At 47.2% G+C, this 144,179-nt stretch overlaps 3 protein-coding genes across 12 annotated transcripts in view; 2 read left to right on the top strand and 1 right to left on the bottom strand.

The window, feature by feature from the left end:
• Positions 1-30,859, top strand: part of LOC140403481 (protein transport protein Sec24C-like) — a 73,169-nt gene extending 42,310 nt beyond the window's left edge. For both annotated transcript variants that reach the window (XM_072491388.1, XM_072491386.1), the window contains 12 exons: positions 4,816-5,007; positions 6,218-6,311; positions 8,514-8,630; positions 9,257-9,427; positions 12,271-12,367; positions 14,047-14,192; positions 15,670-15,808; positions 17,067-17,185; positions 24,967-25,146; positions 26,666-26,857; positions 28,580-28,669; positions 30,354-30,859. In XM_072491388.1, coding sequence (XP_072347489.1) covers positions 4,816-5,007; positions 6,218-6,311; positions 8,514-8,630; positions 9,257-9,427; positions 12,271-12,367; positions 14,047-14,192; positions 15,670-15,808; positions 17,067-17,185; positions 24,967-25,146; positions 26,666-26,857; positions 28,580-28,669; positions 30,354-30,494 — 1,678 coding nt within the window. In that variant the 3' untranslated portion in view covers positions 30,495-30,859. The remainder of the gene's footprint in view (positions 1-4,815; positions 5,008-6,217; positions 6,312-8,513; positions 8,631-9,256; positions 9,428-12,270; positions 12,368-14,046; positions 14,193-15,669; positions 15,809-17,066; positions 17,186-24,966; positions 25,147-26,665; positions 26,858-28,579; positions 28,670-30,353) is intronic.
• A 14,060-nt stretch (positions 30,860-44,919) lies between these two features.
• On the bottom strand, positions 44,920-88,494 carry LOC140403479 (protein NDNF-like). 4 transcript variants are annotated; one of them, XM_072491383.1, is made up of 6 exons: positions 88,361-88,494; positions 62,547-62,769; positions 53,484-53,686; positions 53,184-53,389; positions 48,203-48,309; positions 44,920-47,763 (listed from the first exon to the last, which is right to left on the bottom strand). In XM_072491383.1, exons 4-6 carry the CDS (start codon positions 53,375-53,377, stop codon positions 46,409-46,411), a joined length of 1,656 nt encoding a protein of 551 aa, XP_072347484.1. In that variant the 5' UTR covers positions 53,378-53,389; positions 53,484-53,686; positions 62,547-62,769; positions 88,361-88,494; the 3' UTR covers positions 44,920-46,408. The 4 variants fall into 4 exon arrangements, with proteins under 4 accessions (XP_072347484.1, XP_072347485.1, XP_072347486.1 ...); XM_072491384.1 differs by lacking the exon at positions 53,484-53,686; XM_072491385.1 differs by lacking the exons at positions 62,547-62,769; positions 88,361-88,494 and adding an exon at positions 56,522-56,730.
• A 41,949-nt stretch (positions 88,495-130,443) lies between these two features.
• ccser2a (coiled-coil serine-rich protein 2a) overlaps positions 130,444-144,179 on the top strand; it is an 883,756-nt gene continuing 870,020 nt past the window's right edge. For all 6 annotated transcript variants that reach the window (XM_072491377.1, XM_072491378.1, XM_072491379.1 and 3 more), the window contains exon 1: positions 130,444-130,567. The gene's annotated coding sequence lies outside the window, so the exon portion shown is untranslated. The remainder of the gene's footprint in view (positions 130,568-144,179) is intronic.

The raw sequence follows: 144,179 nt of genomic DNA, 5'->3' as shown, positions 1-144,179 counted from the left end.
CCATCTGCGAGGGACAAGTTAGGAGTGTGAAGGAATAGTCTCCACTTGCCTGGTGCAGCTCCAACAATACTGAAGAAACGCAACACCATCCACGACAAAGCAACTCGATTTGCACACTGTCTAAGACCTTCAACATTCATTCCCTCCACACACTGACTAACAGTGGCAGTCCTGTGCACCATCTACAAGATGCACTGCAGCAACTCAACAAGATTCCATTTACAGCACCTTCCAAATCCGTTGGCTTCCACCTAGAATGACAAGGGAGCAGATACATAGGAACACCACCCCCTAGACGTTCCCCTCCAAGATACACACCATCCTGACTTGGAACTGTATCGCCATTCCTTCACACTCACTGTGTCAAAATCCTGGAACTCCCTCCCTTCCAGCACTGTGGCTGTACCTACACCACATGGACTGCAAAGGTTCAAGGAGGCAGCTCACCACGTCGAGGGCAATTGGGGACGGGCAGTTAAAATGCTGGCTTAGCAGGTGATGCCTACATCCAGTAAAGAATTTTAAAAAGCTGAAGATCTGTAATGTTCAAAGAAATATAGGACATTCTTCACAGCCAATGAAAATGTTCTTAACTGGAAACTCCAGTGTTGCCATGTTTGGCCCTGATTGTTTATGGTTTGTAAGTAAAGAACAAAGAAAATTACAGCACAGGAACAGGCCCTTCCGCCCTCCCAGCCTGCGCCGATCCAGATCCTTTATCTAAACCTGTCACCTATTTTCCAAGGATCGACTTCTCTCTGTTCCCCGCCCATTCATATACCTGTCTAGATGCATCTTAAATGATGCTATCGTGCCCGCCTCTACCACCTCCGCTGGCAAAGCATTCCAGGCACCCACCACTCTCTGCGTAAAAAACTTTCCACGCACATCTCCCTTAAACTTTCCCCCTCTCACCTTGAGATCGTGACCCCTTGTAATTGACACCCCTACTCTTGGAAAAAGCTTGTTGCTATCCACCCTATCCATACCTCTCATAATTTTGTAGACCTCAATCAGGTCCCCCCTCAACCTCCGTCTTTCCAACGAAAACAATCCTAATCTACTCAACCTTTCTTCATAGGTAGCACCCTCCATACCAGGCAACATCCTGGTGAACATCCACATCCTTCTGGTAATGTGGCGACCAGAGCTGCACGCAGTATTTCACATGTGGCCTAACCAAAGTCCTATACAACTGTGACTCTTGTACTCAATACCCCGTCCGATGAAGGCAAGCATGCTGTATGCCTTCTTGACCACTCCATCGACCTGCGTTGCCACCTTCAGGGTACAATGGACCTGAACTCCCAGATCTCTCTGTACATAAATTTTCCCCAGGACTCTTCCATTGACCGTATAGTCCGCTCTTGAATTAGATCTTCCAAAATGCATCACCTCGCATTTGCCTGGATTTAACTCCATCTGCCATTTCTCTGCCCAACTCTCCAATCTGTTTATATTTTGCTGTCTTCTCTAACCGTCCTCCTCGCTATCTGCAACTCCACCATTCTTAGTATCATCTGCAAACTTGCTAATCAGACCACCTATACCTCCGTCCAGATCATTTATGTATATCACAAACAACAGTGGTCCGAGTATGGATCCCTGTGGAGCACCACTCGTCACCTTTCTCCATTTTGAGACACTCCCTTCCACCACTACTCTCTGTCTCCTGTTGCCCAGCCAGTTCTTTATCCATCTAGCTAGTACACCCTGAACCCCATACGACTTCACTTTTTCCATCAACCTGCCATGGGAAACTTTGTCAAACGCCTTACTGAAGTCCATGTATATGACACCTACAGCCCTTCCCTCATCAATTAACGTTGTCACTTCCTCAAAGATTTCTATTAGGTTTGTAAGACATGACCTTCCCTGCACAGTACCATGCTGCCTATCACTGATAAGTCTGTTTTCTTTCCAAATGTGAATAGGTCCTATCCCTCAGTATCTGCTCCAGCAGTTTGCCTACCACTGACGTCAAGCTCACAGGTCTATAATTCCCTGGATTATCGCTGCTACCCTTCTTAAACAAAGGGACAACATTAGCAATTCTCCAGTCCTCCGGGACCTCACCCATGCTCAAGGATGCTGCAAAAATATCTGTTAAGGCCCCAGCTATTTCTTCCCTCGCTTCCCTCAGTAACCTGGGATAGATCCCATCCGGACCTGGGGACTTGTCCACCTTAATGCCTTTGAGAATACCCAAAACTTCCCCCTTCCTTATGCCGACTTGACCTAGAGTATTTAAACATTCATCCTTAGCCTCAACATCCGTCATGTCCCTCTCCTTGGAGAATACCGATGCAAAGTACTCATTAAGAATCGCACACATTCCCTCTGACTCCACGCATAAATTCCCTCTTTTGTCTTTGAGTGGGCCAATCCTTTCTCTCGTTAACCTCTTGCTCTTTATATACGAATAAAAGGCTTTGGAATTTTCCTTAACCCTGTTAGCCAAAGATATTTCATGACCCATTTTAGCCCTCTTTATTGCGCGTTTGAGATTTGTCCTACTTTCCCGATATTCCTCCAAAGCTTCATCAGATTTAAGTCGCCTAGATCTTGTGTATGCTTCCTTTTTCATCTTAGCTAGTCTCACAATTCCACCTGTCATCCATGGTTCCCTAATCTTGCCATTTCTATCCCTCATTTTCACAGGACATGTCTGTCCTGCACTCTAATCAACCTTTCCTTAAAAGACTCTCACATTTCAAATGTGGATTTACCCTTAAAGAGCTGCTCCCAATCCACATTCCCTAGCTCCTGCCGAATTTTGTTATACTTGGCCTTTCCCCAATTTAGCACTCTTTCTTTAGGACCACTCTCGTCTTTGTCGATGAATATTCTAAAACTTACGGAATTGTGATCGCTATTCCCAAAGTAATCACCAACTGAAACTTCAACCACCTGGCCGGGATCATTCCCCAATACCAGATCCAGTATGGCCCCTTCCCGAGTTGGACTATTTACATACTGCTCTAAAAAAACTCTCCTGGATGCTCCTTACAAATTCTGCTCCATCTACGCCTCCAACACTACATGAGTCCCATTCAATGTTGGGGAAGTTAAAATCTCCCATCACGACCACCCTATTGCTCCTACATTTTTCTATAATCTGTCTACATATTTGTACCTCTACTTCACGCTCGCTTTTGGGAGGCCTGTAGTAAAGTCCCAACAATGTTAGTGCACCCTTCCTATTTCTTAGCTCCACCCATATTGCCTCAGTGCTCGAATCCTCCATCGTGCCTGCCTTAATCATAGCTGTGATGGCATCTCTGACCAGTAATGCAACTCCTCCACCCCTTTTACCTCCCTCTCTATCCCTCCTGAAGCATCTATACCCTGGGATATTTAGTTGCCAGTCTTGCCCTTCCCTCAATCAAGTCTCAGTAATACCAATAACATCATATTCCCAGGTACTACTCTAAGCCCTAAGTTCATCTGCCTTACCTGCTACACTTCTCGCATTGAAACAAATGCACCTCAGACCACCTGTCCCTTTGCGTTCATCATCTCATCCCTGTCTACTCTTCCCCTTAGTCACATTGAGTTTATTATCTAGTACCTTACTGGCTTTAGTTGCTGCCTCTTTACTGACCTCTGACTTCCTAATCTGGTTACCATCCTCCTGCCACATTAGTTTAAAACCTCCCCAACAGTGTTAGCAAAAGCTCCCTCTAGGACACTAGTTCCAGTCCTGCCCAGGTGAAGCCCATCCGATTTGTAATGGTCCCACCGCCCCCAGAACCGGTTTCAATGTCTCAAAAATCTGAACCCCCTCCCTCCTGCACCCTCTCTCAAGCCACGTATTCATTCTGACTATTCTTGAATTTCTACTCTGGCTGTCTCGTGGCACTGGTAGCAATCCTGAGATTACTATCTTTGAGGTCCTACTTTTTAACTTATCTCCTAACTCCCTAAATTCTGATTGTAGGACCTCATCCTGTTTTTTTACTGATATCGTTGGTGCCTATATGCACCACGACAACTGGCTGTTCACCCTCTCCCTCCAGTATGTCCTGCAGCCGATCTGAGACCTAGCAACCTCCCAACTTAAAACTAGGTAAAAATCAAACACTTGAGCAGCCACCAGATTCCCAAGCTGCACTTCGGCTCCCTCTCTCTCTCCCGGTCCCAGAAATGAAGGCCGCTGGAACCTGGGGACAAGTTTAAACACCTACCTGAATCCCCAAACTGCACTCGTTGCACTCCGGCTCCCTCCCTCTCTCCTGGAAATGAAGGCAGCTGGAATCTGGGGGCAAGTTTAAACACACCTGAATCCGAAGCTGCACTCGCTGCGCTCCGGCCCCCACTCTCTCTCCCGAAAATTGAAGGCTGCTGGAACCTGGGGGCAAGTTTAAACACCTACCTGAATCCCAAGCTGCACTCGCTGCGCTCCGGCTCCAACTCTCTCTCCTGCTTGCGTAAATGAAGGCCGCTGGAACCTGGGGGCAAGTTTAGACACCGCTCCCTCTCTCTGTCCCGGAAATGAAGGCCGCTGGAACCTGGAGGCAAGTTTAAACACCTACCTGAATCCCAAGCTGCACTAGCTGCGTTCCAGCTCCCTCCCTCCCTCCCGAAAATGAAGGCCGCTGGAACCTGGGGGCAAATTTAAACACCTGCCTGAATCCTAAGCTGCACTCGCTGCGCTCCAGCTCGCACTCTCTCTCCCGCTCCCGAAAATCTAGTGTTGTTTCAGGATGGGGCAGAGTGTTTGGGATGCTTCACTTGATACCTAACGCGGCTTAAAGCATTGTGGTACTGTGCAAGAATTTTGGCGAATTTTTGAACTTGCTTCTCCTCTTCCAGAGAGGGCAATGCAGAAGAATCGTCAATAAGAGTTGGATTTGTAACCTACAACAAAGTTCTGCATTTTTACAACGTAAAGAGCTCATTGGCGCAGCCACAGATGATGGTGGTGTCTGATATTGCTGACATGTTTGTCCCCTTGCTTGACGGATTCCTGGTCAACGTAAATGAGTCACGGGCTGTCATAAACAGGTAAGGACAGCAAGCCAGAGGTGATCCTAGCACCTTTCAAAATGAACATCAGAGACTAGGTATTCTGGAATGCAATGTTCATATTCTGAGGCTTAGTAGTTGTTCAGTGATGTCTCTGCTGCATCATAGCCTTCAAACCCCAAACTCATTCCTTCTGGTACGAGAGTAATAGTTAGAAACCCGAACTGCAATTTTTCAAAAAGAATCTGACAAGATATTAAAATGTGACTACTTGTGGAAGGAACCACTGGGAAATGGTTTCTGCGACTTGAACATTTTGTTGGTACTCTGGGATTTGGGAAGGTAGTCAGTGCTCAAATTGGGCTAATTTCATGCATTTCTTTCCTGGTCTATTTCATACATTGCCAAATTTATCAACTTTGTTTTTATGGTGTTGGTTTGAACTTGTAACATGTCCGTTACTTCCCTGCACCATAACCATGTTCCTTCTTACTGAAACTGATCGTGTGTGGTGTGGCCGACTGAAAGGATAACAATTGAGCTCATATTGTGCAGTTTGAGCTGAACATGGGCAGCACGGTAGCATTGTGGATAGCACAATTGCTCCACAGCTCCAGGGTCCCAGGTTCGATTCCGGCTTGGGTCACTGTCTGTGCGGAGTCTGCACATCCTCCCCATGTGTGCGTGGGTTTCCTCCCACAGTCCGAAGATGTGCAGGTTAGGTGGATTGGTCATGCTACATTGCCCTTATTGTCCAAAGTTGCCCTTAGTGTTGGGTCGGGTTACTGGGTTATGGGGATAGGGTGGAGGTGTGGACCTTGGGTAGGGTGCTCTTTCCAAGAGCCGGTGCAGACTCGATGGGCCGAATGGCCTCCTTTTGCACTGTAAATTCTATGATGTTTTGTGAATCTTTTTCTAAAATTTAAAGTACCCAATTCATTCTTTTCTAATTAAGGGGCAATTTAACGTGGCCAATCCACCTACTCTGCACACCTTTGGGTTGTGGGGGTAAGACCCACACAGACACGAGGAAAATGTGCAAACTCCACACAGACAGTGACCCGGTGCCAGGATTGAACCTGGGTCCTCAACGCTGTGAGGCAGCAGGGCTAACCACTGTGCCACCATGCCGCCCCATGTTTTGTTAATCTTGACATAGTCGAATGTACACATTGAGGTTCATAAAACTGGATTAGTCATTTGAAGGATTCCACAATGATGACAATATAATGAACCTGCTCTTCTCCAGTTTGTTAGAACAGATTCCGGAGATGTTCGGAGATACCAGAGAGACTGAAACAGTCTTTGGGCCCGTCATTCAGGCTGGCCTAGAGGCTCTTAAGGTAAGCCTCCCTTTTATATGAAAACCGACATGGGATTTGCTTTTCGCTTGAATAATGACCTTTGAATAACCAGATTAATCTGCTGTTTGTGATTTTAATCAATGACTTGGAGGAGGGGGCTGAAGGGTGGGTCAGTAAATTTGCTGATGACATCAAGATTGGTGGAGTAGTGGATGAGGTGGAGGGCTGTTGTAGGCTGTAAAGAGACATTGATAGGATGCAGAGCTGGGCCGAAAAATGGCAGATGGAGTTTAACCCTGATAAGTGCGAGGTGATTCATTTTGGTAGGAAAAATTTGAATGTGGATTACAGGGTCAATGGCAGGGTTCTGAGGAATGTGGAGGAACAGAGAGATCTTGGGGTTCATGTCCACAGATCTCTGAAGGTTGCCACTCAAATGGATAGAGCCGTGAAGAAGGCCTATAGTGTGTTAGCGTTTATTAACGGGGGGCTTGAGTTTAAGAGCCGCGGGGTTATGCTGCAACTATACATGACCCTGGTGAGACCACATTTGGAGTATTATGTGAAGTTCTGGTCACCTCACTATAGGAAGGATGTGGAAGCATTGGAAAGGGTGCAAAGGAGATTTACCAGGATGCTGCCTGGTTTGCAGGATAGGTCTTATGAGGAAAGGTTGAGGGAGCTAGGGCTTTTCTCTTTGGAGTGGATGAGGATGAGAGGCGACTTAATAGAGGTTTATAAGATGATGAGGGGGATAGATAGAGTGGACGTTCAGAGACTATTTCCTCTGGGATGTAGCTGTTACAAGGGGGCATAACTATAAGGTTCAGGGTGGGAGATAGCGGAGGGATATCCAAGGTAGGCTCTTTACTCAGAGAGTGGTTAGGGTGTGGAATGGACTGCCTGCTGTGATAGTGGAGTCGGACACTTTAGGAACTTTCAAGCGGTTATTGGATAGGCACATGGAGCACACCAGAATGACAGGGAGTGGGATAGCTTGATCTTGGTTTCGGACAATGCTCGGCGCAACATCGAGGGCCGAAGGGCCTGTTCTGTGCTGTACTGTTCTATGTTCTATTAATGGGATTGGAAAACTTCAGCCTAGTAACCTTTGATATGTTCAAGGTCTTGATTTAAAAAAAATATTTTCAGGAAAACTTTTTGATTCTCAACAGAATAAAATAAAACATTTGTTGCAAGTTACAATGCAAAAATAACACAATCAAGAAAACAACTACCCCCCCCCCCCCCCCCCCCCCCAAATTAAACAAATGTCCCTTAACAATTGACGGTGACTAACTCTTTGAAAAAGGAAATGAACGGCTGCCACCTTAGGTAGAGCTCCAACCCCCTAATGGTGTACATGACCATCTCCAAATGTAGGAACGACATGAGGCCACCCAACTCTGCTGCCAAGGTGCCGGTAAGCATCTTGGCCGCTAGTGGAGCAGCCGGAGTCACAAAACTGCCTCTGCCATTTACTCCACCGACGAGCCCAAAGAAGCCTGTGATTCAGTCGATGCATTTCTACTTTCAAGCTTCTCTTCCTTGGTCCTTCTGGACATTTCCCCTCTGTGGACACCTAATTCCACTAATCAAGTGGATTTTTAAATTCAAATACCCCCAGGAACTGGACAAAAAGGGCTAAAAGTACAGAGCCCTAGCAGGAGCCACCTCCAGTACGTCCCCGCCTTACTTACTGCCACCTGAAGTCATTTGTAGGATTTGGTTTTCTCTGTTTTCTTTTCACTGAGCCCTTGCTGGTTTATTGAAATATACCCCATGTGTCACTTCTCTTTCAGAGAGGGCTGAGTTATTTCCTGCCTTCCTTGTTTGGGTGGTAGAGATTATAGCTCCTTGACACGTTTAGTGTTGGTGGAAAGCAATTTTTTCTCTCTCTCTCCTCACCTGCATTTGGTAATATTGCTCTTCCCAGCCAGAATGGAAATGACCGAGTGACCCTGCCCGTCAATCCCACCCAGAAATCCCACCGCCCTTGGTGACTGGGCTTGATTTCACCCGAGCAGTTTGTATGTAACTTTCCTCCACTCACTGCAGGGTGCTGGATAATTAACCCTGCCTTTATTGGGAGACCTGAGTGTAGATGAGTTATTTTTGCTGCTGTTCCCATAGACATGTTTGCTGTGAGTTTTGCCTCGCCTTCAACTCATTGTTTGACTGTCATGTCAGTAGATACTTTGACTATTGGCTTCCTTCTCATATTGTTTTTTCTACTTGCAGGCTGCAGAATGTGCTGGAAAACTGTTCATATTTCACTCCACTCTGCCTCTTGCTGAAGCACCAGGAAAGCTGAAGAATAGAGACGACAAGAAGCTTATTAACACAGATAAGGAAAAAGTAGGATGGTCCAGATGGCGTTTTCCTAACTTATAGTTTGCTATTTGCAAGCATGTGGAATTCAAAAAATATTGAGAAATGCCTTTTGGTTAATTTTAATTATTTGTCCTTGGGAGGTGGATGAAGCCAGCAATGTCAGGTTAATTACGTGGGATTGCAGGCCAGGTGCGCTTAGCTGGTTCCCAACCCGGGCGGGTATTTGGGACCCTGTTGGGATTTTTCCAATGACAATGTCATAGTTTCCACGCTTATAGTTTATCTAATGCTAGCCCACGAACATTTAAGGAATTTAATTTCTCACTTTGTGCACTCCATAAGGAGTGGGAGGGAGTGAATGTGAACCCAGGACTTGGAAAAACTCATTGCAGGAATAATTTCTTGTGGGAATTGTTTTACTTAAATAGAATGGTAAGAGAATTATATCAGCATAACCACACTGAATGCTTCAGCAGTCAAGTAAAGTGAGGGGCGACTGAGCTCCAGTAACCCGTGAACCATGGAAAAAAAAACCATGGCAATCCACTGCAAATAAAACTTGTGCAATGAAACAGAATCTGATCCAAGTGTGTGCACTGATTACTTATATATGGCTCAATTTTTTTAAACCTATGCATTTGTCATTACAGGTTCTGTTTCAACCGCAGACCAGCTTTTACAATAACTTGGCCAAGGAATGTGTGGCGCAAGGTTGCTGTGTGGATCTCTTCCTCTTCCCCAATCAGTATGTGGATGTGGCTACTTTAGGGTTGGTGACTTACCAATCCGGAGGTTCCATTTACAAGTACACTTATTTCCAGGTAACATTCGCCCTGTTGATGTAGATATCCAGCAATTTCACAACTGTTTCTCAAAGGTTTCATTTAGACCTACCTCCACCTGCAGAAATATCAGACTTCTCGACAATTCTTTCGCAGCCACATTATCTAGGAATTGTACATCTTCATGTTTACATTTAAAAGATGTCACTGGCAAGAGCAGCATTTATTGCCCATCGCTAGTTGCCCTTAAGAAGGAGCTGGAGTCTGTGCGGTACACCTGCAGTGATGATTTGATGCAGGGGCATTGTAAAAAGCAATTCCATTTTTATCCAGCTGGCTTAAAGGATAGTGTTTTTTAAGTTGTATTACTTGGAATGAATTGTTGAACAAACTAAATTTTTTAATTGATTTTTCTTCTGAATTAAATTTGAGTCATTCTTGGGGAAAATAAAATTCCTTTTGTTTGGAGACTTAACCCCTGAGCTTCAATATTATGTCAGAAGTCCATATTCCTTAATAATTGAGTGAAGCTTGCATCTCTCAAAACCCTGGTCACTGTGGATAGGATTAAGCAGCAGTGGGCACATTTGATTTCCAGTAAGTGATGCTGCAAAATGCTCTTGTATCTTCTTTCTTGTGTGAGTTGGACCTGGGTGCCCTTGGTTCCTCATAGAGCAGGTCCTGATGATCAGATGTAATAAATACAAAAGTAACTTGTGTTGGCATCTGCCCATCTCGGGAGACGATGAACTGCACCCAGGGTGTGTCCAAGATAAAGAGAATAATTACTTCCTGGGGAAAAGATTGGGTCTGGTGACTGTGTTGCCTGAACCGTTCTTGCTACAAATAGAGAAAATTATCTGCACTTGTGTGTGGGGAAGAGAAAAATTGTGCCTACAATCTTGGCCAAGATTGGAAAACTGTGCAGAAAAATGAGTAATGGAGTAGGAATCTGTCCAGCCACCCATACCAACTGAATGACATTGATAACAAACTTCAAGAAGTCTAGCCTTGGACCACCCAAGAAGCAAGAGTTGCCGTTGGTACACGAGGTAGAAGATGGTGATTTCCAAGTGGAGAATTGGGGCATTTTGCTTCAACTGTTTGGGGTTCTCGTTGTCCCTTTTGAAAGGTGGGGTACTCATTTGTTCTACTTTCAACTTGTACTCAAACATTACATGGACACAATGGGCCCAACAGCCTTCCCCTGACTGGAAATTGTTCTCTTTGTTTACGGAGATGTGATGCATTTAAATTGGGAAGTAGTTTATAAACAATAGATTTACATTATCATCACCATCTTAGCCTTATTCAGCAACTGCATTTCACCAAGTATATAGAATTTTCCTTCTGGACAAATGTGTAAACATTAAGTTCATTGAGAACTTCAGCTGGTTCGTATCGAGGAATAGTTCATGAAAAATGTTTCAAGTAACCTTGTGTTTAAAAACTGGTGTAATACAGTGAAGCATCAATTTGAGTAGATGGAACCCGTGATAGCGCTTCCTCTCGTTCTGATTGCCAACTCTGGACATATTCCCGGAAGTGTCACCACATGACCGCCAACCCCCCCCCCCCCCCCCCCCCCCAAACCCCCCACCACACACACCATTGGTCACTAAACCTGTCCATCGTCATGGCGCCCTGTCTTTTATGGCCACTCAGAACGTGGCCACTCACTTATTCACTCAATTTGTTAATTGTTGACAGTCAGTGAAATAGTCTTCGTTCCCATGTTTGATTATTTTTACATCCAAAAGTTTTAATTTAAAAACACGTTTTGTAGGGAGGCACGGTGGTGCAGTGGTTAGCACTGCTGCCTACTGCACTGAGGAACCCGGTCCGATCCTGGCTCTGGGTCACAGTCTGTGTGGAGTTTGCACATTCTCCCCGTGTTTGTGTGGGTTCCACCCCCACAACCCGAAGATATGCAGGTTAGGTGGATTGGCCACGCTAAATTGCCCCTTAATTTTTTTTTTTTTAATGTTTTGTTTACCCCGACGATTTTCTCCTGTGTTGCTGACAGAGAAGTGTTCTGGAATATAAAATTTTTCATGTGTGGAGATTCCAGTGGTATCCAAGAGGGCTGGCTTTTTATTCCATTGATATAACTTCCTAATTTTGCAAAATAAATCCAGTGGCTGAAGCAAGCCCACAGTGCTCTGACCAAAGTTACATCGAACTACTGGCAAATATAATGCTAAAATTGCTTGTCACCATGATTACGGTTTGCAACAATATGATATCAAATTATTTTTGCAGGTTTACTTTTGTCATTTAAGCCTAGTATACAACTGAATGTATGATTTAGCATTCATTAAATAAGCACGGTGAATAACTCCCAATAATATTGCTCTGTACATATTCCTGGAATTGAACAAGTAGTATTACAAGAAATTATCTGTTTGGGTTGTACTTTGGCGGGTTGTGGTTTTGTCCCCATGGCTTGATAAGCTTGCTGTAATTGGAAATGATGTTGCTGGAGAATCTAGCTGTTTGATTCATAGCACATAGTGATCTGCAAGAGATGACAAAGAGTTGTCTGAAAATATTTAACTCGGTTTCTTTCTTATAACCTGTTCTTTCATGGAACACGGGTGTCATTGGCAAGACCAGCATTTGTTGCCCCTCCCTAATTAACATTGAACGCAGTGGCTTGGCCATTTTAGAGGGTAGTTGAGAGTCAATCCCATTGCTGTGGATCTGGAGTCACATGTTGGCCACACCAGATAAGGATGTCCCCCCCAAAGGACATTGGTGAGCCAGATGAGCTTTTACAGGAATTATCCAACAGTGCCATATAAACTTAACTTTCTCCTTCTAAAGGACAAAGCATTTAGGTTACGGTACAGGTCGATTTAAAAATGTTTATTTCCTTTCAGGCACAAGCAGATGGGGAGCGCTTCCTAAATGACCTGCACAGGGATGTGCGAAAAGTGATTGGGTTTGATTCAGTGATGCGGGTGCGCACAAGCACAGGTATGTTGTGAATGGATGGTGTCAGGAACAATCTCATAGATTTTTCTTTTGAAAATATTATGACTTATTCGTACAGTTTCAACTTGTCTACAGTCCTGTGTACAAACTTTGTGCCTCTATAGTTGTTTCTTAAGGGAGGCACATCTTCCACTGACTTTCTTTTCTGACCTGGACATGTACGATATGCTAAGCTTGATCTGGGCACTACTTTTAAAGGCAATATGCACTTCCACCATTTCTGAGGTGCAAACTAGTTGCGTTGAATACCAACAACTAGTTAATAAGTGGCTAAGTGGAGATTGCAATGGTTTTTTAAAAAAAAATATTTATTAAAGTTTTTTAACACAATTTTTCTCCCTTACAAACAATAACACCCCCCCCCCCACCCCCCGGTAACAAAAAAAAACGGAAATTGCGCAGAGCAAGATATATACATGGCAAAATGATATATTTACACGGCTTTGTACACTGGCCCTCACCCGTACGTGCCAGTTTCCCCAACCCTTCATGTTATCTCTTGCTCATCCACCCTCCCAGGCAGTCCCCCCTTTCCCCCCCCCCCTTCCCAGGACGTTTCCCCCCCCCCCCCAAGGTTGCTGCTGCTGCTGACCGACCTTCCTCTAACACTCCGCGAGGTAGTCTAGGAACGGTTGCCACCGCCTGTAGAACCCCTGCGCAGACCCTCTCAAGGCGAACTTAATCCTCTCCAACTTTATGAACCCAGCCATATCATTTATCAAGGCCTCCAGGCTGGGGGGCTTCGCCTCCTTCCACATTAGCAAGATCCTTCGCCGGGCTACTAGGGACGCAAAGGCCAGAATGCCGGCCTCTTTCGCCTCCTGCATCAGCCCACAGACCTTCCTCGATCTCCTCCCCCAGCTCCTCCTCCCATTTACCCTTCAACTCTTCTACCAGCGATCCCCCTCTTCTTTCAACTCCTGGTGTATTTCCGACACCTTGCCCTCCCCGACCCATACACCCGAGATCACCCTATCTTGAACTTCTTGTGCCGGGAGCAACGGGAATTCCCTCACCTGTCGCCTCACAAAAGCCCTCACCTGCATATATCTAAAGGCATTTCCCAGGGGTGGAGATTGCAATGTTGAAGGTGATTAAAAGCAAATCTTCAGCCAGCAAGGAATTCTAATCTATAATGTTCTGATCATGCAAACTTTGTGTTGCCCAACATGGATGTAGCTTTAATCTGAAAACATTGTTGTATTATTCAAAAATATTAACCCTTTGATTTGGTAATAATGAGATGCAAGTAATAAATAATCTATTGGAGATAATAGCACTTAATAACCAGCTTTAAAAAAAAAAAAAAAATGCCCTCATCATTCAATGTGCATTGCTTCTTGCAATGTTTGGCCACACTTATGTCAACATGTTGATATTGTCAGTGCGTGTGCAATCACTGAAAACGGGAACCCCCTGTGTAAACACGACTGATTACAGTCGATGCCACTAGATGTATTTTAGCTTGTTGTGAGTGGTGTCATATTACATGTATTAGTTTGAAATGTGTTGTGTGAAAAGTTAGTTTGTCTGCAAGAAAATGTATTTATTGTGCTCGCAAAACTTCAGCAAAGACTACTTGGTTCCAAGTATGAAATCATGTCTGGAAATCTGGCTTTGGCTCGAATTGTGGTTATATTTTAAAATTGCTTTTATTCCAGGGATTAGAGCAACTGATTTCTTTGGCTCTTTCTATATGAGTAACACAACTGATGTTGAGCTGGCTGCATTAGACTGTGACAAAGCTATCACTGTGGAGTTTAAACATGACGACAAGTTGAATGAAGATAATGGAGCTCAAATTCAGGTGAAAAAATACCATTAGAACATCGAGCAGCAAGCCTGCTTTTAGTTAATAGCAATTTTTCTAACCAGTCAATAAATATTTTTGAAGAATAAGGATATATTTGATTTTAGTGTGTGCCGATTTGTGTTCTCCATTTTGCTCATGCCACTCACCATTTCTTTGTCCCGGGGGATGCATGCAATTCTCTGGTGCAGCCACTTCCATTGTCACTGCCCCTGCCTGGGGAATTATGAATCCTAACCCATCCTCTGACTACACAGCTGAGATTGGCTGCCTACTCTGTGGAAATGAACACTAGCTTTAACCTTCCGTAGCATATTACTTGAGTGCACCATTGCTCTTGCTTCAGTTGGCTCTCTTAACTTGTCTTTGCCCTGGTGTGATAATCATCCACAAATGTATTTTGGCATCAGTCTGTCACAGCTTTTCATTTTAGGTGTACCTTTATACTTTTGCTCCCAAATTTGTATCTACTTCACAAGGAAGAGATCACGTATAGACACAGATGGGGAATGTGAGTCCATCCATCCATCAAAGTCCATGCATCTCGTCTGTTATTTTGCTGGATATTCATGTATTTGCTCTTTGTTATGAATCTGTGCTCTTTGTCCTACTCGTGTTCATTCATGGTCCAACTCAGGCCTTTCTGCACTGTTCATGATGTTATCTGTGCTTCTCAATCATTTTCTTTCAAAGCTGAAAAGCCAACATTTCCCCAATCTTGCTTCACATCTCAATTCTCAGGCTTATGGCTTTTCTTTGAGCTGCTTCCAGGACTTGACTGCCTGTCTTTGTGAGCAGGCAATATTCAACCTTTACTCTGACCAGAACATTGGACAGATTGTGCACGATGTCCTTGGACCTGTACCCTATTGTTTTATCTCCTCCAGTGAAACATTCTGCACGCTTTTTTGATTGAGTGGAACAGTGATTGGATATGTTGAAACTTGAATCCTTATGCGCCATTAAGCTATTACTCTTTCAAACAATTTGTGGAGTGTGGCTGTCGGCTTTAGCAAGTGGCCTCACAGAATCAATAATAAAGTCAAATACTCTGCTGGATTTCAAGTCTGTTGGATCAGTGGATCTTTCTGACAGGTTAACAGTCATGCTCATAACATTAATCTACTGAATCACAGAGAATGTAAGGAGACCACGCGACTACCTGTGCCAGCCATTTGAAAGGGCTTATTTCCCCCCTACTCTTATTAGTCCAGTTCTCATTTTGAAAGTTAAAGTTAACTTTGAATCTTCCTCAGACAGTGTCATCATCTGTATTCAATACCTGTGTGTCTGATGGTGTTTCTACAATTGGAAATATAGAAGCATTTTTCCCTCTGTTATTAAAACTAGCTTTGTGCACAGTTCATTAATTTTTTTCAGGATTTGCTGAAGTAAATTTCTATGTTGTGTTTTTGGGTTGTGCCAATGCATTCAATAAATGAGCGTTTTCCCTTTCTTTCCTCCATCTCCACAGTGCGCTTTGCTCTACACCAGTTGCAGTGGACAGAGGAGGTTGCGTATACACAACCTATCACTTAATTGCTGTACTCAGCTTGCTGATCTGTACAGAAACTGTGAGACTGACACACTTATCAACTACTTTGTGAAACTGGGTAAGCTTTTGCCAGAATTTGACGTTGTTTTCATGTCGGAAAATGCCTCGATACAGAGGGCATTGAACCTGGCCCCGTCTCGTTGCCATGAGCCTGTCTTGGAAAAATAATGCTGCAAAAGTTAGCTGATCTCTCGACTGGCATTCGGGGTGTGACAGCTAATCTCGCTGTCCCTGGGTGGGGAGGGGAAAGTCAGTCGGGATTCCTGCTCCGATAGTTATATTTATCTCAAGGATATCTCTTGGGCAGTGTGAGTGCATAGATCTCTCCTGCGAATGGGATTGGGTATCTTGTGATTCCCTGCAGATTAAATAACTTGCGATGCAGGCTCACAAACCAATTATAGTTAACCCTGAGGTACTTGAAGTGAGGCCATTGTGCCACTGAATTAGACTTAACCTGACAGTTTCCAAAGGGGAGAAAGGTGGTAGAAAATGATACTGCAGAAACTAATCAACTTCATCCAAGGCTGGAATCCAGTGTCTGGTTTCAAATAATTGTCAGCCACTTGGCCTGTAACAACATTCACAGCTCCTTCCCAAATTCAGTCCCGTTTATAAAGTACCTTAAACAAGTTTTATTCTATATGCTGTGTGAGTATACGAAAGATCCAGGAATATTCTGTAACTTGGGATGGAAATAAAGTGATATTGTTTTTTGATTCTGATCTCCACCCATTATTTAGATGTTTACCATTTAGAGTTTGGTTTCAAATAACCGCCTTTAATTTAAGCTCATATTTCCTTGAACAAAAACGAGTGTCAAATGCAGTCGTTGTCTGTGAAGGTGTCTGAGCCGCTCGTACTTTACTGGGAGCCAATAAACAATGAACCTACTGTCAAACCCAGCAGTCTGTTTAGAAACTGGTTTATATCAATACTCTTTATCAGACACCTTGAATTCATTGAAACGCCAGATTCTAAATTTAAAGCTGCAGATTTCAATAGGAAGTACTTCTGTTTAAGATAGTTTACAACTGCTAAAAAACACACTTGTCGAATAATTATTTTAATTGCCGTTTAACATATTGCTTGAGGCAGTATTTTTATCCCATTATTAATATTGGAAATACACTGTCCTTGTATCCTCGTGGGTGTTCTTTAGGTTTTTAAGTCTGTTCCAGTGGTGGATTAAAGACTTGGTTTAAGTGTTTGAGAGATTTGTCAGTAGAATGAGTTTGAAGTTTTCAACCATTTTGCTGTCACTTTGCACACACTTGTTGGTGTAACACTAGAAACTCATTTTCTCATTTTTGCAGCATATCGTAGCGTCCTGAGCAACCCCACAAAGACCGTGCGAGATACCTTAATTAACCAGTCCGCTCAGATTCTTGCCTGCTACCGTAAGAATTGTGCGAGTCCATCATCAGCTGGTCAGGTAAGTTGGTGGTATTACCTGCAAGCCACTGTTCCTTTTGGCTGCTACACCAAATGGCATGTTGGTTTAAACACACAGTGGCTACTTTGAAAGCTATCTGCACTTGTAGGGCTGGAGGGGTAACCGAATTAGACATTTGAGAATATTTTTGTTATTTGCTCCTCAACCAAGAATCACGAACAAAATTGATCCCTCTCTTTCTGCTCGCGGTACCTGTACTCTTTCACCGTGAGTTAAAACCAAACGCTGACACACCACAGGCTGTGGGGCACCGCAACTTGTTTCGACTGGTATGAGATTGAAGAATAATTTAATCGCACAAGATCCTTTTTAAAAATGGTAATGCGAATAGGATTTTGGAGGAGGAGTGCTGAGAATTTATCTAAATCTTTAAATGCAGCCGTTCCCGGGAATTGAACTTGTCTCAGAGGCTGGCAGTGTGAGGTAGTTGGATTAAAACATGACTAATATTCACGAAACCATGGGTTAATTGATTTTGACCATCATTGCCGGTATCTGTAACTTGTTCAAGCTGTGTCATTGGGTGAATGAAATGTGGTTTAGCCATTACTTGGATTTTCTGAGGTTTCTGAGATTGCACCTGACATCTTTGATGCACATAATCAATCATTGATACCGGGAAGAAGAAAACTGGCTGCTATCAGTAGCTACGTTTGATGTCCTCAGACTGAAACATGAAAGATAATCATGTTCCTGCAGCTAAATATTCACATTGCTTTGTCCTGTACATCACCATGCAGTTAAACGAGCAGAGCTGTTCAGAAACAAGAGAAAAGAGAGACTGGAAATTCCCTTGTAAATCAGGAATCCAAAGAGAAGGATTGAGGGAATTTCCAGTTAGTGTGGAAGTTTGAAATTATTTATTTTAACCCAGAATGCCATTGTGGAAGAGACTTTCTCTGTCCACACTAACTTTTTTTATCCTTTAAAAAAAAAAATAATAATAATTTCAGATTGAGGGGCAATTTAGCTTGGCCAATCCACCTACCCTGCACATCTTTTGGGTTGTGGGGGTGAGACCCGGGGAGAATGTCAGACCTGCTACAATGGTCCAGTATTTTCTGTTTTTAATGTCCTAATGATACTGGATGAAACATTAAAAATATGTTTTTAAATTAGAGTACCCAATTCATTTTTTCCAATTAAGGGGCAATTTAGTGCGGCCAATCCACCTACCCTGCACATCTTTGGGTTGTGGGGGTGAGACCCACGCAGGCATGGGGAGAATGTGAAACTCCACACGGAGAGTGACCCAGAGCCGGGATCGAACCTGGGATCTCGATGCCGTGAGGCAGCAGTGCTAACCTCTGCGCCACTGTGCTGCCCACTCTGTCTGCACTTGATCATGTTTAAGGTGGATCAATTTAATCCTGGATACAGGGTTGGGTGGTGGTATTGTCAGAGGCCCAGGCTAATGCACTGCAGAAATGGGTTTGAATCCAATGAGTAAGTCTGGAATTTAAAGCTAGCCTTAGTAGTAACCATGAAACCATTGTTAACATTGGATTTTCATTATAAAAATCCATCGCTAATGCACTTTAGTAAAGCCAATCTGCCACCCTTACCTGGTCTGGCCTACATGTGACTCCAGACCCACAGAAAGGTGATTGACTCTTAAATGAAATTGCCTAGCAAGCCACTAGTTGTGTCAAATAGCTTAGTACGATCTATGTGTGGGGCTACAGGAATAGGGCAGGAGAAGTGGGCTTTGGCAGAGTGCTCTTGGGAGGGTCGATGCAGACTTGATGGGCTGAATGGCCTTCTACAGGGTAGGGACTCTCTGGATTCTAAGCTGTGAGTTGCATCGAGTTACACAGTATGAAAGCCTGTTACCCGTATGCCGTATATATTAGGATTCTTAAATTCCCTGGGTATCCACGTCGCTCCTGAACTGCTGACCCTGTCAGATCAAGGCTATTTCTTAATTAAAATCTGACCTGGGAGTGCTGAATGCTGATAGCGGCTACCAGTTATGCAATGAGCAGAAGAGACAGTGCTGCAATCAATTCCCAGCACTGCAGATTGTCCGACGAATATCAAACAAATTTCTTCGAAGTAAAATGAAATGGGCCGTTTCATTCTAGTTGCAGTTATCCAGACTTTTCTTTGTCTGCACAGGAAATTTAATCTGTTGAATTTCTCTGTTTTTCTGACGGTTTAGGAAAAAAAAACAACCAAAAATTAAATATTTTGGTTAATTATTCTGCTTTGGCTTGCTGCACTTTTGCCTGGGAGTCAGCAGGTTGTGGTTCAAACCCTCACTCCAGGAACTCGAGCACGTAATCTCGGCTGAAATCTCATTACATCAAAGTGATGCTGCACTGACAGAAATGCCATCTTTTGAATAAGACGTTAAACCATCATGTGTGGCAAAAGAGATACTAGGGCATAGGAACGCAGGGGAGCTGTCTCTGGTACCCTGATAAATATGTGCCCGTTAAACATCGGGAATTATCTGCTGATCTACCTGGGTGTTGTTTATGGGTCCTTGTGTGCAAATTGCTGCATTTTCTTCATTACAAAGATCATTGTAACTCAATAAGTACTTTTACACTGAAGCAATTCAGGATATTTTACAGCCAGAAAATAAAACCACAATGTATTTACGGGTTCTTGGGTGACTGCTCAAGTCACCATGGATCTTAACCAGTTACCATTGAAGCAAAGCTATCCTAGCAGCTGAAAATTGTTTTGAAATTTGGAAGCTGCCAGGTTAAAAGGGTTATTGTCCTGTGTTTTGAAGTTGATGGAAACAATGTTTATTATTTCAATTTTTGTTGCTTTAATGTCTGCGTTTGAAAGTTGACGTTAACTAGTGCTGGTGGTGCTGGATGTTTGTCGTTGAAAGTCATTATGTACTTGCTTAGTGCTCCTTGTAAAATAACAACTTTGCATATGATTTAGTGATTGAGACTAGAGGTAATATGAGCAGTGACTGCCTTTCATATTTTGCATATCTATTCTTGGGAACATGGATGTAGTTGGAGAGAGGCTGGATTAGATTTCGAAAGTTTGAAATGCGAATCACACTGACACCTACTTAGGAGCAGGATTTGAGATGTTGCTCATTTATTCTCAAACAATCCTCTCCTTTAGGTGCCAGGCCCTGAGAGGGCATTGGTGACCATGGACTTCCATTGGATTGGTCCATGATGATGCAGAGTAAAGTACCGCAGTGGTTTTCCATTGCCTTCTGCACTGTGGCTGATCAGGAAAGTCTCCCCCTCTTACCGCCTGTCATCAGATATACCGGAAGAATTTACAAGCTGACTATCAACCTGTTTGGTCACTAAATCCTGGATTGGGACTTGGAGCCTCTGACCCAGAGGGTAGGATTGCTACCCACTGCGCCACAAGATCCCTATACTCAAACTATCACTCAGCAATATCCAGTCATTTGTATTTTATCGGATGACTGTGCGCTCGAAGAAGCTTGTGATGGGCTATAAATGTTGATCCCTCCAGCTTTCTCCATAGGTTAGTGGATAAAGGCACGATTTGGGATGTCAGGGTAGCTGTTAAATTTGTGCTGTGTGCTGAGTTAGTCTGGGTGCTACAATGAAAGGAAAAGCATCTGGTGTTCCTGCAGAGATCAGGCAAAGAGAGCATTGGACTGTGCTGCCCTTCAGGAGTGTGCCCAGTGACACTTCACTGGGAGTCAGAAGGAAAGGAGGAGAGAGCTGAAAGAGCAGGGTTGAAGGGGGCTGGTGAATTACACTGAGGCGGTTCAAGAGGAATGTCAGGTACCACTGCCTGAGATCAACTACCATGGGTAGTATAATGGGTAATTTTCCAACCTCATCAACAATGCCCACATCCCAAGAATGAATGAATAATAAAAAGTCACAAATGATCCCGGCCTGCACCATTTCTTCGTTGTCATTTGGTCAATATCCTGGAGTTCCATGTGGGAATTATATCAGCACACAGACTGGCAGTCGGAGGATAACCCGGAGGAAGACTTGAGGGCTCGTCATTCATTTCAGTGTGCACTGTAGAAATGGCTCAGGCTTTCTAATTTCTAAACCATCTGACATCCTGCTTAAAATCACTAAATACAATGTGGTAGTGATGGTTAAAAGAAATTGGCTCTGGACTTCCGGTGACGACGGGAGGCGGCTGCACAATGGAGGGCTCCCGTTCGGGAATGGCATTTTTGGGGCTTTAAGCCCAGTCCCAGGGTCCACGGAGGCGGCAGAAGCAGGGAGACGCAGGAGGAAAAAAAACAGAAAAATGTCGAGGGTGAGCAAGAAAACGGCCGAAAGAAAACAGCTGAAGGTCCGTCGGGGAGTGGAAAGGTCACCGCGGGGTCACCAAGGAAAATTGAAGGCTGGAGCACCAGGGAAGGTCGCACTGCTTACGGCTGAAGAAATAACCAAGGTGATGGCTGCGGAATTTGAAAAGCAGTTGGCGCAGATTGCGAAATGCATGGAGACGGTGAGGAAGGAGATGAGGGAGGTTTTGAGTGCGCTGGTGGAGGAGGCGGTTTCCCCGGTGAGGACGGAGGTGACGAGCGCAGTGGCGGAGGTGCGAGAGCAAGGGGAGGCGCTGAAGGACGTGAAGGAGATGTTATTGCAGCACGGTGATCAACTTGCCTCGATGGGGAAAGAGATGCGGAAGGTGATGGACACTAACAAGGATCTGCGAGGAAAAATGGAAGACCTGGAAAATAGATCCAGGCGACAGAACTTTAGGATTGCGGGGCTGCCCGAAGGAGTTGAAGGACCGAAGCCGACTGAGTATTTTGCCGCGATGCTGGCAAAACTATTGGGGGAGGGGGAGGATCCCTCCCGATATGAACTGGATCGGGCTCATCGGTCGTGGAGGCCTGTACCAAAGGCGAGTGAGCCGCCAAGGGCAGTGACTCTGTGCTTCCGTGTGAAGGAGAAGGAGAAGGTCCTGAGCTGGGCCAAGCAGAAGCGGGTGGTGCAGTGGGCTGGAGCTGGTATACGTCTATACCAGGACTTTACGGTGGAGCTGGCAAGGAGGTGAGCTGCCTTCAACCGGGTGAAGAGGGCACTGTACATTGGCAAGGTGCGGTGCGGCATTGTATATCCAGCGAAGCTGAGGGTGACTTACAAGCTCAGGGACTTTTATTTTGGAACGGCGGAAGCAGCGGAGGAGTTTGCGAAAGCAGAAGGACTGTGGCAGAACTGACATTGAGGAATGGACATGTGCCGATGTAACCTCATGACTGTATTTTCTTCTTTTTGTATCACTGCGCGCGGGTGCAGAGGCTAAAGGAGCCAATGTGGTATATATTTGGACAAGGGAAGGGACCCTCGAAATGAGGGTTCTTTGGGGTGTAGGTGGATATGCGGGGTTTGTGTGCTAAAAGGGGATCTTTGGGCTTTCCTAGGGCCGGGCAAGTGGGAAAGGGACCCGGGCGGGGGCCTCCATGCTGGCCGGTTTAAGCCGGCCAGTGAACGGGAGTGAGGTGGGGGGAGGGGCTGTGGCCATCGGAGCCTGACAGAACAGGGTCCGAGTGGTCTAGCCGGGGTGGAAAGTTGGGGGGAAGGAACCGAGGTTGGGAGGAGGAGATTTACAAGAGGCAGTGGACAAGAGGAGCTGGAGACCTTGTTGGGGGGGGGGGGGGGGGGGGGCTGTGTAAGATTAAGGGTGACTACGGGTAATCCCTGATTCCTTTTTGTCATTTGTATATGTAAACACGCAGGTTTGGGGGTTGGTGGGTAGATGGGATCGTTGTTATTATGGGGACTGACATATCTTGCTGATTATTGTTTATTGTTGATGGGTGTAAATGTGGGAGAAAATGTGAAAAAGGAGCATTTTATTTAAAAAAAAAAAAAAGAAAAAAGAAATTATCTCTGTTCTGCAATCTTAACCAGATCTGAGGAATTTGGTGACATTCCCTGTTTTGAAACTAGTTATATTTGAAAATGGTAAAGTTATGAATTTCAATGCTTTTGATAGGATATTATGCGGTATTTTTAATAATCCTAGAATCATCGGCCTAACAATTTTGCGCAAACATTACGCTTGCTCTGAAGACTCATTCAATTCTCCTCGTTTCTCAGTCTTGCTGCCTTCGACAATGGTGCTTCTGATATTTCTTCCTTTTCCTCAAATGCTATGATTGAGGCCCACTACTGTGTCCAACCTGTTTACCGCACTTCTACCCTTGCCCCCACCAGAACCACAAGAGGGGTTCCCTTGTCCTCAAGTTCCACCCCACCAGCTGCATTCAAAGGATCATCCTCTTATTTTGACCACTTCAAGTATGATGCCCCCACCAAACACAATCTGGAGGGACCATTCCCTCCACGGCAACTTGGTCCTTTCCTCTATCACCCCCAACACCTCATCGGCTTTGCCTGGTACCTTTCCGTGCCATCTGAGGTGGTGTAACACCCACACTTTTACCTCTCTCCTCACTGTTCAAAGCCTCGCACACACATTCCAGGTGAAGCAGCAATTTGCTATATTGGCAATTTAATCTCTTGTATTCGCTGCTCAAAATATGGTTGTCTCGACATTGCAGACTGGGTGACCACTTTGCCGAAAACTTCCGCTCGTTCCACAAGCATGACCCAGACCTTCAGGTCACTTGCATTTCAAATCACCATCTTGCTCTCATCTCATGTTTTTACACAGGGCCTACTGCAATATTTTAGTAAAGCCCCCAACACAAGCTGGAGGAACAGCACCCCATCTTCCAATTAGGCACTTTACAGCCGTCTGAGCTTTTGAACATTGAGTTCAACAACTTCTGACAACTATGCTCAGTGCCAATCTAAATTCTTTTCTGTTTTCATTCTGTGTATTCATCCTTCTATTGACACCTACTCTGACCAAAGCTTTGTTTCTTTACTATAACCGTTACCACTCCCTTTGCCTTTTCTTCCATGATTTCTTTGGCGTTTAACCTCCCCTCCCTTTAACCCATCTCTTCTGTTCCATCCCCCCATTTTTTCAGCAGCATAAGCCCATCACATACCTACATCTCTCCAGTTCTGGAGAAGAGTCATACTGGCTCGACACTTTAACTCTCTTTCCACAGATGCTGCCAGACCTGCTGAGTTTTCCCAGCACTTTCGGGTTGCATTGCTTATCTTCATGCAAACGACTTGGTTTAATCTCACTTTTTCTCCCATTTACCATTTTTCAAGCAGCTGGCTGATTCTCTCTTATGGATCTTGCTTCGGTGGTGATTGGTAGACCCCCCCCATTCCCTCTGTGCAGTTATGTTGCTGACAATGTGCTGAGAGAAAATTGGCTGCTGCAATTCACTACACAATGTCAGCGCCTACATTTCAAAAGTATAACCGTAGCAAGGTCCTTTGGGGGTGTCCCGGGTTGAAAATGCCGTGTAAATGCAGGTCTGTCTTGAGAGAAAACTAAATCGCTTTAAATATTTGTATCTATATAGTATCTCAGGATGTCCTAAATCACTACACTTTCAGTTGTGATTTTTGAAGTGTCATTATTTTATTGTATTATTGAGTTAAGATTCACTAACTTGCCACTCATCTTTTGTACACATAGTCAATTTGCGCGCACTCATGATCACCTCACTGATCAATAGAAATGACTTCATTATTCACTCTGAAATAATCATTCTGAGCTTTGAAAGCTTTGATCCGATCCCGTCTGCCTTCTCAGCTGTACTGGAATTTTAAAAAAACAAACAAATTCTTGACTTTATTGATAATTGTGGGTTGCTTATCCCTGGACGCGCCCTGGTGAATTTAGGCTGATCCCGTCCCATTGTTTGTTCATTTCCTGCATCTCCTCCCCAGCTGATCCTGCCTGAGTGCATGAAGCTACTGCCTGTCTACCTGAATTGTGTGCTGAAGAGTGACGTCATCCAGCCTGGAGCAGAGGTCTCCACTGACGACCGTTCCTACATCCGCCAGCTCGTCACATCCATGGATGTAGCAGAAACCAGCGTGTTCTTCTACCCGAGGCTTTTACCTGTGGTAAGTCAACAATTAATACCTTACACAGTGACCACCCCAAAAGCACTTCGTTGACAGTGAAGTGCTTCCTGGTGATTGTGAAAGGTGCTCTAAAAATGCAAGTCTTTTTTTTGTTAAATTAGAAACTACAGTGATAGAGCGGCACGGCGGCGCAGTGGTTAGCACTGCTGTCTACGGAGATGAGGACCCGGGTTCGATACCGGCTCTGGGTCACTGTCCGTGTGGGGTTCGCACATTTTCCCGGTGTTTGTGTGGGTCTCACCCCCACAACCCAAAGATGTGCAGGGAAGGTCAATTGGCCGCCCTTAATTGGACAAAAAAATAATTGGGTACTCTAAATTTAAAAACGAAAACTGCAGTGAAGGACACGTTTAAATCTCCAAGGTAATCTCTCAACATGTGCCATCCAAAATTGAGTGCCAATTTTTGTTTGGTGTCCTGTGACTGAGTTGTTGCAGTCGGCTTCAGTTACTGGTTTGATTTCAAGAACAGGTGTGAAAATGGCCAGCCATGTTGGGCTGGCCCAGTTAAATTGGCAAATGTTGACGGGAGCTTGCTCTGAATTGCAGTATTCCGTTATTAAGAGTTCCAATTTGGCGGTGTTGCCAAGGCATAACCTGCTCTAAATTGCTCTTTCTCAATCCTCAGCTGACCTAAAAACAGAATCTGCTAGTCAAAATCTTCGGGTCCTTTCTGATGAAGCGACACCCAGAATTTCTATTTTTCTGGGTTGCAGATTGCCTACTTTTATAACTGCAGCATTTTCTGTTTCTTCTTTGTTATTTTACTGGGAGCAAGCTGACGTGTATACTCATAGAGAGCAGTTCAAATTGGGCAACATGAGCATTTTCCATGCAGATACACGGCAATTTGTAATCTCAGCCTTGCGCGTTTAGCATGTAACTAGGCTAACACTGAGGAAGTGCCGCACTGTCAGATGTTAACCAAGGCCGTCTGTCCCCAGGTGGAAGTTAACGGTTGCATGGCATTATTCAAAGGAGAGCAAGAAGAATTTCTCCCTGTCTGGGGCAATACTTATCCCTCAGTTAACACTACTTAAAAATAATTGTAGAATTATCTGCTCATTATCACTTTGTGGCAGCATCATGTGCGCAAATTGGCTGCCAGGTTTCATAGATTTAATCAGTGACTACACTTCAGAAGTATTTGATCGCTCTGTGTTCCTGAAAGGTGCTATTTCAATGCACATTATTTTTCTTGTGTATAGTGAATAATAATCGCTTATTGTCGCAAGTAGGCTTCAATGAAGTTCCTGTGAAAAGCCCCTAGTCGCCACATTCCAGTGCCTGTTTCGGGGAGGCTGGTACGGGAATTGAACCCGTGCTGCTGGCCTTGTTCTGCATTACAAGCCAGCTGTTTAGCCCACTGTGCTATACCAGCCCAGTTGGAGCGAATTCAGTCAGTATATCTTTCAGTTGGTAAATCGATATTCTGGACACCTTTTAGTTTAGAAAAAAAGTATTTATTCTGACTATAACTTTGCTGATTTCCCTTTCAGCACAAAATGGATGTTGATAGTGATGATTTCCCAGTGGCCATTCGTTGCTCAGAGGAGCGATTATCAAAGGGTGGCATCTATCTGTTGGAAAATGGATTGAACCTCTTCATTTGGGTGGGAATGAACACACAGCATGACCTGATCCAGAGCATCTTTAACGTGCAATCGTTTGGGCAGATTGATTCTGCACTGGTGAGTTTGAGCTGAGAGTGAGTCCTGCCTCTGCGTTACAATTCATACCAAGCATTTTAGGTTTTGAATCAGAAATAACATGTACCAGGTGTTCACAAGTTAATAAGATATAGGAGCAGAATTAGGCCATTCAGCCCATCGGGTCTGCTCCGCCATTCTATCATGGATGATATGTTCCTCATCTGCTACCTACAATGTTACATGGTACAATACATTCATCCCCCACCATCTGGCCTGCGAAATCCTACCAACTGTCCTGGCTTGATGTAATTCACACCTCTTTAACCTGGGGTTACCCCATCTCTGGATCTGTAAACATTTAATCACCTGCTAATGGTCGCATTCCAAGCATTGGTTGGCATCTTTGAATTTGTCTATATATGTGTTTCTGGAACATACCTCTTCATTCACCTGAGGAAGGAGCAGCGCTCCGAAAGCTAGTGACATCGAAACAAACCTGTTGGACTTTAACCTGGTGTTGTAAGACTTCGTACTGTACAATGTTACAGACCAAGAATTGGGTTGCAAAATCAGCCAGAGCATCTCCTCCCTAGAACACATGACTTAGGTGTGCTTGTGTATGTCTTGTGACTTTGAGATGGGCAGCGTTAAAATGTTATTGACCTGATCATTTTCCTCATGGAAGTCTGAAGCCTTGACACAAACCTTGTCTAGAAATTTCCTTATTGCAGTTTTTCAGTCCCATAAGCCAGGAACTGATTTTTTGTTTTGCTATATAGCCATTTCTTTTGCGACAAAGACTGTCCAGTATGTCAAGGCTTCTCCGGTATATTATGAGATTTATGCCCAAAACTTGGGAGTCTGTCATTAGCAGATTCACAACCCTAAAAATGACCTTTTCCCAGGTTTGGAAGAATGCAGTCGGGTTGATTCTGTCTTGTCGAGGACGTTTATAATAACGTAGTTGTGTTTAAAGTGCCAGTTTCCATAATTGTGGCGTTGATTTGAAGTAACTGCACTTTTCGGCAGCGCTGAACCAATCATGGTGTTTGTTATCCCAATGTCAGCACCCAACCTGACTGGAATGAAATATGGACCTGAGCCCTTTATAGAACCCCTACAGTGCAGAAGGAGGCCATTCAGCCCACGGGTCTGCACTGTCCTTTGAAAGAACACCATACCTAGGCCCACGCCTCCACCCTATCCCCATAACCCAGTAATCCCACCTGACCTTTTGGACACTAAGGGCAATTTATCATGGCCAATCTACCTAACCTGCACATCTTTGGACTGTGGGAGGAAACTGGAGCACCCGGAGGAAACTACGCAGACACGGGGAGAACGGGCAGACTCCACACAGACAGTGACCCAAGGCCAGAATTGAACCCGAGTCCCTGGAGCTGTGAGGCAGCCGTGCTAACCTCTGTGCCACCACTAAGCAGTGATAACTATTCAAATGCGTTAATGCAGCCATCGAGTCGGTTTTATGACGACGGCAGAATATAGCCAGTTTCTGTTCCCCACAGTCTTGGTGAATTCCGTTTCTGAATAATGTTAAGTCTGAGCAGCAGGAGCACCCACTAATTCCGATCGTTTCAAGAGTAGGTGCATAAAGCAGTAAACCTGGGACAAATTAACACGGTTCCATCCGTTTCCCAGCGATCCTGCATTCAGTAACTTAAGTGCTGAGTTCTGTCAAATGTGTGCTCTGTTCTTTGTGTCGCTGTGAGCTGTCTGATTTGAGCTTTCCCTGCTTTTCAGAGTGCCCTGCCGATGCTGGATAATCCATACTCCAAAAAGTTACGGTCCATGGTTGATATGACTCGTGCTCAGAGACCCAGGTTTATGAAGGTAAACCTATGAATCCAACATTTTATCGTTAGCTTTGCAGTGTCAATCCTTTGGTTTGTGAGATCATGGAAGCCCTATAGTGCCGAAGGAGGCCATTTGGCCCATCTAGTCTGCACCGGCCTTCTGAAGGAGCACCCTACCGAGGCCCAACCCCCACCCTATCCCCGTAACCCCACTGGGGCAATTGATCATAGCCAATCCACCTAACCTACACATCTTTGGACTGTGGAAGGAAACTGGAGCACTCGGAGGAAACCCACGCACACACGGGGAGAACGTGCAGACTCCGCACAGACAGTGACCGAAGTCGGGAATTGAACCCTGTCCTGGCACTGTGCGAACCACTGTGCCACCGTGCTGCCCCAGGTCCCTGGCGCTGTACGGCAGCCGTGCTAACCACCGTGCCGCCCCGTGCAGTGAGCTGTTTATCAGATTGCCCCATGCTCATTATGGTTTGGATAACCAGGGGGAATCACCAAACAGGGATTGAATTGGAAGGTTTCGGTAATTCAAACTGGGTTTAGGCACTCCTGGTTTGTACTTGTTAACTTCAGGATGCAAGAATGTCTCTGCAGCCTGTTATTTATTACTTGCTGTAGGAATATCTGCCTTCCAGTTCAGTGCAGACTCGCATGTTCCCTCCCCAATTGTACTCTGTCCGAAATGGAGCTTGCATTTCAGCTCCTGAGCAGGCAGGCTGTGTGCTGATCTCTCCAGTGCCTCTGGGAATCAGCAGACATGATGATGACTTGGACATGAGCTTCTCTGACTGTCTGTTCACATCAGAAATGGAGGGAGTGATAAGACTTGACATTAGCTGCCCCAAATGACTGTATCCCTGCTCCATTGTATCATCTTGATACCGATCGTTGGATTTTAGAATGGATTTAGGTGAAGTGCTTTGAGACAGTATGAGTGTGATAAAATACATTGAATGGAAATGTTGTGACTAATAGCAGTGACCTAGTCTATGGAAAGATATTAAAATGTACAAAAGTATTTGCAATATCATGGAGCAGAACCAGATTTAGTGGGAGATGAAGCTCTCCATTTCCTGTTCTAAATGATTTTGATACCTTTCAGGTTATGTCGGGAAGGAGGCATTCTGGAAGTGCTTTAAGGACTGAAAGATTGCTGGTTGAGCTTTTATGATTCCAATCAGTCGGAAGAATTGGCGGTGTGATCAATTTCGCACAGTGCATTGCAAACTCCCAACCCACTTACACAGGGGTTTTCTGCCCTGTGAGCTGGAGGTGTTACGTAACATCGCCAATGGCTGTGTATTAACAAAACTCTATAAACCTGTAAAGCAACTAAAATTAGTGAATTCTGAATCCTCCAAATATCAGAAAATCAAGTCCTAATATCTTGAGGATAATATGGAGGGAGTGCTGCTTTATCAGATCTTCATCAATCCTATCAAATGAATGTAAAGAATCCCATGGTGATATTCAAAGCAGAGCAGCAATTCTTCCCAATATTTATCCCTCAATCAACCTAAGCTAAACACATTCATTTACCTCAATTGCTGCTTGTCGAACCATGCAGTGCGCAATTTGTATTACCCCACTACTCTTTAAAATGAATCCATTAGCTATAAAGTGCTTTGGGATATGCCGAGGACCCGGTGAAGCACTATCCAAATGCGAGTCCTTCCGTTCTAATCATCGACTTCTTCTTGCAGCTCATGATTGTGAAGCAAGACGACAAGATGGAGCTGCTCTTCAAACACTTCCTCATGGAGGACAAGAGTGCGAGTGGTGGAGCTTCATACGTGGACTTTCTCTGCCACATGCACAAAGAGATTCGACAGCTGCTGAGCTAAACTGGGGGAGTGAAGGATCTTGTTGGGGGGGTGGGGGCTGCAGAGCTGTTCACAAGAAGGGAGCTGCTTCCCAATCGGCCCAACAACCTTGAGGTGTAAACAAGGGTCCCAATTGTCAGCAGCTGCCACAGAGGCAACATGGGTGTGTGGCTAACTTGTTAATACTGATGTAATGTAAGGAATTAATAGTACAGTATAATGTATATGATTTAGAATCTTATATGAGAGCTATCTTTTCAACACTGGTATTGCTGTGTTCCTTGTGTATGAGGAGATGAAAAGAGAAATGCACTGAGTGTGATTGTATGAGAGAGAAAGCTCCTGATGCACAAGCTTTCAAGTCAAAATAAATTGAACAAAATCCAGTTTGTGGCTTTGCTAACATGGTTCAACTTTCTGGAAATTATTTTTATACACATCTAAAGTAATCATTTCATGTTGTACAACAGCCTTTTTCCCCCGTTCTGTCTGTTAATTAGGTCTTTAAATGTGAATAGGTTTGTGAATGAAAATAAGTTATCTATTCACTCTACTGATGTGAATGCTTAACATTTCTATTGGTTAAATTCCCTGCTGTACTGGCTTGCAGATTCTAGGTGAAAGCATCTGATTTTGCAGCAAGGGCTTTGGTGGGGGTGGGAGAGGTTTTTTTAATACTTGCAGAATGTGTCAGTATTTTTGTGTTTCCGATTTTATTAACCGATGGGAGGAGAGCGTGTAGCAGATGTATTCTCAAAACTGCTCTGTTCAGAGTCACGGCTCTTCCGTCCCGCACCATAACTTAGAATCCCGAGCGAGCATTATCCAACTCAAGACGTTAAACCCCAAGAAGGAATGATAAGAAAATAACTTAAGCCTCCCGTGTGTCATCAGCCTCATGGTCTGATTGTAACCTTTGCGATTGCAAGACTTTGGGATTTGATGCCACTCTCGAAGAAAGGGGTACCTACCTAACTGCTATCGTATCCGATACAAGGGAGCTGAACAGAGGTGATCTGGAGTCATTCTGCTCACTTCCTGTCCCTAACCTACTCCCCGCCCCACCCTGGATAAACTTTGTATCTGCCAATTCCTATTTATTAGATTGGATTTCCATGCTGATTTTTTTTTTTTTTTTTGCAGCCTGCTGTAAAAGACAAACAATGTGCTGTTGTAAACGGGACATTAATTTTTGATGCAATAAATACATTTCTTTCCAAATGTCTCCTCAGATCTGCCCTCCGGTTTCTATTTCAGTCTTAGTGTGGCAGTGCGTTTGAAGTGGAGGGATTCGCATTTATCCGGCAGCGTTGGTTCTTGAGAGGAATATATGTTTGTTAAATGATCCAATCTATCGCTGTGTTTATGGAGTGACAATTATCCCAGCGGTCCCTGGATGCCTGCCTACCAGTGTAATCACGCACATGGGTAGATCTCATTCTAAACATGGGGGGTATCCTGGTTTGACCCATTGCTTTGAAATGAATAAGTTGCATTGTGATGGTGATGAACACATTCATAAATTCGGAAAGGTGACACCTTTCCTGAGACTTAAACCACGAAACCGGTATTTGTTAGTTCAGTATTCTGCAAGCTTCCTGTTTGATTTGGAGTACGAGAGGCAATGTTGTGCAAACTGCCACCTTCGGCAGCCTGGATGAATAATACGTCGCAATTCGCACCCACTTCCAAATTTCCAGATGGATCACCGGCCACTGGGGTGAAGGAAGAAAAGCCAACTTCAGAAAAGACATTTTGCTTTCCACAATCTGTTGCGCACGAGAAGGTTCATGTCTCCGGGTTCTGGCAGAGCTTTTGGGGGGGGGGGGGGGGGGGGGGGGGGTGATTTAGACGTGTGCTCAGTGTTTGTCAAGGAATGCTGTGATTTCATCTGCCTCCCGCATGTGGCGGTTTCAGGATTTCTTGGACTGAGTTCAGTAACTGGCCCTATTGTCAATCTGATCAGTTAGATGTAATATACTGCTGTGCACCTCCCAATAGGATGAATGTACATAACAGCAATTCCTCCTGTATGACTGCTGGTTTTGGATTCTGTGTCAGCTTAAATCAACATGCACGTGGCAATTTACCCAGCTATCCACCCACTTGCTCAGGAGTAGGGTTTGGGAGTCAGCTAGGGAATAAAAACCTAAAAAGTAAGGATAAAAATCAAGAGTTTCCAGAAACTGATTTGTTGTTTGCATCAATTCAGCGCTCCAGACACGTTGCTGTCGCAATGACCGCCCTTAGTGACCTGCTTGTCCCAGGCGGAGGGACAGGGTACTCACCGTGGTAGTGCCTATGGGCAGATCCTCAGCTCATTTCTCCGCATTATTTTTGTACCCATAATTATAACATTAAAAAGTCTCAAGTCGGCAGCGCCAATCAGCTGACGAAACTTTACGGTTCAGTCTTTGGCAGGTTTTCGACATTGTGAATTCCCGTGCTTGTATACTGGGATTTCCCAGGTTAACTTGTATTCGGTGTCTTGATAGCAGAAATATAGTTACAGAGAAATGAACAGCTGGTTCTGGTCAACTGAGTGATTAAACCCATCCCCACCCAGATTCACGCAACTTTGCTCAGTTACCTGGGAGTGCAAATGACCCTGTGATGTACCAATCGCCAGTTCGTAGGGATGCACTGGATAATGAGCATTGCATCCTGATGTGGGGTAAGGGAAAGTCAGGGAACCAAGAGGTGAAGTAATCAGTGGGAAGCGTAGCTGCTTAGGAATACAGTACGAAGTCTTACAACACCAGGTTAAAGTCCAACAAGTTTGTTTCGATGTCACTAGCTTTCGGAGCGCTGCTCCTTCCTCAGGTGAATGAATGCCACGTCATTCACCTGAGGAAGGAGCAGCGCTCCGAAAGCTAGTGACATCGAAACAAACCTGTTGGACTTTAACCTGGTGTTGTAAGACTTCGTACTGTGCTCACCCCAGTCCAACGCCGGCATCTCCACATCATGGCTTAGGAATACAAAACAGCACGAAAAGACAGAACTCAGGAGAAGTTACGATAGTCCCCATCTCACAAAATATGACTATGGAACGGCTCAGTAAACCAAGGTCCACCGCACTAAGAAAACAAAAAGGGATGGTCAGTAGAGAATTAAAGGTGTTATATTTAAATGCGCGCAGTGTACGGAACAAGGTAGATGAGCTTGTGGCCCAGATTGTGACTGGCAGGTATGATGTGGTAGGCATCACAGACGTGGTTGCAGGGGGTTCGGGACTGGCATTTAAACATCCAGGGATTCACAACCTATCGAAAAGACAGAGAGTGGGCAGGGTTGCCTTGTTAATTAGGAATGAAATTAAATCAATAGCACTAAACTACATGGGGTCAGATGATGTGGAGTCTGTGGGTAGAGTTGAGGAACCACAAAGGCAAAAAAACCATAATGGGCGTTATGTACAGGCCTCCTAACAGTGGCCAGGACCAGGGGCACAAATGCATCACGAAATAGAAAGGGCATGTCAGAAAGGCAAGGTCACCGTGATCATGGGGGACTTCAATATGCAGGTGGACTGGGCAAATAATGTTGCCAGTGGACCCCAAAAAAGGGAATTCATTGAATGTTTACAGGAGGGCTTTTTGGAACAGCTTGTGATGGAGCCCACGAGGGAACTGGCCATTCTGGACTTAGTGTTATGTAATGAGCCAGACTTGATAAAAGATCTTAATGTAAGGGAACACTTAGGAGGCAGTGATCATAATATGGTAGAATTCAGTCTGCAATTTGAAAGAAGGTAGAATCAGATGTAAAGGTGTTACAGTTAAATAAAGGTAACTACAGGGGCATGAGGGAAGGAACTGACGAAAATCGACTGGGAGCAGAGCCTAGTGGGAAAGACAGTAGAACAGCAATGGCAGGAGTTTCTGGGAGTAATTGAGGACACTGTTCAGAGGTTCATCCCAAAGAAAAGAAAGGTTATCAGAGGGGGGATTAGGCAGCCATGGCTCACAAAGGAAGTCAGGGAATGCATCAAAGCAAAAGAGAAAGCCTATAATGTGGCAAAGAGTAGTGGGAAGTCAGAAGATTGGGAAGGCTACAAAAACAAACAGAGGATAACAAAGAGAGAAATAAGGAAGGAGCAGATCAAATATGGAGGTAGGCTAGCCAGTAACATTAGAAATGATAGTAAAAGTTTATTTAAATACATTAAAAACAAACAGGAGGCAAAAGTAGACATTGGGCCGCTCCAAAATGACGCTGGTAATCTAGTGATGGGAGACGAGGAAATAGCTGAGGAACTAAATAACTACTTTGCGTCAGTCTTCACAGTAGAAGACATGAGTAATATCCCAACAATTCAGGAGAGTCAGGGGTCAGAGTTGAATATGGTAGCCATCACAAAGGAGAACGTGCTAGAGAAACTAAGAGGTCTAAAAATTGATAAATCTCCGGGCCCAGATGGGCTACATCCTAGAGTTCTAAAGGAGATAGCTGAAGAAATAGTGGAGGCGTTAGTTATGATCTTTCAAAAGTCACTGGAGTCGGGGAAAGTCCCAGAGGATTGGAAAGTTGCTGTTGTAACCCCCCTGTTCAAGAAGGGAACAAGAAAAAAGATGGAAAATAAGGTGCCTCACGGGAGACTGCTGAGAAGATAAGGGCCCATGGTATTCGAGGCAAGGTACTAACATGGATTGACAATTGGCTGTCAGGAGTCATGATTGAATGGTGGAGTGGACTCGATGGGCCGAATGGCCTTACTTCCGCTCCTATGTCTTATGGTCCTGTAAACTGACCTACCAATTCCTTCAACAAACTGATCCAACTCTGATCCGTTGTGTCCAGCTGGTTTAAATACACCGAAGTTGTCCTGACTGACCAAGTCCTGTTCACCCCTCTCCCTTGAGGGTGACCCTGGGGGGAGATGCTGCAATTGCACACTTGAAGCTTTCTGTTGCCTTATCGTCATTCCTGAAATCATGCCTTAATATAATTTGTTTTGGGGTTTCACATATCCCATTAGTGACACCTCCATTTGTTGTTATCAGATTGATCTATACATCTTATTCAAAAGAGGACAGTGTAAAGTTGCCCGCAGCAACAGTAGAACATAGAATTTACAGTGCATGAGGAGGCCATTTGGCCCATCGAGTCTGCACTGACCCTTGAAAAGCACTCCACTAAAGCCCACATTTCCACCCTATCCCCGTAACCCCATCCTAACCTTTTTGGACATTAAGGGCAATTTATCACGGCCAATCCACCTAACCTGCATCTCTTTGGACTGTGGGAGGAAACCGGAGCACCCGGAGGAAACCCACGCACACACGGGGAGGACGTTTAGACTCTGCACAGACAGTGACCCAGCGGGGAATCGAACCTGGGACCCTGGAGTTGTGAGACTACAGTGCTGACCACTGTGCTACCGTGCTGCCCCGTACAGTCGGGCAATTAGACGGCTGGTACCTGTACAACAGCTGATTGGAAACTTTAAAATTCTGTGGATTTTATGTTCGGCATTGAGATGAAATAAAACCATTCTGATCAAATCGAATTGCCGTAATAATTTCTGTTGACATTGTTTTTCAAATATTAGCTTTATCTCTTCCTCCTGTGATTATTTCTTTGACTGCAATCTGATTTATTTTTGCATTATCCGTGCCTCCCTTATGTTCATTTTTTTTAAACATGGATTTATCTCCAAAGCATTAACTTGCCTGTACTCTCCACAATGCTGACTGATCTGTGCATCCAACATCTGGCCTAAAATTTCCAGCAATTGCAGTATTTTAATTTTTAGTGACGTTCAGATTGGTTTTTTTTAGGCAATGGGGATTAATCTGTAGTAACTGTCTTAACGTCATAGCTCACAGCAGAGTTCAAGGTCAATTTGTGGCCAGATTCCACAATCTGTACCTATCTGTGAAGCCCCTCGGGTGGTGGTTTAATAAATTGAATGGTGCCAGTTGTTGGGTATTTCCTGTCAGTTTTGGGGCGTGTTTCTATCCCCCCGAAGCGGGAATTAGGGCGTTGTTGGCACAGCTGCATCTGAACCCATCATCTCGTTTAACCTAAAACTCACGATACAATTGTGCCTTGGATCTGAGTGATGGGTCCCTCATTCCCTGGCAGCAATTGGAGATTTGCACATCAGCTCAGTTCTCTGCAGTTTGAGAATTGAGGGTGCGAGCGGCTTGGGGACGTGTCAGAGGAAGCTATTTGTTCCAGCTTTAGGCAGGTTCTCTGGAGTAGCTGCCACTCAAATTAGTGTGAGATTCTTCTTCATTTTCATTCTCAGGATGCTGGTGTTGTACCTCTAGTTTGCCCTGAGATTTTACACAGCTGGATGACTTGCTAAGCTGTTTGGGGAATTCGGGCGAAGTTGGCTCGGCTAACATTTGTTGCCCATCCTTCGTTGCCCTTGAGAAGGTGGTGAAGAGCTTCCTTCTTAAACTGCTGCAGCCCACTGGTGTAGGTACACCCACAGTGAGATTAGGGAGGGAGTTCCAGGGTTTTGACCCAGCGACAGTGAAGGTACGGTGATATCTTTCCAAGTAGTTGGCAGCCGTTCATCGATTTCTTTAACAAAAACTGAACATCAGCAGTAAGGGGGGGAAAGGGAAAAAGTGGAAGGGAGGAAAATAGGGGGCATGGTAATGGTAAATGAGGACAGGAAATCAGGGTCCATGGTATTCGAGGGAAGGTACTAACATGGATTGATGATTGGCTGTCAGGCAGAAGGCAGAGAGTTGGGATAAAAGGTTCTTTTTCGGAATGGCAACCGGTGGCGAGTGGTGTCTCGCAGGGTTCAGTGTTGGGGCCACAGCTGTTCTCTTTATATATTAACGATCTAGATGACGGGACTGGGGGCATTCTGGCTAAGTTTGCCGATGATACAAAGATAGGTGGAGGGGCAGGTAGTATTGAGGAGGTGGGGAGGCTGCAGAAAGATTTAGACAGTTTAGGAGAGTGGTCCAAGAAATGGCTGATGAAATTCAATGTGGGTAAGTGCGAGGTCTTGCACTTTGGAAAAAAGAATAGAGGCATGGACTATTTTCTAAACGGTGACAAAATTCATAATACTGAAGTGCAAAGGGACTTGGGAGTCCTAGTCCAGGATTCTCTAAAGGTAAACTTGCAGGTTGAGTCTGTAATTAAGAAAGCAAATGCAATGTTGTCATTTATCTCAAGAGGCTTGGAATATAGAAGCAGGGATGTACTTCTGAAGCTTTATGAAGCATTAGTTAGGCCCCATTTAGAATACTGTGAGCAATTTTGGGCCCCACACCTCAGGAAGGACATACTGGCACTGGAGCGGGTCCAGCGGAGTTTCACACGGATGATCCCAGGAATGGTAGGCCTAACATACGATCAACGTCTGAGGATCCTGGGTTTATATTCATTGGTGTTTAGGAGGTTGAGGGGAGATCTAATAGAAACCTACAAGATAATGAATGGCTTAGATAGGGTGGACGTAGGGAAGTTGTTTCCATTAGCAGGGGAGACTAGGACCCGGGGGCACAGCCTTAGAATAAAAGGGAGTCACTTTAGAACAGAGATGAGGAGAAATTTCTTCAGCCAGAAAGTGGTGGGTCTGTGGAATTCATTGCCACAGAGGGCGGTGGAGGCCGGGACGTTGAGTGTCCTTAAGACAGAAGTTGATAAATTCTTGATTTCTCGAGGAATTAACGGCAATGGAGAGAGAGCGGGTAAATGGAGTTGAAATCAGCCATGATTGAATGGTGGAGTGGACTCGATGGGCCAAATGGCCTTACTTCCGCTCCTGTGTCTTACGGTCTAAACGTGTAATTAGGGATAGGGTGGGAAAAGTGGGGTATGTGGTTATTGTTTGTTGATATTTTAGGGGGTATTTTGTGCGTCGACCCGCGCGGTTGTTTTAGAAATGTCAATATGTTAAATTGTGAAAATTACAAATGCTTCAATAAAATATTTTCTTTTTAAAAAAAAAAAAGATATATTTCCAAGTCAGGATGATGGGGGGTTACATATCATTAAGGGTAAGAGTGAACCAGCTGGGGTTTTACTACAATCTGTCAGCTTCATGCTCACTTACTGACACCAGCTTTACATTTCCAGACTTAAAAAAAACCTGATCTCTCATTCTGAACTTGTGTTTACCCTGGAGTTTAGTCTAGGTTTCTGGATTGCTAAACCAGTGACGGCCATTACACAAATCGGGCGAGTCATCAAAGTGGTGCCTTTCTTAGATAGACTGAAGTGGAAATATTCCGCATGTTGCTCACCATAATTGATGCCCCGGTGATGCTGAGACTGCAGACGAGGAAGGTAAGGTCAGGGTAAATCATTAACCATGATTACAGGAACGTATTAACCATCTCTGAAATTGGATTGCAAATGGTCAATGTGCCCCACACTTCAGGGCATCCTAGAATGATGTGCTGAAACAATGGGATTGGTGGAATTGTGTAAGGATGAAGGGGATGCTGAACATTTGGTGCAACAGAACCATTCAGAGGGCAGTTGGAAAATCTGGCTTTTCCTGTGTAGCTACGTCTGTTCCTGCTCTGCTTTGGGTGGACTGACCATTGGGAGAGAGTTCAATTATACCTCTAACATTCAAAATACTCTGAATCCATGGGCCCTTTGCGTCTTTGCAGTATCTTGAAAGGAGTGAGCAGTGGGCTGTTGAGTCCACACAGGGTATGCTTTATCATGATCCCGCTATTCCCCATTCCATTCCCTGCAGCCTCCTGCCTGTTTAGTTGACGAGTCTGGCAGTTTGTGTGTGCGTGTGTATACAGATTCTGTTGCAAATTGGGTTAGGATAGTCAATGTTTGGTTATTCATGCTGCCTACATAATGAACATCAACCTGCTATACATACATTGCCCACATGAGGGCAGGTGTGCACATTGACCGAAAGAGCAGCGAGAAACAAGGAGCTGACTAGCTGTGTCTTCAAGAACATAACCTGGGACCAGGAGGAGGCCATTCAGCCCTTCGAGCCTGCTCTGCCATTCAACCGGCAGACCTTCTACCGCAACACCATTTTCCCCACAATCCCCATATCCATTGATATCTTTCATATTTAAAAATCTATCGATCTCTGTCTTTAACATATGAGAGTCATAAAGCTTTACAGCAGAGGGAGAGTCCCTTTGCCCCACCGGGTAGCTCCAGCCATTAAACACCTATCTATTTTAGTCCCATTTGTCAGCACTTGGTCTGTAGCCTTGTGTGTCCTGACATTTCAAGTGCTGATCGAAATGCTTCTTAAATGTGAGGGTTCCCTCCTCTTCCACTCTTTCAGGCAGTGAGATCCGGACTTCCACCACCCTCTGTGTGGAAAAGCATTTCCTTAAATCCCCTCTATTTGTCTGCCGTAAACCTATGCCCCCTGGTTATTGACCCTTTAAATAAGGGAAAGGTCCCTTCCTTATCTACCTTAACTGTGTCCCTTATAGTTTTGTACATCTCAATCAGCCCCCCCCCCCCCCTCTTGCCCGGCAGCCTTCTCTGCTCCAAGGAAAACAACCCCAGCCTAACCAGCCTCTCTTCATAGCTGAAACACTCCAGCCCAAGCAACATCCTGGTGAATCTCCTCTGTACCCTTTAGGCTCAGTGATTGAGCTTCCAAGCCCCCTGGAGTAGAGAATTCCAAAGATTCACTCCCCTTTGAGTGAAGAAATGCCCATGTCAGTCCTAAATGACCAACTTCCTCTTCTGAGACTGTGTCCCCTGCTTCTAGACTCGCCCACCAGCCAGGGAAATCATGCTTTGTGCATCTATCCTATTGAGTCCTGGGAGGATTCTGTGTGCTTCAATGAGAGAACCTCTCATTTCTCGAAACTCTGGGATTGCAGGCCCATTTCTATCAATCTCTCCTCAAAGGACAATCCTGCCATCACAGGCGTCAATCTGCTGAACGTTCATAGCTCCTCTTCTGTGACAAGTATATCCATCCTTGGAGAGACCAAAACTGTCCACAATACTCCGGAATCTCTATACACTTGCAGCAAGACTGCTTTACTCCTCTTGCTGTCCAAAGGCCAACGTACTATTTACTGTCCTAATTGTTTGCTGCACCTGCATGTTAAGCTTATGAACAAAGTCACCCAAAGGCCCTTTAACATCAACACTTGCAGATCTTTCACCATTTAATTAATACTCTGCACCTCCTTTCCTCCAACCAAAGTGGATAACCTCACACTTATCTGCATTATATTTAATCTGCACGTTCTTGCACACTCAGTCTGTCGAAATCCCTTGAATCCTCTTTGCATCCTCCTCCCCTCCCATTCCCTCCTAGTTTTGTGCCATCAGCAAACTTGGAAATATTACATTTGGTCCCCGCATCAAAATCATTGCTTGTGAATAGCTGGGGCCAAGTTTTGCTCCTTGTAGGACCCCACTAGTCACAACCTGCCAACCTGAGAATAACCTGTTTATTCCTATTCTCTGTTTTCTGTTCATGAAATTCACAATCCATGCCAGTATATTACCCCCAACCCATATGCTCTGATTTTGTTTAATAATCTCCAGTTGTGGGACCTTATTGAAAGCCTTCTGCAAATCCAAATCCACCACACCCACTAGTTCAATCCTACCTAAGCTGCTAGTTAGATCCTCAAACAATTCTGAACTGTTTGTCAAGTACCTTTTTCAGAAGTATCATTTCCTTTTTCAGAAGTCCATGTTGACTCTGCCCAATCCTTCCACTATTTTTGAAGTGCTCCGTTATCACATCCTTGAATAGATTCTCGCATTTTCCTTATTACTGATGTTAGGCGAACAGCCCCAGCCTCGCGCACAAAGTCCAGGCATTTACCCTCCGTAGCACCTCGCACCACACACCCAGCTTCCTCCCACTTCGCCTTCACCCCCTTCATGGACATCCCACCCTCCACCAAAATACTCTCTTAAACCGCCGAGCGGACCCCATCTCCAATCCGCTTGCTGACACCCCCCCTCTCCAACCCCCTTGCTGACACCCCCCTCTCCAACCCCCTTGCTGACACCCCCCTCTCCAACCCCCTTGCTGACACCCCCCTCTCCAACCCCCTTGCTACACCACTGCCTTCAGCAATGAGGAGGCAGGAGCTAGCGGGAGGGCAGGAAAGACCTTCCTCACCAAGTCCCGCACTTGCTTATACCTGACACTCTCCTCCTGCACCAGCCCAAACTTCTCCCCCAACTCGCAAATCGCCCTCCCAGAAACATCCTTCATTTCCTTAATCACCCCTCTCTTCCCATCCCCGGAACAGTATGTCCATCCTTCCCAGCTTGAACTCATGATTCCCTCTAATCGGCAGCTCCCGGTCTAAAACTTGCCTAAACAGCCTCCAGATCTTCAATGTGGCCACCACCACTGGACTCACCGAATACGTCCCTGGCGCCATCAGGAGCGGCCCCGTTGTCATAACCCCGATACCCTGCAAGAACCCCGCCTCCATCCTCGCCCATAAAGTTCCTCCTCAGCGAGTGAGCCTTCACCCACCCCAACAGGCTAGTGCCCAAAGCTCTGACCAATCCCGGGCCACCTGCATCGCCAGATACCGAAAATGAGATGCGGCCAAATGAAATGGTAGCTCCTCCACCCCCACCCCCACCCCGAGGGGAGACCATAAAGTACTCACTTTTCTCGATTCCCTGATTACTGCCTTGCACTGCTGTCTTGTCCTCCCTTTTTCACTGATCACTTCGTCCCTCACTTGATCTTTCTCCCCCATATTTAGTTTAAAGTCCTTGCAACCGTCCTGCTTGTACAACTCACCAGAACAGGCCCCAGCACGATTCAGGTGAAGACCGTCCCAATGGTACAAATCCCACTTTCCCCAGTACTGGTGTCAGTGCCCTGGGAATCAAACCCATTTCTCCCATATCAATCTGGGAGCCAGGCGTTTACCTTTTTAATCTGATTCACCCTGCTCCAATTTGCTTGTTGCTCAGATTATTATCTTTGAGATGCTGATTTTGAATTTAGTCGGCAGCTGCTCATCGCCTCTGAACAGAAACTCTTTCCGAGCCCTGCCCGTCAATGAGGACCACGACACCTGGCTCCTCCCCGGGTACAAGTCCTGAACTCTGGCTATGAGCAGGCAACAAGGCCATTTGGAGTCTTGCACCATCAAGGTTGGGGGGGCTGGGGAAGTGCCGTACTGTCAGAGGGTCAGTACTGAGGGAGTGCTGCACTGTCAGAGGGTCAGTACTGAGGGAGTGCTGCACTGTCAGAGGGTCAGTACTGAGGGAGTGCTGCACTGTCAGAGGGTCAGTACTGAGGGAGTGCTGCACTGTCAGAGGGTCAGTACTGAGGGAGTGCTGCACTGTCAGAGGGTCAGTACTGAGGGAGTGCGGCACTGTCAGAGGGTCAGTACTGAGGGAGTGCTGCACTATCAGAGGGTCAGTACTGAGGGAGTGCCACACTGTCAGAGGGTCAGTACTGAGGGAGTGCTGCACTATCAGAGGGTCAGTACTGAGGGAGTGCCACACTGTCAGAGGGTCAGTACTGAGGGGGTGCTGCACTGTCAGAGGGTCAGTACTGAGGGAGTGTTGCACTGTCAGAGGGTCAGTACTGAGGGAATGCTGCACTGTCAGAGGGTCAGCACTGAGGGAGTGCCGCACTCTCGGAGGGTCAGTACTGAGGGAGTGCCACACTGTCAGAGGGTCAGTACTGAGGGAGCGCCGCACTGTCAGAGGGTCAGTACTGAGGGTGCGCTGCACAGTCAGAGGGTCAGTACTGAGGGAGTGCCGCACTGTCAGAGAGTCAGTACTGAGGGAGTGCCGCACTGTCAGAGGATCAGTACTGAGGGAGTGTTGCACTGTCAGAGGGTCAGTACTGAGGGAATGCTGCACTGTCAGAGGGTCAGCACTGAGGGAGTGCCGCACTCTCGGAGGGTCAGTACTGAGGGAGTGCCGCACTGTCAGAGGGTCAGTACTGAGGGGGTGCTGCACTGTCAGAGGGTCAGTACTGAGGGAGTGCGGCACTGTCAGAGGGTCAGTACTGAGGGAGTGCTGCACTATCAGAGGGTCAGTACTGAGGGAGTGCCACACTGTCAGAGGGTCAGTACTGAGGGGGTGCTGCACTGTCAGAGGGTCAGTACTGAGGGAGTGTTGCACTGTCAGAGGGTCAGTACTGAGGGAATGCTGCACTGTCAGAGGGTCAGTACTGAGGGAGTGCCGCACTGTCAGAGGATCAGTACTGAGGGAGTGCTGCACTGTCAGAGGGTCAGTACTGAGGGAGTGCCACACTGTCAGAGGGTCAGTACTGAGGGAGTGCTGCACTATCAGAGGGTCAGTACTGAGGGAGTGCTGCACTGTCAGAGGGTCAGTACTGAGGGAGTGTTGCACTGTCAGAGGGTCAGTACTGAGGGAATGCTGCACTGTCAGAGGGTCAGCACTGAGGGAGTGCCGCACTCTCGGAGGGTCAGTACTGAGGGAGTGCCACACTGTCAGAGGGTCAGTACTGAGGGAGCGCCGCACTGTCAGAGGGTCAGTACTGAGGGTGCGCTGCACAGTCAGAGGGTCAGTACTGAGGGAGTGCCGCACTGTCAGAGAGCCAGTACTGAGGGAGTGCGGCACTGTCAGAGGGTCAGTACTGAGGGAGTGCGGCACTGTCAGAGGGTCAGTACTGAGGGAGTGCTGCACTATCAGAGGGTCAGTACTGAGGGAGTGCCACACTGTCAGAGGGTCAGTACTGAGGGGGTGCTGCACTGTCAGAGGGTCAGTACTGAGGGAGTGTTGCACTGTCAGAGGGTCAGTACTGAGGGAATGCTGCACTGTCAGAGGGTCAGTACTGAGGGAGTGCCGCACTGTCAGAGGATCAGTACTGAGGGAGTGCTGCACTGTCAGAGGGTCAGTACTGAGGGAGTGCCACACTGTCAGAGGGTCAGTACTGAGGGAGTGCTGCACTATCAGAGGGTCAGTACTGAGGGGGTGCTGCACTGTCAGAGGGTCAGTACTGAGGGAGTGTTGCACTGTCAGAGGGTCAGTACTGAGGGAATGCTGCACTGTCAGAGGGTCAGCACTGAGGGAGTGCCGCACTCTCGGAGGGTCAGTACTGAGGGAGTGCCGCACTGTCAGAGAGCCAGTACTGAGGGAGTGCGGCACTGTCAGAGGGTCAGTACTGAGGGAGTGCGGCACTGTCAGAGGGTCAGTACTGAGGGAGTGCTGCACTGTCAGAGGGTCAGTACTGAGGGAGTGCTGCATTGTCAGAGAGTCAGTACTGAGGGAGTGCTGCACTGTCAGAGGGTCAGTACTGAGGGAGTGCTGCACTGTCAGAGGGTCAGTACTGAGGGAGTTCCCCCATGCAGCATGTGGCATATTTTGGATGTGACATTAAACTCACCCTGTCTGTGCTCCTAAGTGTAAAGTTGGCAGTGTTTTATAGACAATTTTAGACCATAATCCTGAAACTTTTTGAGTCAAATCGGATCCCAATGTGAGGTGGTGGGCTGCAGGGTGAGTTGGGATTTGAGTGGATGCTGAAAGGACTGACGTTGTGTTTGGATGCACTCCAATGTGAACAGATTTATTGATTGTAATTAATCACTGCCTTTATCACATTGCATGAAGATTATTGCAGAATTATTCACACTCCAGCTATTATTAATCACAAGGAAATTTAATTTGTTCTCATTGACATTTTTAATCACATTGCTGTGAATTATTTAGCGACATTTTGCAATCAGTGAGGATGAGTGGGTCAGGTGCGTGTGTTTGAACTGTGAGATTCTGGGATTTGAGAGGCTGACGAGGAAGGTGGGAGGAGGTTCGGTTCGACTACGAACACCAGCCTGGACCTTGTGCCCAAATGGACTATTTCTGCCGTGTTAAATTCTATCTAAACTAACTGTGGCACCTTGCTGTGCACAAAGTAACCGCCACGTTTCCCTTTGCTGAAAGCGATGGTGCTTTGGAACATATTGAACTGAAGAAGATACTGGACAAATGCAAGTCCAACTTAACCTGCTCTGTCACGTACCGAAGAAATCTAAAGGATGTAGGTACTGGGACGCTTCAAAATCATGTTGTCCGCTCCGAGAGAAACAAATGAGCCTGACCTAGGTGGCCGAGTTTCATGTCAAATGGACTAGAACTGAGTGATCAATGTGGGACTCCCCTCCCTCCACCTTTCGACTTCCTCTGGTCAAAGGCAGGGAGTGTTTTCTGCAGCATTTGAATCTGTTTTCAAACCCTTTGCATGATTCAAATCCAAACAAATAACCTGGTTTTCACATAACTGCATTCACATTGATCTATTATTAGATGTACGGAGACAATGATCAATAAAGGAATACCGGTGTCTGCGCACTAACAAATGAGACATTTTTTCAATACTTTTCAATATGAGACAATTTGGTGTTAGATTCTTTCTCTTAAATGTGTTATTGCTTCTGTTAAAATACTGGACTCATGAATTAGTGCAACGTTTCCCCACTAACAACTGTTTCCAGGAGCTGGTTGAAAAATCTGATTGAAATCCCAAGGGCTGAGGCCTGACCAGCACAATCACAGAGTTACCTCAAGCTGAGGTCAGGAACCCCGACCACTTACAGCCGGTGGAAGAAATGCCATCCAGTTTGTTTAGTTCAGCTTGGTGCGGTATTAAAGTCGCGTCTACCAATTAGCACGTTGGCGATTTGTGAAGGCATTCACAGAGCCGTCCAGGGCATTGGAATTCTGTATTTTATTGTTATCCTTGTTGGTGTCGACTGACAAACATTCTGCAATGATTGCTGAGTTTTCCTTTCGGTAGCTGAGAACGTTGTGCAGAATGAAGCACAGAGGATCGTGGGCATTGACCTGTCATTCTTTACAATCACAAGTTTGCAAATCTCTGATGTGGGCCTGTGTTCAGGATCTATGTGATGTATTTTCACTTGTCCAGTGTTGATGCCAGTAACTGGACAGTAGATTTCCCGAGTATCTCAGGCGCACTCCTTCAAAGATACGAGTGGTTGGCTTCCAAAGTAGATTTTGGATGAACTTGGAGGAAGCTAGCATGCCTTCCTTGTTTTTATGACCTTGCTTTGATATTTCAGAGAATGGCCTCTGTGCCCAAACACATAAACATCGAATAGATATGTTGTCCCCGCCTTCAGCCCTGTGACCTTCTGCACTGCCACCGCGTGCTGAGTGTTCAGCTTGTAGAAGTACTTGCAGCTCACTTTCTCAGAGACATCCCGTCTCTCTGGGCCAAAGCATCTGTTTGGCTTCTTTATTTCTTTTTCCACCTGGTCCTTGATCTCTCTCTTGTACAGACAGTACTCGTTTTGTTCTTGTGTACCCAGCCAAGCGACAGTGACCGAGTTGCAGGTCCTCAGTTTGTCGAAGGTTTTCAATTTGAGGTTGCCCGGAAGCCTTGGGAAGAAAGCTTTGTTGGGACGTGTGGATACCAGGATTTTCACTGGCACCTCCACGGGCTCTGTCGATTTGATACCAATCATATACCTTGCCTTGGCCTTTCCTTTCAGCTGAAAATGCTTCAGATTTCCTACTATTGCTGACAAAACAAGCTTGCTATTTCTCTCTATTTGCACATGAACCTCTCCACAAGAGTAGAGTGTGAATTGCACCCTTCGGTGCTGTGTGTCAGGCCTGAAACTGTAGAACTTTTGACCACCTTTCCTGATGTAAACCTGGATCATAATTCCTTCCTTCAGATCCAGAATGTTGGGATCTGGCCACTGTAATGTTTTTGCAAAGGTCCCTTTATACGCAGAGCTGGTGCTGGTCAGAACATTCACAGCAAACACATCAAAATAGTATCGGGTGTTGGGCTGCAATTCTGACACGGAGTAAACGTTCCTGTTCCCGACACACAGCCGTGTGACATCCAACTTTGGTCCCTTGGTGAATGGGCTGCTGAAAGCTGTGGAAGGCCGCAGCAGGTCATCCATTCCAGCCAGGTGGACCGCCCGTCCGGCCGAGTAGATGGATACCACCGGCAGCTCTGGCCAGAGATCATCAGGATGTTTAAGCTGAGGCTCAGCAGCGCATAAACTGTTGTAGTTGTGTTTCTGATTGACCAGGATGCAATACTGAATGTGTTCCTGGTACCGTAAAATTGAAGGGCTGGCTTTCCAGGCGAGGGCCACTGTCGTCTGCCCCACAGAAGTGACATCGACCCGGGGGTCGAAGGGTATCGCAGGGTCGGGAGGCTTACTCTGTGGGTTGGTTGTCATGTAGACTCTGATCTGAGTGTCGCTCCTAATTGAGATGAGATGCAGCTTGTAGAAGGCGGAATGCGATGAAATTTGCACGTAACTCTTCACTGTGTTCCCTTTGTAGCTAAAAAGCTCCCTGGTAGTGTCTCGGCCCCACTGTGACCTCCTGAAAGATTGGCGAGCGCCTGAAATTCAGAGACTGTGCGTCAGTACTGAACAAATAAATGGTGTCCCCCTGTTCCCCAACACAGGCCTTCCCAAAACATTTCTCAGTCAAATAATTACTTTTAGCTGCTGTTGTAATGTTGTGGGAATTAATGCAACCAATTTGCTGACAGCAAACTCTCTCAAAAATCTATGTGGTAAATAACCAAGCCACCGTTTATGTGGTATTAGTTAAGAGGAAAATATTGACCATGGGACCAGGGTTAACTCCCCTCTTTGAAATAATGCCATGAGATCTTTTACATTCAATTGAAAAGACAAACAGCGACTCAATTTAATCTCTCATCCAAAGCACGGCACTGTTGACAGAGCAGCACTTTGCTTTGAAAAGCTCCCTGGGTGAGCGGTCAGCCTGGTTGGTGGGTTGTATGCAGCATCGTCTCTCACTGTGATCCTTACTGTGTGTTGGCCATTTCTGAATTGAGATTCGCCACTCCAAGGCAGCATCGCAAGGGGTCACTGTGATGGAAAATGGCCTCCTGTCCTCCTTCACCAGAAAATAACGGCTGTGGGCAGAGGAGACAATAAGATGGGTTACTGACAAATCACATCACAAAATGGAAATGGCAGTGGGGCCCACAGGAAGTTGATAATCTTCCCATCACTCTCACTCATCTAACAGCCCAGTGACGGTGTGTGTGACTGAGGGTAATTCTTTGTGTCACTTATATTGTGTGTGTCTCCATAATTTAGATCACTTATTTCACACTTGCAATGTTCAAGTTATGTTTTGCATTCGATTTCAATTGAGTTATATTAGCGTTTCAGCCCCTTCCCAAGTGAATCCACTATTGTGGCCAACCAAAGGGAATCAAAGAGAAGACGGAAACACAAACTCTTTTACTGTCCCTCAGAGTGGTGGGGCTGTTGAGGGACCAAAGTAGATATCTATTGGTGCAGGCAGCGAATATGGTTGAGGTGATGAATTGATACTTTTCATCATCGTTTGCCAGGGAACAATCTTTGCCAAAGCTGCAGTAAACAGTACGAGGTATCAGAAAAGATAAATGGATAAGTCACTTGGTTGGATGAAAAGGCGCTTACTGAAGACAGTAAGAGAGGAACCTGAAGAGGTGCTACCACAATTTTCCGGCCTCCTTAGACATGAGGGTGGTGCCAGAGGGCTGGAAAATTGCAAACGTTACACCCTTGTTCAAAAAAGCATGTTAGAAACTTCGAAACTCTCGGTCAGTCATTTTAAGCTCAGTGGTGGTGAAGTTTTTGAAAAAAGTAATCCAGGACAAAATTGGACAATTGTGTATAGGGCACAATTTTGCGATTTACAGGAGGCACAAAGCTCGGACTGTTTAGCAAACAGTGAGGAAGGTAGTGATATACTGCATAGATGTCTGCCAGAATACAGACACATGGCAGTTGAAATTCAGCACAGCAAAAATGTAAGGCTGATGAACAGATATATGAAGAGATATGATCGAGGTTAAATGGGGCAATTTTCCGAGGGGTGCAGCAACAGATATGCGCAGTGTTTGTGCACTGGTTTTTGAAGGTGGCATGCCAGGTTAACAAATCAGTTAATAAAACAGACTGGATCTTTGACATTATCAGTAGACATGATGTGGAGATGCCGGCGTTGGACTGGGGTGAGCACAGTACAAAGTCTTACAACACCAGGTTAAAGTCCAACAGGTTTGTTTCGATGTCACTAGCTTTCGGAGCACTGCTCCTTCCTCAGGTGAATGAAGAGGTATGTTCCAGAAACACATATATAGACAAATTCAAAGATGCCAAACAATGCTTGGAATGCGAGCATTAGCAGGTGATTAAATCTTTACAGATCCAGAGATGGGGTAACCCCAGGTTAAAGAGGTGTGAATTGTACCAAGCCAGGACAGTTGGTAGGATTTTGCAGGCCAGATGGTGGGGGATGAATGTAATGTGACATGAATCCCAGGTCCCGGTTGAGGCCGCACTCATGTGTGCGGAACTTGGCTATAAGTTTCTGCTCGGCGATTCTGCGTTGTTGCGCGTCCTGAAGGCCGCCTTGGAGAACGCTTACCCGGAGATCAGAGGCTGAATGCCCTTGACTGCTGAAGTGTTCCCCGACTGGAAGGGAATATTCCTGCCTGGTGATTGTTGCGCGATGTCCGTTCATTCGTTGTCGCAGCGTCTGCATGGTCTCGCCAATGTACCACGCTTCGGGACATCCTTTCCTGCAGCGTATGAGGTAGGCAACGTTGGCCGAGTCGCACGAGTACGTACCACGTACCTGGTGGGTGGTGTTCTCGCGTGTAATAGTGGTATCCATGTCAATGATCTGGCACGTCTTGCAGAGATTGCCATGGCAGGGTTGTGTGGTGTCGTGGTCACTGTTCTGAAGACTGGGTAGTTTGCTGCAAATAATGGTTCGTTTGAGGTTGCGCGGTTGTTTGAAGGCAAGTAGTGGGGGTGTGGGGATGACCTTGGCAAGATGTTCATCGTCATCAATGACGTGTTGAAGGCTGTGAAGAAGATGACGTAGTTTCTCCGCTCCGGGGAAGTACTGGACGACGAAGGGTATTCTGTCGGTTGTGTCCCATGTTTGTCTTCTGAGGAGGTCGGTGCGGTTTTTCGCTGTGGCACGTTGGAACTGTCGATCGATGAGTCGAGTGCCATATCCCATTCGTACGAGGGCATCTTTCAACGTCTGTAGATGTCTGTTACGCTCCTCCTCGTCTGAGCAGATCCTGTGTATACGGAGCGCTTGTCCATAGGGGATGGCTTCTTTAATGTGTTTAGGGTGGAAGCTGGAGAAGTGGAGCATCGTGAGGTTATCCGTGGGTTTGCGGTAAAGCGAAGTGCTGAGGTGACCGTCCTTGATGGAGTCGAGTGTGTCCAAGAATGCAACCTGATTTTGGAGAGTAGTCCATGGTGAGTCTGATGGTTGGATGGAACTTATTAATGTCATCGTGTAGTCATTTCAGTGATTCTTCGCCGTGGGTCCAAAGAAAAAAAATGTCATCGATGTATCTGGTGTATAACATCGGTTGAAGGTCCTGTGCGGTGAGTAGGTCCTGTTCAAACTTGTGCATGAAGATGTTGGCGTATTGAGGTGCGAATTTGGTCCCCATGGCTGTTCCGTGCGTCTGGATGAAGAACTTGTTGTCGAAGGTGAAGACGTTGTGATCCAGAATGAAGCGGATGAGTTGCAGAATTGCGTCTGAAGATTGGCAGTTGTCGGTGTTGAGTACTGAGGCTGTTGCAGCAATGCCGTCGTCATGGGGGATGCTGGTGTAGAGTGCCGAGACGTCCATTGTGACGAGGAATGTTCCTGGTTCAACTGGTCCATGGGTGCTGAGTTTCTGTAGGAAGTCCGTCGTGTCGCGACAGAAGCTGGGCGTACCTTGTACGATGGGTTTCAAGATGCCCTCGATGTAGCCAGAGAGGTTCTCACACAAGGTCCCATTGCCTGAAACGATAGGGCGGCCTGGTGTGTTGGCCTTATGTATTTTTGGGAGGCAGTAGAGATCTCCAATGCGGGGAGTACGTGGGATGAGAGCACGTAGGGTGCTCTGAAGATCTGGATCCAAGGTCTTGATCAGTCTGTTAAGTTGGCAGATGTGTTCCTTGGTCGGATCTGCGGGTAACTGTCTATAGTGTTCTTGGTTGTTCAGTTGTCGGTATACTTCTTTGCAGTAGTCCGTTCTGTTCAGTACGACAGTGGCCCCTCCTTTGTCTGCTGGTTTGATGACGATGCTGCGGTTGGTCTTGAGAGCGTGGATGGCATTGCGTTGTGCTTGGGTGACGTTCGGGGCTGTCTTGTGAATGCGACTAATGAATCTGGCATTGACGCGACTCCTGACGGCTTGAGCATACATGTCGAGTCTAAGGCAGCGGCCTTCCGGAGGGGTCCAATTCGACTCTTTCCTCTTCGGTTGCCGCACCGCAGATCTCTCGGTCTGCTGTTCCGGTTCATTGATAGTCTGCTTGGGTTCGCTGTTGGCCTCTTGGGGTCTGTGGAAGAATTCCCGGAGCCTCATTCGCCTGATGAATTCCTCCGTGTCTGCCGTGAGACTGATGTGGTCCATTTTGGTGGTGGTGCAGAAATTAAGCCCTCTGCTGAGGACTTCGATTTCGTCTGGTTGAAGGGTGTAGTCTGACAAGTTGACAATAGATTTCCCGAGCAGAAACTTATAGCCAAGTTCCGCACACATGAGTGCGGCCTCAACCGGGACCTGGGATTCATGTCACATTACATTCATCCCCCACCATCTGGCCTGCGAAATCCTACCAACTGTCCTGGCTTGATGCAATTCACACCTCTTTAACCTGGGGTTACCCCATCTCTGGATCTGTAAAGATTTAATCACCTGCTAATGCTCGCATTCCAAGCATTGTTTGGCATCTTTGAATTTGTCTATATATGTGTTTCTGGAACATGCCTCTTCATTCACCTGAGGAAGGAGCAGAAACAAACCTGTTGGACTTTAACCTGGTGTTGTAAGACTTTGTACTATTATCAATAGAGGCACAGAATGCAAACGCCAGAAAGTCATGGGTGAACTTTTATAAAAACACTAGCTCAGCCCCAACTGGAGAACTGTGTCGAATTCTTGACTCCGCACTGAAGGTAGGACATGGGGAGGGTAGAGAAGGAATTTACAGGAATGTTTCCAGATATGAGAGATTACGGTTACTTGGAGAGACTGCAGAATCTGGGCCTTTTCTCCTTCGAGCAGAAAGGATTCGGAGGATATTTGTTGAAGGTGTTTAAAATCACAAAGTTTCAAGAGAGTAAATTTGTGTTCAATGGTTGAAGGGTCAAGTGTAGGTTTAAGGTGATGGGCAAAAGAAGCAATTTCGACAAGGAAGACTTTTTTTGGTTAATATAGTTAGGATTTGGAATGCGGTGCCTGATGGAGATTTGTGATTTTGAATCAGTCCTAACTCAGGATTAAGATGAGAGAGTATCAAAAAACGTACAACATCAAAACGTGATGAATACACATCAATATGGCTCACGGAGGGAATGTTTGGATGTACGAGTATAGATTAGCAAGCATGAAACAAATTTTAAAATTCCAGAAAGCACAATGTAGTCACAGGGAAACTTCTCCTCATAGCCAAAAATCAAACACTTGAAATGTTGCTGACACCTTGGGAATGCTGAAGGAAACACTCAGCCGTTTGGGTGGAGAGAAAGAATTCATGTTTTGGATCAATCAGAACCGACACGAGACATCAACCTGAGAGTTGTACAAGAATAGACGAGATTGCATCTGAAAAGTCCCTCATCACTTCCACGAACCATCCTGTTAAAATTCAAATCAGCCCTGATCAGCCTTCTGGCTGCAATCTTTACTGGGAGAACCAGACGGTGAACGTTTTAAGTTTCTGGCTGCCTCGTTTTCAGAGGAGGGGTAACCCCTCGCCCTGCTCTTACCAGTGTGGCATGCCTTTGAAGAGGAAGATGGTTATTTCTGTGCCATCGGGAATGAGCGGTGAGTGGTTGTATAATGCTTCACCAGTGACTCCCTCCCATCTTCGCTGCTGTTCAAAGACAGGGGCTTGCCCCAGACACAATTGAATGGGGATAAAGTAGACGAGGAGCTGATAGAGGATCTGTGACACTGTCATGTCCTTCAGCAGCTGCAGGAGAAAGTGCAGAACAGTCTCAAAACATCAACATCTTCTATCTAATTCCATCTTAATTACATTTTTAAAAGTTTATGCAGCACCTAACCTATCCTCACAATGCCACACAAGGCTGCACAGTCCTGTGTACGAACATTTGTTTCCAATGAACAATTGTTCTCAATATGAGTAGATGAGGGGTCAGATCCAGATTGTTCTCAGTCCCATTTGCTTCAAGCAGAGTTCTATCAGGCAAAACTTGATGAATACACCTCAATATGACTCATAGAGGGAATGTTTGGATGTACCAACCTAGATTAGAAAGCATAAAACAAATTTTAAAATTCCATAAAGCACAATGTAGTCACAGGGAAACTTCTTGTACAGAATGCCACAGTAAAAATCCAGACATATGCAACAATAACACATTAGCAACAGAGGAATTGCTCGAGATCTATCAACTTCACCTTTTACAATCCTCTCCGTCACATGATGGAATTATCATTGGCTAATCAATCTTTTATCAATGAATCTACGACAAATCCAGAAACGAAATGAAGAGAACCCCTAGTTGTGGCGAGCTTTGGGAACTATCTGAACTACCTCCCCACTCGCTAGAGTCATCACATTACAATTGTTTTGAAATTAAAAACTTTTGAATAAGCTCCATGATTGTACAATATCGTTAGTCTCATTATTGTGGTTAAGGTGCTTGAACTTGTGTTTCAATAACCGATGTCTGGCTGGTGCTCCAGTGCTACACCCAGGGAGCGCTGCACAGTCGGAAGTGCATCTTCTGGATGAGATGTTAAAACGAGACCCATCTTCTCCTCTGTGTATGTAAAAGGCGATGGCACTACCTCTCAGGAGAGGAGAGGAGTTGAGTTCTCCAATATTTATCAAAACAATCAGTGTCATCACACTTGAGTGAGTTTGCTGTGACTTTGCTGCATTACAAGAGTGAGTATACTTGAAAAATATTTCATTGGCTGACAAGCTCTTGCAGATGTTTAGTGGTTGTTAAAAGCCCGATATAAATGCATGACTTTTAGTGCTCCGGGATGCCCTTGAACAGAAAGAGTTCGACCAAAACAATCCAAACAGCTTAATTTGTTCAAGAAAGCCAAGGTGCCATCTCTGATAATCACCGTCCTCTGTTACAGGTAAACATCAAAATATTCCACTCTTGCGAAGGTAATCGACATTTGCCAAGAAATTCCAGTCGGTGGTAGCAGTCGGTGATTACAGATCGCGACAGGCAGCACCTCGTGAGCAAGCTGATGTATCAAGTTATTCACTGCCTTGAGCCTCTTGAAGATGTCACAATGAATTAAAATATTGCCAGTTGCTGAAGGGCCAAGTGTGTGCATAAAGTTAAGAGTTCACAAAGAATTCTAATAATCAGAAGTTATCCAACTTCAGACTCAACAAAGAGCAAAGTATTTTCGAAATGCGACAAAGCAGGGAACACTGGAGAAGCTGACAGATTTCGGGATCCAAGAATAAAAATCGCAGAAAGCTGGCAAGCCTGTCCAAAAATATAACGTGAAAGCCGAATAGAATGTTAGCTCAAGGTGGCTGGAATACAAAGGGATGGAAATGATGTTCCACTGCACCGAACTCTAGACCCTATCTGAAGTGACCGTTCAGTTGTGGTCATTGTCCCTCAGGGAGGTTGTATTTACCTCGGAGAAGGTGCAGTCCACACTGGGACACAAAGAGTTAAATTATGAGGAAACCTCGAATGAACGAGGCTTACATTTCCTTGAATGTCGAAGATTAAGGGATAATCTAATTGAGGAGTTTAAGATACTTAAAGGATTTCACGGGATCGATGGAGAGAAATTATTTCCTTTGACTGGGGGAGTGCAGAACAAGGGGACGTCACCTTAAAATTAGAACCAAGCCATTGAGGGATGGTGTCATGACTTAGGGGGAGCGTAAACCTGGAACATTCTTCTCCCAAAAGCTGTTGAGGCTGAAGGAAAATTCGAAATTTCAAATCTAACATTGATAGATTTATGTTGGGCATGAAGGGTTACATAGAACATGCAGTGCAGAAGGAGGCTATTCGGCCCATCGAGTCTGCACCGACCCACTTAAGCCCTCACTTCCACTCTATCCCCGTAACCCAATAACCCCTCTTAACCTTTTTCGTCACTAAGGGCAATTTAGCTTAGCCAGTCCACCCAACCTGCACGTCTTTGGACTGTGGGAGGAAACCGGAGCACCCGGAGGAAACCCACGCACACACGGGGAGAACGTGCAGACTCCGCACAGACAGTGACCCAAGCCGGAATCGAACCTGGGACCCTGGAGCTGTGAAGACACAGTGCTAACCCCTTGTGTTACTGTGCTGCCCTGGTTATTGAATCAAGGCAGGTAGATGGATTAAGATGCAGATCAGTCATGATTGAATGCTAGAATGCGCAGGAGCAGTTGAATGGCCTCCTGTTCCTAAATATGTGAAATGGGAGAGGGACGTTCACAATAACAGTGGTGGTGGGGAGGGGAAGTTTAGTTTGATGCGCACAGCAACATTGAGGGGGGAGTGCCATCTGCCACAAAGGAGGAGTGGGCTGAATCATTGTCGTCCCCCCCCCCCTCAATCTGCACTGTAACCTCAGCACCAATCACTGTCGTCAGTCAGTTACACCGTTCCTCGCGGGGGGCGTCCGGGAATAATCCAGGATAGCCTTTACAAAACACATTTTCCAGGTTTCCACTCGAGAGAAACCGTTGCCCCGTATTCCGGTACAAACTGCAAATCAAAATGAAGAGTGTCAAACCCAGCAGAGAACCGATCCAGCCATCGGTGCCCCCAGCTTTGTTGAGGAAAGAATGCTTTCTGACAGCCATGCAGAACACTCAAAGGCGGCTCGCTGTCACTCTCCTGCCCCCCCCCCCCCCCCCCCCCGCCCCCCCTGCCCACTCAACCAAGAGGTTACATTTCAAAGGGACCGGTGGACGGAGGCGTCTGCAATGCTTGACAAAGACTTGGCGACAGAATCAACATGGAAATATTATCACAATTTATTCTCACACAGGGTGCGCAATGAATGTTGCAAAGTTCTACAAATTCAGAGTACTAAAAATCCTACATGGGAAATTATCGGGGAATTGTTACAACAATTATGCTTCCTTTACCTGGTGAATGGCAGGGCTGCAGCAGTGTTCAGATCTCTGATTCTTTCAGAGCAGTTTAGTTCCCCCGTTTCAACACACGAGGTGCCAGGAACTGTCTGAAGTGAAAGAATTTTCTGTTGCTGGGGTCCAGTATGGATCGGAAGCAGCAAGGGGCGATCAAACACCCATCCCACTGTGGCTGAGAGATGTACTGAGCATGTAAGTGATGTGTCTGAAGGAATCAATCCAAGGCAGATCGGGCCCAGCTCACATCTACCCAATCAAACGCTGCCTCCCCCTGACATCACAGCAGTTCAGAGCCGGGGGACATCCCATTTGACAGAGGATGCTCCATAAGGCAATTCCCAGTGGAGAACAATGCAAAGACTAGGAATTTTATGAATGCTAAACAGTTTGGTATGCGGAGAAGGAGTTTGCTGATTTAATTAGGTTAAGGGCCAGGGGAGGATAAAGGTTTTGTTGAGTTTAAATTGAAGTAGGCAAAAAATTCTGTTTATGGAATTCATGTCATAAAACGTCCACTGTCTGAAATGCTGTTCTTTGTGCAATAACCTTTTATTTCATTGTAAATTCAGTTGCAAAAATGCCAGAGGTATTTCGCCACAAATACTTTGAAGACCATTTGTTTCTGATTCGTTGGAAATTTGTGACCGACCTTGCAAAGGATTTTAGTCTTGAACTGTTCTTTTCATCTTAACATTCTGCTAACCCGTCATCCAGCGCTTTAATTAACATTTTTGCAAATTCTTGAATTCAGATTTAGATGGTTGTGAGTTGGGGCTCCAGCCCTGGATTTGAGCCCATAAGACTGCTTTTTGTAACCCAAGACTTTTCTGGCTTGACCGAATGGCTGATTCACACCGCGAGCCAACACCTCAGCTCGCCACAGTAACTATAAAATATCTTTCTCCACATCCCTCCCCTCCTCTTTTCACCTCTGACTCCGTTGCTCTCACACCTCTTTGAAACTCAAATCCTTCTGAATATAAAATCTTTTGTGTTTCTGTTTCGTCTCTGCTTTTGGGTCAGTAAAGTGTAATATGCTCTTCTATCTACTCCTGGAACTCCTGTAAGATGCAAACTGTTTGTTGTCACCTCTGACGTCCCTTTGATAGGCAACCAAACTCTCAATTTATCTAAAAATGCAAATGTTAGATTCAATCTATTGACCTATTTACTTGTCCTCAAACCCACCATAATATGTCATTACAAATGCACAAATCTAACATCTCTACTCTTTTCATCTCCGTTCTCCCCGACCAGTTGTCTCCATTAACTTTTTCTCCAGCTTAATAAATCATTTACACACGCAATCTTATTTACAGAATAATACAATATTCCCCATATATATTTTAAAAATAAATTCTGAAAATCGACCGGAAGCTCACCTGATAGCTGTACAAGGGATCTTAGCATGTGTAAATTGGCTGCCATGTAGCACAGTGGTTAGCATTGTTGCTTCATAGCGTCAGGGACCTGGGTTCAATTCCTGGCTTGGGTCACTGTCAGTGTGGAGTCTGCACGTTCTTCCCGTGTCTGCGTGGGTTTCCCCCGGGTGCTCTGGTTTCTTCCCACAAGTCCTGAAAGATGTGCTTGTTGGGTGAATTGGACATTCTGAATTCTCCCTCTGTGTACCCAAACAGGCACCGGAATGTGGCGACTCGGGGATTTTCACAGTAACTTCATTGTAGCGTTAATGTTAGCCTACTTGTGGCACTAATAAAGATTATTATTACCAAACAGCAGCAATACCTGGGATTGAATGGGTTGACAGTGTATGAATCAGCGTAAGGTGTTTTGAAAACTATGTTTAAGCCAGACCTCACACTAAGAGGGCTGTGGACACCAGGCTGCCCAGCACTTGAAACCTTTAATGCCCACAGTGCATTATTCAAGCAGCAACATTTGTGTTGATTTTCAGGCAGATGTTTATTTTAAATCCAATAATCTTTGCTTGAAAGTGACCCACTGAAGGAGTGCAATGCGAGCAGATTGCAGACTCACACATAAACTTGTCTCTACGACAAGTAGCACCACTATCAGAAACATGTATTTCTGAGAAATGTGTGTCTCAGATTTACGTGCGTGGCAGTTTTTGGTTGGATTGTAAAGATGTTCAAATCCACCATGACAACTGAGGAATTCATGGAGACTGGACCATTGAATATAGCCAAGGCTGAGCTAGACAGATTTTTGATTGACGAGGGGGGCGCGGGAACCGCGTGGAGTTAAAGCCACTATCAAATCAGCCACGATCTTATTGAATGGTGGCGCAGGCTCGACGGGCCGAATGGCCTCCTTCTATTTCCTATGCTCACACGTAGCCAGTTCTTTATTGCAAAATTCCTGCAAGAAAGACTGCTGCCCCTGCCAATGATTCCACAACAGTGGAATTGAAAATGCCAAAAGGAAGCAAAGTCTTTGTCTGGGACAAACTCTGACACTTCCTTCCCCCAAGGCCTCCTGAATCAGACTCCATTAGGGTGCATGAGCTCAAATGTCACTCAGCGCAGCTACAGTTTCTCTGCTTTCAAGCCCATTGTCTGAGCGATGCAGCTCCCAGGCATCGAGTTATTTACTTGGCTGATTTCACCCGGCCCTTCCCAAAACATCACCACACAAATGCTCAACTTAGTGCAGATTCAGGAGTCACATCTCGACCGGACAATAAATGCTAGCCTTGCCAGCGATGACTGTCACCCGAGAATTAATTTGAAAAAATAAGAGTCCTTCATCTTGTGTGGGCCATGTCTGCTGAATTGTGTGTGAATCCCTAAGAATTGGATGGTCTGCTATAGAAATATAAATGGTTTGCTTCACCAACTTACGCTGGGGCCATTGGTGTCTGCACAATAGGATTTTTTAGGATGCTGAGTATGTTATGAACCATTTTCACCATTAACCTCTGCTCCAGTTTTATATTTATCTGACTCAGTAACCCAGCGGTCTGACCTCAACAGGATGTTCTGGATCAAGTCACTCCCAAGATTTGAGCGCATTCTTCTTCTTGGACAGTTCTCAGGGTCGAGGATGACTTGCTCCCACTCTGGTTTGGTGTGCTCTCAGATAGCTGATAACTCCAATGTGATCACCTGCGGGCTCTGTCACATGTGGGGTAGGTGGTCCTTGATGGGGTGGATAGGTAGATTGCAGTGCATTATCTAAGCTGGTGCTCCAGTGCAATGGAGATTGCTGCATTGTTGTAAATTCTATTCTCTTGGCTGTTGAATATCCCATGCCACTATTTGAAGAGCAAGGAGTTGTCCCAGTCTCCTCACCAACATCTACCCCTCCACCCGACAACAACTAACGCCACCAAAAAACGAATTAACCAATGTTGCTCTTATTAGCCTTAGTTTATTACCTCTAATTCTGTCACCTTTGCTCACGAGTCGCCAGGTAGCTTTCTGATACCGCCACGTGGTTCAAGCTCAAGTTATGATTAATAATGCAACACACCGCTTAGTAAGAATTAAATCAACGGTCATTCATTATATACAGAAATTAATACTTATACAATAATGCTACTTCTAGACTAATACCTACAACTAACAGGCCAATACTTAACTTTTGGGGATGGCCCACCAGGTCAGGGAAACAAATGGTTTATCGAATTGGATCTGGCCCGCGGGATTCAAAGGCTGATACAGGTCGATGGTTAGGAACGTCTATCGGGTAGCGATCGCTGGAGTCAAACTTACTTGATCTTAATCGAAGGTTCTTGCAAAAGTTGCAAGCTGGAAGAGAAAGGTCGATCTGAACTTGGCCCCAATTTTTATAGTTCCTAGGGGCTTCCCGCCTCTCGGAGCGGACCTTGACCCTGGTTTCAAGTGATTGGACTTGGTCCCAATCACTCGGTTCGATATGCTCCAATACTGGGGCATTCCTTGATCGGGGGGGGTGGGGGTGGGGGGTGGTTGCCCACCTTTCTTTGCGTTAGTCTCTCTTGGTGCCGAGAGGTCTGGAGTAGCTTTACAAATGCTAATGTATAGCAATTGTTCCCGGGGATGGCTGTTCACTATGCAGATGGCTGGATTGTTGTGATGTTAATGGCTGCATGATTTGATCAGTCTGGCTTCCCCCAGAGGCGAATAAACTGTTTTACCTGCAGCCTTCCGTTTGAGTCCTGTTGGCTGATTTTCCCATCAGCCTCTGCCGTTCGCCATTTTGGATCGGGGTTTGATCAATTTAATCGGGAAGCAGCCATTTTACGTGGCTACACCAATCATTCATCTCACGGTACATATGGGTACCATGTTTGGCCAGGATTAGTTCACTTCTTGAATGTGATTGAGGTGTAGCTGAGGCGTTGGGTAAATGCAAACATTTTCTGGGTTATTCATTCACAGGCTGAGAAAGTGGCTGGCGAGGCCAGCATTTGCTGTCCATCCCTAATTGCCCGCGAGAAGGTGGTGGTGAGCTGCCGCCTTGAACCGCTAGAGTTCATGTGGTGCAGGTACACCCACAGTGCTGTTAGGGAGGGAGTTCCAGGATTTTGACTCAGTGACGGTGAAGGAACTGATTTAATTCCCCTTTAGTGTAATAACGAAAAAGCCCAAATCCCTTAAATTATTCTGTTTCATCATGGCTCCAAGACTGTTCTTTGGTTTATTTTCCCCAGAAACTAATATTCCTCAAACACGTTACAGAAAAAGCTTGATATTTATGGATCATAGATTATCATTGAATTTACAGTGCAGAAGGAGGCCATTCGGCCCATTGAGTCTGCACCGGCTCTTGGAAAGAGCCCCCTACCCAAGGTCAACATCTCCACCCTATCCCCATAACCCAGTAACCCCACCCGACATTAAGGGCAATTTTGGACACTGAGGGCAATTTGGCGTGGCCAATCCACCTAACCTGCACATCTTTGGACTGTGGGAGGAAACCGGAGCACCCGGAGGAAACCCACGCAGACACGGGGAGGACGTGCAGACTCCACACAGACAGTGGCCCAAGCCAGAATCGAACCTGGGACCCTGGAGCTATGAAGCAATTGTGCTAACCACAACGCTACCGTGCTGCCCTGTTTCTTCTCTCAGATGATAATGAGTCTTTGAAACGCCAGAGGTAGATTCTTGACCAACAAGTAAGACAAAGGACCAAAACAGAAAATGCTGGAAAATCGCAGGTCTGACAGCATCTGTGGAGAGAGAAGAGAGCTAACATGGAGTCTGGTGACTCATCACAGCCCCCCCCCTTACTTATACCCACTCAGCCTCGCCCCCTTCTCCATTCTCGCCCCCACAAAGTTCATGCCAATAAATGCGAGAGAGTACGAAGAGGGAGCTCACTAAATTTCTCTCCTTGCCCGGACTCCGCTCCTCTTTGCTTCTGCTGTACAACAGTTGGTGACTGAAGCTCCTCTTCACCGTGTCTCCCTTGGGCGCACACTGCTGGGGCAGGATGAGCCACCACTCCAGGGAATGGGAGATTGTGCTATTGATGGATGCTTGGGTCCCAAGTAGGACGGGCCAGAGGTGGCACAAAGCGGCAACTGCTGCCCATGTTGGGATATGGCTGAGACCAGGGTTAGCTCTGCTGAGCAGTGGACTATGATGGGTCAGAGCCAAATCATTCCTTCTATAATGGGCACAGTTAGAAGTCTTACATCAGTCGGTAAGAAGTCCTGAAAATACATATCGATGAATCTTAACAATTAATTTATCCAGCTCTTATCTTCATTCACACCCGTTTTATTCTGTCTAACAAAATTAGGTTTCACATCAAAGGTGGGGTGAAAAGAGGTGCAAACCTTTGGCTGTGACACTGGATTTATTGTCGGTAATTATTGAAAGTGAAGGATGTGGTCAGTGAGATTCCTTAAACTGGAACTGTGTGTGAAACCACCCGCAGTAATGGGAATCACCGTATAAATTCTGTCTGCTTGCACTAGAACCTCTATAACAGAGACTCTCAATAATCCGGCTAATCTCTCTTCACACAAATCTGAACTTGAAACAAAATCAGGCAGCCCAATTTTCCCCTCGGAGAATGAGGTTATTGAAGTGTAAATACTGCTAACCTGACAGTTACAGTTACCCTGTCTGCAGGCAGTACTCTGTGTGTTCGTTGCTTGACTGTTGGCTATATTCAGGGTGCCAGACCCGCTGGTGCCCAGACGGGGGTGAAGATGGAGGTCGTCGCCGCTCTGTCGTTGATAGCCTGGAGACTAGTTCTGCTTGGCGGAGGTCTCCCATTCCACCCAGTTTCGCGGCCTGTTGGGTGACCTCATGTCTTTCTTACATCTGGAGAAAGTCAAGTACAACATTAAATGCAAAATGCCAATAAAAATATTTTTAAAAAAGAGTCAACCACATTGCCATGGGTCTGGGGTCACATGTAGGCCAGATCGGGTAAGGACAGCAGATTTCCGTTCCTAAATTAGATGTGTTTTTACAACAATCAGTTGCCATGGTCACTATCACTGAAACTCTCTTTTAACTCCAGATTTATGAATTGAATTTAAATTCCACCAGCTGCCGTGGTGGGTGTGGTACCCTCAATAACGACGCTTAGAGTGTAAACAGTAAAGAAGGCTTTAATAAACTAAGAACTAGGCTCGAGCCGAGACGTGTGCTAACTGCTGCACTGCCCACAAGGTGGCCCCTTATATACGGCTCCCAGATGGGCGGAGCCGGAGGCGGAGTTCCCCAGGGTTCCAAGCCCGGTCTTAAAGAGGACATCACCTTACATGATGACAAGGGTACAGTGTTACAGTAACCGTTCATCACAGTGGGGTTTGAAACCATGTCCCCAGAGCATTAGCCTGGGGCCGCTGGGATTACTGGTCCAGTTGACATTTCCACTATGTTACCATCCCCCTCTGTTATGTGAAAGATCTTGTGTTATTTCATTGATGATAAGGTGCTGCATGAATACAAACATTTTTCTCACAAATTCAAACGGTGCAAATTGGACAATTGCTTTTGATTTTCTAAAATAAATGCAAATAGACCCTTGTCACACAAAAGTGTTGATACTAAAACAGCAAAGGCAAATTACCTCCTTTCCGATTCTATGAAGTGGAGCTCTCAATGAACAAAACCAAAGTGGAATGTAACACTTTGATCGAAATCCAATTTTGGCCAACCAATAAAAAAACTGCGTTCACAGAATCATGGAATCGTAGAGCGAGAAAGTGGTGAAGGTCCCCGGCAACCACTTGTGACAATGTTGACTTTTTGCTTGAATTACCCTCCTAATCCCATCACCCCCTCCCCTCTCCCCACAGATCTGCATTTTATTTCCCTTAACGTGTTTAACCAATTCCTTTTGAAGGTTCACTATTTGTTGAATATTTATCCAACGCTCTTTCAGACAGCACATTTCCCGATCATCAACAACTTGCTGTGTAAAAACAGTGTTTCCCATGTTGCCCCTGGTTCTTTTGCTAATCCCCTTAAATCTGTAACCGACCATTCTGCCACTGGGAACTGTTTCTCCATATTTAGTCTAACAAGATGAATCACAGTTCTGACCATCTCTATTAAATCTCTTAATCTTCTTTACTCTGAGAAAAATAACCCCATCAATCCCTCCACATTACTGAAAATCCGTATCCCTGCTATCACTCCAATACATTCCTCTGCACCCTCTCCAAAACTTTGACATAGAACATAGTGTAGAAAGAGGCCATTCGGCCCATCGAGTCTGCACCGACCCACTTAAGCCCTCACTTCCACCCTATCCCCATAACCCAATTACCCCTCCTAACCTTCTTGGACACTAAGGTCAATTTAGCATGGCCAGTCCACCTCACCTGCACGTCTTTGGACTGTGGGAGGAAACCGCGGCATCCAGAGGAAACCCACGCAGACACGGAGAGAACGTGCAGAACTCCTTTTTGCTGCCCAGAATTGGATACAGTCCTACCCTGACCAATGTTCTATAAAGGGTTTACCATGACATCCTTGCTTTTGGACTCTCTTCCTCAAGCCAAGGATTCCATATCCGTTTTTAAACAGAATTTCCAATTTGTTTAGCCACCTGTAAAGATAGGTGCACTTATATCCAGCTCCCTCTGTTTCTGCACCCCCTTTAAAATTATAGCTGTTGAGTTCATAGTATCTCTCTTCATTCTTCCTTTCAAAACACATCACCTTTCACCCGATTAAAACAGTCCAGAAAGGGTTGAACTAAATTACCTTTTTCCTTTCTTGGGATAAGGCTCAATATGGGGCGATGTTGAAGATTTCCTTTTTTCATCTCCACAGGAATTATAAGAACAGAATTTCCTGAACTTCGATAATTTGGGAAGAGGCTTCAACCAAATAATTTGAACTCCTCATTAAAACAGCGAGCAAAGGAATTGCGTACAGCCCTAATCATAACATCCCCAGAGTCAATTTTAGGATTTCAGCATCAGTCTCTGCAAAATCCCAAGTGTAAATAAAATCCCGTCAAGTGTTTAAAAATAGAAAACCAATTTGCTTCCACTTCCCCAAGTAGTATCCTGGCACACGCACTAACTGGCTGCTTTGTGAATAATTACGCAAGATTTAATTGTTGATAGCAACATTGAGCAAGGTTAAATACACAGCAATCTCATCTCACACACAGACACACACACACACAACTGCTGCAACATCAATCACCCCTTTCAACCCAAGAAAACATAAATCTGTGTACACTGGGAAGGATGGACTAACAAAATACGTCCCTCTGGTTTCTAGAATTGTGCAACCCAGAAGGAAGCCATTCAGTCCATCCCACCTGTGCTAGCTCTTTGTTATCCAATTAGTCCCACTGCCCTGCCCTCTTCCCCCCCCCCCCCCCCCCCCCCCCCCCGCTCCCCCAGCCCCTGCAATTTTTGCCCTTTGAGTATGTATCCAATTGCTTTGTTTAAAGTTATTATTGAATCTGCTTCCACCGCCTCTTCAGGAAGCACGTTCCTGAACACAATAAGCAACTATGTTTCTCCCAATCTCTCCCTCTGGTTCCTTCACCAATTATCTTAAACCTGTGTTTACTGACCATCTGCCACTAGAAACAATTTTTTCCTTATTTACTCTATGAAAACCGCTCAAAGACCTTGATTAAATCTCCCCTCCTACCATCTCTGTCTCTCCACATTGTCTAAAGTACATCATCCCTCGTGCCATTGCAGAGAATCTGCTCGTCAATGTCCTCTCTCCAAGACCTTGATGACCTAAAGTTCAGTGTCCAGAACTGGGCACCAGGGACGAGATCTTCTGGATGTTCCCGCCAGTGGGAATGGGGTGGATTCAATGGGAAATCCCATTGGCAGCGGCAGGACTAGAAGATCCTGCCATTGGCCAAAGGCAGCCTCCTCCCTCCCAGGGTCACACCTTCAAAGGATTCGCGTACATCCACCTCCGGCTCCCTGTTCCTGCACCAACTTTAAAATTGGACTATTTTGTTCATATTGTCTCTCATCATTTCTTCTTCCAATTGCAGCATTTTACATTACATTGAATTTGCCATTAAATTTTATCCGCCATTTGCCTCCCCATTCCATCCGTCTCTCTGAAGTCTGCTCCCATCCTCACTGCTAACTGCGTTAAACTTTGTGTCAGCTGCAAACTTTAACAGTTTGCTGCCATATATCCAAGGCTAGGTTATTAATATGATAAAGAGCTAGACGTCTCAATAACTGGGTGCCGCTGCTGTAAACCTCCCCAGTCTGAGTTTTAAACCTCCTTGAAATGAAATCAAATGAAAATCGCTTATTGTCACAAGTAGGCTTCAAATGAAGTTCCTGTGAAAAGCCCCTAGTCGCCACATTCCGGCGCCTGTTCGGGGAGGCTGGTACGGGAATTGAACCGTGCTGCTGGCTTGCCTTAAAAGCCAGCTATTTAGCCCTGTGCTAAACCAGCCCCCCCTGCTTCCTGTCTTTCAGCCAATCTCATATCAATGTAAGCACCGCCCCTTTCACCCTCTGGGAAGTATCTGGAGTCCTGCCCTGGGCACAGACTACAATAGGGTAGGACATGGATGCCTAAGAACTGCAGGTGGCTTAAGGAATGGCGTTGGGAGAGGGTTTAATTAATTTTAACAGAAATCAGCTCCAACTCTGGTGAAAACAGGAAGTAATCTGTGAGGGTGCCTTCACCTGATCAGCGAGGGAGTTCACGAAATCAGTAGGAAAGGATATGAGGGGCGGGAGTTTTGAAACCATCGAGGTGGGCACCAGAGAAGACCAGGCCAGTAATCAGGTAAACCGGAACAGAGAATGCTGCAAAAACTCAGTCTGACTGGCAGCAACTGTAGGGAAAGAAAACAGAGTTAACGCCTGCGAGCGGAAGAGAGGGAGAAATGGGTTGGATTTTATACTGTACAAGAGGAGGTGAACAGCAGAGTGGAAGGACAGAGGTGAGTGGGAGCCAGGAGAGATCTCTACGGATGCTGCCAGGTGTATTGAGTTTTTCCAGCTTTTCCTGCTCTGGTTTCAGATCCCAGCATCCGCAGTACTTTCCTTTTAGAGAAGTAACATTTCAGTGTGTGAAGATAACAAAGAGCAATGAAGGAAATCAATGGGGAAAATCAAATGCACCCGTTACAGGCAGGGGAAAAGGGAGAGATAAAGGGACGGAATATTCGATTGGCCAAAGAAATAGGAACAATATTAGAATAAACAAATCGATACTCAGAAGAAAATACAACAGATGCTGGGAAGCGAAATAAGAGCAAAGGAAACTGGGGATAATCAGCCGGTCGGGCAGCATGTTGGAGAGAGAGTTAACGATTCAGGTCGCTAATCTTTCAGAGCAGATATGGAGATGTGCTACAGTCCACAGACTGTGGGAAATGAATATCGACTGGAAAGAAGGCCACAGGAAGCAACAGAGATGTGGCTGCAAATTGAACAGCAAATGGCTCGTAAAGATTTTGAGTTCCAATATTTTTCAGAGGGGCAGAATGGACAAGAAAGGGGGAGGAATGGTAACGTTGGTGAAGAAGGATCAGCAATAGCGAGGGTCAGCAATAGCGAGGGTCAGCAATAGCGAGGGTCAGCAATAGCGAGGGTCAGCAATAGCGAGGGTCAGCAATAGCGAGGGTCTGCAATAGCGAGGGTCAGCAATAGCGAGGATCAGCAATAGCGAGGATCAGCAATAACGAGGGTCGGCAATAGCGAGGGTCGGCAATAGTGAGGGTCGGCAATAGTGAGGATCAGCAATAACGAGGGTCGGCAATAGCGAGGGTCAGCAATAGCGAGGGTCAGCAATAGCGAGGGTCAGCAATAGCGAGGGTCTGCAATAGCGAGGGTCAGCAATAGCGAGGATCAGCAATAGCGAGGATCAGCAATAACGAGGGTCGGCAATAGCGAGGGTCGGCAATAGTGAGGATCAGCAATAACGAGGGTCGGCAATAGCGAGGGTCAGCAATAGCGAGGGTCAGCAATAGCGAGGGTCAGCAATAGCGAGGATCAGCAATAGCGAGGGTCAGCAATAGCGAGGATCAACAATAGTGAGGATCGGCAATAGCGAGGATCAGCAATAGCGAGGATCAGCAATAGCGAGGGTCAGCAATAGCGAGGATCGGCAATAGCGAGGGTCAGCAATAGTGAGGGTCAGCAATAGCGAGGATCAGCAATAGCGAGGGTCGGCAATAGCGAGGGTCAGCAATAGTGAGGGTCAGCAATAGCGAGGATCAGCAATAGCGAGGGTCGGCAATAGCGAGGGTCAGCAATAGTGAGGATCAGCAATAGCGAGGATCGACAATAGCGAGGGTCGGCAATAGCGAGGGTCAGCAATAGTGAGGATCAGCAATAGCGAGGGTCGGCAATAGCGAGGGTCAGCAATAGTGAGGATCAGCAATAGCGAGGATCGACAATAGCGAGGGTCGGCAATAACGAGGATCAGCAATAACGAGGGTCGGCAATAGCGAGGATCAGCAATAACGAGGATCAGCAATAGCGAGGATCAGCAATAGCGAGGATCAGCAATAACGAGGATCAGCAATAACGAGGATCAGCAATAACGAGGATCAGCAATAACGAGGATCAGCAATAGCGAGGATCAGCAATAACGAGGATCAGCAATAACGAGGATCGACAATAACGAGGATCAGCAATAACGAGGATCAGCAATAACGAGGGTCGGCAATAGCGAGGATCAGCAATAGCGAGGGTCAGCAATAGCGAGGATCAGCAATAGCGAGGGTCAGCAATAACGAGGATCAGCAATAGCGAGGATCAGCAATAACGAGGGTCGGCAATAGCGAGGATCAGCAATAGCGAGGATCAGCAATAGCGAGGATCAGCAATAACGAGGGTCGGCAATAGCGAGGATCAGCAATAGCGAGGATCAGCAATAACGAGGATCAGCAATAACGAGGGTCGGCAATAGCGAGGATCAGCAATAGCGAGGGTCAGCAATAGCGAGGATCAGCAATAGCGAGGGTCAGCAATAACGAGGATCAGCAATAGCGAGGATCAGCAATAACGAGGGTCGGCAATAGCGAGGATCAGCAATAGCGAGGGTCAGCAATAACGAGGATCAGCAATAGCGAGGATCAGCAATAACGAGGGTCGGCAATAGCGAGGATCAGCAATAGTGAGGATCAGCAATAACGAGGATCGACAATAGTGAGGATCAGCAATAGCGAGGATCAGCAATAGTGAGGATCAGCAATAACGAGGATCAGCAATAGCGAGGATCAGCAATAGTGAGGATCAGCAATAACGAGGGTCGGCAATAGTGAGGGTCAGCAATAACGAGGATCAGCAATAACGAGGATCAGCAATAGCGAGGGTCAGCAATAGTGAGGATCAGCAATAGCGAGGATCAGCAATAGCGAGGGTCAGCAATAGCGAGGGTCAGCAATAGCGAGGATCAGCAATAGCGAGGGTCAGCAATAACGAGGATCAGCAATAACGAGGATCAGCAATAGCGAGGATCAGCAATAGCGAGGGTCAGCAATAGCGAGGATCAGCAATAGCGAGGATCGGCAATAGCGAGGATCAGCAATAACGAGGATCAGCAATAGCGAGGGTCGGCAATAACGAGGATCAGCAATAACGAGGATCAGCAATAGCGAGGGTCAGCAATAGCGAGGGTCAGCAATAACGAGGATCAGCAATAACGAGGATCAGCAATAGCGAGGATCAGCAATAACGAGGATCAGCAATAACGAGGATCAGCAATAACGAGGATCAGCAATAGTGAGGATCAGCAATAACGAGGATCAGCAATAACGAGGATCAGCAATAGCGAGGATCAGCAATAGTGAGGATCAGCAATAGCGAGGATCAGCAATAGCGAGGATCAGCAATAGCGAGGATCAGCAATAGCGAGGGTCAGCAATAGCGAGGATCAGCAATAACGAGGATCAGCAATAACGAGGATCAGCAATAACGAGGATCAGCAATAACGAGGATCAGCAATAACGAGGATCAGCAATAGTGAGGATCAGCAATAACGAGGATCAGCAATAACGAGGATCAGCAATAACGAGGATCAGCAATAACGAGGATCAGCAATAACGAGGATCAGCAATAGCGAGGATCGGCAATAGCGAGGATCAGCAATAGCGAGGATCAGCAATAGCGAGGGTCAGCAATAACGAGGATCAGCAATAACGAGGATCAGCAATAGCGAGGGTCGGCAATAACGAGGATCAGCAATAACGAGGGTCAGCAATAGCGAGGGTCAGCAATAGCGAGGGTCAGCAATAGCGAGGATCAGCAATAGCGAGGGTCAGCAATAACGAGGATCAGCAATAACGAGGATCAGCAATAACGAGGATCAGCAATAGCGAGGGTCGGCAATAACGAGGATCAGCAATAGCGAGGGTCAGCAATAGCGAGGATCAGCAATAGCGAGGGTCAGCAATAACGAGGATCAGCAATAACGAGGATCAGCAATAACGAGGGTCAGCAATAACGAGGATCAGCAATAACGAGGATCAGCAATAACGAGGATCAGCAATAGCGAGGGTCAGCAATAGCGAGGGTCGGCAATAACGAGGGTCAGCAATAGCGAGGATCAGCAATAACGAGGATCAGCAATAACGAGGATCAGCAATAACGAGGATCAGCAATAACGAGGATCAGCAATAGCGAGGATCAGCAATAGCGAGGGTCAGCAATAACGAGGATCAGCAATAGCGAGGGTCAGCAATAGCGAGGATCAGCAATAACGAGGATCAGCAATAACGAGGATCAGCAATAGCGAGGGTCAGCAATAGCGAGGGTCGGCAATAACGAGGGTCAGCAATAGCGAGGATCAGCAATAACGAGGATCAGCAATAACGAGGATCAGCAATAACGAGGATCAGCAATAACGAGGATCAGCAATAGCGAGGATCAGCAATAACGAGGATCAGCAATAACGAGGATCAGCAATAGCGAGGGTCAGCAATAGCGAGGATCAGCAATAACGAGGATCAGCAATAGCGAGGGTCAGCAATAACGAGGGTCGGCGATAGCGAGGGTCGGCAATAGCGAGGGTCGGCAATAACGAGAATCAGCAATAGCGAGGGTCAGCAATAACGAGGATCAGCAATAGCGAGGATCAGCAATAGCGAGGGTCAGCAATAGCAAGGATCGGCAATAGCGAGGATCGACAATAGCGAGGATCAGCAATAGCGAGGGTCAGCAATAGCGAGGGTCAGCAATAACGAGGATCAGCAATAACGAGGATCAGCAATAACGAGGATCGACAATAGCGAGGATCAGCAATAGCGAGGATCAGCAATAGCGAGGATCAGCAATAACGAGGATCAGCAATAACGAGGGTCGGCAATAGCGAGGATCAGCAATAGCGAGGGTCAGCAATAGCGAGGATCAGCAATAGCGAGGGTCAGCAATAACGAGGATCAGCAATAGCGAGGATCAGCAATAACGAGGGTCGGCAATAGCGAGGATCAGCAATAGCGAGGGTCAGCAATAACGAGGATCAGCAATAGCGAGGATCAGCAATAACGAGGGTCGGCAATAGCGAGGATCAGCAATAGCGAGGATCAACAATAGTGAGGATCAGCAATAACGAGGGTCGGCAATAGCGAGGATCAGCAATAGCGAGGGTCAGCAATAGCGAGGATCAGCAATAGCGAGGGTCAGCAATAACGAGGATCAGCAATAACGAGGATCAGCAATAGCGAGGATCAGCAATAGCGAGGATCAGCAATAGCGAGGATCAGCAATAGCGAGGGTCAGCAATAGCGAGGATCAGCAATAGCGAGGGTCAGCAATAACGAGGATCAGCAATAACGAGGATCAGCAATAACGAGGATCAGCAATAGCGAGGATCAGCAATAGCGAGGGTCAGCAATAGCGAGGATCAGCAATAGCGAGGATCAGCAATAGCGAGGGTCAGCAATAGCGAGGGTCAGCAATAGCGAGGATCAGCAATAGCGAGGGTCAGCAATAACGAGGATCAGCAATAACGAGGATCAGCAATAGCGAGGATCAGCAATAGCGAGGGTCAGCAATAGCGAGGATCAGCAATAGCGAGGGTCAGCAATAACGAGGATCAGCAATAACGAGGATCAGCAATAACGAGGATCAGCAATAGCGAGGGTCAGCAATAGTGAGGATCAGCAATAGCGAGGATCAGCAATAGCGAGGGTCAGCAATAGCGAGGGTCAGCAATAGCGAGGATCAGCAATAGCGAGGGTCAGCAATAACGAGGATCAGCAATAACGAGGATCAGCAATAGCGAGGGTCGGCAATAACGAGGATCAGCAATAACGAGGATCAGCAATAGCGAGGGTCGGCAATAACGAGGATCAGCAATAGCGAGGGTCAGCAATAGCGAGGATCAGCAATAACGAGGGTCAGCAATAGCGAGGATCAGCAATAACGAGGATCAGCAATAACGAGGATCAGCAATAGCGAGGGTCAGCAATAGTGAGGATCAGCAATAGCGAGGATCAGCAATAACGAGGGTCAGCAATAGCGAGGATCAGCAATAACGAGGATCAGCAATAACGAGGATCAGCAATAACGAGAATCAGCAATAACGAGGATCAGCAATAGCGAGGGTCAGCAATAGCGAGGATCAGCAATAACGAGGATCAGCAATAGCGAGGGTCAGCAATAACGAGGGTCGGCGATAGCGAGGGTCGGCAATAGCGAGGGTCGGCAATAACGAGAATCAGCAATAGCGAGGGTCAGCAATAACGAGGATCAGCAATAGCGAGGGTCAGCAATAGCGAGGGTCAGCAATAGCGAGGATCAGCAATAGCGAGGGTCAGCAATAGCAAGGATCGGCAATAGCGAGGATCGACAATAGCGAGGATCAGCAATAGCGAGGGTCAGCAATAGCGAGGGTCAGCAATAACGAGGATCAGCAATAGTGAGGATCAACAATAGTGAGGATCGGCAATAGCGAGGATCAGCAATAACGAGGGTCAGCAATAACGAGAATCAGCAATAACGAGGGTCGGCAATAGCGAGGATCAGCAATAGTGAGGGTCAGCAATAACGAGAATCAGCAATAACGAGGATCAGCAATAGCGAGGATCAGCAATAACGAGGATCAGCAATAACGAGGGTCGGCAATAGCGAGGATCAGCAATAGTGAGGATCAGCAATAACGAGGATCAGCAATAGTGAGGATCAGCAATAACGAGGATCAGCAATAGCGAGGATCAGCAATAACGAGGGTCGGCAATAGCGAGGATCAGCAATAGCGAGGATCAGCAATAGTGAGGATCAGCAATAACGAGGATCAGCAATAGCGAGGATCAGCAATAGCGAGGATCAGCAATAGTGAGGATCAGCAATAGCGAGGATCAGCAATAACGAGGATCAGCAATAGCGAGGGTCAGCAATAACGAGGGTCGGCAATAGCGAGGATCAGCAATAGCGAGGATCAGCAATAGTGAGGATCAGCAATAACGAGGATCAGCAATAGCGAGGATCGGCAATAGCGAGGATCAGCAATAGTGAGGATCAGCAATAGCGAGGGTCAGCAATAGCGAGGATCAGCAATAACGAGGGTCAGCAATAGCGAGGATCAGCAATAGCGAGGGTCGGCGATAGCGAGGGTCGGCAATAACGAGGGTCAGCAATAGTGAGGATCAGCAATAACGAGGGTCAGCAATAACGAGGATCAGCAATAGCGAGGATCAGCAATAACGAGGATCAGCAATAGCGAGGATCAGCAATAACGAGGGTCAGCAATAACGAGGATCAGCAATAACGAGGGTCAGCAATAACGAGGATCAGCAATAGCGAGGATCAGCAATAACGAGGATCAGCAATAGCGAGGATCAGCAATAACGAGGATCAGCAATAGCGAGGATCAGCAATAACGAGGATCGGCAATAGCGAGGATCAGCAATAGCGAGGATCAGCAATAGTGAGGATCAGCAATAGCGAGGGTCAGCAATAGCGAGGATCAGCAATAACGAGGGTCAGCAATAGCGAGGATCAGCAATAACGAGGATCAGCAATAACGAGGGTCAGCAATAACGAGGATCAGCAATAGCGAGGATCAGCAATAGCGAGGATCAGCAATAGTGAGGATCAGCAATAGCGAGGGTCAGCAATAGCGAGGATCAGCAATAACGAGGGTCAGCAATAGCGAGGATCAGCAATAGCGAGGGTCGGCGATAGCGAGGGTCGGCAATAACGAGGGTCAGCAATAGTGAGGATCAGCAATAACGAGGGTCAGCAATAACGAGGATCAGCAATAGCGAGGATCAGCAATAACGAGGATCAGCAATAGCGAGGATCAGCAATAACGAGGGTCAGCAATAACGAGGATCAGCAATAACGAGGGTCAGCAATAGCGAGGATCAGCAATAGCGAGGATCAGCAATAACGAGGATCAGCAATAGCGAGGATCAGCAATAACGAGGATCAGCAATAGCGAGGATCAGCAATAACGAGGATCGGCAATAGCGAGGATCAGCAATAGCGAGGATCAGCAATAGTGAGGATCAGCAATAGCGAGGGTCAGCAATAGCGAGGATCAGCAATAACGAGGGTCAGCAATAGCGAGGATCAGCAATAACGAGGATCAGCAATAACGAGGGTCAGCAATAACGAGGATCAGCAATAGCGAGGATCAGCAATAACGAGGATCAGCAATAGCGAGGATCAGCAATAACGAGGATCAGCAATAGCGAGGGTCAGCAATAGCGAGGATCAGCAATAACGAGGATCAGCAATAACGAGGGTCGGCAATAGCGAGGATCAGCAATAACGAGGATCAGCAATAGCGAGGATCAGCAATAACGAGGATCAGCAATAACGAGGATCAGCAATAACGAGGGTCGGCAATAGTGAGGATCAGCAATAGCGAGGATCGGCAATAGCGAGGGTCAGCAATAACGAGGGTCGGCAATAACGAGGATCAGCAATAGCGAGGATCAGCAATAACGAGGGTCAGCAATAACGAGGATCAGCAATAGCGAGGGTCAGCAATAGCGAGGATCAGCAATAACGAGGATCAGCAATAACGAGGGTCAGCAATAACGAGGATCAGCAATAGCGAGGGTCAGCAATAGCGAGGATCAGCAATAACGAGGATCAGCAATAACGAGGGTCGGCAATAACGAGGATCAGCAATAACGAGGATCAGCAATAGCGAGGATCAGCAATAGCGAGGATCAGCAATAACGAGGATCAGCAATAGCGAGGATCAGCAATAGTGAGGATCAGCAATAACGAGGATCAGCAATAGCGAGGATCAGCAATAGTGAGGATCAGCAATAACGAGGATCAGCAATAGCGAGGATCAGCAATAGCGAGGATCAGCAATAGTGAGGATCAGCAATAACGAGGATCAGCAATAGCGAGGATCAGCAATAGTGAGGATCAGCAATAACGAGGATCAGCAATAGCGAGGATCAGCAATAGCGAGGGTCAGCAATAGCGAGGATCAGCAATAGCGAGGATCAGCAATAACGAGGATCAGCAACAGCGAGGGTCGGCGATAGCGAGGGTCGGCAATAGCGAGGATCGGCAATAGCGAGGGTCAGCAATAACGAGGATCAGCAATAGTGAGGATCAGCAATAACGAGGATCAGCAATAGCGAGGATCGGCAATAGCGAGAGTCGGCAATAGCGAGGATCAGCAATAACGAGGGTCAGCAATAACGAGGGTCGGCAATAGCGAGGGTCGGCAATAGTGAGGATCAGCAATAACGAGGATCAGCAATAGCGAGGGTCAGCAATAACGAGGATCAGCAATAGCGAGGATCAGCAATAACGAGGCTCAGCAATAACGAGGATCAGCAATAGCGAGGGTCAGCAATAGCGAGGATCAGCAATAGCGAGGATCAGCAATAGTGAGGATCAGCAATAACGAGGATCAGCAATAGCGAGAGTCGGCAATAGCGAGGGTCAGCAATAGCGAGGGTCAGCAATAGCGAGGGTCAGCAATAGCGAGGGTCAGCAATAGCGAGGGTCTGCAATAGCGAGGGTCAGCAATAGCGAGGATCAGCAATAGCGAGGATCAGCAATAACGAGGGTTGGCAATAGCGAGGGTCGGCAATAGTGAGGATCAGCAATAACGAGGGTCGGCAATAGCGAGTGTCAGCAATAGCGAGGGTCAGCAATAGCGAGGGTCAGCAATAACGAGGATCAGCAATAGCGAGGATCAGCAATAGCGAGGATCAGCAATAACGAGGGTCAGCAATAGCGAGGATCAACAATAGTGAGGATCGGCAATAGCGAGGATCAGCAATAGCGAGGGTCAGCAATAGTGAGGATCAGCAATAACGAGGATCAGCAATAGCGAGAGTCGGCAATAGCGAGGGTCAGCAATAGCGAGGGTCAGCAATAGCGAGGATCAGCAATAGCGAGGATCAGCAATAACGAGGATCAGCAATAACGAGGATCAGCAATAGCGAGGGTCAGCAATAGTGAGGATCAGCAATAACGAGGATCAGCAATAGCGAGGGTCAGCAATAGCGAGGATCGGCAATAGCGAGGATCGACAATAGCGAGGGTCAGCAATAACGAGGATCAGCAATAACGAGGATCAGCAATAGCGAGGGTCAGCAATAGCGAGGGTCAGCAATAGTGAGGATCAGCAATAGTGAGGATCAGCAATAGTGAGGATCAGCAATAGTGAGGATCGGCAATAGCGAGGATCAGCAATAGTGAGGATCAGCAATAGCGAGGATCAGCAATAGCGAGGATCAGCAATAACGAGGGTCGGCAATAGCGAGGATCAGCAATAGCGAGGATCAGCAATAGCGAGGATCAGCAATAACGAGGATCAGCAATAGCGAGGATCGGCAATAGCGAGGATCGACAATAGCGAGGATCAGCAATAGTGAGGATCAGCAATAGCGAGGATCAGCAATAGCGAGGATCAGCAATAACGAGGATCAGCGATAGCGAGGGTCGGCAATAGCGAGGATCAGCAATAGCGAGGATCAGCAATAGCGAGGATCAGCAATAACGAGGATCAGCAATAGCGAGGATCAGCAATAACGAGGATCAGCAATAACGAGGATCAGCAATAGCGAGGATCAGCAATAGCGAGGATCAGCAATAGCGAGGGTCAGCAATAGCGAGGATCAGCAATAGTGAGGATCAGCAATAGTGAGGATCAGCAATAGTGAGGATCGGCAATAGCGAGGATCAGCAATAGTGAGGATCAGCAATAGCGAGGATCAGCAATAGCGAGGATCAGCAATAACGAGGGTCGGCAATAGCGAGGATCAGCAATAGCGAGGATCAGCAATAGCGAGGATCAGCAATAACGAGGATCAGCAATAGCGAGGATCGGCAATAGCGAGGATCGACAATAGCGAGGATCAGCAATAGTGAGGATCAGCAATAGCGAGGATCAGCAATAGCGAGGATCAGCAATAACGAGGATCAGCAATAGCGAGGGTCGGCAATAGCGAGGATCAGCAATAGCGAGGATCAGCAATAGCGAGGATCAGCAATAGCGAGGATCAGCAATAACGAGGATCAGCAATAACGAGGATCAGCAATAGCGAGGATCAGCAATAGCGAGGATCAGCAATAGCGAGGATCAGCAATAGCGAGGGTCAGCAATAGCGAGGATCAGCAATAGTGAGGATCAGCAATAACGAGGATCAGCAATAGCGAGGGTCAGCAATAGTGAGGATCAGCAATAACGAGGATCAGCAATAGCGAGGGTCAGCAATAGCGAGGATCAGCAATAGCGAGGATCAGCAATAGTGAGGATCAGCAATAGCGAGGATCAGCAATAGCGAGGATCAGCAATAACGAGGGTCAGCAATAGCGAGGATCAGCAATAACGAGGATCAGCAATAGCGAGGATCAGCAATAACGAGGATCGACAATAACGAGGATCAGCAATAGCGAGGGTCAGCAATAGCGAGGATCAGCAATAACGAGGATCGACAATAACGAGGATCAGCAATAACGAGGGTCGGCAATAGCGAGGGTCAGCAATAGCGAGGATCAGCAATAACGAGGGTCGGCAATAACGAGGATCAGCAATAACGAGGATCAGCAATAGTGAGGGTCAGCAATAGCGAGGATCAGCAATAACGAGGATCAGCAATAGCGAGGATCGGCAATAGCGAGGGTCAGCAATAGCGAGGATCAGCAATAACGAGGATCAGCAATAACGAGGATCAGCAATAGCGAGGGTCAGCAATAACGAGGATCAGCAATAGCGAGGATCAGCAATAGCGAGGATCAGCAATAGCGAGGGTCAGCAATAGTGAGGATCAGCAATAACGAGGATCAGCAATAGCGAGGATCAGCAATAGCGAGGATCAGCAATAGCGAGGGTCAGCAATAGCGAGGATCAGCAATAGCGAGGATCAGCAATAGCGAGGATCAGCAATAACGAGGATCGACAATAGCGAGGATCAGCAATAACGAGGGTCAGCAATAACGAGGATCAGCAATAGCGAGGGTCAGCAATAGCGAGGATCAGCAATAACGAGGATCAGCAATAACGAGGATCAGCAATAGCGAGGATCAGCAATAGCGAGGGTCAGCAATAGCGAGGATCAGCAATAACGAGGATCAGCAATAACGAGGATCAGCAATAACGAGGATCAGCAATAGCGAGGATCAGCAATAGCGAGGATCAGCAATAACGAGGATCAGCAATAGCGAGGATCAGCAATAGCGAGGGTCGGCAATAGCGAGGATCAGCAATAGCGAGGGTCAGCAATAGTGAGGATCAGCAATAACGAGGATCAGCAATAACGAGGGTCAGCAATAGCGAGGATCAGCAATAGTGAGGGTCAGCAATAACGAGGATCAGCAATAGCGAGGGTCAGCAATAGTGAGGATCAGCAATAGCGAGGATCAGCAATAACGAGGGTCAGCAATAGCGAGGATCAGCAATAACGAGGATCAGCAATAACGAGGATCAGCAATAACGAGAATCAGCAATAACGAGGATCAGCAATAGCGAGGATCAGCAATAACGAGGATCAGCAATAGCGAGGGTCAGCAATAACGAGGGTCGGCGATAGCGAGGGTCGGCAATAGCGAGGGTCGGCAATAACGAGAATCAGCAATAGCGAGGGTCAGCAATAACGAGGATCAGCAATAGCGAGGGTCAGCAATAGCGAGGGTCAGCAATAGCGAGGATCAGCAATAGCGAGGGTCAGCAATAACGAGGATCAGCAATAGCGAGGGTCAGCAATAGCGAGGGTCAGCAATAGCGAGGATCAGCAATAGCGAGGGTCAGCAATAGCAAGGATCGGCAATAGCGAGGATCGACAATAGCGAGGATCAGCAATAGCGAGGGTCAGCAATAGCGAGGGTCAGCAATAACGAGGATCAGCAATAGTGAGGATCAACAATAGTGAGGATCGGCAATAGCGAGGATCAGCAATAACGAGGGTCAGCAATAACGAGAATCAGCAATAACGAGGGTCGGCAATAGCGAGGATCAGCAATAGTGAGGGTCAGCAATAACGAGAATCAGCAATAACGAGGATCAGCAATAGCGAGGATCAGCAATAACGAGGATCAGCAATAACGAGGATCAGCAATAGCGAGGATCAGCAATAACGAGGGTCGGCAATAGCGAGGATCAGCAATAGCGAGGATCAGCAATAGTGAGGATCAGCAATAACGAGGATCAGCAATAGCGAGGATCAGCAATAGCGAGGATCAGCAATAGTGAGGATCAGCAATAGCGAGGATCAGCAATAACGAGGATCAGCAATAACGAGGATCAGCAATAGTGAGGATCAGCAATAGCGAGGATCAGCAATAACGAGGATCAGCAATAGCGAGGGTCAGCAATAACGAGGGTCGGCAATAGCGAGGATCAGCAATAGCGAGGATCAGCAATAGTGAGGATCAGCAATAACGAGGATCAGCAATAGCGAGGATCAGCAATAGCGAGGATCAGCAATAGCGAGGATCAGCAATAGCGAGGATCAGCAATAGCGAGGATCAGCAATAGTGAGGATCAGCAATAACGAGGATCAGCAATAGCGAGGATCGGCAATAGCGAGGATCAGCAATAGTGAGGATCAGCAATAGCGAGGGTCAGCAATAGCGAGGATCAGCAATAACGAGGGTCAGCAATAGCGAGGATCAGCAATAACGAGGATCAGCAATAACGAGGGTCAGCAATAACGAGGATCAGCAATAGCGAGGATCAGCAATAACGAGGATCAGCAATAGCGAGGATCAGCAATAACGAGGATCAGCAATAGCGAGGGCCAGCAATAGCGAGGATCAGCAATAACGAGGATCAGCAATAACGAGGGTCGGCAATAGCGAGGATCAGCAATAACGAGGATCAGCAATAGCGAGGATCAGCAATAGTGAGGATCAGCAATAGCGAGGGTCAGCAATAGCGAGGATCAGCAATAGCGAGGATCAGCAATAGTGAGGATCAGCAATAACGAGGATCAGCAATAGCGAGGATCAGCAATAGCGAGGATCAGCAATAGCGAGGATCAGCAATAGCGAGGATCAGCAATAGCGAGGATCAGCAATAGTGAGGATCAGCAATAACGAGGATCAGCAATAGCGAGGATCGGCAATAGCGAGGATCAGCAATAGTGAGGATCAGCAATAGCGAGGGTCAGCAATAGCGAGGATCAGCAATAACGAGGGTCAGCAATAGCGAGGATCAGCAATAACGAGGATCAGCAATAACGAGGGTCAGCAATAACGAGGATCAGCAATAGCGAGGATCAGCAATAACGAGGATCAGCAATAGCGAGGATCAGCAATAACGAGGATCAGCAATAGCGAGGGTCAGCAATAGCGAGGATCAGCAATAACGAGGATCAGCAATAACGAGGGTCGGCAATAGCGAGGATCAGCAATAACGAGGATCAGCAATAGCGAGGATCAGCAATAGTGAGGATCAGCAATAGCGAGGGTCAGCAATAGCGAGGATCAGCAATAACGAGGGTCAGCAATAGCGAGGATCAGCAATAACGAGGATCAGCAATAACGAGGGTCAGCAATAACGAGGATCAGCAATAGCGAGGATCAGCAATAACGAGGATCAGCAATAGCGAGGATCAGCAATAACGAGGATCAGCAATAGCGAGGGTCAGCAATAGCGAGGATCAGCAATAACGAGGATCAGCAATAACGAGGGTCGGCAATAGCGAGGATCAGCAATAACGAGGATCAGCAATAGCGAGGGTCAGCAATAACGAGGGTCGGCAATAACGAGGATCAGCAATAGCGAGGATCAGCAATAGCGAGGATCAGCAATAGTGAGGATCAGCAATAGCGAGGATCAGCAATAGCGAGGATCAGCAATAGCGAGGATCAGCAATAGCGAGGGTCAGCAATAACGAGGGTCGGCAATAACGAGGATCAGCAATAGCGAGGATCAGCAATAACGAGGGTCAGCAATAACGAGGATCAGCAATAGCGAGGGTCAGCAATAGCGAGGATCAGCAATAACGAGGATCAGCAATAACGAGGGTCAGCAATAACGAGGATCAGCAATAGCGAGGGTCAGCAATAGCGAGGATCAGCAATAACGAGGATCAGCAATAACGAGGGTCGGCAATAACGAGGATCAGCAATAACGAGGATCAGCAATAGCGAGGATCAGCAATAACGAGGATCAGCAATAGCGAGGATCAGCAATAGTGAGGATCAGCAATAACGAGGATCAGCAATAGCGAGGATCAGCAATAGTGAGGATCAGCAATAACGAGGATCAGCAATAGCGAGGATCAGCAATAGCGAGGGTCAGCAATAGCGAGGATCAGCAATAGCGAGGATCAGCAATAGCGAGGATCAGCAATAGCGAGGATCAGCAATAGTGAGGATCAGCAATAACGAGGATCAGCAATAGCGAGGATCAGCAATAGTGAGGATCAGCAATAACGAGGATCAGCAATAGCGAGGATCAGCAATAGCGAGGGTCAGCAATAGCGAGGATCAGCAATAGCGAGGATCAGCAATAACGAGGATCAGCAATAGCGAGGATCAGCAATAGTGAGGATCAGCAATAACGAGGATCAGCAATAGCGAGGATCGGCAATAGCGAGAGTCGGCAATAGTGAGGATCAGCAATAACGAGGATCAGCAATAACGAGGATCAGCAATAGCGAGGATCAGCAATAGCGAGGATCAGCAATAGTGAGGATCAGCAATAACGAGGATCAGCAATAGCGAGGATCAGCAATAGTGAGGATCAGCAATAACGAGGATCAGCAATAGCGAGGATCAGCAATAGCGAGGGTCAGCAATAGCGAGGATCAGCAATAGCGAGGATCAGCAATAACGAGGATCAGCAATAGCGAGGATCAGCAATAGTGAGGATCAGCAATAACGAGGATCAGCAATAGCGAGGATCGGCAATAGCGAGAGTCGGCAATAGCGAGGATCAGCAATAACGAGGGTCAGCAATAACGAGGGTCGGCAATAGCGAGGGTCGGCAATAGTGAGGATCAGCAATAACGAGGATCAGCAATAGCGAGGGTCAGCAATAACGAGGATCAGCAATAGCGAGGATCAGCAATAACGAGGGTCAGCAATAACGAGGATCAGCAATAGCGAGGGTCAGCAATAGCGAGGATCAGCAATAGCGAGGATCAGCAATAGTGAGGATCAGCAATAACGAGGATCAGCAATAGCGAGAGTCGGCAATAGCGAGGGTCAGCAATAGCGAGGGTCAGCAATAGCGAGGGTCAGCAATAGCGAGGGTCAGCAATAGCGAGGGTCTGCAATAGCGAGGGTCAGCAATAGCGAGGATCAGCAATAGCGAGGATCAGCAATAACGAGGGTCGGCAATAGCGAGGGTCGGCAATAGTGAGGATCAGCAATAACGAGGGTCGGCAATAGCGAGGGTCAGCAATAGCGAGGGTCAGCAATAGCGAGGGTCAGCAATAACGAGGATCAGCAATAGCGAGGATCAGCAATAGCGAGGATCAGCAATAACGAGGGTCAGCAATAGCGAGGATCAACAATAGTGAGGATCGGCAATAGCGAGGATCAGCAATAGCGAGGGTCAGCAATAGTGAGGATCAGCAATAACGAGGATCAGCAATAGCGAGGATCAGCAATAGCGAGGATCGGCAATAGCGAGGATCGACAATAGCGAGGGTCAGCAATAACGAGGATCAGCAATAACGAGGATCAGCAATAGCGAGGGTCAGCAATAGCGAGGGTCAGCAATAGTGAGGATCAGCAATAGTGAGGATCAGCAATAGTGAGGATCAGCAATAGTGAGGATCGGCAATAGCGAGGATCAGCAATAGTGAGAATCAGCAATAGCGAGGATCAGCAATAGCGAGGATCAGCAATAACGAGGGTCGGCAATAGCGAGGATCAGCAATAGCGAGGATCAGCAATAGCGAGGATCAGCAATAACGAGGATCAGCAATAGCGAGGATCGGCAATAGCGAGGATCGACAATAGCGAGGATCAGCAATAGTGAGGATCAGCAATAGCGAGGATCAGCAATAGCGAGGATCAGCAATAACGAGGATCAGCAATAGCGAGGGTCGGCAATAGCGAGGATCAGCAATAGCGAGGATCAGCAATAGCGAGGATCAGCAATAACGAGGATCAGCAATAGCGAGGATCAGCAATAACGAGGATCAGCAATAACGAGGATCAGCAATAGCGAGGATCAGCAATAGCGAGGATCAGCAATAGCGAGGGTCAGCAATAGCGAGGATCAGCAATAGTGAGGATCAGCAATAGTGAGGATCGGCAATAGTGAGGATCGGCAATAGCGAGGATCAGCAATAGTGAGGATCAGCAATAGCGAGGATCAGCAATAACGAGGGTCGGCAATAGCGAGGATCAGCAATAGCGAGGATCAGCAATAGCGAGGATCAGCAATAACGAGGATCAGCAATAGCGAGGATCGGCAATAGCGAGGATCGACAATAGCGAGGATCAGCAATAGCGAGGATCAGCAATAGCGAGGATCAGCAATAGCGAGGATCAGCAATAACGAGGATCAGCAATAGCGAGGGTCGGCAATAGCGAGGATCAGCAATAGCGAGGATCAGCAATAGCGAGGATCAGCAATAGCGAGGATCAGCAATAACGAGGATCAGCAATAACGAGGATCAGCAATAGCGAGGATCAGCAATAGCGAGGGTCAGCAATAGCGAGGATCAGCAATAGTGAGGATCAGCAATAACGAGGATCAGCAATAGCGAGGGTCAGCAATAGTGAGGATCAGCAATAACGAGGATCAGCAATAGCGAGGGTCAGCAATAGCGAGGATCAGCAATAGCGAGGATCAGCAATAGTGAGGATCAGCAATAGCGAGGATCAGCAATAGCGAGGATCAGCAATAACGAGGGTCAGCAATAGCGAGGATCAGCAATAACGAGGATCAGCAATAGCGAGGATCAGCAATAGCGAGGATCAGCAATAGTGAGGATCAGCAATAGCGAGGATCGGCAATAACGAGGATCAGCAATAGCGAGGGTCGGCGATAGCGAGGATCAGCAATAGCGAGGGTCAGCAATAACGAGGGTCGGCGATAGCGAGGGTCAGCAATAGCGAGGATCAGCAATAGCGAGGGTCAGCAATAGCGAGGGTCGGCAATAGCGAGGATCGGCAATAGCGAGGGTCAGCAATAACGAGGGTCGGCGATAGCGAGGGTCAGCAATAGCGAGGGTCAGCAATAGCGAGGGTCGGCGATAGCGAGGGTCAGCAATAGCGAGGGTCGGCAATAGCGAGGGTCAGCAATAACGAGGATCAGCAATAGCGAGGGTCGGCGATAGCGAGGGTCGGCGATAGCGAGGGTCGGCAATAGTGAGGATCAGCAATAGTGAGGATCAGCAATAACGAGGATCAGCAATAGCGAGGGTCGGCAATAGCGAGGATCGGCAATAGCGAGGGTCAGCAATAACGAGGGTCGGCGATAGCGAGGGTCGGCAATAGCGAGGATCGGCAATAGCGAGGGTCAGCAATAACGAGGGTCGGCGATAGCGAGGGTCAGCAATAGCGAGGATCAGCAATAGCGAGGGTCAGCAATAGCGAGGGTCAGCAATAACGAGGATCAGCAATAGCGAGGGTCGGCGATAGCGAGGGTCGGCGATAGCGAGGGTCGGCAATAGCGAGGATCAGCAATAGTGAGGATCAGCAATAACGAGGATCAGCGATAGCGAGGGTCGGCGATAGCGAGGGTCGGCAATAGCGAGGATCGGCAATAGCGAGGGTCAGCAATAACGAGGGTCGGCGATAGCGAGGGTCAGCAATAGCGAGGATCAGCAATAGCGAGGGTCAGCAATAGCGAGGGTCGGCGATAGCGAGGGTCAGCAATAGCGAGGGTCAGCAATAACGAGGGTCGGCAATAGCGAGGATCAGCAATAGCAAGGACTCCCAGACATCCGATTCAGATAGAATGAATAGAAAGTAAACCGCAGCAGCGGGAACAGGATTGGGGCAATTTTAAGAAGCTGAGGAGGAACTTGTTAAATGTGAGGTGGGACTCGAGGGGAGAGGATTGTGAGTTCATGGAGAATGGCGGGGAGAAGGCTGTGCTTAATTGGTTAAAAGTGAGTCTACGAGGGCAGCACGGTGGCACAGTGGTTAGCATTGCTGCCTCAGGGCACCGAGGTCCCAGGTTCGATCCGGGCTCTGGGTCACTGTGCGTGTGGAGTTTGCACATTCTTCCTGTGTCTGCGTGGGTTTCGCCCCCACAACCCACAGATGTTTTCATAGAATTTACAGTGCAGAAGGAGGCCATTCGGCCCATCGACTCTGCACCGGCTCTTGGAAAGAGCACCCTACCCAAGGTCAACACCTCCACCCTATCCCCATAACCCAGTAACCCCACCCAACACTAAGGGCAATTTTGGACACTAAGGGCAATTTATCATGGCCAATCCTCCTAACCTGCACATCTTTGGACTGTGGGAGGAAACCGGAGCACCCGGAGGAAACCCACGCACACACGGGGAGGATGTGCAGACTCCGCACAGACATTGACCCAAGCCGGAATCGAACCTGGGACCCTGGAGCTGTGAAGCAATTGTGCTATCCACAATGCTACCATGCTGCCCGTAAATGTGCAGGGTAGGTGGATTGAACGCGCTAAATTGCCCCTTAATTGGAAAAAATGAATTGGGTAATCTCAATTTTTTAAAAACGTGAGTCCACAGCTCCTGGAAATCATACAGATTTCAGCCTCTCCTACATTTCAAAAGTTATTTAATTGGTTGTAATATAGTTTGTGACATCTCAAAAGGCATTATATAATATAATAATACAGAGGAGCGGCATGATAGCACAGTACTTAACACTGTTGCTTCACAGTGCCTGGGTCCCAGGTTCGATTCCCGGCTTGGGTCACTGTCTGTGTGGAGTCTGCACGTTCTCCCCGTGTCTGCGTGGGTTTCCTCCGGGTAAGACGTGCTGTTAGGTGAATTGGACATTCTGAATTCTCCCAGTGTACCCGAACAGGTGCCGGAATGTGGCGACTGGGGGATTTTCACAGTAACTTCATTGCAGTGTTAATGTCAGCCCACTTGTGACAATTATTATTATGATGATTATTATTACTATTATTTTATTATTATATGAATACAAATCTTTCTTTGATAGTGTAAACAATGTGATAACCAATCAGCAGCCTAATTTACATACCTTTTGATTTTTATTTCCATATAAATTATTGTCTTTTTATTAATGATGTTTTCAATTCTATTAAAAAAGCTTTTAGTTTGCAAATTGGCACAAACATTGATTTCGTTCAGTTTTTGGCCAGTAGAGGGGGCACGAGGCCACAGCTGGAGCACTCTGTGAATTCTGGTCGCCACATTACAGGAAGGATGTGATTGCGCTGGTGGAGGTGCAGAGGAGATTCACCAGGATGTTCCTGGGATGGAACATTTCAGTTATGAAGAGAGGTTGGATAGGCTTGGGTTGTTTTCGCCGGAGCAGAGAGGACTGAGGGGCGACCTGGTCGAGGTGGACAAGATTATGAGGGGCCTGGACAGGGTGGATAGGGAGCAGCTGTTCCCCTTAGTTGAAGGGTCGGTTATGAGGGGGGGACAAATTCAATGTGAGAAGGGGGACGGAGTTGGGAGGGGATGGTTGGGGGGAGAGGTGGGGGGGGGGGGGGGTTTACTTGAGTTTCCTTAATGTTACTTCAGGCAGAGGGTCAGCGCACGGAGGGTCGGCGCACGGAGGGTCAGCGCACGGAGGGTCAGCGCACGGAGGGTCGGCGCACGGAGGGTCAGCGCACGGAGGGTCGGCGCACGGAGGGTCAGCGCACGGAGGGTCAGCGCACGGAGGGTCGCCGCACGGAGGGTCGGCGCACCGAGGGTCGGCGCACCGAGGGTCAGCGCACGGAGGGTCAGCGCACGGAGGGTCGGCGCACGGAGGGTCAGCGCACGGAGGGTCAGCGCACGGAGGGTCGGCGCACGGAGGGTCGGCGCACGGAGGGTCGGCGCACGGAGGGTCAGCGCACGGAGGGTCAGCGCACGGAGGGTCGCCGCACGGAGGGTCGGCGCACCGAGGGTCGGCGCACCGAGGGTCGGCGCACCGAGGGTCGGCGCACCGAGGGTCGGCGCACCGAGGATCCACACAGCAAAATTCAATCAACATTGAAGACGGCATTGTGCTCGAGGGGGGATTTACCACAGGAACAGGAATGGCCCCACTCCTCCTCTCTGCTCCCTCTCTCCATTCACTCACTCACTCTTGCTCTCCCTCTGTCTCTCCATTCACTCTCTCGCTCTCTCTCGCTCTCTCTCACTCTGTCTCTCCATTCACTCACTCTCTATATCTCTCTCTCTCCCCATTCACTCATTATCTTACTCTCTCCCTCCCTCTCTCCTTTCACATTCACTCTCTGTTCCCTCACTCCATTCACACTCTCTCCCTGTCTCTCCATTCACTCTCTCTATCTTACTCTCTTTCTCTCTCTCTCCCCCTCTCTCTCCATTCACTCACTATCTTTCTCTCTCTCTCTCCCTCTCTTCCTCTCTCTCTCTTCATTCACTCACTCTCTATCTTACTCTGTCTCCCTCCCCCTCCCCTTTCACACTCTCTCTTTCTCTGCTCCCTCTCCTCATTCTCACACTCTCTCTCTCTCTCTGCTCCCTCTCCCCATTCACACTATCTCTCGCTCTCTCTGCTCCTTCTCCCCACTCTCTCTCTCTGTCCCACTTTCCTTTATCTATAAAGTTAGGTTTTCTCTCTCAGTGAGACGTCAGCATTTATTTTCACCATTGCTGCTTTCCAGGGGCTGATATCTGACCACTAAATGCAGCTGCTGAATTCTGTGGCACCTCTGGATGGGCCGAGTCTCCGGCAGGAAACACTGCAGCAAATCTGCACACAGCCAAGTCCCAGAAAAACAGCGAAACAAATCAATGTTCTGTGTTCGGTGTTGGTTGAGGAATAAATATTGCTGAAAACAGTTAAATGTTTTTTAAACAGTTAAACAGTTTTTTAACAGTTAAACCAGCAGCTCTGCAGATGCACTTTGAAATTGCGGCATGAGATCATTGACAGCAACCTGAAAGCAGATAGGGCCTCACTTCAATGTCCCATGGGAAGGATTGCACTTCCGGCCTTCCAGCACTCCCACCTGGATATAGGCAGTCTCTGGAGTCAGACTTCAACTCACATCGCCCTCATTCAGAATGGACTGTGCTCCCATCGGTCTGCGGCGAACAAAGACTTTACTGTTTAAATGTGCTCCTGTTGAACAGGATTTTAAATCGATGTTTGTCTAAGTTGAGCAGATTCCTATCTTCAATAACCTTGTGTTCCTGTGAATCTGATACCAACACAAACCAGGTGGAACGAAACAGTCTGAGGTCCTTTCCAAGGTCACTGTGTCTATGTTGTGCTGTGTGTGTGTGAGGAATGGGCAGTCCTTAAGGATGAGCTGTAACATCAAGAGATTAGGGATCAGGAGGAGCACGGCCATGAAGATATCGAAGTGCAAGGCTGCACCTTAGAATCGCTGCTGCGTGGGAATCAGTGTCAGTCAGTCAGCCATTATAAACAGGGCTGTTTATTCCCACAAGCTGAATCTTCATCTTTTTGTCAATTAATGGCCCACTTCCCTCTGCTCTCGGCTGTGTGGTAATACTCTGACCACAGTCCTGTCTTTGCAGTCAGTTAATACATTACTTAGGGCACCATGACCACATTCAATTTTCCACTCTGGTTCTTTCACTAATACGATTTGACGGAACCAGTGCAAAGTGTCAAGTGGCAGAACTGAATGGAGCAAACACTCGTTCCTGGGTCACAAGCAAGCAGCCGTCCTGACACGTTCCTGACCTGCCGGGAACCTGCAAAATCCAATCACTGGAGGATCTGGTTAATACTTTCCCCTTGGCCAAGGCCCCCCTGCTGATTTAGGGTCAGCTTTGGTAATCTGAATATTGTCAGTTCGCACTGAAGGTGACAAAAGTTGAGCAGATTGTGTGAGAGAGAGAGAGAAACTTTGGGTCAGGAAAGGGGCATCCCTCAGCAGCAGTGGCCTCTGGTGAGTGCGGCAGATTGGCAGCTTGTCTTCACTCACAAGGTATCCTCACCAAACACGCACATTTTACAGGATGCTGCCCTGCTCTGCGGCTGGGGGTCAATTGCAAATTTAAAAACTTTTGTCTTCATGTTACAGAACCAAGGTGAGTAATTAACAGTGAGAAACTAACAGGAATCGAATTGAAAACCTCACAGGGCCAGGGTTCCAGGTTCGATCCCGGCCCCGGGTCACTGTCCGTGTAGAGTTTGCACATTCTCCCCGTGTCTGCGTGGGTTTCGCCCCTGTCGTGTTGGGTGCTCTGCTACACAGACGAACCAACACGGTTGCGGATGGTACAACTCAGTTTTATTCCTAACAATAACAACATCTGTAAACTGGTTACTGTGGTTCGTTCATTACCCTCTAATCTGTGGATCTAGCCCTAACACTATCTTGGAGAAGCACTCAGCACATGGTGTATGTCTGAGTGGCAAGCTGTGAGCTCTGTGCCCTGAGCTGTCTCCTGCTGGAATGAATGGGAAGTGTTGTGTTCCCTGTTTTATAGTGCGTGTGCTCTTGCCTGTGATTGGCTGTGATGTTGTGCGTGTATTGATTGGTCCGTTGATCTGTCCATCAGTGTGTGTGTGTGTTTGCACTATGATGTTTATCTGAATATCATGACAGCCCCCACAACCCAAAGATGTGCAGGGTAGGCTCATTAAATTGTCCCTTAAATGGAAGTTTAAAAAAAAACCAATCTAATTGAAAAGAAGGACTATTTGGAATTTATACAGTGCCTCTTACAACCAAGAAAGTACTTTGTGAAATGTTAGAAACTGTTGTGGTATGGGCTACAAGGCAGCCATTTTATGCACAGCAAGCTCCCACAAACAGCTCCATGATCATAACCAGGTAATTTAGATGCTTTTTTTGGTTGAGGGATTACAATTGGTCAGGATATCAGGGAGAATGTCTTTTCAAATTAACGCTGTGGGATCACCTGAGTGAGCAGGTCGGGTGTCAGTTTAACATCCAATTCAGTCGACCGCTCCCCAGACAGTGCAGCACACCCTCAGTACTGCACAGGAATGTTCTGCTCAAATCCTGGAGTGAGATTTGAATCAAAGAATCCCTACAATGCAGAAAGAGGCCATTTGGCCCATCGAGTCTGCACCGACCCTTCAAATGAACACTCTTTGCCCCCTCCCCGCCTAACCCCGTAACCCCATAACCTAACCGAACCATCCCAAGACACTAAGGGGAAATTTAGCATGGCCAATCCACCTAACCTGCATGTCTTTGGACTGTGGGAGGAAACCGGAGCACCCGGAGGAAACCCACGCACACACGGGGAGAACGTGCAGACTCCGCACAGACAGTGACCCAAGCCGGGAATCGAACCTGGGACCGTGGAGCTGTGAAGCAACTGTGTTAACCACAGTGCCACCGTGTTTCCAAGGCCAGATTGAACCCGGGCCCCTGGTGCTGTGAGGAAGCAGTGCTAACCACCGTGCCGCCCTAAAGTTGAACGTACAACTTTGAGGCAATAGCTTGAATGGCAGGTCAGGCTCAAGGGGCCGAATGGCCTACTCCTGTTCCTATGAGGTCACAGATTCTAAATTGTTGAGAGGAGTATAATGGTCCCGTGTGAAGCCTCACTCGTTCTCCACTCTATCGCTTGAACTTCTGTAAAATGATCACCTTCCCCTATTCCTTCCTGTGGGTTTGCAAACTGCATGAGTAATAGTCTGACTGTTTCCACATAGCCTGACCTAAGGCAATAGAGCTGCTGTGGGTGGATGTGATTCCCCAGTTGAATGGTTGCTTCATCACTGCCCTGTGCGAATTTCATCTGATCGTACCTTGGCATATGTCCAATCTCTCAGTCTGATTCCTCAGCCCAACCACAGAAACCTTGTGGCCTGGGCCTAGTTTATTGTAGCGTCACCGGTTTGAAAAAAACCAAAGCATGATCTAATCGAATGGAGGAATAGGTTGTAAAGGCCGAAAAGCTGCCTCCTGTTCCTTTATTCCTCATGTAACAATCTTGGTGAACAATCGACAATGGACAAAATATTGGACTGAAATAACACTGCAATAGTGGTCATGAAAGAGTTAATATATTCCATGCTGATTAAGAATTCAGGTGAAATTCTGTGTCCTCTCATTTAAACAAAGAATTTAGCACTGTTTAAAATAATGTCACCCAACCTGATCTCACACATATATCTGCACTTGTCTTTGATTTCTTTCACATTCTATTTGTATCAGTCCATCATTTTTAATGATATATCAACGAATGTAAAATAAATATTTGCAGGTTCAGGAGCACAGCGATGTTAATGAGTGCCTGATGTGGGGTTTTGTGCAGTAGACCTGTTCTGAGCACATCTTTACCGTTAGCATTTCATGAACTTAAATAGCAAGTTCCTTGGTTTTGATTGCAAACGTTTTAGTGTTTGTGCTATCACTCACTTATCATTCCAACAGATTGAGCTGCAGTCCACCGGAATTTAATTTCTGCTGGCCCGTAACTTCGGAAGTCATAGCCCCCCGACACTGACTGAAAAAAGTGCCCACTTGCCTGCGTTCAAATCTCGCCAAACTGCGGTCTGAACTAGTTCCCAGCGTGGCACAGGAGGAGTGCAGCCCTGCCCTCATATGATGGGGTCAGATTGGGAACCCCCATTGAGGGCAGGCTGTGGAAGAACAGTTTTAAAGGGAAGACAGAGACAGCCCAAGGATTCCGGCTGTTATTATTAAACCACGGGTTGGTTTAGCACAGTGGGCTAAGTAGCTGGCTTGTAATGCAGAACAAGGCAGCAGCGCGGGTTCAATTCCCATACCAGCCTCCCCAAACAGGCGCCGGAATGTGGTGACTAGGGGCTTTTCACAGTAACTTCATTGAAGCCTCCTTGTGACAATAAGCGATTATAATTATCATATCATTATCATTAAAATATGTTGAAGCTTTTTTGTTCTTTTAAACAATTAATGCTATTGCTATTGTTATTGTCATTTAAATTGTAATTTTCATTTTTTATGGTTTAAGATTATTCAGTCTAAGTAAACATATGGTATTGGCTTTAAATCTATGAAACTCCTATATAAATCGGCAAAATATTATTACCTAACTTTACGTGTGGCGAACTTAAAGTATTTGTATGTTTTAATTTAAAATATGACAACTCAACATTTAGTAGGGAAGAAAAGTCAGAACTTCACAGACAATGAGTTGGATACAGGGTGTGTATTTATCTTAATCGATAAACTAATTGCTGAAACTTGAAATCCTAGTTTCTGATTGTAAAAGCCAGGAAAGGGGATAATGGTTGTTCAGATTTTGATGTATCAAAGACAATCTTGTTAACACACAATTCTGTCTGTCTGTTAACTTTCTGAGGGGTCAGATATGCAATAACATTGGTTATGCTATCAATGAACCCAACCAGTGTAAATAAGACTGTCTCCTTGCTAACACGGGGCAGCACGGTAATACAGTGGTTAGCACTGTTGCTTCACAGCTCCAAAGTCCCAGGTTCAATTCCTGGCTTGGGTCGCTGTCTGTGTGAAATCTGCACATTTTCCCCGTGTCTGCGTGGGTTTCTTCTGGGTGCATCCCACGGTCCAATGATGTGCAGGTTAGGTGGATTGGCTGCCCCACCCCAGAATGCGGGTGCTGCAGGACGGAGAATCCTGCCCCTGATTTTTCATTTCATGGATGTTTATCATCAGTATTTTTCTGCCTTGCTTACATCAAATATGTTATTTAGTTATAATTATCTAATATTCAAATGTTGTGTTTTGTTGTTTGAATAAGACATTTGCAAAAGTTTGTAAAGTTTAATAGAAAACATTTATTCACAAATATAATTTTATAAATATAAAATGTTGATACCATGTTAACATTTCAGCTGCTGCATGACATTTCATTTAATAACTACCTCGATGTTTCCAAGTTTCCTGCAATAAAATATCTTTTTTGGACTTTAACACAATGGCTCCTTGTCTTTCTGTAAATAGGGGAGTGAGACCAGAGAGGTGAGGGGTTGACTGGAGGGAGGGTTCAATGTCCAAAAGCAGCAGTTATCAGGCAATCTCGAACAACCCTTGCATCACTTGGAGCCTGGGCTTCCTCACCTGCACCAGGTGATATGTCAGCATCAGCTCCATATTGCCCATCTCCAACTCCTCCGTTTCTGATGGCAAGTCACCTTCCAGGTGAATGCTCAGTTCATGCTGAAGGGGAAAGTTATGCACACACAACACACTACAACTGTCGTGAGTTTCATCTTCACTGTTGAAGCAGTGTAACAGTTAAAGTCCGGCTTCAGATCTTCCTTCCACATTTCACAAAGGTATCCCATTGCTTCCTCGCTGAAATGCTGTCTCCTGGCACACAGCTCCTCTGACATCATTTCATATGATGTCCTTTGTCTGCACACTTTCGGGGTGCTTCCTCACCGTGCCGACATGTAGCCTGGATCCAGATTTCGAATCTGCACTGGACTCTGCAATACCTGACAGAGAGATAGTTCACATTAGCTTTCTGGGAGCTTGAATACATCAGCTAAGGCACTAAACTTTACTAGAGCATTTGAAGAAACCACTGAGGCTTGTACGGATCTCTCATCAGGGAGTCTTAAAGGACACAGCTTAAAATACATTGCAACATCCAAATGTACTGTAGCTCCGTATCAGCTGGTGCGCTTTCAGCACACATGTCTGTGCGTCGGGACTTCCGTATAGCCCCGACGCCAATGAGCGGCATACGATCTATGCACCCCAGATGATTGTATGGACGTTATGAGATGCTGTCATTTTGCCAAATGTGGCAATTTTAATCACCGCTCTTGAACTTTTGGGCTGAACTAGCGCGATTCCAGTTAAGTACACATTGGCCATGCGACATCCTGTGACATTGAAAAACCCGCCAGCAGTACCATCATTGGCTCGGCCCTTTCTAATCACAGTGAATATTTTAATAAAAACTTGGGTGAAGAGCTGGTGAGCACCAGTCTGCCACTGCTGCTGATTGGGTTGGGAGAAATGTGCAGTGAACTTAGAGAGAGAGAGACACACACAGGAGTAGGGTCCAGAGTGATACGAAATCTTTAGTGGGAGCAAAATGCAGCTGTAAATGTTGAGAACAAGGAAGCAATTTTGTGTAGGTTAAAAGAGGGTCAGACAGGGGTGCATTATTCCATTTGCATGGTGAAAATATTCTTAGAGAGCTCAAAGACCTCCCCGGTTATAAGTTGGAGATGACAACTTTAACAATATAAGACTTGCTGATATCACCATGGTTGTTGCCAACTCTGAAGAGCAACTGTGAAAGATGTTGGATAAAGCAGTGAGTGGAAAAGAAAGGGCTCAGCATAAATTGTAAGAAATCAAAATGTCCAGCTGGGCCCCAAAAAATTTCTACCAGAATGAAAATCACAGTGGGAAGAATGAAAAGGTCGCACAGGTAGACGAGTTTAGTTATCTCGGGCGTATCGGACAGTAAGTGCGGCATGGTAGTACAGTGGTTAGCACTGTTGCTTCACAGCTCCGGGGTCCCAGGTTCGATTCCCGGCTTGGGCCACTGTCTGTGTGGAGTCTGCACGTTCTCCCCGTGTCTGCGTGGGTTTCCTCCGGGTGCCCCGGTTTCCTCCCGCAGTCCAAAGACGTGCAAGTTAGGTGAATTGGACATTCTGAATTCTCCCTCAGTGTACCCGAACAGGCGCCGGAGTGTGGCGACTGGGGGCTTCTCACAGTAACTTCATTGCAGTGTTAATGATTATTATTAATGATTATTATAAGTACGACCAAGGAATATGGTGCACGAAATAAGAAATCATGATTCAGAAAATGTGATGCTGGTGGGAAAGCTCGATGGGGAAAGACATCGAGGTCAACAAAGATCTTTTTAAAGAGCCTCGCAGGCTGGATGAATTTACCACCAACAAAGATGATTCACGTCTCCCAGAACAGGATTAACACGGAACTCCATTGTTGGCAACACCCTTTCAGGGCTTTCTAACTGGAGAGAGACTCTCCCTGTATTATGTGAAGTTGAATCCCACCTGCTCAGTTTTAGCCCAGTCCTTTACCTCTTTTCACAACTCCCTTTGATCCTCTGATGAATGAGCAATTAGAAATAGTCAGCATTGATTTCAAGAATAAAAATCTTGCTCGACAGCCTCAGAGTTCCTTGAGGCACATTTTGATTTGATTCTGCCTCGCTCCCTGTCCAAAATGAACACGACTGGCCCCAAGACTGAACTCTCTGCCTCAACACTGCCAAAACAAAAACAGCTCTTAACCCCTCACCTTCGTTTTCTCCCCTCTAATCAATTACTGACCCAGTTTCCTGAATTCCGCATCTCATCAGTTTCTTCACTCACCGCGGTTCCCTCATTTGCTAAACCTGTTACCTCCTCAAGGAACTCTGAAGCTGTCGAGCAAGATTTTTATTTTTGAAATCAATGCTGTCTATTCCTAATTGCTTCTGGAAATGTGACAGCTACATTCTCCCCGTGTCTGCGTGGGTCTCACTCCCACAATTTTCCCTTAATTGGAAAAATGAAACAAAAATGTAGAATGCGATCGCGTTACCCCTAATTTAACCTGAAGATGTGCCCCAGTAATTGACTTTTCCACACTGGGAAAAACGTCTGACTATCCACCCTGTCCATGCCCCTCATAATTTTGAACCCACCTGCATTTAGTTTCTCCATCATGGTTAGGAGTCTACTTCTCAGAGGCTACCTTTCAATGTTTTCTACCTTCTTTATTTATTCATGGCATTTTGAACATTTCTTTTTATCAATGAAGCATATTTATTCTGACCCTTCTCTGGAGGCACAGTGCCCTGCAGCCCCTCAGCTAGATTGTGGTCGGTCTGTATCTTTATTCCCTGATACCTGTTCTACCTCGTGTGGACTAACTCCTCCCTCACCTCAGTCAACTCAGAACAATCGGCCCCTGTGCAATCTGGTGTTTTCATTTTGGTGTCGTGTTTTTCTCCTTTAAGGTTCGACCTCAAACCTGACCCTGCCGTGATCACTGCTCTCAAGCTCCTCGTCCAGGTTCAGAGTATCTCCCGGATCTTTCTCATTCCTCATGACCATACTGAACCACTTGTCATCTGACTAACATCCTGCTCGACAAAGGAAATGCGCACACCCACTCCCTCCTCTCCACTTACTCACTCAGGAGGCAATTAAAAAAATCTCTCAGCAATAATTTTGTCATTTCTAACTCAGCCCTCTGATTTCCTCTTGCTTGGGAAGTTCCTACGTCAAGTGGTGTTTTAAGATACTTAATAAAATGTGCCATTACTCCCATCAACATGAACACCAATAACAGATAAGTGTTGGTGCAGATGTTGGTTTCCTTGTCATTTCTCTTGATGTCGCACAGTAAATCTCCTGGGCCGTTAGAAATGTTTTCAATCTCTTGCTGATTGATTTTCAGAGCAGAGCCCAGGAGTTGTGAGGAAGACACATGGTAGAAAATCCCTCATTCATCAGCCCTGCCACGTGTTGTATTTCACATGAGCTGCCATGAGAGCAGATGTTTCATAGGTATTGGTTTCCTAGCCCCAGTGAGAATTTCACTCAATCCCTTCTCCCCTCCTTGCAGCCCCCCCCAATTGCGTGCCCACCTCTGCAAAGCCTCACTGCACTGTCAACATCATCGTCCTCCATGTTGGCGTCAAGTAAATCTTAGCGAGGGACTGGCTGTCTCGGAACTACCAACGTCCTTCTGTTGCTTTCTTCAGCAAGGCACACCAAATTTTGCCAAATTCACTCTCTTTGTTACGATTAATTAAAAATTGGCCAGCATTCAGCGAGTGAAGAAGGTGCAACCTCCAGAATTGTTCTTGAATTTATGCAATTCCACAGCTGACTTTGCACAAACATCACCTCCGCCTTATACTTCCTGTTGGGATTATAAACACCGCTCCATGACCTCCGAACATTCCAAAGTGTTTCTCACTGGGGTGTACTCCCTCACTGTAAGAGGAAGCAATCTTGCTGGATTTACACATGGACTGCCCATTCAACTTGCTGTGAGGAGTTAGGGCTGGAAATGAAGTACCCTATTGATGAGTGATAATCGTGAACTCATCCTCTCTGGCCCGGAAAAGGAGCAAGTTAAAACGGGGAGTCTCTTCCTGCAGTTGGTCAGTAAATATTTAATTTTTGAATATTCTTCTTACTTTTTCATTCTGTCGCTAATTTCCGAGTCTGACCTTACTTTCTCTCGATGTAATTTACGTCTGCCTGAGTTTTCCTCCTCCATCGTTCCTCTCTTTCTTCCTCAAACCTCGAAGCTCACTGATTGAGGAGACAATCATTCACTGATACCCTAGATTCCCCAGCACACTGTTATCAATTCACACTCCCAGTCAAAAGTTGGACAGGGAGGGAGAAACAGCCCAACTAACGGGCAGCTCAACGAGATGTACTGCTCAGGCAAGGTTCAGCCCCCAAATTCACCTTTGCCCCGAGAGGCTGACACATCACCTGGCAAATCTGTAGTTGAACCTTGACCAGAGGAGATTAAACTCCACCAAACCAGACAGCCTCTCCTTCCTGGCATCCTCCATTAACTGATGGTTTTTTTTTTGGCAGTTTTCCCTGCCTTATTTATTCTGTGATCAATTACTGTGTCCATTTGTTCTTCCGTTTAGCCTAAATGGATCTTAAAACACTTTTTAGTGGTGCGCCAACTGAATAATATTCAATCCCCATTAGGTGTTGGAGCATTGGGCAGCTGAATGATCAATTGTGAGTGAATCATATTGCACACGCATCTCTGAAAGCTTTGCTGTGTGTCATGATGTAATTCTGTAGCTTTTATCTGACACACAAATATGCCAGAGTGCTTTATGTAATTATGGTTTTGCCAGCTGTAAAGATTTGCTTTAATCATTTTTGGGCCTGAGGTACACCCAGATATAAATCTCACTCTGTGGTTTCGCTCTGTGGTTTTGTCAGATTCTCAGCTGAGGGGTTCAGGACAATTCAATTCAAGGCACCGGTTTATCCCACTCATCGACCGAGCCTGGAACAATGACCTCCTTCCTGGCAACATCAAATTGTGTACACGTCTGTCCATACCTCCTCACCACCTGTAACTAACGTGTCTCCTCCCGATTGCCTTCTGTAACACATGTCTTCTCATTTCCCTCACAATCTGTAGCATGCATGTCCCATGTCTGTTAAGAGATGGATGATATACCAATCCAAATTTTCATTTCTTGCCAGGACGAAATAATTTCCCCAAAAGCTGAGGTGTGCTGTAATTGCACATCAAGCCTACAGGTGGCAGCACTACTCTCTGAACTGAAACTCCATGTCATTTCAAAGAAAAATGATTTTCCACTTCCAGGATTTCAGGACTATATTAATGGCCCAGGTTTGGCTGGAATGAGGCAACTTGCTGCATGCCCGATCAGTGCACCATTGCAAACTTGTGTGAGCACGTTTGGGTTTAAACACCTTGAGATGTAATGCAAGTCGATACTGACACATCAAGGTTAACTGGGCTAAATTGTTTATTGCCACAATCAACCAGATTAAAGAATTGAGGAATAAACAGTGCAAGGATTGAGATAAGTGTAAATTAGAATGTGTGAATTCAGTCAAATCAGGCCTTCTCCTGAGAGGGGAGGTCAGCTGTGTTAAGCATCGCCTGGTGTGGCCCAGGACCGGCGCTCTGGTCTGACAATCACTGCTGCATTTACGGCACAGGGAGACTGTGGGCTGAGAAGGTGCACAGGGAGACTGTGGGCTGAGAAGGTGCACAGGGAGACTGTGGGCTGAGAAGGTGCACAGGGAGACTGTGGGCTGAGAAGGTGCACAGGGAGTCTGTGTGCTGAGAAGGTGCACAGGGAGTCTGTGTGCTGAGAAGGTGCACAGGGAGACTGTGGGCTGAGAAGGTGCACAGGGAGACTGTGGGCTGAGAAGGTGCACAGGGAGACTGTGTGCTGAGAAGGTACACAGGGAGTCTGTGTGCTGAGAAGGTGCACAGGGAGACTGTGAGCTGAGAAGGTGCACAGGGAGACTGTGGGCTGAGAAGGTGCACAGGGAGACTGTGAGCTGAGAAGGTGCACAGGGAGTCTGTGGGCTGAGAAGGTGCACAGGGAGTCTGTGTGCTGAGAAGGTGCACAGGGAGTCTGTGGGCTGAGAAGGTGCACAGGGAGTCTGTGGGCTGAGAAGATGCACAGGGAGACAGTGGGCTGAGAAGGTGCACAGGGAGACTGTGGGCTGAGAAGGTGCACAGGGAGACTGTGAGCTGAGAAGGTGCACAGGGAGACTGTGAGCTGAGAAGGTGCACAGGGAGACTGTGGGCTGAGAAGGTGCACAGGGAGTCTGTGGCTGAGAAGGTGCACAGGGAGTCTGTGGGCTGAGAAGGTGCACAGGGAGACTGTGGGCTGAGAAGGTGCACAGGGAGACTGTGGGCTGAGAAGGTGCACAGGGAGTCTGTGGCTGAGAAGGTGCACGGGGAGACTGTGGGCTGAGAAGGTGCACAGGGAGACTGTGGGCTGAGAAGGTGCACAGGGAGACTGTGGGCTGAGAAGGCGCACAGGGAGACAGTGTGCTGAGAAGGTGCACGGGGAGACTGTGGGCTGTGAAGGTGCACGGGTTTACTGGCCTCTGTTTTCTCTGAGCCCTCTTCTCCACCAGTTGATCTTTACGTTTCTGCTCACCTCCCCCAGTGAGCTGCACGGTAGCACAGGGTTAGCACAGTCGCTTCACAGCGCAGGGTCCCAGGTTCGATTCCCGGCTTGGGTCACTGTCTGTGCGGAGTCTGCACATTCTCCCTGTGTCTGCATGGATTTCCTCCCACAAGTCCCAAAAGGCGTGCTGTTAGGTGAATTGGACATTCTGAATTCTCCCTCTGTGTACCCGAACAGGCACCGGAATGTGGCGACTCGGGGATTTTCACAGTAACTTCATTGCAGTGTAAGCCTACTTGTGACAATAAAGATGATTATTATAGTACCCTTCCAGCGGTTGGCCTCCAGAGGTCACGGCCATCTCAACTGACTCCTTCTGGTCTGTCTCACTGTCCACCTTCTTCATCTCTCACTTGGAGATGTAGCAGAGGGATGAATGTCCAGGAGGCCGTGACCCAGTGGCCAGCTGACCACACAGAAGATCTTTGGCTATACCGCCATCATCCGTCCATTTTTGGCTTTGTAATGATGAAATTCTTACACTTCAGGATCTCAGAATTGGTGGCGCTGTCCTGCTGACGGTTGTGGTGGGTGTGTCTGAGGCAGCAAAGGTGGAAACGGTTCTCAGCTTTTCCTCTTGTCTGGCATCAACTGTCCAAACGTCAACATTGGAGAAATGCACTGAGGATGCAGACTTGTCCGACTCACAGTTTGACAACCTTGGTTCTTGTTACTCCAAAAATCGGATATAGCAAGAGAAATAAAGAGATGGAAGAAAGATTGGATTAAGGGATAGAAAGAAAAAAAACAAAGGACAAATAATAAAAAGTATTACATTTTAAATTTTCAATTTTTAAAATCTCAAACAACAATTCACAACGTAAAGGAAAGAGACTCCATGCTCACTGTTTTCTTACACGAGTAATTGCTGGACTGAGCCTTCTGTGCACTTTCATTAATGGGCAATGAATGAGCAAATTGAGCAACTTGATGTGGAGGATGAAAGCAAGTTACTTCTTTAAAATTCATTTTTACAGGATGCGGGGTTGGCATGGTAGCACAGTGGTTAGCACTGTTGCTGCACAGCGCCAGAGACCCAAGTTCGATTTCCGGCTTGGGTCACTGTCTGTGAAGCATCTGCACGTTCTCCCCGTGACTGCGTGGGTTTTCTCCTGGTGCTCCGGTTTCCTTCCATAAGTCCCGAAAGACGTGCCGTTCGGTGAATTGGACATTCTGAATTCTCACTCTGTGTACCCAAACAGGCACCGGAGTGTGGCGACTAGGGGCTTTTCACAGTAACTTCATTGCAGTGTTAATGTAAGCCTACTTGTGACATTAATAAAGATTATTATAGGGCATCACTGGCTAGACAAGCATTTGTTGCACAATCCCTAATTGCCCTTGAGAAGGTGTTAGTGAGCTGCTAACTTGAACCGCTGCAGTCCTTGCTGTGTAGGTACACCTACTGTGCTGTTAGGGAGAGAGTTCCAGGACTTTGACCCAGGAACAGTGAAGGAGCGGCGATATATTTCCAGGTCAGGATGGTGTGTGACTTGGAGGGGAACCTCCAGGTGCTGATGTTCTCAGGAATCTGCTGCTCTTGTCCTTCTAGATGGTGGTGGTTGTGGGTTTGGAAGGTGCTGCCTAAAGAGCCTTAATAAGTTCCTGCAGCGCATCTTGTAGATGGTACACACGGCTGCCACTGTTCATCGGTGGTGGATGTTAAGTAATGGATTAAGAGACATTGCAATTACTTGTCTCATTTATGTTAAGTATCCATTAATTGACATTGATATGTAAAGGGGCTTCAGGTGGCCTCTGTCGGGTGATGTATCGTTCGAGTTTTGTGCAAAGGCTGTTGGAATGAAATAAATGTGTGTTTGTGAAAAAGGAACAGAACTTTAGACTCTTCATATCACAGCAACAAAAACGTCGAACAATTGGTAGCAGAGGATGGTTGCTGTGTAAATGTGAAGGGTTGAAAGATACAACTTTTCCAGATCAAACCAAGGAGTGAGTGAGAAGGAAAAAAAAAAAGGGATACATGGCTGAACCCAGGATAAAGATGGCTGGATATGACTATCCTCCCTTATTTTCTGAAAGGGAATCGTACGACCAATGTACGACCAATGGAGAAGTGCAGTAGTTATGTGGATTAAGGTAACTGCTTTGGGAAAGAGAAAACAAGGTATGGCATTGGCTCTTTCTCTACCATATGGCAGTAAAATCTGAAACAAAGTGCTTTCTGAGCTGGAATTGGAAGAGTTAGACTCAGAAGAAGGTCTGGAGACTTTATTACATTATATGGATAAGATTTATAAGAAAGATGACTTGTTAAGTGCGTATGAAGCATGGTCGGATTTTGATAAGTTCCGGAAAATGGAGGATATCTCCATGGAAGACTATATAATGGAATTTGGCAGACTATATAAAAGGCTGCAGAAACACAACCTGGAATTCCCACAGCCTGTGTTGGCCTTTAAATTACTTGACTGCGCTAGAGTGAGCAACATGGATAGGCTCCTGGGTTTGACAGGAGTTCAGTTTACGGATGAGGATACCTTATTTGAACAGATGACAAAAGCTTTACAAAAGTTTCTGGGGAAACATTCGATTCCGATGGCTCTGATGACCCAAAGAGGTCAGCCTGCAATAAGGCAGAATATGGAAGATACACTACTAACAGGATGGCGAAATCATATGGCTACGAACAGGGCTCAAGACTATAGAAGGAGACCGAGACAAGGAAATTATGAAGACAGAAACCCAGTTAGAACCTACAATAGGAAGATGAACCCCAGAAATGCATGGGGCATGATAAATCGATGTTTTCGATGTGACTCTCAATACCATTATGCTTTCAACTGTCCAACTCGTTATGATAGAGTGTTTGAAGTGACACATGACACGGAAGAGTCAGAAGAGGAAAAAGATAGTGACCAGAAAGAAGGCATTGTCCTATTGACGAGCAGTTTTACGCCGGTAATGAGGGTGTTGGTTGCAGAATCCTTCAACTGTGCTGTATTGGACAGTGGCTGCACATCTACTGTGTGTGGAATTGACTGGTTAAAATGTTACCTGGACTCTTTGAATGCTGAAAATCGTAACAAGGTTAAGGAATTTGAAAGTTCCACAAGTTTCAGGTTTGGGGATGATAATACTCTGAAGTCGCTGAAAAGAGTGGTGATCCCTTGCAATATTGCCGGAGTGAATCATTTCATTAGCACGGATGTTGTATCAAGTGAGATACCTTTGCTTCTGAGCAGACCATCGATGAAGAAAGCACACATGAAACTGGATATGGAACAGGATAAGGCAACAGTTTTTGGAAAGACGGTGGACTTACAATTTACACAGTCGGGATACTATTGTATTCCATTACTGACAAATAATATTTCAAGTAGAGTGGTTAAGGATGTGTTAATGGCAGTTGAAAATGGGACTTTAGCTGATAAAAAGCTTGTGGTATTAAAACTGCAGAGGCAATTTGCACATCCGTCTCCTCGGAGGCTGAAAAATTTATTAAAGGATGCAGGGGTAAGTGATGACGACTATACTAAACTGATAGAACAGGTTAGTGACCGCTGTGAAGTTTGTAGAAAGTACAGAAGGACACTAGCATGACCGATAGTAACCCTACCTTTGGCCAGGGATTTTAACGACATTGTGGCCATGGACCTTAACATCTGGGATAAAGCAAATAATATATTTATTTTGCATTTTGTAGATTTAGCAACCAGATTTAGTCAATCAATGATTGTACGAAGTAAAGAAAAGAGAGTAATTCTGGATCAAATCGTGGAAAAATGGATAGGAACAGGAATGGGTTCACCGGCAAAATTCCTTACGGACAATGGGGGAGAATTTGCGAATGATGAGTTTAGGGATGTGTGTGAAAACATGAATATCAGAGTTATGAATACGGCTGCAGAAAGCCCATTTAGTAATGGCGTCTGTGAAAGAAATCATGCTGTCATCGATGACATGCTTCGGAAAATTTTGGCAGATCGACCAAATTGCAGGCTAAATTCAGCTTTAGCATGGGCAGTACATGCAAAGAATTCATTGCAGATGGTTGGGGGCTATAGTCCTTATCAATTAGTGTTTGGTAGAAATCCTAAAATTCCGTCCATTTTGGATGACCAGCCTCCAGCTTGGGAGGGGACTACAATTAGCTCTGGTTTTGCTGAACATTTAAATTCATTACATAGCAGTAGAAAAGCTTTTTTGGAAGCAGAGGTCTCTGAAAGAATTCGCAGAGCTTTAAGACATAACGTATGGCCATCAGATGCCGTTTTTCAGCAAGGAGGCATGGTATGCTATAAGAGAGACAATTCTAATGAATGGAAAGGCCCAGGGAAGATCATAGGCATAGATGGCAAAACAATTATTTTGCAACATGGTAATCAAACTGTTTGGGTACATTCATCAAGGATATTGGGTACAGATTACAAATTTTCAAATTTAGACAGAGCAGACAGACATGACGAGGAACCAGAGTCATCTGGTACTCATGTGTTACATAACTATGAGGACTGATTAAATGATATAGACAGGGTTTCTGTGGAGGAACACAACACTTCTGGTGAATTAAAACAGGCCATTTTTCCGAAAGGGCAACTGCCAAAAGTTGGTACAAAAGTGACATACTTGTCTGAAGGGGTCTAGTCAATGGAAGGATGCAACTGTTATTAGTAGAGCAGGGAAGGCCACTGGAAAGTATAAACATTGGTTGAATGTACAGCATTCAGGGGAAGGAGTCAAGACAATGGATTGGGAAAACGAAGTTCAAAAATGGAGGGCACAGAAACGCAGTGCCAGTTCAGATAGTACATCGGATAATGAACATGTCCGCAGGAAAAGGTAGAGAACTATTGAAAGGACATCCCACAGCAGAAGGGAAAGATCAAGCAGTAGCAGTACAGAATGAGATACCAGGCGGGAGAGGGGACGTAGGTTGTCAAGATCTCGGAACACGAGTAAGACTACGAATACTAATAGGAGTAGAAGCCCACATGCATGTGAGATTTTGGTGGCTTCAAATAAATTAGATGAAAATGTTATTAAAGAAGCTAAACAGCAAGAATTGCATAGTTGGAGTAAATTTGGGGTATACACGGAAGTACCGGATAGGGTACAAAGAGCTCTATCCCACAGATGGATTTGCATGGAAAAGGTTCTTCCAGATGGAACTTATAAGGCAAAAGCCAGGCTTGTGGCAAGGGGATTTGAAGAAAACTTAGAAGATCAGGATTTAAGGGTAGATTCACCTACAGCAGGAAAGGTTATTTTAAAGATATTCTTGGCTCTATTAGCCACAAAGGCATGGGAATGCAAATCTATAGATATAAAAGCTGTCTTTTTGCAGGGGCATCAGCTCCAGAGAGACATTTTTCTCCGTCCTTCCAAAGAAGCAGCTAACACAGAAGGGGTACTCTTGAAGTTGAACAAATGTGTATATGGATTAAATGATGCATCTAGAGTCTGGTATTTTTCGGGAAGGTCAGTTTTGTTAAAGTTAGGCTGTTGCCAGTTGAAAGCAGATCCTGCAATGTTTTACTGGCACTATAAAGGAAATCTTTCTGGCATCTTTATAATGCATGTCGATGATTTTTTGTGGGGTGGGACTAGTGATTTTGAAGCTTTTGTAATCTCTGGTTTGAAGAAAGAATTCAGGGTTGGAAGTCAGGCTTCCGGTACATTTAAATATATTGGACTGGAAATTGGACAGACTAAGTTAGGGGCAACTTTACATCAGCAATCTTATTTGGAAAGCATCACCCCAACAGCAATTAGTCGTGGCCGAGCTTCACAAAAAGACACAATGGTTTCAAAGATAGAAAAAGAGCAACTGCGAAGTTTAATTGGGCAACTGAACTGGTTAGGTAGACAGACTAGACCGGACATGAGTTTTGATGTCTTAGAGTTGAGTACAAAAATGAATGATCCCAAAGTGGAAGACATAATAAGAGCAAATAAAGCGTTGGCCAAACTAAAAATGCCGGAGTGTGTTTTGAAGTTCCCGGTTTTAGGTGACCTTAAGCACTTGAAACTCATAGTTTATAGTGATGCGTCCTACGCAAATTTATGTGATGGGGTTTCAAGCGCAGGAGGTTTTATAATTTTCCTTTCGGGGAACAATGGTAAATGTTGCCCGCTTGTGTGGGAAACAATTAAAATAAGGAGAGTGGTAAAAAGCACTTTGGCTGCTGAGACGTTAAGCCTTGTAGAGGCGGTGGATATGGCCTTTTATATAAGTATGATATTGAGAGAAATTTTGGGATTAGGGGATTTGGGTAATATACCTATTGACTGTCACATTGACAATAAATCCCTGTGGGAAAATGTGCACTCGACAAAACTTTGAAAAGAGGTTACGGATAGACATCGCTAGTTTGAAGCAGATGTTGGACAGAGGGGAGATAACAAACATTTAATGGGTCGACAGGACGTATCAACTGTCAGACTGTTTTACGAAAAGAGGGGCGAGTTCACAGAAACATTTGGATATTGTTAATGAAGGTGCTTGTTTCTGTGACTGGTTTTTTTTTTCTTTCTCGTCCAAACAAAAAGTGGGTCGGAGAATGGCCGTTGGCCGCCGTGAATCCCGCCCCCGCCGGTTTCCGAAGTCTCTGGCACCGGATATTCGGCGGGGGCGGGAATCGCGGCGCGCCGGTTGGCGGGCCACCCCCCGCGATTCTCCGGCCCGGATGGGCCGAAGTCCCGCTGATAAATTGCCTGTCCCGCCGGCGTGGATTAAACCACCTTTTGAACGGCGGGACAAGGCGGCGCGGGCGGGCTCCGGGGTCCTGGGGGGGGCGCGGGGCGATCTGGCCCCGGGGGGTGCTCCCACGGTGGCCTGGCCCGCGATCGGGGCCCACTGATCCGCGGGCGGGCCGGTGCCGTGGGGGCACTCTTTCCCTTCCGCCTCCGCCACGGTCTCCACCATGGCGGAGCGGAAGAGACTCCCTCCACTGCGCATGCGTGGGAAACTGTCAGCGGCCGCTGATGCTCCCGCGCATGCGCCGCCCCGAGATGTCATTTCCGCCAGCTGGCGGGGCGGAAATCCCTCCGGCATCGGCCACCAGTACCAGATGAGATGTGTTTGAGGATACTGGGGCAAGTAGGATGTGGTCAGGTCTGGAGGGTGTGGTCAGGTCTGGAGGGTGTTAGCCATGAGGAGAGGTTGAACAAACTCGGATTGTTTTCGTTGGAAAGACGGAGGCTGAGGGGAGACCAGATTGAGGTCTACAAAATTATGAGAGGCCGAGACAAGGTGAAAGCTTTTCCCCAGGGTGGAAGACTCAATTCCAAGGGGGCACAGGTTAAAGGTGAGAGAAGGAAGTGTGGTGATATACATCACTGTAAGTACACAAAGGGTTAATGTACATACACCACACCTAGCTAGACACTAGAGGGAACACCAGAGACATGACACACAGACAGTCAACCAATAGGTCAGTAAGATAGGACACGACCAATGGGCATTCAAGATACACACAGAGTTGACACTGCCACAGGGGGGCATTACACCAACCCATATAAAAGGACACATCACATATGCTCAGTCTCTTTCCAGTGGAGACTCTCGGTGAGTACAGACACAGGGTTGATCGAACATCACACCCACCACGTGGATTGTAGCAGACTGGTTCATCAATCTGAGTAGCTATAGCAGGATTAACAGTAGCGTCGAATACAAGTAGGAGAATTGTTAATAGTTTAATAAACGTGTTAAAGCTATCTCCAAGTCTGAACCTTCCTTTGTCAGAGTGCACATCAAGGAAGCAGCTTACGCTACGACAAGAGCATAACAGAACAGGAAGGTTTAGGGGAAATGTGCGGGGAAGGCTTTTCACACAGAGTGGTGGGTGCCTGGAACGTGTTGCCAGTGGAGGGGGTGGAGGCAGGCACAATAGCAATGGTTAAGATGTATCTTGATAGACACATGAACGGGTGGGGAATGGAGGGGCACAGATCAATTGGGCACCAAGTAGGTCTAAATAAGGAATCTGGATCGGCGCAGGCTTGGTGAGCCGAAGTGCCTGTTCCTGTGCTGTAACGTTCTTTGTTCTTGTTCTCGAGGTGGAAACTGTAGGGGCACTGTCTATAATCTTCCAATTCTCCTTGGATGCAGGAGTGGTGCTAAAGGATGAGAAAATGTTGTACCCTCGTTCAAAAAAAGTTTGTAAGGATAAACTCTACAACTACAGGCCAGTCAGCCTAACCTCAGTGGTAGAAAATGTTTTAGACATTATAACTTGGGGCCATATTAACAGACACTTGGACAATTGTGGGCTAATTAAGGAAAGCCAGCACAGATTTGTTGAAGGCAAAACATATTTAATTATGATGTGGAGATGCCGGTGTTGGACTAGGGTGGGCACAGTAAGACGTCTCGCAACACCAGGTTCAAGTCCAACAGATTTGTTCCGAATCACTAGCTCAGACCCGAGGAAGGAGCTGCGCTCCGAAAGCTAGTGATTCGAAACAAACCTGTTGGACTTTAACCTGGTGTTGTGAGACTTCTTACCATATTTAATTAAGTTGATTGAGTTTTAAAAAAAACCGACAGAGAGTTTATGAGGGTTATTCAGTTGACGAATGTGTGCAGGGACTTTCAAAAGCTGTTTGATAAAGTACCACAGAATAGGCTTGCCAGCGAAGCTCATTGGGATACAAGGGACAGGGGAAAGCATGGATACAGAATTGGCTGAGTGACAGGAAACTGGAGACTAACGGGTGAGCTGGAGAAAGGTTTCTGGTGGGATTACCTAACGATCAGTATCAGAGCACTGCTTTCCTTGATAAGTAAGTGACCCAGGCGTGAGTATACAGAACACATATATAGAAAATATTCAAGTTACACAGAGCCTGGAGGTACGGTGAACTGTGAGGAGGATAGTGATAGATTTCAAGAGGAAATAGACAGGCTGGTGGAGTGGGCAGACAAGTAGCAGATATAATTCAATGCAGGGAGATGTGAAGTTATGTTATTTGATCGGAAGTATGAAGAAAGGCAACATATAATAATGGGTACAATTTAGAAGGTGAAGCAGGAACAGAGAAAGCTGAGGAGTATATGTTCGTAAGTCATTGAAGATGACAGGGCAGGTTGAGGAAGCAGTTAATGAAGCATGCATCACCCTAAGCTTCATTAATAGAGGCTGAGAGTACAAATGCTCATAATAGGAACATAGGAACAGGAGTAGGCCATTCAGCCCCTCGAGCCTGCCCTGCCATTCAATGAGATGATGGCTGCTCTGTGACCTAACCCGATATACCTGCCTTTGGCCCATATCCTGTAACATCTTTAAAATACTGGTTCAGTCTCAACTGGAGTATTGTTTTGTGCTGTGGGCACCATATTTTAGAAAAGTTGCGAATGCATTAGAGAGAGTGCAGAAAAGCTTCACGAGAATGGCTCCCGGAATAAGTAGATAGATTGGAGAAACTGGAACTGTTTTCCGTGGAGAAGAGAAGGTTGAGAGGAGAGTGATAGAGGTCTGATGGAGGTGTTTGAAATCATGAGGGGTCTGGACAGTATGGATAGGGAGAAATTATTCTCCGTTGGTGGACGGATTGAGAATCTGAGGACATTGTTTGAAGGTGATCAGCAAAAGAGGCTATGCTGACAGGAGGAAAATCTTTCTTGGCGTAGTGGGCGATTAGGATCTGGAACGCACAGAGACTGGAGGAAGGGTGAATCACGGATTTCAAAAGGGAATCAGATAAACACCTGAAGACAAATAGATTCTGGTGAAAAGACTAACTGAGTTGCTCCTGTTGAGAGCTGAGACAGAATATAGTGCAGGAACCATTCTTGGATTTTATGTTGTTCGTTAAACAGCAACAGAAGTAACCTTTCCAGGAAATCCTTGATAGAAGATTACTGAAAGTATGGTGGGCTGGTCAGCCTTCTTTAAAAACCCCGTGTCCATTTGTTTTAAGAAGTGCAGTTTCATCAGAACCACACAGTTCCATATTCTAATCATTGACCGAAATGCCCATGTGCAGGATGGATGTGGTTTGGGACATTATCGTGCACCAACCTCTGTGACCTGTGGAATAGACGGCCAGGCTTTGTCACAAATTCTGAATCGCTGGATTTCTTTGCGGTCGGGAGGGAGGGTTTATTATGTTTTGGTGAGTCAGGCAGAATGGTTTTGGGGTGTCAGTGTTTTAGAAACGGGTTGCGCAATGTCAACATCCTGGGGGTTTCCACTGATCACAAACTGAACTGAATTAGTCATAATAATACTGTGGCTACAAGAGCAGGTCAGAGGATGGGAATCCTGTCACTCACCTCCTGCCTCCCCAAAGTCAGTCTACCATCTACAAGTCAGGAGTGTGATGGAATACTCTCCACTTGCCTGGATGAGTGCAGCTCCAATAACAGCCAAGAAGCTCAAAACCATCCAGGACAAAGCAGCCCACTTGATTGCTTCCCCCTCCACAAACATTCAAACCCTCCACCACTGACAAACAGTGGCAGTAGTGTGTACTATTATAATCCTGGACCAGGCCCCAACAGTGGCTCGAACACTGGACAAAACCCCCAATTTTTCATGTCAATTTTGTGAGACCGTGCGGAAAGGACAACTCTCATCAGGAGTGATTTCATACAAAATAGGGATACGGTTTATTAAAACAAACTTTATTATTCCCGTACCAGCCTCCCCGAACAGGCACCGGAATGTGGCGACTAGGGGCTTTTCACAGTAACTTCATTGAAGCCTACTCGTGACAATAAGCGATTTTCATTTCATTTCATTTCATTACGAAGACAGTATTAAAATATCTTTAACATCACACAAGAAAATAGTTTACAATTACTCATTAAACAATACTAATCAAAACTGTGAAATAATAACCCTTAACTGCTATATTTATTCCCACTCAAACAACAAAACCATCTCAGATCCCAATCCCCTTTTAAATACAGTGAGCACTCAGCAATACTTGCTGTAAAGAGATGTCTTGTGAGGCTCTTTGAAAATATGGACCTGAACCCTGTCAGAACCATGCAGCATCTCTGGTTTTATTTCTTTAGCAACCTCTCAGCTTGTCCTCCAGCCACAAACTAAAACTGAACTTCAGAAAATCCTTAACATCTGACTGCTTCAACCCCTGGCTCCTCCCATCTTACTAACTGAACCTAATATCTCAAAGTAACTACTCCACAGGGAACCCTCTTAATATAAACAAAAATCCTTTAGCCCAAACTTTTATGATCCTTTAATTGTACCTTTGGCTCTCAAAAAGCCTGGCTGTCTTGCAAACCATGACTGCAGCAGTCGCACACACAAACTAACCAGTCTTTTTTTAATAAATATTTTTATTCTCTTCCTTTTTCACATTTTCATCATATTTACAACAAATAATTAACAATAACAACAAATACAATGGCAATCCCCTAGCCAACAATCCCCTCACCCCACCCACCCTCAAATAACTCGCAACATTTTGAATACAGTTGATTGAATATTTCCTTTAAATGTTCTAAATGCTCCTGCCACTTTTGGCTGAATGCCACCAAATTGTCAATGTACGTGGCACAATTGTTTGGTCCAGAAATGATCTTGTTGGTTAATCTTTGAAATGTTGCTGCCGCATTCTTCATTTTAAACGGCATAACTTTAAATTGATACAGATCATTTGCCGTCACAAAAGCTGAAACATCCTTTGCCCTGTCTGATAATGGTACTTGCCAGTATCCTTTAAGTAAGTCAAGTTTGGTTATAAAATTCACTTGTCTCACCTTTTCAACACTGTCTTCCAAACAAGGAATAGGATACAAACCTGACTTTGTAACTGTGTTGAGTTTTTCATAGTCCACTCACAATCGTGTTCCATCCGGTTTTGGGGCCATCACAATAAGTGAGCTCCAATCGCTGCAACACACTTTGATCGTGTAATTTTCAAGTGTGCTTTCAATCTCCTTTGACCTGTGCTAACTTTAGTGGCTAGTACCTGTATGGATGTTGCTTAGTTGGAGTAGCATTTCCTACATCTACATCAAGTATAATTACCTTTGTAGTTCCCAATCTGTTCTCAAATACTGCTCTATGTGACTGCGATAACTCTTTCAAGTTACTTTAATTTTGCTCCAGCAGGTCACTCAGTAATTTATCCCAATTTCTTATCACTTCCTCATTGTCCATTCTAATTTGACAAATATCAAAATCAAAATCATCTGGATTTATCTTTTCCTCCTGAGTTACAATAACTACCACTTCTTCCTCCTTCTTTACTTCTCTATCAAAATACCAGTTGAGCATATTAACATGACACACTCTGTGAGTTTTCCATCTATCTGGTGTTCTTTTCAAATAAGTCACCTCACTTAATTTCCTTTCAATTTGACAAGGCTCACTAAATCTGGCTTTTAATGGTTCACCTACCATTGGTAACATTACTAATACTTTCTCCCGACAAACAAAACAACAAATTTTTGATTTCTTATGCACTTACTTTTCATCACTTGTTGTGATAATTTTAAACATTTTCTAGCCAACTCACCAGCCCTAGGTAATCTCTCCCTAACGTTTGACACATGGTCGAACAACGTAGTCACCGACCGCTGACTCACCAATTTCTCTTTGATCAATTTAAGTGATCTCATGCCCAAAAATCAATTTGAATGGACTGAATTTAGTTGACTCATTAGGGCATCCCTAATCGCAAATAGTACTATTAGAATTCCTTTATCCCAATCCTAGGGATAATCCTGAACTTCAGGGATACGTTTAAATATATTCAAGCATTGCCAAGGTTTGACGAGAAAGATGTAGAAGCCATTGTTTAAACGCATTTGAGAAAGTGTCTAAGCAATTGAATTGTCCAAAAACCATGTGGGTAGTGTTAGTTCAGCAAAGTTGACAGTTAGAGCTAGTGAAGTGTTTTTATCACTATCTGGGGAGGTATCTAGGGATTATGATGAAGTGACAAAAAACATACTAAGTGCATATGAACCAGTGCCAGAAGCTGACAGATGGAAGTTTAGAAATCCGGGAGCATTAGAAACTTTAAAGATCATCTTTCTCGTCAAACCTTGGCAATGCTTGAATATATTTAAACGTATCCCTGAAGTTCAAATTTTCTTTTTCTACCCCCCTGTTTACCTCCATCTTCCTCCTTTCCATTTCCTTTCGAAAATCCCTCTCTCTTTCCTTTTCTTCAGCCATTGCCACATCCGTGTTTCTTTTTCTTGCGTCACTGATTGTTTCATTTGTAATTGAATTCTATCCAATTCTAATGATTCAGTCTGTGTCGCTGGCAAATCTAAATGCTGTGCTATTGTTTGTGTTATCTCCATCTTCCTCACCCTTTCCGAGAAAGCTGCCTGCAGCTTGTCTGCCAAACCCAAAAAAAGTTTGTTTTAGCCACCCCTTATACACCAGCTTGAGTGACCTCTTCCACACCCAGGAAACATTTTGTAACTGAAAGAGCCATTTCCAGTCACACCCCATTCAACTCTACCACCTGAAATAAAGCACCTGTTCCACACACACACGCGCTGTCTTGAAGTTAAATACTCCCCAGCCAAACAAGGAATTATACTTTTAAATCCCAGTAAACAGGCCCCAATTTTATTCCGATCCCGGCCCAGACCCCAACAGTGGTTCAGGCACTGGACAGAAACCACAATATTTTATTTTAATTTTGTGAGACTGTGAGGAAAGGATACCTCGCCCCTGGAGAGATTTCACAAATAAATAGGGATTATGCTGCATCAAAACAATCCTTATTACTAACACAGTATTAAAATATCTTTAGCATCACACAAGAACATAGCTTACAATTATCCTTTAAATAATGCTTATCAATGCAGTGGCACAATAACCCTTAACTGCTATCTTTATTCCCCTCAAACACCAAATCAACCCAATCCACTTTTAAATACTGTTAGCACCCAGGGATACTTGCAGCACAGAAATTGTAAAGATAGACCTGTCAGAACAATGAAGAATCTCTGGTTGTATTTCTGCAGAAATCTCTCAGCTTGTCTTCCAGCCACAAACTAATGCTGAACCTTCGGAAACCCGTAACACCTGATTGCTTCAACCCTGGCTCATCCCATTAACTATACTATCTTATGAACTGAACATAAAGTCTCTAATCAATCCCCACAGGTAATCCTCTTAATATAAACTTAAATCCATTTGCCCAAACGTTTACGATACTTTAATTGCACCTCTGGTTCTCAAAAAGCCCAGCTGTCTTGCAAACCAGGATTCTTAAAAATATTACTGCAGCACTCATGGAAACATTAACCCAGTCTTTTGACCCTTAATGTACCAAATTCAAATACTGCAATATATCTGAAATTCCTACATTCATCACAGTGCCATCTACAAGATGCACTGTAGGAACCTACCAAGCTTCCTCAGACAGCACCTTCCAAACCCACGACCACTACCATCAAGAAGGGCAAGAGCATCAGATACCTGGGAACCCCACCACCTGGAGGTTCACCTCCAAGTCACTCACCACCCTGACTTGGAAATATATTGGCGTTCCTTCACTGTGGCTGGGTCAAAATTCTGAAATTCTCTCTCTGCCAGCAATGTGGGTGTACCTACACCAGATGGACTGCAACCGTTCAAGACGGCAGCCCCCCACCACCTTCTCAATGTCAACTAGAGATGGGCAATAAATGCTGGTCTAGCCAGCGACACACATATCCTGCAAAATTTTTTTTTTAAAAGTGTGGGATGGTGTTGGTGTGTGCGAGTATTAGGATGGAGTCACTTTGAGGTTTTGGTGCACTGGAAAAACCTGGGAATATTGGGAGCATTATGTTAGGTGTGTGACAGTAATGGAAGGCTGGTCTTGCAGTATGTGAGCACTGGGAGAGGGGAGATCCTAAGGCGTTGGAGCAGTGGCAGAAAGGGCTGTGAGGAGCAGTTGAGAAATTTAGATGAACTGTGCTTGACTGGAGAACTTGGCGGAAGGTTTAGCACATTCTTAATGGAGTTTCTCATCATACCTTCTGGTGTCCCTGACTCCTTCATCTGCAAGAAGTGTGTCCAACTGCAGCTCCTGTTAGACCGCTTGACGGCTCTGGAGCTGCGGATGGACTCACTTTGGAGCATCCGCGATGCTGAGGAAGTTGTGGATAGCACATTCAGTGAGTTGGTCACACTGCAGATTAAAATTACTGAGGCAGATAGGGAATGGGTGACCAACAGACAGAGGAAGAGTAGGAAGGCAGTGCAGGGATCCCCTGCGGTCATCTCCCTCCAAAACAGATTTACCGTTTTGGAAACTGTTGGGGGAGATGGCTCACCAGGGGAAGGTGGCAGCAGCCAGGTTCATGGCACCGTGGCTGGCTCTGCTGCACAGAAGGGCGGGAAAAAGAGTGGCAGAGCTATAGTGATAGGGGATTCAATTGTAAGGGGAATAGACAGGCGTTTCTGTGGACGCAAACGAGAATCCAGGTTGGTATGTTGCCTCCCTGGTGCAAGGGTCAAGGATGTCTTGGAGCGGCTGCAGGGCATTCTGGAGGGGGTGGGTGAACAGCCAGCTGTCGTGGTGCATATAGGCACCAACGATATAGGTAAAAAACGGGATGAGGTCCTACAAGCTGAATTTAGGGAGTTAGGAGTTAAACTAAAAAGTAGGACCTCAAAGGTAGTAATCTCAGGATTGCTACCAGTACCACGTGATAGTCAGAGTAGGAATGACAGGATAGCTCGGATGAATACGTGGCTTGAGAGATGGTGCAAGAGGGAGGGTTTCAAATTCCTGGGACATTGGGACCGGTTCTGGGGGAGGTGGGACCTGTACAAATCGGACGGTCTGCATCTGGGTGGGACCGGAACCAATGTTCTCGGGCGTGTGTTTGCTAGTGCAGTTGGGGAGGGTTTAAACTAATGTGGCAGGTGGATGGGAACCGATGTAGGAAGTCAGTGGGGACAGAAACAAAAGGCAGGAAGGGAGAGTGTGTAAAGCATGACCAGAGAAAGCAGGGCAGAGAGCAAGGAAGGTCTACATTAAACTGCATTTATTTCAATGCAAGGGGCCTGACGGGCAAAGCGGATGAACTCAGGGCATGGACGGGCACATGGGACTGGGATATTATAGCTATGACTGAAACATGGCTAAGGGAGGGGCAGGACTGGCAGCTCAATGTTCCGGGGTACAGATGCTATAGAAAGGATAGAACAGGAGGTAAGAGAGGAGGGGGAGTGGCGTTTTTGATTAGGGAGAACATCACGGCAGTACTTAGAGGGGATATATCCGAGGGTTCGCCCACTGAGTCTATATGGGTGGAACTGAAAAATAAGAAGGGTGAGATCACCTTGGTAGGACTGTACTTCAGGCCCCCAAATAGTCAGCGGGAAATTGAGGAGCAAATATGTAAGGAGATTACAGATAGCTGCAAGAATAATAGGGCGGTAGTAGTAGGGGACTTTAACTTTCCCAACATTGACTGGGACAGCCATAGCATTAGGGGCTTGGATGGAGGGAAATTTGTTGAGTGTATTCAGGGGGAATTTCTCATTCAGTATGTGGATGGACCGACTAGAGAGGGGGCAAAACTTGACCTCGTCTTGGGAAATAAGGAAGGGCAAGTGACAGAAGTGCTAGTGAGGGTTCACTTTGGGACAAGTGACCATAACTCCATTAGTTTTAAGATAGCTATGGAGAATGATAGGTCTGGCCCAAGAGTTAAAATTCTTAATTGGGGCAAGGCCAATTTTGATGGTATCAGACAGGAACTTGCAGAGGTAGATTGGGGGAGACTATTGGCAGGCAAAGGGACGGCTGGTAAATGGGAGGCTTTTAAAAATGTGTTAACCAGGGTGCAGGGTAAGCACATTCCCTTTAGAGTGAAGGGCAAGGCTGGTAGAAGTAGGGAACCCTGGATGACTCGAGATATTGAGACTCTGGTCAAAAAGAAGAAGGAGGCATATGACGTACATAAGCAACTGGGATCAAGTGGATCCCTTGAAGAGTCTAGAGATTGTCGAAATAGAGTTAAGAGGGAAATCAGGAGGGAAAAAAGGGGACATGAAATTGCTTTGGCAAATAATGCAAGGGAGAATCCAAAGAGATTCTACAGATACATAAAGGGGAAAAGAGTAACTAGGGACAGAGTAGGGCCTCTTAAGGATCAACAAGGGCATCTATGTGCAGAGCCACAAGAGTTGGGTGAGATCCTGAATGAATATTTCTCATCGGTATTCACGGTGGAGAAAGGCATGGATGTTAGGAAACTAAGGGAAATAAATAGTGATGTCTTGAGAAGTGTGCATATTACAGAGGAGGAGGTGCTGGAAGTCTTAAAGCGAATCAAGGTAGATAAATCCCCGGGACCTGATGAAATGTATCCCAGGATGTTGTGGGAGGCTAGGGAGGAAATTGCGGGTCCCCTAACAGAGATATTTGAATCATCGGCAGCCACAGGTGAGGTGCCTGAAGATTGGAGAGTGGCGAATGTTGTGCCCTTGTTTAAGAAGGGCAGCAGGGAAAAGCCTGGGAACTACAGACCGGTGAGCCTAACGTCTGTAGTAGGTAAGTTGCTAGAAGGTATTCTGAGAGACAGGATCTACAAGCATTTAGAGAGGCAAGGACTGATTCGGGGCAGTCAGCATGGCTTTGTGCGTGGAAAATCATGTCTCACAAATTTGATTGAGTTTTTTGAGTGGGTGACCAAGAAGGTAGATGAGGGCAGTGCAGTAGACGTTGTCTACATGGACTTTAGCAAAGCCTTTGACAAGGTACCGCATGGTCGGTTGTTGCAGAAGGTTAAAGCTCACGGGATCCAGGGTGAGGTTGCCAATTGGATTCAAAATTGGCTGGACGACAGAAGGCAGAGGGTGGTTGTAGAGGGTTGTTTTTCAAACTGGAGGCCTGTGACCAGTGGTGTGCCTCAGGGATCAGTGCTGGGTCCACTGTTATTTGTGATTTATATTAATGATTTGGATGAGAATTTAGGAGGCATGGTTAGTAAGTTTGCAGATGACACCAAGATTGGTGGCACAGTGGATAGTGAAGAAGGTTATCTAGGATTGCAACGGGATCTTGATCAATTAGGCCAGTGGGCCGACGAATGGCAGATGGAGTTTAATTTAGATAAATGTGAGGTGATGCATTTTGGCAGATCGAATCAGGCCAGGACCTACTCAGTTAATGGTAGGGCGTTGGGGAGAGTTATAGAACAAAGAGATCTAGGAGTACTGGTTCATAGCTCCTTGAAGGTGGAGTCGCAGGTGGACAGGGTGGTGAAGAAGGCATTCGGCATGCTAGGTTTCATTGGTCAGAACATTGAATACAGGAGTTGGGACGTCTTGTTGAAGTTGTACAAGACATTGGTACGGCCACACTTGGAATACTGTGTGCAGTTCTGGTCACCCTATTATAGAAAGGATATTATTAAACTGGAAAGAGTGCAGAAAAGATTTACTAGGATGTTGCCGGGACTTGATGGTTTGAGTTATAAGGAGAGGCTGGATAGACTGGGACTTTTTTCCCTGGAGCGTAGGAGGCTTAGGGGTGATCTTATAGAGGACTATAAAATAATGAGGGGCATAGATAAGGTAGATAGTCAACATCTTTTCCCAAAGGTAGGGGAGTCTAAAACTAGAGGGCATAGGTTTAAGGTGAGAGGGGAGAGATTCAGAAGGGCCCAGAGGGACAATTTCTTCACTCAGAGGGTAGTGAGTGTCTGGAATGGGCTGCCAGAGGTAGTAGTAGAGGCGGGTACAATTGTGTCTTTTAAAAAACATTTAGATAGTTACATGGGTAAGATGGGTATAGAGGGTTATGGGCTAAGTGCGGGCAACTGGGACTAGCTTAATGGTAAAAACTGGGCGGCATGGACTGGTTGGGCCGAAGGGCCTGTTTCCATGCTGTAAACTTCTATGATTCTATATCTGTGGATGTCTCAATTGTTAAAGGTGAGCTGATGGAACAAGAGCTCAATCCCTGAGCGCACATACAGGGCAGCACACATCACACTGGAAACCAGGTGGGGTGGGGTGATGAATTGTCCTGTGTCTCTGCTACTTGGCAATCAGATCCACAATCTTGAATTCTCAAATCCATTTGATCTGACCCAACGGATATGCTGCCATTGTGCTTTAACGAGATCCATTTCCCCTGGTTTTAGGATTAATACTTCTAGCTTTCAAGATGGCCTTTGATGTGTATTTATGAGATTTAATTTGCCCAACATATCAGGACTGGCGCTGGATATTGATTTGGAAATTTTCTAATCAAGAACTTGAACATTGTGGTAAAACCAACATATATAGAAACATACGGAGAAAATCTGCCCTTCGAGCCCACTCCGCCATCATAGAACCATAGATTTTCAGTGCAGAAGGAGGCCATTCAGCCCATCGAGTCTACACGGCCCCTGAAAGAGCACCCTACCTAAGCCCACACTTCCACCCTATCCCCGTAACCCAGAAACCCCACCTAACATTTGAACACTACGGGGCAATTTAGAACAAAGAACAAAGAACAAAGAAATGTACAGCACAGGAACAGGCCCTTCGGCCCTCCAAGCCCGTGCCGACCATGCTGCCCGACTAAACTACAATCTTCTACACTTCCTGGGTCCGTATCCCTCTATTCCCATCCTATTCATGTATTTGTCAAGATGCCCCTTAAATGTCACTATCGTCCCTGCTTCCACCACCTCCTCCGGTAGCGAGTTCCAGGCACCCACTATCCTCTGCGTAAAAAACTTGCCTCGTACATTTGATAAAGTTCCCCATGGTAGGCTTCTGCACAAAGTAAGGAGGCATGGGATAGTGGGAAATTTGGCCAGTTGGATAACGAACTGGCTAACCGATAGAAGTCAGAGAGTGGTGGTGGATGGCAAATATTCAGCCTGGATCCCAGTTACCAGTGGTGTACCGCAGGGATCAGTTCTGGGTCCTCTGCTGTTTGTGATTTTCATTAATGACTTGGATGAGGGAGTTGAAGGGTGGGTCAGTAAATTTGCAGACGATACGAAGATTGGTGGAGTTGTGGCTAGTAAGGAGGGCTGTTGTCGGCTGCAAAGAGACATAGATAGGATGCAGAGCTGGGCTGAGAAGTGGCAGATGGAGTTTAACCCTGAAAAGTGTGAGGTTGTCCATTTTGGAAGGACAAATATGAATGCGGAATACAGGGTTAACGGTAGAGTTCTTGGCATTGTGGAGGAGCAGAGAGACCTTGGGGTCTATGTTCATACATCTTTGAAAGTTGCCACTCAAGTGGATAGAGCTGTGAAGAAGGCCTATGGTGTGCTCGCGTTCATTAACAGAGGGATTGAATTTAAGAGCCGTGAGGTGATGATGCAGCTGTACAAAACTTTGGTAAGGCCACATTTGGAGTACTGTGTACAGTTCTGGTCGCCTCATTTTAGGAAGGATGTGGAAGCTCTGGAAAAGGTGCAAAGAAGATTTACCAGGATGTTGCCTGGAATGGAGAGTAGGTCTTACGAGGAAAGGTTAAGGGTGCAAGGCCTTTTCTCATTAGAGCGGAGAAGGATGAGGGGCGACTTGATAGAGGTTTATAAGATGATCAGGGGAATAGATAGAGTAGACAGTCAGAGACTTTTTCCCCAGGTGGAACACACCATTACAAGGGGACATAAATTTAAGGTGAAAGGTGGAAGATATAGGAGGGATATCAGAGGTAGGTTCTTTACCCAGAGAGTAGTGGGGGCATGGAATGCACTGCCTGTGGAAGTAGTTGAGTCGGAAACATTAGGGACCTTCAAGCAGCTGTTGGATAGGTACATGGATTACGGGAAAATGATATAGTGTAGATTTATTTGTTCTTAAGGGCAGCACGGTAGCATTGTGGATAGCACAATTGCTTCACAGCTCCATGGTCCCAGGTTCGATTCCGGCTTGGGTCATTGCCTGTGCGGAGTCTGCACGTCCTCCCCGTGTCTGCGTGGGTTTCCTCCGGGTGCTCCGGTTTCCTCCCACAGTCCAAAGATGTGCGGGTTAGGTGAATTGGCTAATGATAAATTGCCCTTAATGTCCAAATTGCCCTTGGTGTTGGGTGGAGGTGTTGAGTTTGGGTAGGGTGCTCTTTCCAAGAGCTGGTGCAGACTCAAAGGGCCGAATGGCCTCCTTCTGCACTGTAAATTCAATGATAATCTATGATTAATCTCGGACAAAGGTTCGGCACAACATCGTGGGCCGAAGGGCCTGTTCTGTGCTGTATTTTCTATGTTCTATGTACATCTACTCTAAACCTTGCCCCTCTCATCTTAAACCTATGCCCCCTAGTAATTGACCCCTCTACCCTGGGGAAAAGCCTCTGACTATCCACTCTGTCTATGCCCCTCATAATTTTGTAGACCTCTATCAGGTCTCCCCTCAACCTCCTTCGGTCCAGTGAGAACAAACCGAGTTTATTCAACCGCTCCTCATAGCTAATGCCCTCCATACCAGGCAACATTCTGGTAAATCACTTCTGCACCCTCTCTAAAGCCTCCACATCCTTCTGGTAGTGTGGCGACCAGAATTGAACACTATACTCCAAGTGTGGCCTAACTAAGGTTCTATACAGCTGCAACATGACTTGCCAATTCTTATACTCAATGCCCCGGCCAATGAAGGCAAGCGTGCCGTATGCCTTCTTGACTACCTTCTCCACCTGTGTTGCCCCTTTCAATGACCTGTGGACCTGTACTCCTAGATCTCTTTGACTTTCAATACTCTTGGGGGTTCTACCATTCACTGTATATTCCCTACCTGCATTAGACCTTCCAAAATGCATTACCTCACATTTGTCCGGATTAAACTCCATCTGCTATCTCTCCGCCCAAGTCTCCAAACAATCTAAATCCTGCTGTATCCTCTGACAGTCCTCATCGCTATCCGCAATTCCACCAACCTTTGTGTCGTCTGCAAACTTACTAATCAGACTAGTTACATTTTCCTCCAAATCATTTATATATACTACAAAGAGCAAAAGTCTGATCCCTGTGGAACACCACTGGTCATAGCCCTCCAATTAGAAAAGCATCCTTCCATTGCTACTCTCTGCCTTCTATGACCTAGCCAGTTCTGTATCCACCTTGCCAGCTCACCCCTGATCCAGTGTGACTTCACCTTTTGTACAGTCTACCATGAGGGACCTTGTCAAAGGCCTTACTGAAGTCCATATAGACAACATCCACTGCCCTACCTGTATCAATCATCTTAGTGACCTCCTCAAAAAACTCTATCAAGTTAGTGAGACACGACCTCCCCTTCACAAAACCATGCTGCCTCTCACTAATACGTCCATTTGCTTCCAAATGGGAGTAGATCCTGTCTCGAAGAATTCTCTCCAGTAATTTCCCTACCACTGAAGTAAGGCTCACCGGCCTGTAGTTCCCTGGATTATCCTTGCTACCCTTCTTAAACAGAGGAACAACATTGGCTATTCTCCAGTCCTCCGGGACATCCCCTGAAGACAGTGAGGATTCAAAGATTTCTGTCAAGGCCTCAGCAATTTCCTCTCCAGCCTCCTTCAGTATTCTGGGGTAGATTCCATCAGGCCCTGGGGACTTATCTACCTTAATATTTTTTAAGACACCCAACACCTCGTCTTTTTGGATCTCAATGTGACCCAGGCTATCTACACACCCTTCTCCAGACTCAACATCTACCAATTTCTTCTCTTTGGTGAATACTGATGCAATGTATTCATTTAGTACCTCGCCCATTTCCTCTGGCTCCACACATAGATTCCCTTGCCCATCCTTCAGTGGGCCAACCCTTTCCCTGGCTACCCTCTTGCTTTTTATGTACGTGTAAAAAGCCTTGGGATTTTCCTTAACCCTATTTGCCAATGACTTTTCGTGACCCCTTCTAGCCCTCCTGACTCCTTACTTAAGTTCCTTCCTACTTTCCTTATATTCCACGCAGGCTTCGTCTGTTCCCAGCCTTTTAGCCCTGACAAATGCCTCCTTTTTCTTTTTGACGAGGCCTACAATATCTCTCGTTATCCAAGGTTCCCGAAAATTGCAGCATTTATCCTTCTTCCTCACAGGAACATGCCGGTCCTGAATTCCTTTCAACTGCCACTTGAAAGCCTCCCACATGTCAGATGTTGATTTGCCCTCAAACATCCGCCCCCAATCTATGTTCTTCAGTTCCCGCCTAATATTGTTATAATTAGCCTTCCCCCAATTTAGCACATTCATCCTCGGACCACTCTTATCCTTGTCCACCAGTACTTTAAAACTTACTGAATTGTGGTCACTGTTCCCGAAATGCTCCCCTACTGAAACATCTACCACCTGGCCGGGCTCATTCCCCAATACCAGGTCCAGTACCGCCCCTTCCCTAGTTGGACTGTCTACATATTATTTTAAGAAGCCCTCCTGGATGCTCCTTACAAACTCCGCCCCGTCTAAGCCCCTGGCACTAAGTGAGTCCCAGTCAATATTGGGGAAGTTGAAGTCTCGCATCACCACAACCCTGTTGTTTTTACTCTTTTCCAAAATCTGTCTACCTATCTGCTCCTCTATCTCCCGCTGGCTGTTGGGAGGCCTGTAGTAAACCCCCAACATTGTGACTGCACCCTTCTTATTCCTGATCTCTACCCATATAGCCTCACTGCCCTCTGAGGTGTCCTCCCGCAGTACAGCTGTGATATTCTCCCGAACCAGTAGCGCAACTCCGCCACCCCTTTTACATCCCCCTCCATCCCGCCTGAAACATCTAAATCCTGGAACGTTCAGCTGCCAATCCTGCCCTTCCCTCAACCAGGTCTCTGTAATGGCAACAACATCATAGTTCCAAGTACTAATCCAAGCTCTAAGTTCATCTGCCTTACCCGTAATACTTCTTGCATTAAAACATATGCACTTCAGGCCACCAGACCCGCTGTGTTCAGCAACTTCTCCCTGTCTGCTCTGCCTCAGAGCCCCACTGTCCCTATTCCCTAGTTCTCCCTCAATGCTCTCACCTTCTGACCTATTGCTCCCGTGCCCACCCACCTGCCATACTAGTTTAAACCCTCCTGTGTGACACTAGCAAACCTCGCGGCCAGGATATTTATGCCTCTCCGGTTTAGATGCAACCGTCCTTCTTATATAGGTCACACCTGCCCCGGAAGAGCTCCCAGTGGTCCAGATAACGGAAACCCTCCCTCCTACACCAGCTGTTTAGCCACGTGTTTAGCTGCTCTATCTTCCTATTTCTAGCCTCACTGGCACGTGGCACAGGGAGTAATCCTGAGATTACAACCCTCGAGGTCCTGTCTTTTAACTTACTGCCTAGCTCCCTGAACTCCTGCTGCAGGACCTCATGCCCCTTCCTGCCTATGTCGTTAGTACCAATATGTACAACGACCTCTGCCTGTTTGCCCTCCCCCTTCAGGATGCCCTCTACCCGTTCGGAGACATCCTGGACCCTGGCACCAGGGAGGCAACATATCATTCTGGAGTCTCTTTCACGTCCACAGAAGCACCTATCTGTGCCCCTGACTATAGAGTCCCCTATTACTATTGTTCTTCTGCGCTTTGACCCTCCCTTCTGAACATCAGAGCCAGCCGTGGTGCCACTGCTCTGGCTGCTGCTGTTTTCCCCTGATAGGCTATCCCCCCCCGACAGTATCCAAAGGGGTATACCTGTTCGAGAGGGGGACAACCACAGGGGATTCCTGCACTGACTGCCTGCCCTTTCTGGTGGTCACCCATTTCTCTGCCTGCACCTTGGGTTGTGACCACATTTACATAACTGCGATCTATGACGCTTTCCGCCACCTGCATGCTCCTAAGTGCATCCAATTGCTGCTCCAACCGAACCATGCGGTCTGTGAGGAGCTCCAATTGGGTGCACTTTCTGCAGATGAAGCCATCCGGGACGCTGGAAGCCTCCCGGACCTGCCACATCTCACAGTCAGAGCACTGCTTTAGTGCGACCAATTCACCTAACCTGCACATCTTTGGACTGTGGGAGGAAACCGGAGCACCCGGAGGAAACCCACGCAGACACGGGGAGAACGTGCCGACTCTGCATAGACAGTGACCCAAGCCGGGAATCAAACCCATTATGATCATGGCTGATCATCAAGTTCAATACCCTGATTCCGCCTTGTTTCCATATCCCTTGATCCCTTTAGCCCCAAGAGCTATATCTAATTCCTTCTTGAAATTACACAATATTTTGACTTTAACTACTTTCTGTGGGAGTGAATTCAACAGATTCTTCACTTTCTAGGTGAAGAAATTTCTCCTCAACTCAGTGCCCCTTACCCTCCCCACCAACTGGCACATTCTTTCTGAATCTACCCTGTTAGAATTTTGTCAGTTTCTATGAGAGCCCCTCTCACTCTTCTAAACTCCAATGAATATAATCCTAACCGATTTAGTCTCTCCTCATATGACAGCCCCGCCATTCAGGAATCAGCCTGGTGAACCTTCGCAGCTCTCCCTCCACAGCAAGCCCACAATATTCTACATGTGGCCTCACCAATGCCCTGTACAGTTATACTGAGGATATCAGTGTTTGGTACCCTGTGATACCAATACTGTCAAAGGCACTCCACTGGTCACGATCCGGATGCAGAGACAGCGATCGGCCGGAGAATCCGAGTTGCTGAGCGAATCGGGGATGCCGCCGCTCCACCCCCGAATGACCGGGTTCCCAGCGGCGTGGGTCGTGTGTGGTCGCAGCCCTCGGGGACTCGGCAAGGCGGCTTTGGAATCAGGCCAGCGCCGCCACTGTCGGGGGAGGGCCAATCCGCGGGCAAGGGGGGGGACATTATTCGGGGCTGGGGGCACTGTGGGGGATAGTCCGGGGAGCCAGCCGAAAGGGGGGCTGGGTCCGCGAGCGGCCTCCGCCATGTAGCACGGCGCGGTCGCTGCAGGCCACCGCTGTGCGGATGCGCGGCCACGGACCCGGCAATTCTCCGGCGAGTATCGGCAGCTAGAGCCGGCATGCTAGCCCCCCAGCCAAACGGGGAATCGGTGGCCATTGTGCGCCATTATTTCTGGTATAAAACGCCATCGTTCCCACGCTGGCGTGGGGACATAGCCCCAGAATCTGCAGCAGGTACTGGACGACCCAAGGTGAAGAGGACAAGAAGGTGTGAGGAGCTGCTTGATGATGGAGAAAAGCTTGGAAAAAAATCGGCTGGAAGGCTCAGGGATAGCTGGGGAAGCAATGAGGGAGCTAAGCATGGAGCACTCAGGAAGAGGGCAAGAGTCGTGAGATACAGCAGAGAGGAGATGATTCTGGCGAAGGGACATTTATCCTCATTCAATAATACCCAACCCCTTTCTCTCGAATCTACCCGACATCTTCAGAACCTTGGAATGGTTACAGAATTTCATTAATGCAGTGATGGCGATTTGAAATCGTCTGCCTCAAGGGGCAGTGGAAGTGGGTTCAACAGTAACTTGAAATAGGGAATCAGATAAATAATTGTACAGGAGCTATTTAAAGAGTTCGGGAATAAGTGGGGCTGTTTGTATAATTCTTTCAAAGTGCTGGCAGAGGCTCTCAGGGCCGAATGGCCTCCTCTTTTGTGTAGTCAGGTTCTATGATTGTGTAACCTGGCTCGTGTACGAAGGATCTCGATATTCCTAAATCCAGAGAGAGTAAGGCCAATGCCTGGGATGACATTGCTATGTCATTACGTTAATATGGGCAGTGCTGTCGCTGGGGAGCATTTTCCTGTGTTATGACATATGATCATTTCATCATTTGTTTCGTGAAAATATAATGGGGTACATGGTTTGTAATTTCACCATAACTTTCAGATTGGTGGTCAGCTATTCCTCCTCTTAATGATGAAAGCAACTGATACTTGCAGATGATCGAAGAGAGTGATTATTGCGCATGGTAGCGCAGTGGTTAGCACTGTTGCTTCACAGCACCACGGTCTCGGGTACTTGGGTCACTGTCTGCGCGGAGTCTGCACTTTCTCCCCATGTCTGTGTGGGTTTCCTCCACAAGTCCTGAAAGACGCACTGTTAGGTAATTTGGACATTCTGAATTCTCCCTCTGTGTACCCGAACAGGCGCCGGAGTGTGGAGATGAGGGGATTTTCATTGTAACTTCATTGCAATGTTAATGTAAGCTGACTTGTGACAATAATGAAGATTATTATTATTATTATATTGCGAGGGAATAAACAACCTGTACGTTTCACCATCTAAGGACATCGCAACAGGAGCTAGTAAAGAGATTTTGGGAAGTGCAGTTGCTGTTATTATGTTGGAAACATAGCACCAATGTGTACACAGCAAGCTGCCACAAAGAGCACGAAAAAGCATGTCATTTTTATGACACCACAATATAAAAATTCAGGGCAGGCAGGATGGTATGATTTCCAATATTATTGTTGTCATTAAATATGAACGTGCAATAAGTATCCAACCATCCTGAAACTGAAGCCCCATTTCCAAAATGTTTACTGCTTTATTTACAATCAAAAACATACATTGTAATTATTACAATATAACACACAAAAGGAAAGCAAACACATTAACTTTATTTAGACTTTTAACAACAACAGAAAAACACTGGAGGTTAAAGAAGGGCAGCACGGCAGCACAAGCGGATAGCACTGCGGTCTTCAAATAAAAGCAAAATAATGTAGATGTTTGGAAATCTGAAATAAAACAGTGCGCTGGAAATACTCAACATGAAAAGTCACAATGAATGAAACATTTAACTTTGTTTCATAGATGATGCCAGAGCTGGGGAATATTTCTAGTATTTTGTGTTTATATAACAAATTGTAATTGCCAGAAACCAGGAACAAAAGCAGAATAAAAACATCATTCCCAGCTGCATCCATCCCATTGACACCCAGCCCTACACACCCCAGTCCCACCCACTGACACCCAGCCCCATACACACCCCAGTCCCACCCACTGACACCCAGCCCCATACACACCCCAGTCCCACCCACTGACACCCAGCCCCATACACACCCCAGTCCCACCCACTGACACCCAGCCCTACACACCCCAGTCCCACCCACTGACACCCAGCCCCATACACACCCCAGTCTCACCCAGACACCCAGCCCCATACACACCCCAGTCCCACCCACTGACACCCAGCCCCATACACACCCCAGTCCCACCCACTGACACCCAGCCCCATATACACCCCAGTCCCACCCACTGACACCCAGCCCAATACACACCCCAGTCCCACCCATTGACACCCAGCCCCATACACACCCCAGTCCCACCCACTGACACCCAGCCCCATACACACCCCAGTCCCACCCATTGACACCCAGCCCCATACACACCCCAGTCCCACCCACTGACACCCAGCCCCATACACACCCCAGTCCCACCCACTGACACCCAGCCCCATACACACCCCAGTCCCACCCACTGACACCCAGCCCCATTCACACCGCAGTCCCACCCACTGACACCCAGCCCCATACACACCCCAGTCCCACCCACTGACACCCAGCCCCATACACACCCCAGTCCCACCCACTGACACCCAGCCCCATACACACCCCAGTCCCACCCACTGACACCCAGCCCCATTCACACCGCAGTCCCACCCACTGACACCCAGCCCCTTACACACCCCAGTCCCACCCACTGACACCCAGCCCCATACACACCCCAGTCCCACCCATTGACACCCAGCCCCATACACACCCCAGTCCCACCCACTGACACCCAGCCCCATACACACCCCAGTCCCACCCACTGACACCCAGCCCCATACACACCCCAGTCCCACCCATTGACACCCAGCCCCATACACACCCCAGTCCCACCCACTGACACCCAGCCCTACACACCCCAGTCCCACCCACTGACACCCAGCCCCATACACACCCCAGTCCCACCCACTGACACCCAGCCCCATATACACCCCAGTCCCACCCACTGACACCCAGCCCCGTACACACCCCAGTCCCACCCACTGACACCCAGCCCTACACACCCCAGTCCCACCCACTGACACCCAGCCCTACACACCCCAGTCCCACCCACTGACACCCAGCCCCATACACACCCCAGTCCCACCCACTGACACCCAGCCCTACACACCCCAGTCCCACCCACTGACACCCAGCCCCATACACACCCCAGTCTCACCCACTGACACCCAGCCCCATACACACCCCAGTCCCACCCACTGACACCCAGCCCTACACACCCCAGTCCCACCCACTGACACCCAGCCCCATACACACCGCAGTCCCACCCACTGACACCCAGCCCCATACACACCCCAGTCCCACCCACTGACACCCAGCCCTACACACCCCAGTCCCACCCACTGACACCCAGCCCCATACACACCCCAGTCTCACCCAGACACCCAGCCCCATACACACCCCAGTCCCACCCACTGACACCCAGCCCCATACACACCCCAGTCCCACCCACTGACACCCAGCCCCATACACACCCCAGTCCCACCCACTGACACCCAGCCCCATACACACCCCAGTCCCACCCACTGACACCCAGCCCCATACACACCCCGGTCTCACCCACTGACACCCAGCCCCATACACACCCCAGTCCCACCCACTGACACCCAGCCCCATACACACCCCAGTCCCACCCACTGACACCCAGCCCCATACACACCCCAGTCTCACCCACTGACACCCAGCCCCATACACACCCCAGTCCCACCCACTGACACCCAGCCCCATACACACCCCAGTCCCACCCACTGACACCCAGCCCTACACACCCCAGTCCCACCCACTGACACCCAGCCCCATACACACCCCAGTCCCACCCATTGACACCCAGCCCCATACACACCCCAGTCCCACCCACTGACACCCAGCCCTACACACCCCAGTCCCACCCACTGACACCCAGCCCCATACACACCCCAGTCCCACCCACTGACACCCAGCCCCATACACACCGCAGTCCCACCCACTGACACCCAGCCCTACACACCGCAGTCCCACCCACTGACACCCAGCCCTACACACCCCAGTCCCACCCACTGACACCCAGCCCCATACACACCCCAGTCCCACCCACTGACACCCAGCCCCATACACACCCCAGTCCCACCCACTGACACCCAGCCCTACACACCCCAGTCCCACCCACTGACACCCAGCCCCATACACACCCCAGTCCCACCCACTGACACCCAGCCCCATACACACCCCAGTCCCACCCACTGACACCCAGCCCTACACACCCCAGTCCCACCCACTGACACCCAGCCCCATACACACCCCAGTCCCACCCATTGACACCCAGCCCCATACACACCCCAGTCCCACCCACTGACACCCAGCCCTACACACCCCAGTCCCACCCACTGACACCCAGCCCCATACACACCCCAGTCCCACCCACTGACACCCAGCCCCATACACACCCCAGTCCCACCCACTGACACCCAGCCCCATACACACCCCAGTCCCACCCATTGACACCCAGCCCCATACACACTGTCCTTGTGAACAGAGGGGATCGGCAGAGGGCGGGACATCCGGCAGTGGGCGGGGCTGAGGACCAGCGGTGCATGCGCGCTGTTGTCATATGACGTCACTGCCAGCTGTGAGCGGAGCGCGAGAGGCAACGGAAAAACCGGAATAAGCCCGGAGAGAGAGGCCGAGCGGGAGCGTCGCACCATGGCAACCATCAGTCCCGGGCCACAGGTACCGGCTCAGAGCCCTCTCCCCCCCCGCCCCCCCCACACACACACCCCCAACTCCCTCCCCCCCCCCCCCAACTCCCTCCCCCCCCCCCCAACTCCCTCCCTCCCCCCCAACTCCCTCCCTCCCCCCCCCCCAACTCCCTCCCTCCCCCCCCCCAACTCCCTCCCTCCCTCCCCCCCCCCAACTCCCTCCCCCCCAACTCCCTCCCCCCCCCCCAACTCCCTCCCCCCCCCCCAACTCCCCTCCCCTCCCCCCCCCCCCAACTCCCTCCCTCCCCCCCCCCCCAACTCCCTCCCTCCCCCCCCCCCCCCAACTCCCTCCCTCCCCCCCCCCCCCCCAACTCCCTCCCTCCCCCCCCCCCCCAACTCCCTCCCCTCCCCCCCCCCCAACTCCCTCCCCCCCCCCCCCAACTCCCTTCCCCCCCCCCCCCCCCAACTCCCTCCCCCCCCCCCACACCTCCCCCCCACCCCCCCCCCCCCCCCCCCCCCAACTCCCTCCCCCCCCCCCAACTCCCTCCCCCCCCCCCCCAACTCCCTCCCCCCCCCCCCAACTCCCTCCCCCCCCCCCAACTCCCTCCCCCCCCCAACTCCCACCCCCCCCCCCCCAACTCCCTCCCCCCCCCCCCCAACTCCCTCCCCCCCCCCCCAACTCCCTCCCCCCCCCCCCCCAACTCCCTCCCTCCCCCCCCCAACTCCCTCCCTCCCCCCCCCAACTCCCTCCCTCCCCCCCCCCAACTCCCTCCCTCCCCCCCCCCCCAACTCCCTCCCCCCCCCCCCCCAACTCCCTCCCCCCCCCAACTCCCTCCCCCCCCCCCCAACTCCCTCCCCCCCCCCCCAACTCCCTCCCCCCCCCCCCAACTCCCTCCCCCCCCCCCCAACTCCCTCCCTCCCCCCCCCCCCCAACTCCCTCCCTCCCCCCCCCCAACTCCCTCCCTCCCCCCCCCCAACTCCCTCCCTCCCCCCCCCCAACTCCCTCCCTCCCCCCCCCCAACTCCCTCCCTCCCCCCCCCCAACTCCCTCCCTCCCCCCCCCCAACTCCCTCCCTCCCCCCCCCCAACTCCCTCCCTCCCCCCCCCCAACACCCTCCCTCCCCCCCCCCAACTCCCTCCCTCCCTCCCCCCCAACTCCCTCCCTCCCCCCCCCAACTCCCTCCCTCCCCCCCCCAACTCCCTCCCCCCCCCCAACTCCCTCCCCCCCCCCCAACTCCCTCCCCCCCCCCCAACTCCCTCCCCCCCCCAACTCCCTCCCTCCCCCCCCCCAACTCCCTCCCTCCCCCCCCCCAACTCCCTCCCTCCCCCCCCCCAACTCCCTCCCTCCCCCCCCCCAACTCCCTCCCTCCCCCCCCCCAACTCCCTCCCTCCCCCCCCCAACTCCCTCCCTCCCCCCCCCAACTCCCTCCCCCCCCAACTCCCTCCCTCCCCCCCCCAACTCCCTCCCCCCCCTCCCTCCCCCCCCCTCCCTCCCCCTCCCTCCCCCCCCTCCCTCCCCCTCCCTCCCCCCAACTCCCTCCCTCCCCCCCAACTCCCTCCCTCCCCCCAACTCCCTCCCTCCCCCCAACTCCCTCCCTCCCCCCAACTCCCTCCCTCCCCCCAACTCCCTCCCTCCCCCCCAACTCCTTCTCCCCCCCCAACTCCTTCTCCCCCCCCCAACTCCTTCTCCCCCCCCCAACTCCTTCTCCCCCCCCCAACTCCTTCTCCCCCCCCCAACTCCTTCTCCCCCCCCCAACTCCTTCTCCCCCCCCAACTCCTTCTCCCCCCCCCCAACTCCTTCTCCCCCCCCCCAACTCCTTCTCCCCCCCCCCAACTCCTTCTCCCCCCCCCCAACTCCTTCTCCCCCCCCCCAACTCCTTCTCCCCCCCCCAACTCCTTCTCCCCCCCCGAACTCCTTCTCCCCCCCCGAACTCCTTCTCCCCCCCGAACTCCTTCTCCCCCCCGAACTCCTTCCCCCCCCAACTCCTTCCCCCCCCAACTCCTTCCCCCCCCAACTCCTTCCCCCCCCAACTCCTTCCCCCCCAACTCCTTCTCCCCCCCCGAACTCCTTCTCCCCCCCGAACTCCTTCTCCCCCCCCAACTCCTTCCCCCCCCAACTCCTTCCCCCCCCAACTCCTTCCCCCCCCAACTCCTTCCCCCCCCAACTCCTTCCCCCCCCAACTCCTTCTCCCCCCCCCAACTCCTTCTCCCCCCCCCCAACTCCTTCTCCCCCCCCCCAACTCCTTCTCCCCCCCCAACTCCTTCTCCCCCCCCAACTCCTTCTCCCCCCCCAACTCCTTCTCCCCCCCCCAACTCCTTCTCCCCCCCCAACTCCTTCTCCCCCCCAACTCCTTCTCCCCCCCAACTCCTTCTCCCCCCCCAACTCCTTCTCCCCCCCCCAACTCCTTCTCCCCCCCCCAACTCCTTCTCCCCCCCCCAACTCCTTCTCCCCCCCCCCCCCAACACCTTCTCTCCCCCCCCAACTCTGTCTCTTCCCCCCCCCAACTCTGTCTCTTCCCCCCCCCCCAACTCTGTCTCTCCCCCCCCCAACTCTGTCTCTCCCCCCCCAACTCTGTCTCTCCCCCTCCCCCCCCCAACTCTGTCTCTCCCCCCCCCCCCCAACTCTGTCTCTCCCCCCCCCCCCAACTCTGTCTCTCCCCCCCCCCCAACTCTGTCTCTCCCCCCCCAACTCTGTCTCTCCCGCCCCCCAACTCTGTCTCTCTCCCCCCCCCCAACTCTGTCTCTCCCCCCCCCCCAACTCTGTCTCTCCCCCCCCCAACTCTGTCTCTCCCCCCCCCCAACTCTGTCTCTCCCCCCCCCCCCAACTCTGTCTCTCCCCCCCCCCCCAACTCTGTCTCTCCCCCCCCCCCCCAACTCTGTCTCTCCCCCCCCCCCCAACTCTGTCTCTCCCCCCCCCCCCAACTCTGTCTCTCCCCCCCCCCCCAACTCTGTCTCTCCCCCCCCCCCCCCAACTCTGTCTCTCTCCCCCCCCCCCCAATTCCGTCTCTTCCCCCCCCCCCAACTCCGTCTCTCCCCCCCCCCCCCCCCCAACTCCGTCTCTCTTTTCTATTCAGCCTTCTTTCAGCTTGAGCCACCTTGTTGTTTCTCCACCTATCGTCTCTTCCTTGTCTCTTTCTCCTTCCTCCTTCCCTTCATCCTCCTGGCTGGTGTGCAAACCTTTTGCATGGGGCGGAAGGGGGAAGGTGCACTCAGTGTTGAGTGTGTGAGCACAGATTGGGTTATAGAATGGGAGAGATAAGCGGACAGACACATGTAATTTGATTTTCAGGGGTGTAGCTGCGTCAGTGCTTTCCAGGGCAGAGAGGCATCCCCTGACTGTCAACTTAATAGATGAAAGAATTAGTCAGCATTCTCTCTGCTCCCTCCCTGGTGATTCCCAAGCTGTATGAAGAATTGTATTGAGTAAGTCTGGGGAGCATTATTATGATAATATGCAGAATGACATCATTCTATTGTGTTGAGTTTGGAAGCAAATTTAAAATCCGTCTGCCTGTGATTATTTTTTTTTAAAGTGCCCTCCTATCTGACAGCCCTGTTGGTGTATTGAGGTTTGGACAGCGATTGAGGATATTGTTGTTAACTGTACAACTCTCGGTACTTGTACCTACAATCTTTACTTTGATCACATTCCCATTGACCCCTTGGTTTTGTTATACAGATGATGTTGATATTGTAATTAACATAGGGTGCTCCAAAGTCCAAGGCAATCTAAGTCGGTCCGAGGCAGGTTAGAGGTATGAAAATGTGAAGGCTTTTGAATATGTAAAGTAGGGGAGAGCAGAGTTCATGAGTCAGACAGGAAGTCATTATTGGATGGCTCATCTGTGTTAGTGAGAGAAATGGATTCTTGTGATTTGGAAGTATGGTGCTGGGTAACATATTTTCAGAAAAGGTGAGTGAATAGTGAACCACTGTGTCTGTGCGGGTGGGAGATTTATGCATCTGATGATGCAACCATTTTCTGAAGTCTTACATTTGAATTTTTCATAGTGCTGACTTAGATTTGAGATTTCATTCTCTAGTGTGACACTGTGGAGTCACATCGAACCCAAACAGACGTCGCGCACTCTGTTCCCCATGAGGATAGTCACTAATTGATGCAGGAGACTGCCAGCTGCCCAAGTCTGAATTCTTGACTGGAAGACAGTGGATATAAGGAGCTCCTTGCGAGTATTTTGGGGAGCAGCACAATTTGTCAGCCGTGACTCAATGGGTAACACTCTCGCCTCCACATCAGAATGTTGGGGGTTCAAAACCCACTCCAGAGACTTGAGCACAAAAATCTGTGTTGACTTCCCAGGGCTGTACTGAGAGGGTGCTGCACTGTCTGAGGTGCTCCGCTGTCATCATTTGGACGGGGTTGAGTTCATGTCAAAGATCCCTTGACACTAATTTAAAGAGGAGAAGGCAGGTTTTCCCCTATACTTTATCTAGCATCATAAAAACAGTAAGAAGTCTTGCAACACCAGGTTAAAGTCCAACAGGTTTGTTTCGATGTCACTAGCTTTCGGAGCGCTGCTCCTTCCTCAGGTGAATGAAGAGGTATGTTCCAGAAACCTATATATAGACAGATTCAAAGATGCCAGACAATGCTTGGAATGCGAGCATTAGCAGGTGATTAAATCTTTACAGATCCAGAGATGGGGTAACCCCAGGTTAAAGAGGTGTGAATTGTGTCAAGCCAAGACAGTTGGTAGGATTTACCAACTTGACTATAAGCTTCTGCTCGGCGATTCTGCGTTGTCGCGCGTCCTGAAGGCCGCCTTGGAGAACGCTTACCCGGAGATCAGAGGCTGAATGCCCTTGACTGCTGAAGTGTTCCCCGACTGGAAGGGAACATTCCTGCCTGGTGATTGTTGCGCGATGTCCGTTATGCTCCTCCTCGTCTGATCCTGTGTATATGGAGAGCTTGTCCATAGGGGATGGCTTCTTTAATGTGTTTAGGGTGGAAGCTGGAGCAGTGGAGCATCGTGAGGTTATCTGTGGGTTTGCGGTAAAACAAAGTGCTGAGGTGACCGTCCTTGATGGCGACGAGTGTGTCCAAGAATGCAACTGATTTTGGAGAGTAGTCCATGGTGAGTCTGATGATTGGATGGAACTTATTGATGTCATTGTGTCGTCGTTTCAGTGATTCTTTGCCGTGGGTCCAAAGGAAAAAAATATCATCTATGTATCTGGTGTATAACGTCGGTTGAAGGTCCTGTGCGGTGAGTAGGTCTTGTTCAAACTTGTGCATGAAGATGTTGGTGTATTGGGGTGCGAATTCGGTCCCCATGGCTGTTCCGTGCGTCTGGAAGAAGAACTTGTCGAAGGTGAAGACGTTGTGATCCAGAATGAAGCGGATGAGTTGCAGAATTGAGTCTGGAGACGAGGAGGAGCGTAACCGACATCTACAGACGTTGAAAGATGCCCTCGTACGAACGGGATATGGCGCTCGACTCATCGATCGACAGTTCCAATGCGCCACACCAAAAAAACGCACCGGCCTCCTCAGAAGACAAACATGGGACACAACCGACAGAATACCCTTCGTCGTCCAGTACTTTCCCGGAGCGGAGAAACTACGACATCTTCACAGCCTTCAACACGTCATCGAAGAAGATGAACATCTTGCCAAGGTCACCCCCACACCCCCACTACTTGCCTTCAAACAACCGCGCCATCTCAAACAAACCATTGTTTGCAGCAAACTACCCAGCCTTCAGAACAGTGACCACGACACCACACAACCTTGCCACGTCAATCTCTGAAGATGTGCCAGATCATCAACATGGATACCACCATTACACGTGAGAACACCACCCACCAGGTACGCGGTACATACTCGTGTGACTCGGTCAACGTTGTCTACCTCATACGCTGCAGGAAAGGATGTCCCGAAGCGTGGTACATTGGCGAGACCATGCAGATGCTTAATAGTGTGTTACCACTCTCTTCCTGATCACACATCACATTGAAACAGCTGCTGCTTGCTTGTTTTCATGTTCATCAAGTATTGGATATGTAAACCTGTATGCTTCCAGACAACATTTTCCACTATCTCTTATACCAACGTTTGTGTTCCAACGTTTGTGTTATGTTATTCACTGTGTGACCTGCACACAGCAACATTTGTGTTGTGCCAACCACCTTAATGTGAGAGACATGTATCAGACTTGCTGATTACCAACTGCCTAATGCAGCTCCTTATGAGGGGCTTTGACCTGGAGGGTGGGTCCTTGAAGAAACTCATTCGCTGTCCAAGGTCCTCATTTCTTCCTCCCTGCAGTTTGTTTTTCCACAAATCCAGCTTCCACTTTAAACCTGGATTTCACATTGGCACAATGTTATTTTCTTTTTTTTTGGTTAACATTCACTAACTTGGGAAACTTAACATGGCACAAAAAAAAATTCAGAACCTGCAGTTATGTAGCCCCTTGGGACATCTCAGTGTTGAACAATGAATTGCTTTTGAATGTAGTCATTGTTGCTTTGCAGGTAAAAGTGCCAGTAAATTCTGAATGTTTAAATGGTGAAAAGATAAATGACCCAGATACATAGAAACAGGAGTAGGCTATTCAGCCCATTGAGCCTGTCCCTCTATTCAATGAGATCATGGCTGATCTGTGAGCTAACAACATACCTGCCTTTGGCCCGTATCCCTTAATGCTTTTACTTATCTCTTTCAGATTTAAAATTAACAGCTGACTGAGCTTCAGCTGTTGTTTGTGGGAGAGAGTTCCCAAACCTCTACCACCCTTTGAGTGAAGAAGTTCTTCCTAACATTTCTCCTAAACGGTCTAGCTCTAATTTTTAGACTATGCCCCCTGGGCTTTAGAATCTCCAACCAGTGCAAATGGTTTATCTTTATTTACCCTGTCTTTCCCTGTTAATATCTTACGTACATCGATCAGATCACCCCATAACTTTCTACATTCTAACAAAAAACGATCTAATTTGAGTAATCTCTCCTTAACTCCTGTAATCCAGGTATAATTTTTGTAAACCTAGTTGCACTCCCTCCAAGGCCAAAATATCCTTCTTAAGGTGTGGTGCCCAGAACTGCTCACAGTGACTGCAAATGGGGGTCTAACCAGGGTTTTCTATAACTGCAGCATAACCCCTGTTCTTTATATTCCGATTCTCCAAATAGAAAGGCTAGCATTCCATGAGCTTTTTTCAGTATTTTCTGCACTTGTTCCTGGCATTTTAAGGACCTATGCACCTGAACCCCCAGGTCTCTTTGGACATCCACTGTACCTCACCTCTTTCCATTTAGAAAGTCCTCTGCTCTATCCTTTTTTGGTCCCAAATGGATGATCTCACACTTGTTTACATTTTAGGTTCCCTGCAAGCTTACTCTCGTACTCTATTTTCCCCCTTCTTAATCAATCCCTTGGTCCTTTGCTGAATTCTAAACTGTTCCCAGTCCTCAGACATGTTATTTTTCTTGGCTAATTTTGTATGCATCTTCCTTGGATTGAATACTATCTTTAATTTCCCTTGTAAGCTATGGATTGGCCACCTTTCCCATTTTACTTTGCCAGAGAGGAATAAACAATTGTTGCAATTTGCCCATGTGCTCCTTAAATGTTTGCCATTGCCTATCCACTGTCATCCCTTTAAGTAACGTTTCCCAACCTATCATGGCCAACTTTTGCCTCATATCATTATAGTTTCCTTTATTAACATTCAGGACCCTAGTCTCAGAATCAACTACTTAAATTCTATCATGTTATGGTCGCATCTACAATGTGCTCCCCTACTTCCTTCAATACCCTTGGATGGAAACAGCCAGGTCCTGGGGATTTGTCACTCTTTAGTTCTGTTAATTTCCTAGATAGTGATGCTGTACTTAATACAATTAACTTAAGTCCCTGTACCCTATTCACTATTAATTTTTGGGACTTCTGGCAAGTTATCCTCTTTTTCTACTGTAAATACTGAGGCAAAGTAATTGTTCAACATGTATGCCATTTCCCCAATATCACTGACAATATCTCCATTTTCAGCTTTTAGTGGGCCTTCATTGTCTCTTTTATATAACTATAATATTTCTTATTGCTTTTGATGTCCCTTGCAAGTTTCCTTTCATAATCCCTTTTATAGCTCTTATAAGCTGCTTCGTGACCCATTGCTGGTCCTTGTACTTATCCCATTTGTCCCATCTGTTATGTCTTACCTTTCTTTTGATTTTACGCTATCCCTAACCTCTAGTTGCCCATGGCTGCTTTTTTTGTGAAGCAGAGCCTTTTCCTCTCTGGAGTAATCTGTTTTGGACGAGGGGTAAATGTTAATGAGGAGACCGGGCAAACTCTTTGGTAATTCTTTGAATAGGAAATGGGAATCTATCCTCCTCAAGCAGCAGATGAGCCCTGGTGAAGTGCTTTGTTTCCATTATTGGCACACTACAATCAGCAGCGCTTAAATATCGTTTCTGTTATATGTTTTAACGGAAGCTTGGTGTTAGAAGGATGGCTGGTCACAAATGCCAATTGAGGAACCCCCCAGCCACACCACTCTTCATGTCGGATCCTTGGTTGTCCAACGGTTGCTAATTATGGTACTCCAATTGTCTCTAGTAGTCTTTCCACAAGGGTTGGTTTAGCACAGTGGGATAAACAGCTGGCTTGTAATGCAGAACAAGGCCAGCAGCGTGGGTTCAATTCCAGTACCAACCTCCCCGAACAGGTGCCGGAATCTGGCGACTAGGGGCTTTTCACAGTAACTTCATTGAAGCCTACTTGTGACAAGCTATTATTATTATAATGCCCTGTCACAGTGGGGCAAGCAAAAAATGAAGACCTCAAGCCAATATGGGACCGAATCTTTGCTGTCAGTGTTATGAAGACATCATGCTCTAACTATCAAGCTAACTAGCTCTTAAAAGGCAGTATGCTGTTTAAAATAAAATGATTGTAAAAATTGCATGAATGATACACATTTGCAAAATCATTAAAGGGTAATCTGAGAACATAGGATTTATGCTGAATGAAGTGTTGAAGCATCTTTAATCAAATTTAGATTTTGAACAGGCATTCAGCAGGTCCTTAGACAAAATTACAGGCTATTGCCATATAGGAACAGGGTTATTTCCTCCACTGAACATTCACTTGTCTTTGTTGTATATCGCTGAAGTCTTTTTTTTAATAAACATTCTATTGAGGTATTTTTGGTATTGTAACAACAACAAAATAAACAATGTACATGAAACTATAAATATAGTGCAAAAGCCGTCTCCCTTCCTTAAAGGTCCCACCTTTTATTAACCCCTACTCTAAGCTAAACTGACCCCCCCCCCCCCACTTCTGCTGACGATTAATTTTCCGCGAAGAAGTCGACGAACAGTTGCCACCTCCGGGCGAACCCTAACAGTGACCATCTCAAGGCGAACTTGATATTTCCCAAACCGAGAAAGCTAGCCATGTCCGAAAGCCAGGTCTCCGACTTCGGTGGCTTTGAGTCCCTCCAAGCTAATAGTATCCGTCTCCAGGCTACCAGGGAAGCAAAGGCTAGAACGTCTGCCTCTTTCTCCTCCTGGATTCCTGGGTCTTCTGACACCCTGAAAATCGCCACCTCTGGACTCAGTGCCACCCTTTTTAACACCGTGGACATGACATGTGCAAACGCCTGCCAAAATACCATGAGCTTCAGACAAGTCCAGAACATGTGGACGTGGTTCGCTGGTCCTCCCGCACATTTTGCACACTTGTCTTCCACCCGAAAGAATCTGCTCATCCAGGCCACTCATGTGAGCCCAGTGAATGACCTTGAATTGTATCAGGCTGAGCCTGGCACATGTTGCGGACGCATTGACTCTACTCAACGCGTCTGCCCATAGACCATCTTCTATCTCTCCTCCCAGCTCCTCCTCCCATTTGCGCTCCAGCTCCTCGGTCTGCGTCTCCTCTGACCCCGTGAGTTCCTTGTAAATGTCAGAGACGCTCCCTTCTCCTACCCACACTCTGGAAGTTACCCTGTCCTGAATCCCCCTTAGCGGTAGGAGCGGGAAAGCTGACACCTGTTTACGTAGGAAGTTCCGCACCTGCAGATACTGGAATTTGTTTCCCCTCGCCAACCCAACCTTCTCCTCCAGCGCCCTCATACTCGGAAAGCTCCCCTCTATAAACATGTCCCCCATCCTCTCAATCCCTGCTCTCTGCCATATCCTGGTCTGAGATTGTGATCACCGAGTACCCCGTGTCCACCACACCTGTCAGTAAGGCCCTGCTCAAAATAAAGAAATCAATCCGGGAGTACACTTTATGCACGTGTGAGTAGAAGGAGAACTCCTTCACCCTCGGCTGCCCAAATCTCCATGGATCCCCCTGCCCTCCTCCCCCATCTGTTCCATGAACCCTTTTAGTTCCTTTGCCATTGCTGGCATCCTGCCCGTTTTCGAGCTTGACTGGTCCAAGCCAGGATCAATAACTGTGTTGAAGTCCCCTCCCATGACCAACCTGTGCGAGTCCAGGTCCGGTACCTTCCCCAGCATCCTCTTTATAACCTCCACATCATCCCAATTTGGCGCATACACATTTATTAATAACCACCTGCACCCCCTCCAGTTTCCCACTGACCATAATGTACTGATCTCTCACATCTGAGACTATTCTACCCGCTTCAAACACCACCCGCTTATTGATCAGGATCGCGACCCCTCTAGTCTTTGAGTGTAGTCCCGAGTGAAAGACCTGACTGACCCAGCCTTTCCTCAGTCTAATCTGGTCAGTGATTCTAAGGTGCGTCTCCTGCAACATTACTACGTCCGCCTTCAGTCTTCTAAGATGCGCAAACACACGTGCCCTCTTGACCGGCCCATTTAACCCTCGGACATGCCAGGTGATCAGCCTAGTAGTGGGTGGGGGGGCTCATTGCCCCTCCCCTTTGCCGATCAGCCATTCCCTTTTTTGGGCCCGCCTTCAGTCCTTGTTTCGCGCATCCACCGGTCCACCCCCAGGCAGTCTCCGCCCCCAACCTCCTCTCTGTCCCATAGCCCAAGACCCTCCCTCGTCAGCAGAACATTTACCCCACCTCCTTAACAACACTCTGTAACCCAACCCCTTTAATAAACCGAACATATGTACATCCCCTACTGCGCTTCCGTGAGCTTGCCCGCCCAGCTAGCTTGGTGGCCTCCATCCCTGGCGCTGGATAGTCTCCCACCTATTGTTACCCCCTCCCGCTCATACAAACATACTCCAACATCAAACAATCCCCACACAATTGCCTGACAGAAAAACACCAAGATCTAAACAAGCGCACCTCTATCCCCCAACAGTGCAAATGAAAACCTTAACTCACTCAGCTCTACCGCTGGTCCCAAATCAATGCAAAAGGCATTACAAACCGCGTCCTCAAAACGAGAAACTTAAAAAAAAAAGAACAGAAAAACAAAAAGAAGAACGTTGCAGCAAAGTTCAAAAGTTCTCTCCACCACCAGTCCTTTCCTTTTCGCGAAGTCCAACACATCCTCAAGCAACTCAAAATAAAAGTACGGTTCCTCTTGCGTGACCCAGAGACGGGCAGGATACAACAGTCCGAACTTCACTTCACCTTTTTCTTAAAAAGATTCGAACTAATCTGGTTGAAGCCTGCTCTTCTCCTGGCCACCTCCACACTCGGGTCTTGGTAAACCCGCAGGATACTGTTGTCCCACTTACAGCTCCGTGTCTGCTTGGCCCACTGTAGATGCGATCCTTATCCAAATACTTGTGGAATCTCACCACCATTGCCCTCGGTGGGGGGGGTCTCCCATTTGCGGCTTCCTCGCAAGTGCTCTGTGAGCCCTGTCCACCTCCAAGGGTCGGGAGAATGTCCCCTCCCCCAGCAGCTTCTCAAACATACCCCCGATGTATGCCCCAGCGTCCGCTCCTTCGGACCCCTCTGGGAGCCCAACGATTCTCAAGTTCTGCCGGCGGGACCTATTCTCTAGGTCCTCCACCTTCTCCAGGAACTGCTTCTGCTGATCTCTCAGTATCCCCACCTCCAACTCCACAGCAGTTTGATGTTCCTCCTGCTCAACCAGCGCCTTCTCTACCTTCTGAATTGCCCGATCTTGGGCGTCCAATCTAAGCTCCAGCCGCTCAATTGACTCTCATCAGGTCCAAGCAGTCCCGTTTCTGCTTAGCAAAGCCTTCCTGAATAACATGCATCAGCTACTCCGTTGACCGCTGAGTCAACAAACCAGAGGTCCGGTCCTCCTCCATGCTGTCTCCTGCTGCAGCTTCAACCCAAGCCTTCTCTGTCTTTCTGTTTCTGCTTTTACGAGCACTTCTAGTCCTTCTCTCCATGCACCGATGTGGGAACTCAGTACACAATTGCCTCTGTCATCAGTTTTACAATTCAAGTCCGGTAGAAAATCAGGGGAAAAGGTCCAAAAGTACGACCAGAGCGGGAGCCACCAAATGTGCAACTTACTCCTTCATAGCTGCCACCGGAAGTTGCTAAAGTAAATCTATAAATCCAAATAGGATTAGTGTTTTGTAAATTTGTGTTGTAACACTTTTAGTTCTGAACAAGAGATGAAGCCACATTCCAGAGTTTGGTCAAATTCTTATCTTGTGACCCAAAATCTGGAACGACCTGAAAACCTGCTGCTTTTGGAGCCTAGGTAGTTTAGCTCAGTTGGCGAGAAGCTGATTTTGTGATGCAGAGTGAGGCTGGCAGTGTGGGTTCAATCCCCGCGCCGGCTGAGGTTATTCATGAAGGCCCCGCCTTCTCAACCTTCTCCTTGCCTGAGGTGTGGTGATCCTCCGGTTAAATCACCACTAGACAGCTCTCCCCTCTCAAAAGAGGAGAGCAGCCTATGGTCATCTGGGACTACAGCAACTTTAGCTTACCTACTGATTTGAATAAAATCTTTTTATGATTTATTTTTTATACCTTGGGTATTCTAAGGACATGTTAGGCTTAGACCCAAAATGCATAAAATCCCCAAATCCAGCACACATTTGATCTTGAGCTTCAGGGTATGGGCTCTGGTACCTGTGTATATCAGATGGATATTAAAGATCCCTTGGTATAAATTGACAGTGAGCAGCTACAGAAGTACCACATTTTATTTAGGAGTGACAAGACAATTCTGGGTACTGATACTAGTTTCAAGAGTGATGCTTCAGGCTCAGATAGCTGTTACCTGAATTCCTTGATGGTTAGATCCTTGAAGTTGTTCCCTGGGGAATAATTGTGTCTGTTCTTGCACAAGGGAATTTGCTTAGTTTTTGGCTACTGAGAACATTGGCCATGCTTTACCAATTCTACTCCAGAGGCTACTGCTGTGCTTTTGGATAATCTGTAATGAATCGAAAATGTACTCTATTGCACACTCCTTATTTGGATATCAGCTTTGTGATACCTGGCAGCTGCACACTTTAACACTTTGTAGGAGTTTAATACATTTTCAAAGCTACAGATCCCCATACCTATCTCGGCACTGATTTGCCTTGTGAGAAGATAGTTTTTTTCCTGAGTTTCCATGGGCAAGGTTCAAGAAGCTTTGGTTTACTTACTATAATCAATCAGTTGACAATATTTCAAAAGGGATCCAATGGTTCTGCTCTCTGCCTCACCATGGAATTTATCTCCTGTTTGCAACCATTTAAAGATCATGTGCCATTAATTTTGAAAGTAACAGGTTAATGC

This window comes from Scyliorhinus torazame, chromosome 28 (assembly GCF_047496885.1).
Source record: "Scyliorhinus torazame isolate Kashiwa2021f chromosome 28, sScyTor2.1, whole genome shotgun sequence".
In the NCBI taxonomy this organism is placed as follows: Eukaryota; Metazoa; Chordata; class Chondrichthyes; order Carcharhiniformes; family Scyliorhinidae; genus Scyliorhinus; species Scyliorhinus torazame.
Note: the sequence above shows the minus strand (reverse complement) of the source record. Positions and strands in the feature narration are given on the sequence as shown.

Excerpts from the sequence above, each read along its gene's own strand:
- LOC140403479 (XM_072491383.1), bottom strand. The coding sequence starts at position 53,377 with ATGACAGTGTCACAGATCCTCTATCAGCTCCTCGTCTACTTTATCCCC. Across the intron at positions 48,310-53,183 it reads TTCAAAGGCATGCCACACTG|CCGTTATTTTCTGGTGAAGG; the intron begins GTAAGAGCAGGG and ends CTCTGCCCACAG. Across the intron at positions 47,764-48,202 it reads TCAGAAATGGCCAACACACA|GCGCTCGCCAATCTTTCAGG; the intron begins GTAAGGATCACA and ends TCTGAATTTCAG.